Source organism: Chiroxiphia lanceolata, chromosome 3 (genome assembly GCF_009829145.1).
Source record: "Chiroxiphia lanceolata isolate bChiLan1 chromosome 3, bChiLan1.pri, whole genome shotgun sequence".
Taxonomy (NCBI): Eukaryota; Metazoa; Chordata; class Aves; order Passeriformes; family Pipridae; genus Chiroxiphia; species Chiroxiphia lanceolata.
This window is the reverse complement of record NC_045639.1, coordinates 23559693-23685653: the sequence shown is the minus strand read 5'-3', so window position 1 is coordinate 23685653 and position 125961 is coordinate 23559693. Positions and strand designations below refer to the sequence as shown.

Below are 125961 nucleotides of genomic sequence, written 5' to 3'. Positions count from 1 at the left end.
AAATGAAAGAAGCTGTCCCACTAAGAAATTATGATCCTATAAAATGTTAGTGTTGACTAAAAAGAGAGCAGTATCTTTGGCTGCCATGTAACCACTAGCCAGGATGTAGAGGAAGAGTTGCTGTAGTATCTCGCAGGTTTGGGGGTCTGAGGCTTTGGATGGTGGTGTACTTCACTAGAAATAAAAATGCAAGCACTGAAAAACATTATCTGCTACCCTGTGAGTGTTACTGCTGTCTCCACAGTAGTCTACTAGATGTCCCCAGTGCTGCAGGCTTCAGTGTCTTAAAACATCCAGGAAGAGTCCCCGACAAACCTGTCCTTTACAAAGCTGGTAAATTTCCTTTTTTTTGTTTTGCTATGAAATCAATGTTAAGGCAAGGATTAAAATTTCATGTTTGAGAACAATTATGGTAAAATTGGCCAGGTGAGGTGGTTCACAGCTTCTGCTAGGGCGAGCTGACACTGTGAAGAAAGGGCCGCAGTGCTCCTGGAGCAGCTGGAGAGGATGTACGCTCTCACTTCAGCATCTATCTGAAGAAAAGAGTTCAGTATTTCTGTGTCAAAGTGCTGCAAAGACAAACTATACAAGAAATACTCATGTCAATAGGTTCCCTCAGAGATCACAGTTGGAAATCAAATTTCTCAATCTTCTTTTGCTACTTTAGAGGACAAATGTTCAACAGTGATAGTAAAATAGAGTCACAGAATATGCTGAGTTGGAAGGGACCCACAAGGATCATCAACTCTTAGCCCTGCATAGGACCATTCCCAAGAGCCACACCATGTGCCTGAGACTATAGTCCAAAAGCTTCTGGAACTCTGTCAGGCTTGGTGCTGTGACCACTTCCCTGGGGACCCTGTTCCAGTGTCCAACCACCCTCTGGGTCAAGAACCTTTTCCTAATATCCAACCTAAACTTCCCCTGACACAACTTCAGGCCATTCCCTTGGGTCCTGTCACCGGTCACCACAGAGAAGAGATCAGTGCCTGCTCCTCCACCTTCCCTTATGAGGAAGTTGTAACTGCAGTGAGGTCTCCCCTCAGTCTCCTCCAGGCTGAACAGAACAAGTGACCTCAGACGCTCCTCATATGGCTTCCCCTCAAAGCCCTTCACCATCTTCTTTACCCTCCTTTGGATGCTCCCTAAGAGCTTAATATCTTTCTTACATCATGGTGCCCAAAAGTGCACACAATATTCAAGGTGAGGCTGCCCCAGTGCAGAGAAGAGCAGGACAATCCTCTCCCTCCCCTGGCTGGCAATGCTGTGCCTGATGTGCCCCAGGACACGGTTGACCCTCCTGGTTGCCAGGGCACTGCTGACTCATGTCCAACTTGCCATCCACCAGGACACCCAGATCCCTTTCCGTGAGACTGCTTTTCAGCATCTCATTCCTCAGTCTGTGCGTACATCTGTGGTTGCCCCATCCCAGGTGCAGAATCCAGCACTTTTCCTTGTTGAACTTCACATGGTTGGTGATTGCCCAGTCCTCTGATTTATTGAGGTACCTCTGCAGGGCCTCCTTGCCTTTGAGGGAGTCAACAGCTCCTCTTAGTTTTTGTCATCTGCAAACTTGCTTAGTATGTCTTCCAGTCCTGTGTCCAAGTCATTTATGAAGGTGTTGAAGAACACAGGACCCAGGATGGAGCCCTGTGGAACCCCACTAATGACAGGTCACCAGTTTGATGTCACACCATTGACTATTACCCTCTGTGTTCGACTTGTGAGCCCACTGTATGATGTGTTTATCCAGATGTGTGCTGGACATTTTGTCCAGAAGGATCCTGTGAGAGACAGTATTAAAAGTTTCACTGAAATCCAAGAAGATTATATCAACTGGCTTCCCTTGATCAGCTAGGTAGGTTACCTTGTCATAAAAAGAAATCAGGTTTGAGAAGCAGAAGTTTCCTCTCATGAAGCTGTGCTTGTTGTGACCAATCCAGTAAATTTACATTAAGTTCTTGGAAGGTATTTTAATACAAATGAGCTTTCCAGCCTGCAACTTACAGCTCAGCTTGGGACTGATTTGCCTCCTCCTAAAGTCTGCAGAACCACTGGCTGCTCAACACTGTGGTATAAAGACCAGATGCTACTACTGAAGACACCTTCTGCCTCTCAGATTTCTGGGTGAAATTTTATTTGGGAATTCTTTGATTCCTGTCCCAAACTGTTAGTATAATACTTGCTTCTTGTGCTAAGTGGTTGTTTTGTTCTTCTAAATTATTAAATTCCACTGCTATGAGAAATTATTCCAGTATACCCCTGTTTATCTTCCAAAATACTACATAGCTTAATAAATGCATTATTTTAGGGTCTTTGGGTAATTACTGCTATTATTATTTTTAAGTAGCTTATTTATACAACCAGGTCAGGAGGTTGAAACCATTGCTAATTTATGCCCTCCCCCCTCTTGAACTGAAGGAATGACATGATGAACAAACTCTCACTCAAGTACTGGGACCCACAGTTGCATTTCAAAATGTAAGATAAATTTATTTAGATCACAAAGCTCACATTCATTTACTTGTTTAATTTAGAAAATGCACCTTGAAAAACATATTTGCTTAATGTAAAAGCTAGACAAATAAAGGAGACTGGACTGGACAAGAACAAACATTCCAAGACTGGCATCCCTTTAGCTCAGTCACAAGCTGCAAACTCACAGTGATCCTAAAGTTCTTATTCACCATATGAGTTATGGGGTTAATTTTCTCCCTAACCTAATGGAAGGAAGAAATCCCATTACATTCAGAATCCTCAACAAGAACAGGTATAGCTCTTCGCTTAGTTATTAATATTTATAACTGTCATGAGAGGGATTGTTTAGAAATACAGCAAATTCTCTTTCCTTCTTGACCTCTGGAAGGCTTGAAGATTTGCTATCCATAAAACATGAACAGAAATGGTCAGGTTTATACCAGGGTGCTTAGATGCACATAGTGGAGAGAACAAGCTGTGGGTACAAAGCAGATGATTTTTGAGTAAGAGTACCATTGGAAAAGTATGTTTATGGTATTAAGCTGTAATTCTGAAGGTCTGGGAGTGCAGTGGATATGTAAATTCAGTTGGAAGTCAGTGGGAGTGGCAGCATGATTAGCACACTTGAATTTAGCTGGTGATGCTCATCTCAATTTTGTAACAAAACCCCAACCTAGCACAACATTCTTATCAAGTTCCAGATGTAAATGACTCTGCTCTCATTCTCTTAATTTTGCTTTATCAGTTAACTGTGTTCTTATAATAAAAGTGAGATGTCATCATACTAGTGGGATGTGGAGGTGGTTTAGGACTTAAGATCATCAGCTTGGTTTGGGGGACCCCTGAGACAAGCAATAACACCGTTATTAAACATTATTAATATCTGTGGATCATAATCCACACAGGTAAAATGGCAGCAACAGGCCTAAAAAAAGTTTGCTATTTGAGTGTACAGAAGTAAAGAAGCATGATCACACACCATATGACATTTAGCAAACTTTGTCAGTTTTGCTCCTCTAATCTGAAGAATTGATCTAAAGAAAAGTTCAAAGGATGAGGTTGATTAAATAGCTCACAAAGATACCAGTTCCTGTGTACATTCATAATGATTCCTGGCCAGTCTCTATTTTCCTTTAGCTAAGTAAATCTTTTTTTATTGGACACCTGATTCTGAAATTATTTCTCAGTGGTAAAAATCCTGGGAAAAAGCCCAACCAAACAAAAAAACCTACCCCTCCCCCTTTTCCTTAAAACAAAGGCACCATTTTGAGGTTCCTGTGAGACTGGGACCTACATGATACTTTTATACATCTCCCATACTTCCTACAAATTATAGTGAAAAGGAGTTTTTTCTTCTTTATTGTATCCGCATATATTTTTTTCAACATTAGTTTGGAATATTACTGTTTAGCTGCTGCAAATGTTCCTTGCTTCATAACCTCCTTATTTCCAATTGTTTGTTTGTCTGAATCATAAAGGAGATGTTGCCATCTCCAATTACAAAATATGCTCTATCAGTGGTATCAATAAAACCTGCTAAAAAAACAAGGGAATTTTTAAGGTTGCTTTCTGGATTTTAGCATCCATCTTCTGATTTACTGAGAAGGTAAAAAGATGGGGATGAAGCATATGGATGATGTACTGTTCTGAAAGAGGCTGTGACTAGAAGTGCTGAAACACGAGATGCTGACTCAAAGGTGAATTTATATATACCATTATATTTCTTTGGGTTTGTTCCAAATAACACTGAAATGAATTTTAAGAGCTGCTCTCTCTATCTGGAGGAAAGGACAAAAATATTCAAAACACTCTTCAACTTCTTGTCTTTTTTTGGCATTGGCAAATACTATTTTTTTTTTTTTAATAATTAGAAATATGTAACTTCACTGTGTTTTAATTTGTGCTGTGCAAAACTAAGCTTGAAACTATTTCTGTGCAGGAAAGTATTCATCTTCCTCTCTCAACAAGCCCATGGACTGTACAAAAAGAGAAGCAGGTTGATGGTCCTGGTGATCCAGCCCTGCTAGACACCCCCCTGGATAGCTTTGGAAAGCCTCTAAAGATAAACTTAGTGCTCCCTGGTTGTTTGTCAGCTGCATGCAGGTCTAGTCTCTCTGAATAATTTAGAGATGTTTTAAGTTACTCTCATTACAAATGGCCTTGAAAAGGAAAACAGTTGGTCGATCTGGTGGGGCCCAAAAATACCCCAGCTGTATCCCTGTATGTGTCTCCATTCATTCCCGCTCTCCTAGCAGGTGAACAAAAGGCTTTCTTTGTATATTCCTTTGCATCTTCATGCTCAATTTGAGTTCAGTAGCAAGCAGAGGTTTCTTTTAGTATATCAGAGTAGATACACTGATGTCCAGAGGCCGTTTTGCATTCAGTGAATTAACTCTCCCTCTGGAAAATTTGCTTGACAGAAGATGGCAGGTCAGGTCCCATGTCATAGTTGTACTTGTGTTTGCTTTGCTTGGTAATGCCTTCAGCCCTCCCATTTTCTGTTGTGCATTTAATTATTCATGTGGTGTTCATCCATTTTTTTGGACATATAAGTTGAATTAAAATATCTAAAGCCTAGACATTAGCATAGCCACATTTTGTGGCTGTGAAAAAATAATTAAGAAGTGCTTAATAATGATAAATAATATCAAAATTGATATGCTATTGTTACTTTTCCAAGGTGTACTTATGAATTTATTAGTAATATCTTCAATGCAGTCTTAATCAATTGTATACGTTGTGTCACAGACATGAAACCATTTCTTACATGAGTTTAGAGGATTTTGTTTTTAGACCTGTGAATGGGACTTGATACAAATGCTGTGCTGGTGCCAAACTGATGTTTGAACTTGTAGAGTGTGATTAAAGGAGACAGGCTGAGGTCTTGGGTATTGGTACTATCTAAAATGAAATTTTAATTCAGTCATATATCGTACTTATAACATTTCATGTCAATCTTCATCTTGCATATAGCAATAAAAGCTTTCCATTAGTAAATCTCCATCAATCAAAAAAGTTGTATTTGCTTTATTTCTCATCATGATAATGAGTTTTAAAAATGATTAATGACCTAACCTGCTGATTTTTAAAAAGCCAGGATAGCAAACATAATTATTGCATGAATGAATTGCCTGCAGCTTTTTGTGTTCTGCATGTTTGAAACAAAGCAACCCAGACTTTCCATGTCAGGATAAATTGACTACCAAACCATGGATTTCAACCATTAGTACCTAAAGGTGACTGAAAGAAACTCCATGTAGAGATTAGTGAAATACAGGTCTCTGGGAAAAGGTATATTTTGCAGGATACTTTGAGATATTGAAAATTAATATGGATTTTTAAGACATCAGTCCACCAAAATCAATACTGGAATATTATTTTAAGACTTGTGTATTTCTTTTCTCCATGATGCATTTGCTAGACATCTTTTCAGCTTGGGACAGTTCTATTATTAATGTTACCATTGATGATATGCTGTCACAACATAGTGAAGCCGGCAAGAGTGAAAGACAAAACAGTAAATAGCCCATGAAGTGGAAAGTAGCCGTATGTTAATGAATCCACATATATATATATAGACACACATCTTCAATAACACTGGAAGATGCAGGAGCTAGGAGCTCAAGCACAAATTCATATGTAACACAAATAATGTAGATGTAAAGAAATAGGAACTAAAAATCTTTCTCACAAATTCTTTTATAGAGTAAACCATCAGTTTACTGGAGCCAGCATCTCCTCAGGATCTTACCTCCATCAATTCTTTAATGGATTAATTGTTCCTATGTCTTTAACATATAACTCATATTAGAAAATATAGGATAAGATAAAAAGGGGGAAAGTTGCAAGGAAGGAGAGGAATTCACTTGAAGATCTTTATGTGATATCTCTTGTGCATAAATTATATGGTACAGTTCTGAAGGAACATATTCTCTATTTTTCTGGTTTGTGTGTTAGACTTCATGAACTGTATCATGTTTGGAAGCAATGCATAATTGATAAGATGTATTACTGACTTGATAAATCTGGCAGTGTTTGTATACAGTTGAAAACTGAGATAAATTGTTTAACTGAGAGCTGGGAGGTGGCAAGAGAATTGATACCTGCCTGCCCCATTCACCTTCAACCCACAAAAGCTGGGAATTATATTTCCAGGTATTATTTCTGCGTGTCTGGGTAAGATTTGGTCACTCACTTTGAGCAGCACACAGATGGAAGAGGTTTCTAAAGAGACCTGTATATGAATACATAAAACAATAATATCAGGTCAAGTGGAAGATCGATTTCTAATTCAATACAAAGCTTTTATCTTAAATAAATAGTTTAATTGCCATCTTAGGTGGCCTGTGGGGATCACATTGACAAATATGTCCCTTGTATTACAAAGCACCTTAAATCTGGGACAGTGCTTGCAACAAGTTATGTAAAAGAAAGCTCTTTCTAACAAAGTAAATGAAAGGAGGGTCAGATTGAGGTATGAATAACTATATTATCCCAGGGGAACTGTAATGATTCTTTTGGTTATTTGGTGTCATTTAATTACAAGAAGGACTGTGTAGAATAACACAGCAGAGCATAACTTTTGTTTTAACAAAAAAAGATGGACTTCAGATGTTTTCTGTGGGCACCATAATACAAGCTTTTTACAATAGACTTCAGCTTAGGTTACTAAGGCCATATGTCTCCTAGAAGACAGAAGATAATGCTGTTTCTTTGGACCTTATGCTTTTATTTGCAGAAACAGTTGCAAGGACAGGGTACCACTTCAGTCTGGAAATTAGAGAAAGATTATGGAAAATTATTTCTGCAATATCTGGTGAACTAAAGCTTGAAAGCATCGATTTAGGTATTGCATAGCTTACTTGTGATGTATGGTTATGTTTCTAACATCATATTACAAACACAATTACCTTGTGTAGCAGAGTTATCAATCAGAAACTCATGGAAGGTATTTTACAAATGCTACATCTTTCTTGGGCTTGTAGCCTTTGAGTGCATTTGTGTTTTACTGAAAGTTTTCCATTAGGAAAATATTACCATCTTAATTCTAATATAATTAAATACTTTGCTTGGGGATTTTCATGGTCACTAATTGGGTTAATACTGCATTATAACAAAAACATAATTAATTTCCCACAGTAGTAAAATTAATTACACATTTAAAGCTAAATTGAATCAATCAAGCAAGAATGAACAGTGGCAATGCTTCTGATTTCACTGTCTGAAGGTTTCTCAAATAAAACCTTCGCTTACATAATGCAGATGGACCATGTGTGTGTTTCAATAACCCTCCTTAAGCAATAAACTAATTAGAGGTTAAAGAAGAACCAGGGTTGATATTCCAGAAGATGCAAGGGAATCACTTAATCTTTTTTTGGGGATGCAGCAGGAATTTGGGTTTACTTAAACGCTTTTGCTTTTTCTTTGCTGAACAAAATAAGCAAAGGAGTCTGAAGAGCACATCCCCCTCACCTGTGCTCAGCAAGAGTTGTCTTCTGGGTTTGTTGGCTTCTTCATACTGTTGAGGAGATAATGTCCCTTGAGGTGTCTTCTGCACATGTGAACCTTATGTTGCCCTCTACTGAAGGGTCCTATCGTTTTTTCCAGAAAAAATGGAGAGTGGTGTGCCCTCTTCTGTAGCCTTGCTAATTGCCTGACACCCATCTTTGACAGCAGAGTTTGGGCTCTGGGTTGATTTTATAGGATAGATCAGGTGGATACATCCAGCAGGCTCTCACGCCAAAGAGGATAAGCAAAGCTAAATATTGTTGGTTTCAGGACAGTTCCTATCTTCATGCTTTCTGATCCTTCAGCTTCCTTTCTTTCAGGGGAGAGAGGCAAAAACTCAAGAGCCACAGCTTCCCCAGGTCTTCCCCACCAGGAACCAGTATGAGAAAAGCTTGAGAGATTCTTCTTTGCATGTAAGGCTCACCATGTGGTTCTTTCCACTGGAGGTGGAGAAATCACTCCCTGGATTTAATAGAAAATGTAATTAGGGTTAACCTTCATTTAAATAATTGTTAAGCTATTAAAATAGCTATTAGCATGCCCTATCATTTGCTATCAGAGAAATGCAAATGTGCGTCACTGCATCAATTCAGAACACAGATTGGAAGCTGGTAATTGTTACTGTAGTTCCCACCCCAGGGACCCAGGAGGTTTTTATTCCTATGTTACAAACCCCAGAGTTTGTGATCACCTCTCTGTTAGCAGCAGTAAAGTAAGGTGGGTGTTGGCAGAAATATAAAGACATTTTCATCCTCCTGCGTTTGCAAAACAGATTTACCTTCAGTGATGCAAAATGGAATAAATCCATAATCAAACTCTGTACATTTTTACATAGTTTTTATAGCAATTATCCCATCCTGTTTCTACTAAAGATTCAATATTTTAATGAGCAATGGATCAACAAGATCCTTTGGCCTGGGCTCCAGAAGTGCACCACTGTCCATAAAATACGTGTTATAGACTGTTATAATCACTGCAGTCAAGTGGAGCATTATGTAATTCTTTGACAAATGGACTCCCTGCATAAGTACTGGGAAGTTATAAGTTTGTTAACTTTGGATCCCACATTAGCCATTTCTCTTTTCTTGCCAGGCATTGAACTTAACTCTAGAAAGCTATATAACAGACAATTCAAAAGAAAGCAGTATCTAAAGATATATTATTTTGTTATGTGCAATAATTACCTCCAACAGGAACTGAGAATCAGGTAAATAAAAACTAGATTTTTTTTTTTTTTAGATGAAGAAATATAAGTTGTAGTAGTTCTAAAAAATATTGATCCTAAGTAAATTCAGGAGACAGGTAGGTCTAATCCATGACTATTTTTACATGAAAGCAGCCCTTGATTTGAGAACACTGTCGCTATGTATTGAGAGTATGGTTTGATCTGTCTTTTTAAAATCACATTTCTTTGAATGTAGATGAAATTTCTTTTCTTGACATTTATTCTTGTGCCACCAGTGTCAAACAGAAACTGCAAGGATTGTGATAAAAGAAAAATTATTTCATTTCTCTGCAGCTTCTGTAATTGCCTTTGTGTCCTTTTCTGAACTGCTGTTCTGTAACTCCTCAGTCCCTTCTTTGAACAGCAGCTCATTGTTTCTGAACTTCTATGCCTACTATGGCAACAGGACCTTAAAATGCAGTGGAAAAACTCAGATATCTCCAAGTTGTGTGGTAGAAAATAACCTGATTACTTCTCTCCATTCATATTAATAGATTTGTTCTCAGATCTTAATTCTGATCGCTGCCCTGAGCAAAATGAGAGTGTTCAGCAGAGGTATGTGGTGTCGGTGATGAAGCCGCCCCCAGTCTTTTCCCAGGTTGGGCAAAATTAGCATAAGTACTCCATGCACACAGCTGCGGCTTCAGCGTGCAGGAGCTCCTGCAGCAGCTTCCCGTCCCCAGGAGGGGATTTTGCCAGTGGAATGGCACTGGCATGGATTCATCAACCATACGCCTCCTCTTGCTTCCTACGCACTCTTTTGTACTGTCACCACAGATCAGTGCAGAAGCACAGCTTCACAGGTCAAAGCCTGGTTAGACTCTGCTGAACATGCTTCTTAAGTGTTGTTTTCTCCCTGTCCCCAGAGAGCAGAATCTATTTCTCTGGGCAAATTGGTAAGCCAGATGGGATAATACATCTGAAAGCTTGAAAGTCAGATCCTTCGAATTTTTTTGCTTTATGATCTTAATTTATGCACATATGAAAGTGAAGCATGGCTTTTTCTCTCTCCTTGTCTTTTTACTATCCAAAAATAAAAAACCAAAAACAAGTCCTTTTCAAATAACATTTTAAAATTGTTCTTGAAATTGAGAAAATTTGGAAAGATACCCGTGAAAACTGTTCCGGCAAACAATAGTAAAACAAACCATGAGTTTTATTTTTTCTTTCCCTTATCAGCTGTATAAGAATATCTGTCTAAAATAGTTTGATTTGTCTAGCACAGTATAAGCGGTGTGCACTAGAGCTGGCAAAAAACCACAGCTCTCTAATGCCTGACTGGTTCTTTATTGAGGAAACTACTCTTTCTCTCCCTACAGCAACTCATTTATTACAATACACACCTTACAGTTTCTAAAATAAAGGTTATGAGTTAAACAGAGAAGACGTTCTGTAAAAAAGTGTGATTCTGATTTAAGAGCTGTGTTCAGTCCTGTGCTCTGCCTTGGAGAAAGTTCCAATGAAAACAAGCATGCACCAGGAAATAAAAGATTCATTTATCATGTGCTTTGGTGCCTTTGCTTATTTCAGAACAATATAGACATATTTAAATTTCAGAGCAAACTTCCAGATTCTGCTGGACATACAAAAGTATGTTGAATTTAGACCTTGACTTCTTACAAATCCCAATACTGACCAGGGAAGTAATAGAGCCAATAGAGAGAGGAAATGTAAATGTTAATAAATAAACATAATGAAAATTATCTTTTCCCCTAAGAGTGCTCTCACAAACAGCAAAAGTTTTGTCCTAATTTTCCAAAATGTTATGCTTAAAACTGCAGCTAAAGAGGGGAAATGTTGGGCAAATGTTTTTAAATTTGGCAGCTCTATAGTCAATTGAAAACAAGATGTTATCGGTAAAACTAGGCAACCAAAATAATGGAGTGCTGAAAGGTTCACCCCTTTAGAGTTATTACTAAGAAGGCTACACGGTCATTCTCAGGCAGCAGTGGCAAATGTTGTTTATTTTCTTTCCAGAAGCAGGGACATTTTAGAGGGTTGGGAATTAACTTTGATATTATGGCTCAGTGTATTATTTAATACAACGATACATTCATCACTGGAGTCACTCAAGACTACTCCCTGACTACTGAACATCCGCACATAATTGCATACTTTCTGTTCAGTCACATATTGCTGTCCCATTTGGGACACAGGGCAGTATATTATCTTTAAATATAAATGTCTGATCATTAACTTGGAAGATAATGATGGTCATTTTCTGACCTAACTGGTTTGATACAGCTATAATATGCTGGCTCGGAACAAATGCAGACTTTTAGAAGACCAGGATATTATCTCTACTCCTCTGGCCTTAATCATATGTGGGAATATAATTCTGCTAAAATGCCCCAATATAAATACCTGTAGACAAGGTATAGTTCAGTTAAGGACTTTCAACTGATGAAAGTGGAAACATCTCCTTAAATTATGGAACCTTTTTCTATATAAACACAACACTTTATCCAGGAATCATAGTTGAACCTTGATCTGTAAGCTGTGACTATAAGTAGTTAAATCACCAACTCCAAAAAAATGAGATAGAGACATCCAACGTCTTGCACATGGTCATACAGCAGATTAGTGGCAGCAGTGGGAACACCACGTCTTATGACTCCAACCTTGTGCTCAGTGCCTTAGATCATAGTTGTCTCGTTTATATCACTGTATTTTCTGAAAGGTTGTTTTTTAATTTTTTTTTTTTTAATCAGATGCTTGTAAATTAAGTTGCTGACTGTAATCAGAAATGTATTTATCACTGACTCTGGCTTACAACCAGCACAGTGTTATTTTGAAACAAGACAGCATGTTCCTCTCATTCCAAGGAAAAGTTAATTATGAGTCGCAGGAGAGTATGTCGTGATTTTGTTGTGACCATTTGTCCTCTATTGTGTCACTTTTGCAAAAGATAATTAGTTTCTTAATTCTCATTTGGTGCAACAGCATTGCCTTCAATGAGATGCAGCTTTAGTAAGCTGATAAAACAAAGCAGGGTAGTTTTATAAAGCTGGTGACAATGGGAAGAAATGGGCACATTTATAACTGAGGGAGGATGAGAAGACAAAAACCCTCACTGGTTTTATAGTTCAATAATCATCAGGTACCGTAGCTACATACTATTTTTTTCATCAACCAAGAATATTTTTGGTCTGTAACCCATCATGTTGTTAGAACATAAGCTCTAAACTCTGTTTGCTGTGCTGTCATGGCAGCAAAAACTTCCACTCGAATGCTGGTTGTCTAGGCTTGGGCAGATTTGCCTTGACAAAGAGAACTGTGCCAAGGCAAAGGTCCAGTAGTACTAGCCATTTGGATGGATTAAATGATGGCACGGGTCTGCTAGATGGAAATGCTGGATTTCTTGTTTGTCTGTGTCTGATAGCAACGTTAACTTAGGGTTAGTGGCAAATTATTTCCATGCAACATCAGGCCCCATATGTTATCTCCTCTTACAGTCTGTATTCCTTTAATGTAAGCCTATGAATTTGTTTAAGTTCATTAATTCACTTTGTTTATTAATTCACAGTTCATAAATTGTGAATCTTATCAACTTACTTTAATAGCTAAATGACTAATCACTTGCTTCAGACCATACTTAGGCTAGAGACATGCTACAGAAATACCAGCTTACTTTTCATAAAAAAAATACTAACCCCAAGGGAACTCAGCCACTAGAGAAAAATTGCTGAACATGACATCTGCTTGAAAATAAATTCCCTAATGGCTTATGGAAGCCATTTTCCACAGAGAATTAACAAAGCCAAATTGTTTTACAATTGTGTCATCTTCCATGTTATGAATTGCCTAGTATCAGTATCATTGTGTTATCCATACCCTGAAATACAACTTGTAACGTGTAACTTTACATCATTAATTAGTGTAGAAAAATCTACTCCGTTGGATTTTCATGGCTTGGCAAAGTGGTCATAATACATTTAGCCTACCCAATAAACATAGAGATCTGCTTCAGGGAAGACTGCTCCTTAGCCTCACAAAATTCATGTAAGACATTTGTCACACCAGAATTGCCACTGGGTGGTACAGAAAAATTTTCCAACACATTCCCAGCAGACTTTTCACCCTTAACTATTGTACCCATCATACCATGCTCAATGGTACGCAACACCTACCCACATATCAATAAATGCCATGAATATACACTTAGATGGATTCCATGTAGCTCTTGCATTATTTGAGACATTCTGAGCAGAAAAAAAAAATGGATACCATAATACATCTTAAGACCACAGAGGCACTTCATGAGACCAAAAAAAGAACCCAGGACCATGCACAAGTGTAGAGACATCCAGGCTGTGCCAGCTGACTCTAGAGCCATGGAATGGTCCCTGGTCCTGTTTATTGAGCAATGTGGTTACCACTTCTATTCACTATTATTTTTCTGTAAAATAAAGGAAATTTCATTTCCTTGCCTTGCAATATTATTGCAGGGATTGATATAATGAAGATATAACCAAAGGAACTTGATTTCTCTCTGAAATTATTTAAAATATTCTAATATGCAACAAGTGATTAATCTCATTAAATAACTTAAAGGAGGGCCAGACCCTAAACTAGAGTGATATAATTCCAGTGGAGTTGCTTTTCTCTGTTGGAGAGGCCATGGGCTGAAGTTGGAAGAATATCAAAGGTGAGGCTTGTGAGGTTCAAATGAAACACGGACAAAGAATGACCTACCAAGGGCACAAGTGTGTGTAGAGGAGAGGGAATGGAGCACACAGATGATAACCAGCAACAAGGCCCAATGACTTTTGGAGAATTGGCAAAGAAAATAGTGGTGAAGAATACAGCTTTCACTTGGACCACCTTCTGGACTGAAAACAATTTTGGGAACCAACAAGAACTGCCAAGGGAAAGTAATTGTATAGATTGAGATCAGCAGTGGAGGGGTTCCAGATGCAGGTAACATGTAGCTGGAAAGAATGAAAAATAAGTTTAATACTGAAAAGGGCAAAAAAGGCAGAAAGTTAGAAAGCACCCTTCAGACAGCTGTTACCCTCACAGTTTTAACAATATTATAATGATGAATCCAGCACAGTAACTTGGTTTTAGGATAAATTTTCTTTACGCTTTGCAGTAGGTTGTGAATATTTTTCACATATCCTTTGAATTTTCTATTACATTTTTTTTCCCAAAGGTACTTGCCGTATCTACCTCTCTAGAAAAGACATGAGTACTAGACGGTCATTTAATACATCTGAAACAAAACTGTTTTATTGTCTGCCTTAAGCCTTTTTGAAAAGCAGAGAAATTAAGATGTATCTTTTTGGGAAAAACATTTAGTTAGCTAAAGTAAATTTATGCCTAAGTCAAAGTCACATCAAACAGAATAAAAGTTTTAAAGCCATATGACTAATACTTTACTGCCCTTCATACAGTTCCATATATTACAAACCAAACTCATCCATTCCCCTACCAAACCATCCTGCCCTGGAGGAATCGTTTACTTATCTGGGTTGGACCTATTCTCTGTAGACAAGCTCCTCATCTAAATGTAAGTTTGCAATATTCAAATCCTTTATTACCTTGGGGTATCAGTAGGATCAGAGGATAATTCAGGCTGGAAGGGAATAAGGAAGTCAGAGTAGAATATATATGATTTTGGTTATTCTAATGGAAGAAGATGGGTCTAAAAAGGAAGAAAGCAGGTTGATTGGCTTTTAAACAGCTTGTTTTACATATTTGAGTGGCAAACTGACCTCAGATTCATTTGTTACCAAGTTCTTCCTTTTTTTTTTTTTTTAATCATTTCTGCCCTTGTGAAGTTCCCCATTGATGAGTATTTGTATTTCAGAAACCTTCTGTGGAAGTTTCTGCTAAATAACAGCCAGAGTGGAAGTTGGGCAATTCTTGGAATCACATGCTTAAGTTAGTAAATATAAAATGGTTTTAATGAATTAATTCAGTAGCTTTTATTATTACCTTAAAAAATGACATAAAGCCTTAGTACTTCATACAAATACTACTTTAACTTTGTCATTCTACAGCTCTTCTGCAGAATTCTTTATCTTGATGTAGTTGTATAAAGGAGCGATATTTAAAAGAACCAGGACTATATTTCCAGTTTACATGTAGTGTGATTTTTTTCACTGAAAGAAGCCTTTCAATAAGGCAATAGAAATGTTAATTAAAAAAATATATTTAAATAGGTTCTTGCATTACAGTGATTTTAACAATTCTGCAGGTCGCATACATTTTTACTAAAAATATTTCTGTAGATTCAGTAATGTCATTAATGCATCAATAGAATATTTGTGGTGCCATCAGAATAAATGACATATTCTGGTAGTTATTTTAAAAGTAAGAACAGACATATGTTCAGAAACAGCATAAGGAACAGCTCTGCTAAGTCCAAAAATCAGAGTAGATCATATGTTGCTGTATAATTCTGAAATATTTGAAATAATTAAAAGGCATGCTAAAGCTTTTATCAGTAAAAAGAAACATGAAATTAGATGGATGCAAGCGCTTTGAACCCTTATTACTTTTTAAAATATTTTTACAATACTGTTTCTGGGGACTAAGTTCAATGGGAAAGGGAAGTAATGAGTACTCCACAGGCTTGAGCTCTCAGCTATGCAGGAATATACACACAATAAGTCACTGCAATTAGAAAGAAATAAAATGCAAATTATATGCTTTGCATAAGCCTCTCAGTAGGAACGGTTAAGGATACCAGTTAATTCCAGAGAGACCCTAAGAGGTCTGGCTGCAGGTACAGCCTTATCCCGTTGCTAAGGGGACAGTGTTTGTCAAGCACTTTCTTTTGTTACTGGATACTGTCATCCTCCTCTACAGAGATCAGTTTCTCCTCCTTTACATGCAGAGCAGCTACACAAAGTACTCTGTGCAGTCCAGAAGTGGCGGCTTGAGCTAACCAGGTTACAGGTGGGAGGGCAGAGAAGCAAAGCAGAGGATCAGAGAGTGCACTAAAGGCAATTAGAGGGAGATGAAGAGTGAGACCGAAGGACGCTGTTTCATGGCAACGGCAATGACTTTGACGAGGTTAGCCAAGAACAGCAACTGTGGTAGATTTGGCCAGGGCTAGTCAATAAAACAGGACTGGCATACATGCTGTAAGTAACTAACACTGCAAACAAACTCACGAATCTGTTATCGTTTCCCCTTCCTTGGGAGGACGATTAACTCCCTGTGCTGGCCACCACCACCTATGCATACATCACTTTTACGAGCTACCTGGGCCACAGGGAAGTGAATCTCTCCCACTCTCGGATTCTCAGTGCCAGCTGATGAGCAATCAGCTTTAAGACCACCCTGACAGAAAAATTCTGTATCGTTCAAGCAAGCTGAGATTAAAATATTTTAATAACCAGCACTGTGACAGCTTTAACTCTGCCTCTGTGTATGCTGTGGTTTACAGCTTGTTGCAGCTGAGTCTCTGTTCACAACCATTTGCAGTCTCTCATCTCTATTAGTTCAGGTTGTGAGAGCAAGGTCATTCATTTTGTGCTGGCGCAAACCAGACCAGTAGCATCCAGGATCTTGTTCTTTCTAAAAATAGCCCTCCAGGAGAACTGGATGATATCTTTCCATCCCCTTTTAATATTTTAAGTATGAATAATGGAAATTGAATTTGATTTGTTCCATGGTATTACCTTTGATGGCTTTTTGATGAAGAAGATTTTTCCATTAAAAAAATAGACATGGCTTTCTGACTGGCTGTTTGTTCATACTATGTATCTGCCTGTTTTCGTATCACTATTATATGCTATGACTTCTCTAGTTAGATGTTCACATAACTCTTCTATTAGAAGGCACAGTAATTCCCATCCACTTGTGTGCTGGGATATTCATATGCGATACTTGTCTTTGAAAGAGCACAGAGTTTCTATGTTGTTAATTTGCATTAAAATGTTTTGATATTTAACAGAAGCTGAACAGCTCATTTTTCATATTTTGCAAGACTTGCGAAGGCCATTTACTGGGCTTCAAGATTTTTAACCTGATTTCCCAAGCAAATGAGGCTTATGTGAACATGTTCTTTTTGTTAAATGCTTCTGAAAGTTGAGAAAAGCCTCAGCTTCAACATGCCTGGTGGAGTTCATCAAGAACTCAGAAACAGTTAGGTTCCTTCTCGTTTCATGGAAACTAACTTCTGTGTAGAGGAAAGAGAATGAAATTAGCGCTCACATTGAAGAAAAGGCCAGGAGAATTAAGCAATTATGACAATTCATCATTTTTACCTTTCATTTGGCAGCTTCTCGACTGTTGAAACAGCATGTGCAAAGCTCTGGAATAATTGCGACATATCCTGTTATTGCTGGGGATGTAACAGAGGATATGGTGAGGGTAAGCCGGGATGTCCCACTGAGGAGGGATAGAGATAAACTGTAGAGAATTACTTCTGCAGGCACCCACTTCATTAGCTTAGCTTCTCATGGGAAAACTGGCATGTCTGCATGGATTGTGGATGAATTTGTTGAATGATTTTTTTGCACAGTTTTGTTTTAATCATTTCTGTAGTTTGTGTGGGCACGTGCTCGTTGATTGGCACATTTTTTGGAATTGCATTTAATAGTCCTGGCTATATCTTCATGAGGTTTTGTTTTGGAACAGTGAAAGGCAACAAAGTAGAATAATGTTTACTTTGGTCACTTGAGCCAGTTAAGTTTTTTACAAGTGCACCAATTAGAGTCATTATGTCATTTATCCAGCTCTGAAGTTGCAAGTGACTTTGGCTAACTGAACATCTGCTAGAATAATTAGGTCTCAAATCCCACATTTTTATTTATGTTTTAAGTTTTTATTTCTGTAGGCAGATGCATTACCCATGGATTAACAACGCGAAACCGAACAAAAGCCTTTGCTTTTTGATTTAGCTCACAGGACCTTTTCCAACCGTATACCAGTTGGAAATCCGACCTTGTGGAGTCCCAAATTTGGCAGAAGGAAGGTGCTGCTGGAAACACTATTTTCCAGTTCTTAATCATTTATTCATGAATTCGAAGTTACACACTGAGTATTATTTGGGCAAATCATTTGCTTCAAGAGTCAGGTTTATGATTCTTTTCCAAAAAGTGGAGACTTGAGGGTATCTGGTATATCACTCTCACCATGTGTAGCTATGCAATTTCTGCCAGAGGGCTCAGGCTGTCTTTCTTAGCTTTCGAAAACTATAAGAAGCTAAGAGTCACAGGTTATTTACTTAGTGCCAATAACTTGATAATGCAAACCTTAGTACTGAAAGGTCAGATGTTTAATGTCCCAATAAAGAACACTTTGCATGCAAAACTAATCTGATTGCAAATCTGACTGGCAGCATTCACAAAATTGCTGCCAAAAATTCTTACGGGAAGTTGTAACTGATATCCCAAATCAATTAGGGCACAGCACTGTATTAAAATTCTTAGCCATCTTTTCATCTGCTGGAGCAGTAATATCTTTGGGAGATCTTTCTTGAAGATGTTTCAGAGGTTGTGTTTTAACTTCAACATTATGGGTTAGAGATTTTGAGTTTGTCTCTTCGCTTCAACATCGCCGCACCAATTTTTTTGCATTCCCATAAATGAACCACAAGGATAGAATACCCTGGAGCTGCATATCCTTGTGCTTCTTGCTGGGACTTCCATAAGTCTCCCGGTTAGAAAAAACAAAATTTCAGGTTTTGTGGGAGTTTTGATATCTTCTTTCAAAACCTGTTTTATTCCAGATTGAAATACAACCAGAGAAAAGATGCGTGCGCACACACACACACACACACACACACACACACAGAGGGAGGTGCAGGTACATGTGCACACACAGCATTGGAGCACCCTATTAAGTGACATTTCAACAAGGAGTGAGTTTTCTAGCTGAAAGATTTTATATTGATAAAATCAAGATGGGTTCATTTTAATGTCAATATTATGTTAAGATATAATAAAGGAAAAAGTCTTGTGATTAAAAGTTTTTTTCTGAAATGCAAGACATTGCATATTTTGCCTTCCTCCCCAGTGGCATTTCAGTGAAATGACTGGCAACATTCCACTGGAAAATTTACATCCAGCTGTTGGAAATTTTCTTCCACTCTTTGTTCAATTGTGAGCTCACTTTGTTCACATCATGACAGCTATAGATAGCTTATCCGTCTGGCGTCTTAATTAGAAGATTACTAATCTAGGGCCTCAACCTTTCTGGTTACTGGTAGCCTGTGTTTCCTAACCCTTCAGTTAGTCTTTTCATTCATACAAGCTATAGTTTTCATATATTCTAAGTCTTAATGAAGCACAGACTCTTTAATCCTATCTGGTTTAGTACGAGGATTATGGCTAAAGTTGAAGACAAAATTCAAAAGGTTGGGTGAGGATTATGCCTTAAATGGGCAAAGAATCAGCTTCTAACAAAGATCAGATAATTTGGAATTCTGAGGTAATTGCACGTAAAATATTTGCTCACTTTAAGAAAAATCAGGGCAGAATTCTACTCAGAAAAAGCAATTATTTTATATAATGAACACACACATGCAACATGTATATAGACAATGGTACTACGTTAAACAGACTTGGTGTTATAATTTAATTATCGCATATGCTATGTATCATAAATGCATTGGTTTGGAGGGGCCCTTAGAGATCGTGTAGTTCCAACCCTCCTACCATGGGCAGGGGATGCCATTCCCTATATCAGGTTTCTCAGCTATATATATTTGTATGCTAATAAACCATACAAATATACTTTATCTCATACATATACTTACATAATATTCTATTGCTGTACTTGTTTTCCTAGTAACTGAGACCTTCATGTTCTTTAATGTATTTTTCTTCCTATGACACTCATCCATAAGTTTCTAGCAGCTTTTAGTTTTAATTGCCAAGTGGCTTCATATCAGTGCAGCAGGAGAAGTTTCTCCTGTGTTTGTTGAAAAGTTTAGGCCTTATGGGAAAAAATTTATCCTGTACGTGTCAGTTACTTGTCTTGCTGTTGGCAAATTTGTTGTCACATTAGGTGATAGTTCTTCTCTTTGGCAGGAAAATCTTGATAATCTGTGAATTGTTTATACATTACAGATTTATCAGCATTACTTAAGGTCTGGTGTTGAGCTGTAGTCATGTTTGTGTCCAGCTGTGCTTTTCTGCAAAGGGCAGACTTGTGGGATCACACGTAAATGCTTCCAGCAGAATGAACTGACCACTGGATTCAGTAGAAAGCCTCTGACACATCCAAACTGACCAGTTGCACATCCTTTTATGCAGGGAATGGATGAAGCTATAGCTTATACTGTTGCAATTACACCACAGGAACAAAATAAAAATAGTTGAATTTTGTAAGTTTGTTCAAGATTTGTCCTTCCTGGTAACAGTGAAAAAAAATGAGACCCTTATGGTGGTGGGCAGGAGTATCTGCTGTTTGAATACAGCTTAGAAATTTTAAACATGTACTTGTGAAAAGCACAAATAGAACTGATTTGATTCAGCATAGCTCTGAAAAGTCGTGTTTTGGTTCCTTACACATACTTTTCACACCATCTCTTTGTTGATGTGGAATCATGTTTGTTTCATGTTTTGTCCTGAAACTGGTTTTCCAAATGGAGCACATCATTACTTTGGAAGAAATTATGCGTTTCTTTTGCATTTTGAAAACCAAAAGCTTGGACTAAGAATTCCAGTTGCAGTGTCACTAACTCTCAAACATATATTCATTCTTCAATTCTTCACCCTCAAAAACAGTTTGTCCAATGATACAAAGTTCTGCATTCCATTATGTTAATTGCATACATGAATCACAGAAATGTGATGATATGTGAGGCAGTCCAAAAATTTCAGATGACTTTTTAAACATCTAACGAACTGCATGCTGGATTCTGTATGGGTGGATGTCTGTGCCCTGGGAAGTTTTGCTGACATCTAACTAACTGGTAGTTCTTTCATATGAGGATGCTGCCAAAAGCAAGGGGAGAAATAAAAAAAAGCAGTAGAGGAGAATAGCAACTCCAGCTATATACTTGATCCCATAGGAGTCTTCATTCCTGTGCTCAATACAGTAATTTCATCAGAAAGATCGCCATCAGCACAAATTGTACAGAAAACTTCAGGGTTGGAACACTTTCTAGGAATGAACAGAAAATCATCAGGGTATCTGAGGTAAATGTCAGTGCTGGTACAGAGAAATATATTTGCCATTAAGCTCTCCTGACATTTTCTCTTCTAAGATCGTTTTTACAGTTGGTTTTGGTCTGGACAAATGTCTGTCATTTGGGACTTGTGTTATCCAAGATGGTGATTTTGCTCAAACTGACTTTGCTTTTAAATGCCCCACTTTTAAGTTTTCTTTTTCTAACTGAGGTGAAGAACAAAATCGAGAAACCACATTGATTTTTTCATATGACAAAACATTTCTGAAGGCTGCTAGGCTGAAGGAGATTAATGCTTCCAGGATTTGAATGGTGACTTAACACTAGGCAGAAAGATGACATTGGGACCAAAGACATTCCTTCTTACCATGTTGTGAAAATTTTCCTGTGTTTGGCCAGCTCATACGTGTCTGAAAAACCTGTTTGCATGTACTAACATGTTTCTTTATAGCTCCAAATGCTAGTGAGACTTTCTGACCCAGTAACAGAGTTTTATACACAACCTACATCCCATAAAAGATTACAATATAAAGTCCATAATATAAGCTATCTGCTTGGCTGTTTTCTCTGTTAGTCACAGGAGCCATGCATAGCCTGGCTCAGATGTCCTTCTGGATCCCAAGATCCTTGTGGTAAATGCTGCAGGGCCTTGTGAAACCCTGTCCTCTTTGCTCACTGTTATGGTCCTTTTGAATGGAGCCTCTGGCAGGCTCGGAGAAGAGCACAGCAGAAGGAAGTCCTGTGTGGGACAGCAACTGCAGACAGGGAAAGAGAGGATGGTACAAGTTCAAGAGAGCTGAGGAAAAGTCATGTAAGGGAGAGGAAGGACCTGTGGCAGGTAGGACAGAGGAAGGAGTAGCACCAGAGGCTCCAGCAACTCCTGTTGACCTGCTCCAACAGGTCCACATCCTTCTTATGTTGGGGGCCCCAGAGCTGGACACTGTATTCTAGGTGGGTTCTCATGAGAGTAGAGTAGAGGGGAAGAATCCCCTCCTTTGACCTGTTAGCCACACTCTTTTTGGTGCAGCCCAGGATACAGTTGGCTTTCTGGGCTGCAAGTGCACCTTGCCAGGTTATGTCCAGCTTTTTGTCAACCAAGCAAGTCCTCGTGAATGTGGCTCCATATGAGAGTGTTCTCTCAGTTTTATGCCCCCAAAACTATAGGAAATTGAGACTACAGTTACAGAACGTTATGGTTAGGAACAGAAGACCCAACCATGCTCAAATGTCATCTTCCTGGTGCACCAAGTCAGTCAGAAGTGTGATGGGAGGAATAAAGAGTCTCTCACCACGCTGCCATGTATTACAGGAGATCTGGAGCACGTGAAGGTTGCAAGTGTAATTTCAATGCTGCTATTTCGGTGGTTTTACTTAGCAAGACTTTTTTCGATGTTTTTACAGGGTTGTACAGGCCCTTGGTGTGGCCAAATATACGTGCACACAGGGAAGCCACATGCATGTGACTGCAGGTGCTGGGGGAGCGATGTTCTGGACTTGTTGATGGAAGCATTGGTGCAGCCTCACCTTGAATATTGTGTGCACTTTGGGGCACCACGATGTAAGAAAGATATTAAACTACTGGAGAGTGTCCAAAGGAGGGCAACAAAGATGGTGAAGGGCCTTGAGGGGAAACCATAGGAGAGGTGGCTGAGGTCACTTGGTCTGTTCAGCCTGGAGGAGAGGAGACTGAGGGGAAACCTCATTGCAGTCTACAACTTCCTCACAAGGAGAAGAGGAGGGGCAGGCACTGATCTCTTCTCTGTGGTGACCAGTGACAGGACCCGAGGGAATGGCCTGAAGTTGTGTCAGGGGAAGTTTAGGTTGGATATTAGGAAAAGGTTCTTCACCCAGAGGGTGGTTGGACACTGGAACAGGCTGCCCAGGGAAGTGGTCACAGCACCAAGCCTGACAGAGTTCAAGAAGCGTTTGGACAGCGCTCTCAGGCACATGTTGTGACTCTTGACGCTGTCCTGCGCAGGGTCAGCGGTTGGGCTCGATGTGGGTTGTGGGTTCCTTCCAACTCAGGACAGCCTGAGTGATTCTGAGAAGCATGGCTTGGCTGACACTAGTGCCCCCGGAGCCTTGGCTTCTGTTCCAGGCAATCGCTTTGGAAAGGAACCCACGGAACAGAACGGCGGGAAGCGCCGGGACCTTCCCTTGATGGACAGCAGCGTTTCCGCCCCGCAGCCGTGAGGCGCCCGGGACTCCCCGCACCGGGGCCAAGCGGGGGCCGGACGGCGGCGGCGGCGGCGGGAGCGGTGACGCGCCGGGCGCGCTCCGGAGGCCGCCCCGCCCCGCCCCGCTCACCTCCCCGGCCCGCCCCGGCCCGCCCCGCCCCTCCCGCCGCTGCCGCCCCTCCCGCCGCTCCCGCCTGGCATCCGCGGCGCCCGGCAGCGCCTCTCCTGCGTGCGCTCCCTCCGCTTGGTACGGCCCACCCCGCCGGGGATCATGGCGATTGATGGTAAGTAGGCCAATAACGGGCTCCTCTCTCTCGCCCCGAACCGCTCCCCTCCCCCAGCCCCCTCCTCTCCCTCTCCTCCCCCGGGCACGGGCAGGGGGGCGGCTCCGGGGGGAGGGAGGGCTCCCACCGCGGCGGGAGGTGGGGGCGCACCGAAGCGAGTGGTCCCCCAGCCGGGGAGGGCGGCGGGGGGGCGCCTCCTCTGCTCCCCGTCCCCCTCGGCCCGGCTGCGGGGGGTACAGTGCCGGGGCTGTTTGATGGTGGGGGAGAGGTGAGTGTGGTGTGCCCTCCTCCCGTCTCCGCGCCCAGGAGCCGGGCAGGGGTAAATAAATCCTTGGCACGGTGGCCGGCATCCTTCCTCCTCCTCCTCTTCCTCCTCCTCCTCCTCCGCCGCCTCCTGCCCCGGGGATGCCGGGCGTGCGAGGACCCGAGGAGGACGAAGCCATCCATCTCCCCGTGCCTTGAGCCGCCCTTGCTCTGTCGGGGAGGCGGGGGCGGGCGGTGCAGCCCCCGCGGCCGGGGCTTTGCCGCCCCTGCCCGCCGCTGGGTCCCAGACCCGCGCCCGGGCTGAAAATGTGGGGCTGGAGGTGCGCAGCCCTTTCCACCCTCCCCGCAGGGACTTTGCCAACTGCTTTAAAACTCGTTGGCCCTCTCCTGGCCCCTGAGTCTCTGAAAACTGAGTCCCCAGGCGAGGGATGCTCCCCGCTCTCCGCCGGTTGCTGGGAGCTAACAGGCTGCACAGGAGCCTGGTGTCCGCAGATCTTTCTAGTCATCACTTAGAAACAGCAACAAAGGAGCGAGATGTTCGAGACACTTGTTGGGTTTGTTTGGAGATGATCATCCTCAAAGGCAAGACTTCTGAGCTTTGCTCTGAAACCTCTCCTCTTGATTCTGAGAGTAATTTTACACCTCGATAAAAATCCTTTAAAAAAAAAAATCCCAGAACTTTATTTCCAGCCAGAGAACATCCTAAGGTATGCAGCTTCCCCGACTGAGGTGTTTCTTTCTGAAAGCGTCTGTTGTTATAACTTAAAGAATCTAGGAAAACAGTGAGGGAGGGGGAAAAAACAAACTGTTCTCGTTTGTTTCGCATGTGGGATGCTCCTCTGCTGTCAGTTTTCCCTGGATTAGTAATTCAGGCCTCTGTAAAGAGAAGTTGCACTGCGCAAGCAGAGCTGCATGTTCACCCTGTCTTGGAAGCTGTGCACACCAGGATTCTGAGCTGGCCAGCTTTAAGTTGGCTGGGTTCTTTTCTGCTGAAAAGTCCTCTTAATATTATCAAGAAGATAGCAAAAAATTTCTGCTGGGTCTGGACTTTTTACATAATTCGAGCTCAGAAAGAAAAAAATTATCAGTCCTTCAAAATCTGTCTCTGTTTTCATTTTAAGCAGCATTATCCCAGAAATCTGTGGGAATCTGTTAGATCTGAAAATATTCACAGTATGTGAAATTCATGTGTAATATTTTCAGAGGATTTAGGGTATTACTTCTTAAAAGTTAAAGCAAATAATCGTGGATGAATAAAGCAATCTAGCCTTTGAAAAGAATGCAACACTTCTCATTATGGCCAGACTTTAGAAATAGCCCAACTCTTGTAGATACTTATATGAAATATTCAAAATGGGGCTTAGGCTCTTGAGAAAATTGGGTGCATAGTTTACAGTTAAATGCAGAGGCAGAATAAAAAAAAAATCCAATCACGAAAGTGGTCTGCTGGGTTTTGATTTAGTACTCTTCCTGAAGACAGAAAATACAATGTATTTTCTGCTGTAGTCTGTAGCAGGCATGTATCCTCCTCTTTGTTTTCAGCTGAATAGCTGACTATCTTGATGTTCTCTCCCTCCTGTTTGTGCAACAGTACCTTGCCTTGGCTGTACTGTTTAGCAGTACTGTGTTCTGACCAGCAGTGCTAAAAAATATGAGTTTGATTTGGTTAAATACTAACTCTTGAAGTTGGCATCAAACCGTGAGATTTCTAGTCTAAACTGTCAAAATACAGAATTTGCATTGTGTCCAAGTAAATTTGTAAATGTATTTAAGTAAACAGAGAAAATACTTTACTCAGTTTTAAAGACACAGCATTTGGACAGATTCTTTAATTTTTTTTTTTGGTAGAGGCACAGGAAATAAGCAATATTGAAGACTTCTGTTTGAAGAATTAATATAAAATAGTTCAAAATCCCTTCAAAGCAGGACATAGATGTGAAGAGTGCACAAAATTAAAAGAGCTCAAGTTAAAATAGAATTTGTTAGCTGCTTTTGGCTGTTCTCAAAAATCTCTAAGTACCATTTCCTGTGTCACTTGGTCAGTATACCAGCCGACAGTGAACCCCAAAGTTTTTATAAAAGTGAGGCTTTTTGTATCAAGTGTTATAGAGAACCACAGAGCCACTGGCCATGGTCAGTGGCCATTACCCTTTTGGTCAGTGTCAATGCTTTGTTACAATCACTAAGAGACTTCTATAAGATGAGTATTCTTCATGTGATCATGGTTCAAAGCCCTCATCTAGTGATTGCAGGAACAATTACATCTTTTTCTTTAGAAAGTTAATGTCATGTTAAAACATATTCCTTTTGTATTTCTTCATAAAGACATCAGGTTACAGTTTACATAGGTCAGGCAGTCTCAGATTTATGAGGAAACAACAAAGAACAACCCAATTGGAAAAGTTTTGGCACAAATGAGATTAAAGGATTGTATTTGCAGTTGTTATTTCTGTGTAGCTATCTCCCAAAACAAAATTAGTATTAGCTAGGAGCTCTGTTTTATCATGCAAGGTAATTTATTGCTTAACTTTTCCACTTTTTCACAGGGAAAGATTAAATTAATAAGTAGAGTATCAGAACAGGAAGGTGACAAATATGGTAGAGAGTAAGACCAAACTGAAAGCAGTAGTATGACCAGACTGGTGGGCAGTCCGAGGTTAAAATGCTCCCACCTACAGCTGCCCAGACCTGGAGTTTTGTGGCAGTTTGCTGGGACTGGGGAGAAGGTTGAGGAGTCACTTCTGAGAACCCTTCAGTGTCACTGTGGCAATGATCCTTATGGCAGCATTAACTTGATTTCTCCATGCTGCTTTTGCTCTTTTGAGCAATAGCAAAGCTTTGGCATCTTAAGAGAGGTCTGTTGAATTGAGGTCTAGGTGAGGAGCTAGCGATAGAAACCACACTGCATTGCATGGAGGAGGGAAAGGAAATGTAAAAGGTCACAGGTGGGATACTTTATAACCTAAGGCAGAACTGTATCTCTTGCATAGCCTCTTGAATCTACTTTTACCAGATTTTTGAGCTGCACTTGAACATGCTCTAATGTAGTACAGGCTATACAAAAGTTTATGTTGCTGAAGGAGGGGAATACATCTGGAGATTAATCTTTTCAGAACAAGTTAATTATTTTCAAATTTAAACTCTTTCCTATGGTTTATGTTGTAAGGAGTTTAGTGTTAAGAACTGAGAAGTTGTATTAAAGAGAATAATGAGCCAGCCAGATAAGAGGTATCTAGTAGAGAAGAAAGAATTACACCTTGGTGCTGTCATCTAATAAGTTATTGGTAGTGAGATTAATGAACATAGCTTCCCATATTTTTCCCCTGTGATCCTTTCAGTTGAACACTTCTTCCTGATGTAGAGGCCAAGGTCCTTGCCATGTGTCTAGGTTTTTGATCATTTTGTTCTTGCATCTCCTGAGCATCTCTGAAGTGTCCTGATCTCTTTGATGCTTCTGAAAAAATTGTCCCCTTCTCTTTCCTCATCTGCCAACTGTTTGGTTTGGAGGAGGCATCTGCAGCTCTGTGTACTGTGCAGAGATTTTTTTGGCTGTCCTCGTGTTTAATGGGGTCTGTGTTTGTGTTGTATTTGACTGGTAATGTTTATAAAACAGTGAATACTAAATGTATGAAGTTCTTAAAACTTTCTGTCAATTTTGTCTTAAATTAGCCAGCGAATCTAAGACAAAATAGTAAACAATAGAAGGATGGGGCAGGAAGTGAGACGATTAATTATATAGCCCTCATTTCCTTGGGAAACAAAGATAAAAATTACTGAATGAACCTACTATTTGTTTATGTATACAAAAAGAGAGAGGATTTAAAATACTGCTTCATATAGGTTACGTGAAAACTATGCCTTGTTGTAAATTTCCAGAATCCAGAAAAGGAAACAACGGAACAATTAGCTGCTTACACTTAGGTAGGAGTATCATAAGTGGCTTGTAGGTTGAATCTGGCTTGGGGAACAGTTTTATCTTGACTTTCTAGTTACCTGGGATATTGAGGTATCACTGCAGCATGTACTAGAAGGGTGTAAGATGACATGGAGATCCTCAAGCTAGTGCTGATCTGAATTGGCAGTAGTGCTTCCAAATCCAAGCTGGTGCAGCCAGAACAGGGGTTGAGCAGCAGCATCAGTATTAAATAAAGCCTAAACATAAGAGGACATATTTTGTGCTTAGGCCCACTTTTAAACACATTTGCTTATTGTGGAGTGGATCATATGTCAGGGTATCAGATTTGATCAACCACAGAGAATCGGTTTAATGCTGCCTTGTGCTTGTTCACTGTCTGTAGTGGAAACTATTCAGTGAATGCCTGGTGTTGTCATTGTAAGGATGATTCTCTGCGTTATTTGCTGATGACAGTAAAACCTTGTGCCATATGCAAAATCACCAGTTTCCTGGTTGGATTTGTCTTACACCATCATTGCTGTAGTGTTGAATCTGTTGAAATAAGGAAAGCCATTAGGTCTCTATCACTTTTCAGATTATAGAGGAGGCTATCTTTTTTTAAAAAAAAAGACATCTACCCTCTAATGCTCTACAGACTTCTTTTTGATAAGTTCCCTGTGGGCTGAGGTGTAACTATCATAGTTAATATAAGAACAGGTGATGTGTTCAGAGTGAAATTCTTCTTGAATTCTGTTCATTTTTAGTGCTTAGCACTTTCACAAATTGGAACTCTTGATGTTCAAGATGGGTGTGCAGGAAAGCAAACACACAGCCACTACTTGATTAAAGATGTTGGCTTATATTGCTGCCCATCAAAATACAGGAGATCTCTAAGAGAAGAAAGAGTCTTGCTGTCTTCTGGAGAACTTTCAACTGTTTTAACTATTAGGTCATATTTTCTCTTCCACCTAATTCAATTTTAATTCTTCCAGCTTTTGTAATGAATAATACAAGGGATCCACAGCTGATAACAAATTTTTTCCTGAATATTGTCAGGTTTTGAACTGCATAAGGCCAAGGGCCTATGTTGTATGTAAAAGTTGAAATGGATTTCAAGTCATCAGTTAATCCTTGCACCTCCTGATTTTTGCGTATTTAACTGTTGGAGGTGTTAGGTGTTTTCTGATTTCTGAGTAATTCTGTCCCTAGATTGAGAGAGGGAAACTTTGGGAGGATTTTGAAAGTTAGTTTTAAGACAGCAAATGAGTGTTGAGTTTGTGAACTAATAGGTCTCATTCTGCAGAGAAGCATAGTCTTCAGTGTGAAAAGGAGTGGGTTCAGTATGGCTGACACAAGCAGTTTTCCTACTAATTGGAATCTTTTTAAATACAAATTCCTTGTAGTAATTTCCCTTTGTATCACAAACTTACTGCATTGTGTGAAATGTGAGAAGTCCAGTTACTGATACTATTTCTGTGAGTATATTTTTCTCCATAGACCATAGAATCATTTTAAAAATAGAAATATTTCTCAGCTTACTTTCTGTTTTGAAACTCTGCTCTAGAGTAGTGATTAGTGGGGGTAACTAAAAAATGTAAGAATTAGCTAAAAGTCGTGCTAATTTTTCATCCTTTTTCTGCTATCAACTTTTTTTGTTGACATCTTCCTTTTTATTTCAGAACATTTGCTAACAGTGTACATTGCTTGGCAATGCATATTTAATAATTTTGGCATTTGCAATGAAGTTCCTTTTGTAGCTTTCAGTTCTTCTAAAAAAAAATTTAAAGATTTTATATTAGGTCATCAGATTTGAACCATTTATACTGGATGGATGTTTCTGTGCTAGTTATATTTACTGTATTTCTTTACTTCCATCAGTAAGACTTATCTGAAGAAGTACTTGACTGAGAGCTAGGTAAAATAAAGGACTTTTTTTTTTTTTTAAGTGCTAATTCTATTTCAGTTGTCAGAAGAGGAGGGAAAGAAAAGTGTCTGGTCATCCTGGGTAGGAAGGAAGGTGAGATAATACTATTTTCATGACGGGAGAGAAAGTCCCAAATAACCTCTTTGCTTTATTACTTGGTCAGCTTAGAAAATCCGTGCTGTCTCCAGAAACAGCTATGCTAGTCTTGATTAATTGTCATTGATTGCTAATTCATTGATCAGTGCCATTGGTTCTGTTGATTACAAATATAATTCAAAAGTAAATATCTTCCATGAGAAAACTGGTTTAATGTTTGTCAATACTTTTATGGTTGCATAACAGCAAACAAAATATTCTTAGGAAAGGTAGATGACCTTATCCTTAGGCTAAGAAATTACTGGACAGTGATCATTTTAAGTGGTGCTAGTAAAGAAGACAGTCTTTACCATAGGAGTTTGCATTATAGAATCAGAACATTGATTTCTGACTTTTACTCTTGAAAACTTCTGGTCTCGAACATGTCTGCTGCTAATTTAATCTGATACTTATTTCTCTTATTAGTGAGTTAGACTGTGAATAATTGTCTTTATTCACCTGCTTGCGTCCACTCTCTGTTGTGGTTCTAGAGTCTTAGTCTATTAAGCCATTCCTCATATGGAAACCATTTGTGTTTAAACTGTTTTCACTGACCCTTTTTTTTCTTTTTTTTTTGCGTTTGTCTGTGTGTTCTGTGGTTCCATTTTATTCTTTGAGGTGGTAGGACCAAGGGGAGACCAAAACCGCATAAAACATACAAGATGCGGGTATATAAATCAGTATATAAAACAGCAAATTTTTTTTTTTTAACTTGCTCTCTCCTTATAAACTCAGACATTGTTTGCTTTTTAGTTTGCTTTTTGACTAGTTCTAAGCATTCAACTTTAAACATTTCATTTTTTCCATAACCAATATTATTTGTAGACTAAAATTGTGAAAAGGTTGCAGAGGTGATTTTACACCACGAGCAAGGATGGGCTAATAAATATATGTAACCTTTTTAGGACAAACACCATACCGATGCCAGCTGTAGAGTTGCTGTTCTTTCAAAGTCTTTTCAACTTTATTTTCCGTTGCTGTTAGCTGTCTGTTCATCTAAAACCAGGTTCTTCCTTAAATTCAGTTCGTGGTACGAGGCAGTTTCTCAAGGAGTAGATTTGTTGATGTATGTAACCCAGAACACTTTCATTACGGTTGTCTCTTTCGATAAATTTGTAGTATGTTACATGAAACAGCTTAGCATAAGAATGGGTTTTCTGAGTATCTTGTATTCACAGCAGAAGCATTAGTATTTCCACATGCTTCAGACACGGTAACATTAATGGTGTTAGGCTTTATTCGCTTGTATCCCATTTTACGTTTCTGCACTGTAACACTTCTATTTCATGCATTTGCTGCACAACCTTGTTGTTTCTTTCTCATTTGACAGTCCTGCACACTCAAGCCTTACCTGTGAGCTGTAGTTTTAACTATGACCGTGTCTGACGAGGGGTCCCAGAGCAGGAGGGAAGGAGCTCTGCTGAAATGCACGTCCCTTGCCATTGCTGTGCGTGGGCAGCAGCTACTTCTCTGTAATTCAGCAAGGTGGACTCTCAGGGGCTGTAATGAACACTGTGCCCCTCACCCTCTTTGTGCAACTCAACCTGCACAGTGTTGTTGTTCTGCACTGGAATTTTGCGGATTTGCCAAGGGAAAAAATAGTTGTCTAATGTTGAATAAAATGTTAAGTAAACATTTGTTGAATGTGGTCCAAACTTATGAAAATGCTAATTAAAATACCATCCTCAGCAGGAAAGTAATTTATCATATAAAAAGTACATCCCCAAAATTACACCCGATGACAAAGGCTTTTGTGATACAATGTAATGTTCCTCCGCAGCTGCTAATATGGATTTGTTGCTGAGCTGAAGAATAATGAATTTTTTACGCACCACAGTTTTGGTACTGGAACTGAGACTGTACGACATGTTTATTGAAGGGATGGAATGTACCCTTGCTGAGTTTGTGGGTGATGGCAGGTAGGGGGCAGTTAATAAGCTGGAGGGCAGGGCTGCTGTCTGGCAGGTGCTCGGCAAGATAAAAAGCAGCCTGAAGGAACCTCAGAAACTTAAACAAGGACAAATGAAGCCTAAGCCCGTGCAGCACTAGATGCTGCAGACAGGCTGGCCAGAAGAAACCCTGTACAAAAGACCCTGAGATGAACAGCAAGTTCAGGGACCAGCCAGGTGCCTCTGGCCTGTATCCAGTTGAGATAACCCAGCATGAGAGGATGGCAAACTGGAATTTGTCAGCAGAGTGACACTAATTTGGGAGGGAACAGAGTACATGGCACATGAGGAGAGACGTAGGCAATACATTTGTGGAGGAGACTCTTACTGCAGCATTTTACTATATAAGGGGGTCTCAGAGATGGAGATGAGGTCCTAAGCTGTGCAGTGAAAGCACATGAGGCAGTGGGTATGAGCTACATCAAGGGAAGTCCTGGCTGACTGTGAGGAAGAAGTGCTCCCAATGAGAGGGAACTGGTGGTGTCTTGGAGAGGTCATGGAGTCTTGGGCGTTGCAGAACTTGGTTGGTTGAGACCCAGAGGAATCTCCTGTAAAGCTGGTCCTAGTCCTGTTCTGAAGTCATTCCCAACCTAAATCCCTCTATGATAATGCCAGTGTTAGGTTTCCTAGACAATTATTTTCAGCGTCCAGTAGTGAAGTTTCACCTGAAGTCCAAACATAGTAGAACTTTGAAGTGGACTCATTTTAGAAAGACATAAAATTTTCAATTAATACAAAATTCAGGAGGTACTTTGTCTTCTTTGATGTACACCTTTTCATCTCTTTGGTGTAATAGTCATCTTGGCAAATAGTGACTTGATATACAAAATCTTTGTCTTAAATTGAGAAAATGAAACTTCATCAGGTGTTTCAGCTGCCTCTGAAAACCATCTGCCATTCTGTTTGTGCTAAATGTTTGAATGTTTCAGATTTTTAGGATGGTTTTTTAGGTGGATTTTCTTGCTCAAGAAAATGAAAATGTTTTGTTGAATGTGCAATTCTAGAATTACTAAATTTTTCATTATTTTTCATTTTACTTCTATTGTCTGAAATTAAGAAAAGTTCTGTATCCCCAGGTGGGTGTGTTTCTATTCTCAGATTACATCTTGGACAAAATATTATGTAGTTTTATATACAAACTCACTTAAAATTTTAAAATCTTAAATATGAGATCACATTCATAGTCAAGATGAAGTCAAATTAATAATAATTTGTGTCTAAATCAAACTTAAATTTTAATTACCTATAAAATTATGGTGAACTAACACTATATTAGGATCAATTACTTAAAAATAGAACTTAAAGAGTAAAATTTAAGACGGTCATACCACTGAACATTTGGGATCTGTGGGCTAACTGACACAAACTCAGTTTTTTCAGACCGAAGTGCTAAATTAGCAGTCATCCAAATATTTGCTGTCATCCAAATATTTTCAGTTTAGTTTCTTTCAGTGTCTAGGTTGTTCAAAGCTGAGAGGATTCTTGGGAGTTGGAAAGACATAAAAACTTGTGTTCATTTGTTAATCTATGAGTAAAAGCAAGGTGTCAATATTGTATTAGTTCCACAGTTTTGAGGAGCACTGGGGAAAAGAAGAATCTGCCCAGATCAATTGAGGATAAAATATGTGTTCAATACACTGGTTAACTTAAATATAAAAGATACTTTCTTCAACTTTATTTTCAAAACATGTAGATCACTTGATGTGTTTTCATTTAACAGTTGATTTTCATCCAAAAGCAAAGTTTGGGGAAAAAGTGATAGATCACTCACCTATTAAATAAGAAATAACATTCAGCATTTTCTAGCAAAATAAGAGGAATAAAATCCTGACTGAATGCATATTAAATGGTATAAATTTATTATAGTTTTGTAGTCAATAAAAAGTAGCATGCAGATTAATGCAAAGGCTTTATTTAGTGGAACATCATCATATTTTAGCATCTAAATGATTGAATAAAGATCTCTTCTTTAGAAAACAATAGGTAGCAATGCAGAATCCAAACCTAAAATTAGTATTTTATGATATGATTTCAAGCTGGTTGATTTCACTGAAGGAAGTGAATATAATTTAAATCTACTACTGCTCTCTTCTCTTAGTCGTTTCTAGGTGAATCTTTATTTTTAACTGTCTGGCATCTGCGTAATGAAAAATTCTTTAATTTATTTCAGTAGTTTTTATTATTTCCTTCCTGCTGAATTTAAGACTATCAGGAGAAGAAATTCTAGGGAGAAGACTAGAGAGTGACTTTTCAGTCTCTATTCTGGTTTTTCTTTTGTACCCTGAAGATGATTGCAATGACATAAAAGAAGATTGTAATCTCCTTAAGTCTGTTTTTGTTTGGATTGGGTTTTTTTAATGCCTTGTTGTCATAAAAGCAGATTGTTATTTTTTAATTTAGTTTTTCTTATGTTTTCTGAATGAAATTGATGTTGTCCAGCTTCTAGAATGCACTGAAAAGAGGGAATCATATTGCTATTATGACTGGCTTTTGTAATGGTGATGACTGTACAAAACTCATGGAATCCTCGGACTTACTGACTCTTGGGTTCCCATTCAGGGCTATCTTTGAAGCTTGTATTTCACATTATTGAATATGAAAAAAATTATATTGACATAAAATGAGGATTCTTTTTAATTTCATAGACATTTGATTTTATTTTAGAAGAGTTATGTTTTACTACATTTGTTTGATCCCTTTTATCCTTTTTTTCTTCCAATATATGCATTTCCTACAGTTATTTCTTTAAAGTGTAAATTTAACTACAAATACAGATGTCTTTAAAACTTATACACCACCATCTGCTAGTGTTACCAATTAAGAGTTTTAAGTATTAGTTGATATTATATCATAGTATGCTTTATTGTGTGTCAAAATTCATTTATTATGGAATAAAGGAGAGTAATAAGTGCTATATAATGTATTTCCATATTTTTGAGATGGAAAGAATTTTGTTACCTAAAGCTTGTTTTAGTGTGTTGTGAAGCGTTTGGAGCCTAGTAGTGATTAATGCATATGGAAGAGATGCTTTGTGAGTTTTTGTATCTCTTGCTTTGTATTTTTATGAGATTGCAGAGAACTGGGTATGAAAACCTCAGCAGTTCCCCTCACTTCTGTATTCATATGCTGTAGTCTTTTGTTGTCAGGGGAAAAAGGCTTAGTGGGTGTTAGGGCGTAATGAAGAGAAGCCATAGCTTGATGTAGTTTGAATTCTAAGGTTTGACCACGGGGCGTATCATTCCAAAATGTTTTTATTTTAGATATATATTTAAAAGAGAAGAAGATGGTGAATACTGTAAATGTATTCAATATGAAGTGATCACAATAAAAAAATCAACTCTTCTAATAATTTCTACAAACCATTAAAAGAATCTCTTCGACAGTTTGCCACTGCCCATTCCTCCTCCTGCAAGGCTTAGCAATAGCTTGTTTCCTGTCCAGTTCCTGGATCACACCTTTCTCTGTGAACATGGTTGACTGAATGTATTCTCCTTCCTTTGTGGGTTCCTTCATTGCTCTCACTGGGTATATTATGTGCTGGTGTTTTGTTTACGAGCTGTAATTCTAACATGAAAATGTAAATGAAAGCTGTTTCTAGCAACAATTTTATTATTCTCGTGTAAGTATCTTAAATTCTGTACAGCTGTTTTTTTTATTAAAGACATCTTTAAAGGAGAAATTCCAGGCAAACCCAGCCTTTGGTAACAGGATTTCTCTCTCTTTTTTTCTTTTTTTTTTTTTTTTTGACATTGAAGATAATCATAATGTTATTTTGGCATTATGTTATGTCACAAATATTTTTGATGTTTTGGCAATTCTTTTGCAGATACCCTTCTATAGGGTAGTTCCCTCCAAACAGGAAATTATGTTTTGTGCTTGGGAAACATTAGTGGGGCTTGAGTTAAAGTGCTTGCTTTTGTAATTTTATCTGTATAAATTCAATGTAAAGCTCTTCAAACTGTACCACCTTTAGCAATACTAAGCCAAAGGTACATTTATTGTTTTCTCCAAAGGATTTAATGTATAAATGGAAAATTTGTTAGGTCAGTCTTTTGCATTTTCATTAAATGACGTAGTTTTGGTACTTTCCTTTATACTGTTTATAAACCTTATTAAGAAACCAAATATATTTTATTTGTTACTGTTTTCTAATTATGTATTTCCACATAGGTGGAGAACGAACTTGTGGTGTACATGAGCTGATCTGCATTAGGAAAGGTAAGCATTGATTTGTGAAAGTGTAGTTCTTAGCTTGTGAATAGTGCAAGAAATTTGGTGAGAAATCTACTCCCTAATATTATGATCTCACCTTTTCTGGATCTTAGTGTTGCATCTTTGTGTTGCAGAATCTTTTGATGCTGACAGTGTCAATGAAAAGAAGAAAAAAAAAGTGAAATTACAAAATAATAAAATTTGATTTTTTGCAAGAAGGATAAAGGCACTCCTGCAATATTCACCGAGTTACATGGAATTTGTTAATGTTGCTCAACTGTGTTGGGTAACCACAGAAGTTTTGATCTTTGCCTTGTCTACATATTTGTAGGATGATTTGATTTTTTAGTAGTAATAGAAAGTTGTGAGGATGTTTTAAATAACTGATGTAGTGGACTGGCAATCTCTGCCTCTGATTTCAGGTGAGATCCTAATAACTCAAACTTCTTTGAAAACGACTATATCAGTAGTGAAACCAGTAATTGACAGAGCAGGGAACAGAGCTGTGCTCGAGAGAAAACTGTTACAGGCTTAAAGCTGAGCTACAGTGATTGAAGTTGGAGCTTGACAGAACAGCTCAGCTGATATAAAGACTAGATACAGTTCTGTTTTCTGTCCCTTTTGGGAGCCCTACACTCCCTCCTGCAGCATTGCTGTTGAATCTCTGTCTTCTGATCTGAAAGCTACCCTTGGACAAAAAAACCCAGTTTCTTCAAAGATTAGTTGCTTGAACTGAGTCACAGTTAGGTCAGAAGAGTCTCGGTGCTTTCAAAAGGAAAGGAGTAAGAAAGTGTACTGGGAGAGGAGGAAGTCTACAAGACTCTTTTGACAACAACTAACTGTTAGACTGGCTCAGTAGTATTGTCAAACCACATCATACTTCGTGGGAAGAAATTTTGTTTATCCTCTTAGTTTCCATTGCATTCACTTAAGAGATTTTAGTAACATTTTGAGGGTTTTTTGAAACATTTATTTAACATTGCCTAACCTCAGAATTAAGTTTACTGGTTAAGGTCAAAACAGCTTTATGGTCAGAAGTCATGTTTTCCAAATATCTATTAAAAGAATTACTGAATGTTGTGTGTGGTTTGACAGTAGTGTAATTAAAAACATTTCTCTGCTTTTCTAAACTGTGAATCATTTAGATCTTGCTTTTTTTTGTTACTTCATTTTTATTTTGGAGGGGAGGTGAATTTTTTTTCTTTTAATGTTTTCTTAGGCTTTGGTTTTGTTTTTTAAGAAACATCTTTATTGCTGTCTCTGTTTTTCTGTTGATGGATGTCGGTACACACAGTGCTCTGTATTCCTTCTATAATAGGCCCTGTTTTTCTTCCTGAATTGAGAAACTCATTGGAATTTCAGGAAGCCTACTGATGAAGTTTCAAAATCTATTAATCTTCTTAATCCCGATTTATTTTAAGATACTGTAGTGATTTTAAGAAAAACAATTCTTCTGAGTTCTTGGAGGCAGTGTTATATGGCTTTAATGTTAATTGCTGGGAAGTTAAATTGAAATGATGTGCTTTTTTTAAGGTTCTAAGTTAAATTTGAACATTAGATTCTAAGCTCCATTTGCCATTGATATGAAACACTTTTTTTTTTTTTTTAAATAACAGATGCATAGAACCTGTGTTTTAGCATTAGTGGTTATAAATTAGCCTAAGTGTGATTAAAAGAGAAATATCCTCTTAGTGCCATTTATACCCACATTATGTTGGGTTCCTTTTTAGTTCATAGGAGTTTCCATGTGTATTCTAACCCTGTGTGTCCCTGTGCCCAGCTGTGTTCCTTGTAGTGCATGGATTGGGTGCATTCTTGTCTGTCTTTGCTCCCTACTTGATGTGTATATATAAAGAAGAAGGTGCTTGCCTTTGTACTAAGAATCTTCCAGTTCTATAGAGTTTTGGTTACTTTATCTAAGACTTTACATCATCTGATACACATCCAAGATGCTTTTATTTTCTGACCAAGGCCAGGCACCTAAGGATTGCTTTATTTACCAGTTGTCCAGGCCTGCCTGCTTGCCAGGGTAAGGATGCAGACTCAACACCTCTACTGACCTCCTCGGAATAGGAAGGCATTTCCAAACTGAGAACTCCTCACTGCCAGCAGTCTCGAGCTGGTCAAATCAGACCTTCCAGCTTTGTCATTAATGTCACTGAGTACTCATGTCAAGCTTACACAGGATGTAGTTCACCATCTCTTGGCTGTGCCATGAAAGCCAAGCCTTTTTTTGGTCTGTGAGCACACTGTAGAAGTTGGATGGACAAATCAAGTGTTCACATCAACACATAGGTAGTCCTGTAGTCTTGTCTGGTGCTGAGTAAGTTTGCAGTGTGCCCTTCTCCTTTTTCACTGGTGTCTGTGTGACTGTGGCACCAGGAGAGAACACTCCAGCACTCCGGGCATTCATACATTCCCTCGTTTTCATCGAATACAGTCAGTGAGGCTGTGAGAGCTGGTGCAGTGTTTGACAAAATGGTTCTCTACCTTCCTGAAAGCCTCTAATGTTTTCTTCCAGGGGATGATGGGCAACTGTGACTGCCCTGTGACTGTAGTTAGAGTGCCCTTGTGGAACCCCTGAATGAAACATTAGTAGTAAATAGCCAGCATTAAGTAACTAAAGTTCTTAGAGACGACCGTGTACATTTGTGCTTTGCTTATCTGTCCATGTTGAGAAGCAACTAGTAGGATAAGTTCCATCTTATTTTTCCTGTACTGAATAGGGAAAAGGGAAAAGTTAGCAGGAAAAGGGAAAAGTTAGCAAGCAAGCAAGCATGTGTCTTCTATGAATAATGCACGGGAAAACTTTCCGGTTTCAAGTGATGGAGTGTAATTACAATTTATATGGGGATTATGTGACTTGAAGAACACCTGTTGCTGTGATCAGGTTTGTTTCTAGTTGTCAAAGTAACACATTCTTAAATTGTCTTTTTCTTGACTACCTATTAATTTTTTGCTAGGAAAATAGGAACTTTGGAGTGTCATATGATGAAATGTGGCAAGTGACCAGAAGGGTCTGAAAGGCTATGTGTGACCAGACCATTTAGCTCAAATAACATCATAAAAAATTCTTACCTTCATGTGAAGGCTGTAAAAACAAAACCCAAGCCTTAAAAAGGAAATGTCTGCTCTAAGACTATTCAACTGTTAAAATAACCTGAAACATAATTTTTCTTCTTTTTTTAAATTTTTTTTTTTATTTCTCAGGTTAGTCAAATCCGTGGAGGTTTTTTTATTTACATTTGTTTATGTAAATAAAACAGGAACTCTAGGCTGCAGTAACCTAGACTGCAAATAGTTGCATTTTTGTTTGTATTTTCATTTAAAAGCATCGTTAAAGCTTTTTTTTCTATGTTAACAATGCTTCCACTGAAATAAACGTAACTTGGTTTGTAGATTTAGTTTTAGTTTTTTAAGATTCAAAGATTTGCAAGTGCCAGTTCTAATGCTCATTGAATATCTGAGATTATCTGAATTCTAGTGTAAATATGATCTCAGTATGGTATTGATACAGAATTCAGATTTGCTACCCAAAGGTGTAGCAGTGGTCTGGCACAGGGCTGCTCCCATGTCTCATATTGCTACAGCTTCTTTTTGCCCAAGGGAGACTTTGTTGCGTCCACTTTTGGTCTGCACAAGGATTCCAGGACTTTTATAGTATTTGGTTATTTGGTTTCCTTTTAGCAGATTCATGCATTTTTGAGAAGAACCTGCAAGGAGCTGATCAGGAGTGAGGAGACTGATAGGCTTTTCTGGAAAGCCTTAAAATCTAATTCGTATGTATTTTTAAAGAGGCTTCTTCTAAATGTGTAAATACAGAGAATGTGTGTCCTGAAAATGTGTTTTGTGGCCATTACGTAACATCTAATAGCTACAAAATCCTGAACAAGTCACTTTCCAGCTATCATAAATAACTTTAAAGGTGTATGATCAGCTATTAGGGAGGCACTGAAATTTGTGTCTCCTATGTTTAACATAGTTAAGTGGTTGAATTGTTTGTGTTTACACATTGTTGAACTCTGAAAATTGGAAACAAAGAAAAACATATTTCTGGTTTTATTATAAATTAACATCTTGTTTACTTCTATTATTTAATGCAAGTTTGTTTTGTGTACACACACGTATTCAATGTCTGACAATACAAATTGAAGACTTGGCTGTGGAAAGAAGAGTCCTGCTTAGTTTTTGACAGCAGGTGACAGTTTTTCTGAAACTACTCGGTTAATGGTTTGCCTTTTTGCTGGTTGTTTTCCTAGTACACACTTGTTTTTGAGAGAGTCATGAGAGTTATGTAAGGTGTTCCTTTGGTTATTTGCTACTGACATAAAAGAATTCAGGGAACTTGAGATCACACTTGAGAAAAATGTATCTTTTTTGGTTGTGTAGTGCACTGTAGCTGCAAGTCCAACTTGGAATTGGCAGTTGTTAGATGCAGTAATATTTTATTTAAGGCTGTTTTCAAGTTCTGTTTGTACAGACAAGTCAAACTTGAGATGAGTGCTTATGATGTTAGGGTGTTACTGAAGGAATATTAAATATATTCTGGTATTCTCTTAAATATATTCTGGTATGTATGATATTCACTGTATGGCATGGAAGTGACATTAAAGGAGAAAATACATGGCCATATTACTTTCAGGTCTCTCACCCTTGTTCATTTGTTTATTCTCAAAGTAATGCAAAGTGATACTTCTAACTCAGCAATGTATCCTGTATTTAATTCATGGTATTGTAGATTGAGTATCTGAGTAAGGGCTGAGTTGCACAGATGCTTAAAAATTATTTTAAGCTCTTTTTTCTTTTGCAAGATGTTCTTTTCTGTCTATTGTTGTGGCAGTCTTGCAAACAAAGGAAACTGTTCAGCAAACTGACTTTGTGACTAATAATGGAACAGAAGTGCTCTCTTTAAAATGCAAAAGAGAAGTTGCAAAAAGACAATGTCTTTGGCTGACAATGAAAAATGTCACTTGTAATAATAATTTTGAAAAGATAAGAAAGTATGAATTTTTGCTTTGTCAGAAGTATGTTTTAAGTAGAACTATTCCTCTTTAATGTTCTGGTCAACTATTCTTATCCACTTGCCTGTGTCTGAATGTTAAGTTGCCAACTGCATTTAATCCTAATGGAAAAAAACAGTATTTATTCATGAGTTTCATTTTACAAGTAGAAACATTATTTTACTGCAAATCAACTGCATCTGATACTCAAGTTATCTTACAATTTTTATGATAGTCTACACTAAATAATTGCTTCTGAAAAAGAAATAAAATATTTTTTCCCTTTCTCCCTGCTTTCATCTAGTCGATAGAACTCCTTGTACTTCATAAAGAGAAAGGTGATGCCACAGATGGTAGCAAATTTCTTTAAATTAGGAAACCTCACATTCCAACCCAGGATAATCTGTGATTCTATGATTTTAAATATGTGTAATTTCTATGCTCATTTAGAGGTTCAGATTTGGACAGTAAAAAGAAAAGTGCATTTTGTCTTTTTAAAGATAGGAAGAAAACCTCTACATTAAAAAGGTATACACAATTAAAGCTACTTTTATAATATAGGCAGAAAATAGTAATCTGTTCATAATTGTACACTAATTAGTTTAAAATAGACAAATACTTTTTTTTCTGAAGGCTTGAAAAAATTTTATGTCCTTTATTCCATGAATGCTAAACTTAATAGACCTGGAAGATATTTTAGAAGTATGGCTACATGTTATAAAAATGAAAGTTATAATGTTAAAATTAACATCACTGGAATATATACTGAATTCTGCACTCTGTTGGAAAGGTAATCTGCATGTATATGTTTTGGATTAGAGAAAACTTAATATGAAATAAATACTTTTCTTTGAGGTTACTGAAGCAGAGTATTGCTTCTGTATGTTCCCCTGTGTTGGGAGTCTTCTGGAAAGCAGCAGCTACTGAGGTCACTTAACTCCAGCTATGGCAGTACCTCTTCTTTCATAGCAAGTTTTCTGTGTAAGAACTTTGCTATATCTAAACCCTGGTATTTCTTCACTCAAGAAGTTTGCATGTTCATATAATCATTTTTACCTCACAGTACTTTGTTGTATATCCCAGTTAATTACTGTGCTGGATTGTCTCATGCTTTGTTGTTAATTGTAGTTAATTGTAGTGTCTGATAGGGAAAAATGTGGGTTTAGAAGATTTTTAGTACATAGATTTCCTCCTCCCCCCGTAGTGGAGACCTACTTTGTAATAGGTATGAACTTCTAAACCACAAGTCTCTAGACCCCTGCGGGTCTTAAATACTTTTGCTTTGGGAGGATTATCTGAGAATACCATTAAAAAATTTATAACCACTGCTGTTCTCTTACCCACTGCGTGGATAATAGTCATGTAATATGCTATGTAATTGCAACAGATTATTGGGATTTGCAGGTAATCAACGTGATTCCATGATCAGTGTCTATTCCAAGTGGCAATGTGATGCTTCCTTTGCTGTTTCTTTTCAGAGATTTCTGTTGTGAGATATTACTCAATAGGAGATGAATTACATGTTAGAGAGAAAAGGCATTGAGGGACTGGTAAATCAGCAGGGATGGCAGGCTGACAACTTCCTCAGCCCATAAGGATTTAGGAATTAAAAGATTTCTGTCAAAAGTTTAAATCTCCTTCTCAGACTATGACTTCAGTTATTCCTAAATTCTTTCGTAGATCAGTGGTGTTTTGGAGACCAGAGTCCTCTTTTTCCTGTAATTAAATTTATTTCCAAAAGACAGTTTCAGCATGGTATTTTAAAAGAAAGGGAAAAGGATCCTGGAAATGACAATCTGCAGAGGCAGTACTAGAGTTGCTACAAGTATTTTCATGCACTTATATATGTGATTAGTTAACTTAATGAACCCAGCCATTTTTATCATAAGCTGTGAGCAGCTGAGGTCACTTGGCTTGTTCAGGCTGGAGAACAGGAGATGGAGGGGAAACCTCATCACAGTCTATAACTTCTTCACAAGGCGGAGGGGCAGGCACTGATCTCTTCTCTGTGGTGACCAGTGACAGGACCTGAGGGAATGGCCTGAAATTGTGTCAGGGGAGGTTTGGGTTGGATATTAGGAAAAAGTTCTTGACCCAGAGGGTGGTTGGGCACTGGAACAGGCTGCCCAGGGAAGTGGTCACAGCACCAAGCCTGACAGAGTTCAAGAAGTGTTTGAAAAATGCTCTCAGGCACACAGTGTGGCTCTTGGGGCCAGCAGTTGGACTTTGATGATCCTTGTGGGTCTCTTCCAACTCAGCATATTCTATGATTCTGTGATTGTATTTTATGAAGTAAATGAATTCTATTTTATGTTTATTTAGTCAAGTAATTTAATTGCTAATCATAAAATCAAATAAACTGAATTTTTTAATTAAAATAAATTCTAGACTTTCTTCCTATGTGAAAGAATTCCTGGAATCTAGATGTTAAAATATATTTTTCTTATTAGTCCTTATGATTAGAATGAAGAGGAGAAGTTCTGATTTCTCTCTGTAGAAGTGCATATTATCCTTCTTCCAGTGTGAAGTGACATAAACCAAATGGTAAAAAAAATTTCTATTATTACTGATAAGTTTCCACTGGAATAAAAGTGACAGTAGAGTTAGAGCAGTGTAGCTGTCACAATACACTAATTCCAGTGAACTTCTCATGTAAACAAGCACATTTATGTTTTGCTTAATAATAGGTGTATGAAATTTTTTAGAAATTAACCCATAAGTGGCATTGTATATCACTTCAGATAATGTAAGTTTTCTGTTTTCCTCAGTATTACTTTGAAAGGTCTATTTAAAGGGCATTATTATTCTAAATAGAAAGTTAAATAAGCACTTTCATCCTGATTTCATTCTGTCAGTCCTAAAAACTCCTGAAAGGTTCATGCTGCTAAAATTGTGAATAATTTTCTCATTTAGGAAATACAATGCTCTTTTCAGTTCTGGATTGAAATTCAGTTATCATTTCTAGTTTACATTCATTTGAAATTGCATGTCACTCCAGGTAGTATACCGGATATAGGTATTTAAAGTGTTGAAATATAGGTAGCAGGGGCTTTTAATTTGTACTGGAGAGTGTGTAAACTTGCTGTACAAAAAAGTGCAAGATGCATGAGCAACAGACACAAATGAAGGAATGTCATAAGACGAGCAGTATAAAGTGTATTTAACATAATACACTGACAGATGTAGCCTTTAGTAGTGGGCCAAGGTACAAAGTCTGTGCTGCAGAACAAAGCCAAAATGTAAGTTTTGGAGGGGCAGCATCTTTATACAGGAAAGTTTCAGTTTTAATGTTGCCTAACATAACTAAAAAATTAAAACCGTTGATAAATGAGATGTAATTGTGTGTTTTAAGTTGAGCTAAAACACTTTTCCAGATTGTTTTGGCAAAACATAAGAGAAATAGGTAAGTTCGTAGAAGGGAATGACATAGTTCCAATGTTTCATGTGAGATAAAGAAGAAAGATTAAAACAGGAAGCATAGGAAATATGTTTGGAATTTTGTCTTTTGACATGTTAAATATAAATATTTAGAGAGAATTTTGATTTCATTGTCTGTCATTGATTTTTAGCAGCAATATCAGGTAGTCAATTTTTGTGGAAATGTTGCTCCTGTTTTTTATACGGGAAAGTATTCTAATACTGATCTCAGCTACCAGACAGTTTAAGTTTGTGAAAAGTGCAGATAGTCAAGAATTTAATGTTTAAGTCTTCTGACACAACACTGGATAAAATATTGCCCTCTGTAGGTATATGATTTTCTCCAGATAAATGAGGTTCTATTCACTTGTTAGTGCTTCTTCAACTACTCCAGCAAACAGGAAGTTACTAATGCTGCTAAATTGTTATGAAACATTATGTATTGAGTTTTCATTGTCAAAGAAAAGCTGTTTAGAAAGAACACAAAACCTTAGGTAACCTTCAAGTTCAGTTACTTACTGTTAGAGAAGAGACCATCCTGTGTAATTAGGTATAAAAGGAAAAAATATTTACATGTAAACTGACACATATGAAAGTACAGTTCGAGTAATCAGTCAGACCAGCAGACTGGGGAGCAGACGGAGGCATAGTGGGTTTTGTTTGTATTTTTCTGTTATGACACGAGTTGCCTGTGAGAAATAAATACCTCCTCCTTGGAGATAAATAGTTCAAGCGTAGAGAAAAGGCAGTCAAGGCACAAATCTCATTTTTTGGTTCAATAACCTGTGCAGCCTTCTGAGAATATGTTAATTTCTTGTGCAAGTTGGAAAGAAGTAACAAGCAGCAGTAAATAGCATTTGGATGAAAATATTTTTGAACTGGACAGTACAGGTTATTTTTGTGTAATGTTAAGATACAATGGTGTAAAAAATTAATAGCAATAAAAATAGTTCTTCTTCAAGACTAAATGCAAAACAACAGTCCTATTTATTTAAAAGAATTTAATAGGCTAAAATATCTTGGATCAAATTGTAAAAAAATTAAACAGGTTATAAATAAAAACAAACTTACATTTTAATTGGTTTTTTGTACTAGGATCTTAAAGGTAATGAGGTTCTTCACCTCATACCCCCTAGTTCCTTGATTTGTGTGCAGAAGAGATAGTGTTGCATTTGTAAATGAATAATTGAAACATCGTTAAAATAACTACATGGCTTTGTACATAGTACTGAGGGAGCAGTGTGATGTGGAATGTGGAAGCTCCAAAACCAATTGATATTAAATACAATGTGGGGGGAGATATATATTAAAAACATTAAATGCTTTTAAATTTAATATTAAAAATATTAAATTATTTTTAATATGTCTGAGAATGTGTGTTGTTTTGGTGATATTTATTTAAAGATGCTGTTATTTTCTGAAGAGTTTGAAACATCTTTTGTAAAAGAAAAATTATTTCATAACAGGGAAGTTATTTGAGAAAGACATGCTAATTTGATATTTAAGATGAAGAGATGGTAAGCTTCTGTATTCTAATAATGTTGATTCTAGTGATGATAATAATAAAAGTGGATTAAAGTGTAATGCTTCTGTAGTGAGTATAACTTTCGATGCCATTTCTGTAGCCAGCAGTTCAGTTAGTCTTAATGACTTTGTAGGAAGATGTTAGTTCTTTTAGTATTTTTAAAACTGTGTTATATTATTATGAATTTCAAACATGAATTCATTCATAAATTCAAACTTTCATTTTTGTTTTTCTTAAGAACTGAGGATTATTATGAAGTTCATACAAGTAGGACATTTGAATTTGAAATATGACTTTGAGAAAGTAATGCTTTTCTACTCGTTTCTGATAGTAGAAGAAACCACTGGGAACCTCTGAGAGTTTTTAAAATGCATTTCATGGTACAATTAATGCCCAGACAAGTCAGAATTTATGACAATGTGTGTTGAATCAAAATAATTCTGGTGCTGAATGTAGCACAGATGTATTTTATATGCAGAAAAGAATTTTTTTTCTCTCTATCTACGAAGTGTACCTGCTTGACACTTCAGCGGTGAGAAACTAATTGAAAGATTAATGTGATATATAAAACCTGTATTCATAGATGGGAATTTGTACACATTTCATGTGGAAAATTGAAGTACAATTTTTTTTTCCTGGCTTTATAATGGTAATACATTACAGGATTTCAACTTGATAATATACTTAATCTGTGAACAAGTATTCTAAGACTCTTTACATGGTTGCAAATTGATACAAAAATACAATTTTCAAGTCCTATGTTCACACTGAATTACATTAATAATTAATTAGTCTTGCTGCAGCTAAAGTTTCATTCTTTTTGTTAGGTATCAGCCAAAGTTTCTTTTTTCACTCCAGAAGGATGTCATCAGATACTGTGTTTCCATAGAGAACTATCAAGCTTGCAGACAGTGCTTTTTTTTTTTTTTTACTAATTAGTATCCATGAAGTACTGGAGAAAAAAACTCAAAGGCTTTGGGTTTTCAAGTTACTTTTAGGTTGTGGCAAACTTCCTTAAGCACATATTTGGATGCATCAAAGCAGCTTTAGTTGCTGAGCAGTGTAAGCATAAATAAAAAAAGAAGAAATAAGAATTTAAACCTACAGTTTTAAAAGATTGAATGTGAAATACACAAGAGCATTTTTCCCTGAAGTTGTTGCACAATTAATCTGTCCTATTAGAAGGAAACATTTGCTGTCCTTCATTGTGAACCATTCCATGACTGGAATTTCGTTCAGTCTCCTGCTCAAATCAGTGTTGACATTGAATTCAGATAAACTTGCTTAGGACAGCCTGCTCCAATAATAAAACAGTTATTCTAATAGATAAATTCCGTGGTCCTATGATCTTTATCTGTCAAGCCTTCCTAATCTGTCTTCTTTTCTTGCCTTCTTATCAGTTTCTGGCTTGTTGTGTGTACTCCATCTCCATGTTACACCGTCTTCATAACTCATGCTTCCCATTTCCTCACTGGACATCATTAACTTGTGCCTAATTGCCACCTTCTACTTCACTCTCACTTCTGTTGGTCCCTGCATTCCGGTGAATCACATTTTCTTCTTCCTGCCTTTTCTGCCACTGCCTCTATGTTTGATAAGTGTTAGGGACTGGAACTCATTGAAGAATGAAGATTTTCTGCTCTTGGCCCAGTCTCTAGTCTCATTTGGGTCAGGACCAATAATTCAAAGAAAACTGGGTGTTGTTCCAATAGCCCCAGACATTCGCAGCTATCCATATGCAGTCTTGGGAGGGGTAGGAGCATGCCTACTGCCAGCAGAACCTTGGGAGATGTCATCTGTTAAACTTTGTGGTCAAAAATGAACTGAGGCTTTTGTCAAGTCTCAGAGTTTTCCCATATGTAGTAAGATTCCATGAAAATGGAATGCCTGACAAACAATAAATCAACACCTGACATGCCAATTTTTTTTTGTTTCTATTTGTTCATGATAATGAAAATATTAAAAAACCCACAAAACAATAACAAACTAGCTGCCTTTCCTCTCTGTTCCAGAATAAAATTTCACTTTTCTCACCTTGTTGCTCTGCTTGATGCAGCAGGATGTCTCACTTGAAGTTATTGGCGAGTTCCTTTTCATGGGAAAATTTTCAAGGTTGTAGACAAAATGTTATGTGATCTCTTCTGGTCAGAGTTAAAAAGTGAAGCAAAAATAATTTTCACAGTTTCAGATAGGTCTGAATGTCCAGCTCAAAACAGAAGTGCAAGTCTGACCAATCTATTTTGGATGGTGGAAGGCACATTTCTTTTGATCTTTCAGTTTTTGAAAGACACCTATGTAATAATTTAAGAACAGCACCACAGACCCAAATGTTCCCTGTCATCCTGCAGAATGAACTGAAGAGTTTGTGGAACTGCATGTGTTTCTCAGTCAGCACTTTTACATAGATGTATGAGCCCAGATTTACAAAGGGCATATGTCAAATCAGAGAATGATTTAATTTGGAAGGCTCCTGGGAAAGTAATTTGAAGTTCAGTCCCCTCCTCAAAACAGGGGTAACGTTAAAGTTGGATTCTATAACTGATCTAGGCAATCTGTTCCAGTGATAAATCCCTCTTATTCTGGATTTTCCCCCCTTATCTCCAACTGGAATTTCTCTTGTAGTTATTTCGGACTCTTGCCTCTTGTTCTTTTGTATTGCATCTCTGAGAATGCAGGGTGTGTTGCCAACTTTTCTGTAATCCTACTCCTTTTTACACAGTGGAAAATGTTACCATGCAGCATTACAGTCCTAAAGTGGAGTGCTTTATTCCACGTAGCTCTTTCTGGTTCACATGCAAGTGAACATACGTGCTTTTTCTCATTCCGTTCTTTGCTCACACAGTATCCTGGTTATCAGGGAGCAGCGCAGGCCAGCTGGTCCCTAAGGGAAGAGGAGCCAGGTGCTGAGCATAGCAGGCTGACAAAGCAAGGCCTCAGTCCCTCCTGAGCAGTACTATCTCAGAGTTGTCCTTGAGCCCAGGTAGCCAAACCTCCATCCCCTTCCAGGAAGAGGGCTTGCTGTTAACTCCCTTCCAGAGGGCTTGTTGCTAGCTCCCTTGCAGTGCTCACTCTGTCAGACGTTCCATCAGAAATCATCAGCCTTGATGTCTTCTGGTAATCTCCCCATTTTTCTGTCTTGTTATGGAGTCCAGTACTCTGGCAGAACCTCTTCCTGAAAGGGTCAGTCCTCCCTTATATTAGGACCAGATGCTTTTCTGTTCTTTGAAAAGATGACTAAACATTAACTCAAATTTAAATGGTGTTTTTTTAGTTATATCTTGCATATATATGTGCAACTTTAGAGGTATTTATTAATGATCAATTCTGGTACTATTACAACTTTATAAACTTTTACAAGATTTTGAAAAATGTGTTTTTTTCTGTTTCTTTTAGTATCTCCTGAAGCAATTGGATTCCTGTCTGCAGTTGGGGTGTTCATTATTCTCATGTTGCTACTTTTCCTATATATTAATAAGAAGATGTGTTTTGAAAATGTTAGTGGTTTCCCAGATCTCGATTCAGGATACACTACAAGAAAGAATTCACAAGATAAACTTTGTAAGTATTTGACATACAGTGTACTAAACTTAATTATAAAAATGCACATTTTTATAAGGGTGTAACAACACAACAGCGTTGACTTTTCCTGTGACTGTGCAATACCTGGAAAGGAACAAACCTTTGTGTCCACGAGCTACAGGAATTCAACAGCTATATAACCAAAGAGATGACATTTACTTATGGGAAGATACTTCTCTTGCACTCTGAGAATACTCTTGAACTCATTTTAAACATTCCATAATTGTGTAAAATTAAATCTTTTCAAGTAAATTTGTGAATGGATTATTGGGTTTTCACTCAGCTTATTAAAATCCTTCACCAAACTTTTGGAGGTCTTGCATTTTTCACCTGGAAAGTAATTTTAAAGAACTAAAACATTAGAAACATCTCTTGACTAACAAATTACTGAATACTTTTAATACAACAAGGTCTTTAGTGATCGTGTGTGACAAAGAAACTTAGACCTTGAAAAAGATATTGAGGATTGGTAAAACAACCCCTTTCTACTTTTGTGCCAGGGAAATTGTTAGCTGATGTCAGAGAAAGGCCCCAGGGAACAGAATGGGAAATTGGAGAGGTCTTCTTCCCCTGTACCTCTTTAAAATATGGAGCTAAATTTTTATTTTCAATTTTCTTGGAGACAAAAAAATTTCTTCCCCTTGAAATTAAGTCTGTCGTATTAACTTTCTTTTTTGCTACAAACCAAATCTTCATGTTCCAAAATACCTTACCTTATTTAAAAGGCAGCAGATGTTTTGGGGTGAAGAAGTCTCCATGATGTGTATTGGTTGTGTTGTGTTAAAAATTTGTTTCAGTGTGACATTGATGAAAGGACATAATTTAACTCACAACTTCTTCTTTGCAGGTTAGAATAAAAAAAAAAAAATTCCACCTCACACAGTTGTCTGGTTTTTGAAAATAATGAATTTTTTTATGGCTAGTTGGTGCTGCAGTTGATGAAAGACTATGGTTTTGCTGGTTGATTGTGGCCTCATTTCAAGGTATTTACTTAGCTGTTTTCTCATTATTTTCAATGCACATTGAATGGAAAGAGGAAAGCTGCAACTTCCCCTGGTAAATATATTGATTTTTGAGATAGCAAAAGCAAATAGCTCTGAAATTGAACTTGGAGAAACAGAGATGATCTGTTTGTGAAGCAGAGGACCTTTCAATATTAAAAATTGTTGCTGAATAGGCTGGACAAATGGCATTTTTCAAAAACCTTCACCAAAATCTGAGCCTCCCCTCTGTGTCTTCCCTGGTGGACACACTCAGCAGTGCTGTGGATGATCTGGCCAGTGTTGTTGGAGAGGTCAGCTACACTGTAGCTGACTCAGTAACAGAACAAGTAACCAGCATGATAAATGGCCTTCGTTCAGAAGATGAGAGCTCCAAAATGCAGAGTGATAAACCTGTGGAAGGGAGAGAGGAACATACGCCACCATTAACTCATTCTCAGGAAATTAGCATGAAAGTGAAGAGAGGTGTTGCAGAACACAAAGAGACTCATTATTCTAATTCATTAGATTTTGTAAAAAAAGGTACAAGTCAAGTTGGAGTATCTGGCCATGTCTTGGACAAAAGCCAGAGCCAGTTAAAAGGCACAGATAATGATAATCCATCCAGTTATACAGAAGTACCTCAGGTTTTGAAGTCTGTAGGAGGACCTTTTAAGAGGGAAGCAATAGGGGGAAATGAGTGTATTGTAAATGATAAGTTCTTGAAGGATAGTCACCTGAAAAGTAATAAATATACCATGGAGCAATCTATTGAGGAGCAAGATAATTGTCTATATGCAGTATCGGATAATTCTAAGAATCACTTGCATAGAAAAATCAAACCACGGTCACCTGGAGTTGATTTTAAGGATTCTGATCAAGCGCATAGCATGAATGTTCCCCAAGATTTAGAAACAAAACTTGAAGTACAGAAGCAAAAATTATCAGACTCCAGCTTGAAGAAGATGCACAATGACCCCAATTGCCTTAATGAAATCAAAGAAAAGAAACCAGAAGCCTTTTTTGATAGAAAAGGAAAATTCACCTCAAAGGATGAAGACATGTCAACTACAATTGCAAATGATGGTAAAAAGAAAAGCTCAAAGAAATTAGAGAGAGAGCTATGTAATAAGAAGACAGCAGGAAAAGGTGAGGAGTCCATTAGCAAACTGTATTCTTCAACCTTTCCTGAAACTTATGATAGTTCCTACTTTTTTCATGTAATGTACACATTTAATAATAGTGTTGCCTGTGGATGAAAGTAGGTTTGTTTTTTTCAGTGTTTCATTCTCTAATGATGTTGATATTTCTTGAAAGTTAATTACTTTTGAAACTATTACTTAAAGGAATTGGTTAATAAATGGCTTTCCTATGTTCTAACTTTACTTTCTTTTCTACATGGTTTTTCTTACCTTCTCTGCAGTGCCTTGTGTGATTTCTGTTAAAAACTATGAATTAATTAATTAATTAGTACTTGTTCTGGAATTGTCATTTTCATTTTGTTTATTTTAAAAGCGTTGCATAAAATGTGCTAAGATGATAAAAGAAATAACTTCTCTTGCATTTACATTACAGTAGATCTTCAGAATATTTTTGGGATGTGTAAGATGATTTCAAGACGCAAGACTCAATGAGAAATGGCTATTAAGTGATTTTAAGTATAGAAAAAGTGAATGAGGCTTGTCTTAAAGTTGTAGTCTTCAAAGAAAATCTGCGTATTGTTGATATGGATACTGTGTGTGCCGTCTTTAACATCTAGTCTTAAACAATATGATAAAGGGATTGCAATAACAGTTGAAGTAAAAGTAAGAATTAAAACCTTGCATTTTTACACAGTTGTTTTGCAAGCTGCCTAGGAAAGTTTTAAAAAGAAACACAGGCTTTTCCACAGGTGCTGTTTCTGCAGAGAAATGAATGCTTTCATAATAGAAACACATTTTTTTTCTTCAGTGTGTGTGTTTTCCCTTATCTGAAAACTTCAGTTATCTGCTTTCTTGGGTTTTGGTTTTGGTTTTGTTTGGTTGGTTTTTTTAATTTGGTTTAGGAGGTGTTTTCCATGTTTGTATGATAACTATGATCTTATCTATTATTTCTTTATGTAATACTATATTTGTAAACTGTATTCTCTCTCAAAAATGGCATTTTAGGTCCCATAATAAGCAAATTAATAGATTTCAATAGTGTACTAATTGCTCATGACCCGTGTTAGCCAAATAAAGCAAAATTTTTAATAAGAACGTGAATTCTCTTAGGCAAGTTTCCTACTAAGATATGAAAGTCAAACGAGAAGTGGCAAGGAGAGGCATAAAACCCTGAGTTTTTTTTTTTTTTAAATGTACAGGAAGCTATTTTTTCCCAAGAACCTGAAACAAATTTGCATTGTAATTTTAAAAAGTGTTTGCATGGATAGCTTATGTTTTTAAGTCCTCTGAAGAGGTCTTGCTTCATGACTTATAATAATAGTACACATTCTCAGTCTTTTATGCTAGGAACTGGAGAAAAAAATAATTGGTATCCCTGAGAACTTCTGGATGCTTACAAAAGTCAGTATATTATTAGAGATATAACTTTCTACTCTTCTTTAAAACATGTTGCTATCATGCTTTGTACTATTCCATTTTTTATACAGGCTGATTAGTGAACCTAATTTCATGTTTGTGAATACATTTCTTGCAATGCTAAAGGATGCATCTAATACTGTTGTCTGGCACTATATTTTAGTCCTTGTATGCTCTGCTTCAATTATAGTTGTGGAAATCTGCAGAAGTTTCCAAGTTGACAGGTTTCATCCCATTGAGGGCTGTATGAGATATAAAATTTTACTCTGTATACCAGCAGAGGCTTTTCTGGGCAGCCTCTTGCACTAAATGTGTTAGCCAGAATAGATCCTGCTTGGTGTGATATTTTCAATAAATTGAACTTGCTTTATAGACATCCATAAAATGGGAAGAACCATATCTGTTAGACTTGGTTTAAAATTGATAGCCTAGACTTGAAAGATCTAGTTGCTCATTAGCAGTCTATTAAGGTACTATTTTTCCTGTAAATACTAAATTAAGATTATGTACACATTGCATGTAGACCCTATAGCACCATATCCAATTAAGGTTTTCTGACTTTTTCCATTTCAAGACCTTATTTTCAGTTCCCTAAAATTGTATGCTAAATTTGAAAAATCTGTGATGAAATTAGGCATTATTTCTGTTGAAGATCATGTTGGTTTTTTGTTTGGTTTTGGGTTTTTTTCTTTTTTTTTTTCCCCTCAAGTTATAGTTTAAAATCTTCAGCTGTTTCCAAAAATATGTTATGGGAAAAACATGCTGGGTATTTGTGCAACAAAATAAGTAGATTTCACATCAGCTTTACTAAGATATTTTGGCACCTTCATATATTGGAATTTGTACTTGAAATGTGGGAGAGCACTTTTCTTGTGTCAGAGAGGCCCATGTTCTTTTATGAAAAAAAAACACTCAAAGTTCAATGAAGTTGTAAATTTTTGGAAAGTTTACTTTTTGAAAAGACATGGTAAACACTTCTTACACTTTGCTTGTTAAATTCACTGACCATCCCATTTGCACTCATATGCTTCATTTTAGGAGTTGAAGAATAGAACAGGTCTTATCGTGCCTTTAATGTTTGTGGTTGCTGAGGGACAGTGGAAGTTTGAACAAAAGAATTGAGAATAAATGTGTCCTTTGTGAGGACAGAAACTTCCTGAACAAATGTAATGTGATGCATGCAGTAGATTGGGATTTGAAGTAGAATGGGTGACAACAATGGGGCTGGAAAGCAGGAACTTAGAGTATGACTCGACTCATATAAATGTAACTTTCCAAAAGACGTCTTACCTAAACTTGTAGCATAGGTTTTTTTGTATGAGTACCAGGAAGAAAAAGACCTTGATGGGAAGTGGTTTTATTCATATGCTCTAGAGGCTTACCTAAAAGTAGGAAGGATGGACCTCTATTGTAGTAAAAGGCAAACACTTGACTGTAGAAGAGGCCTACATGATTGAAATACATTGAGTTACTTTAATTTTAAATGGCTGCATTTTGAGTAATCTGAATCCTTCCTTTAGTAGGAATACTCAGCCAAAGGAGTGAGACTGACTGGGTGTGAAGGCAGAGACTAATGGGAGTGGAAATGCAGAACTAGAGCTAAGGACAGGGACTGGGAAGAGATCTTAAAAGCAGGGAGGGGAGAAGCAGTTGAGTATGACTGGATAGCATGTTAGAGAACATTCCCTCACAGAATCAGGAGCTGAAAAACAACATTTTCGGTATCTCAAAGCTCTTCTAGTAATGGAACTTCACTGGCAAATCATATGCTGTAGGCTTGCTCACTGAGTAGTGGTCATGCTGACCTTTACTGAGTTTACATGAAATGCTTACAGACTCCAATGCTTATTGGAGTCTGAGATTTACAGAACCTGTGCAAAGCATGTTAAATTTGGGTGGAATCCATCTGAAGTTTGGAAGAGGGAGGAGGAAACTTTCCTTTTACAGAGATAAATATGCAGCTGAATCTTTGATTTGTGGGAGGAAGTCATGCTTGAGATGTAGTTGGAAAACGTTAGCCACAGGAGTGGGCACTACAGAAGAGCTGACATAAAAGAATTGACTAGATAGATTTTTTCTATGTAATTTTTGCTGTTGCCAGATGTCTGTAGTGAGAATCTGCATTAATTTCAGTTATTGAACAAGAGGCTGTTTATTTTAAGTTAAATAAAATTGTGCATGCAAACATCTTTCACTAGCATTTTCTTTCCCATTTGTTATTATGAGTTTAAGCACTACTGGCATAAATATCCTAAGATGATTTTTTTGTAGGCTTCTCTTGGCAAATCAGTTTCATTTCTATGCTATGCTACATGCTCACAGCAAGAATCAGCTGGGAACGTAGGATCAGGAGCTGCCTTTTTGTATGTTAGGTATCCAAATGCATTTTCCCACCTAATGAAGGGTTTCAAGAATGTCAGTGCGTGCTGCCTTGCAAGAATTGATCAGTTTTCTGTTGAATAAGTGTTAGAATGGTATTTGGAGCTTAATGATCTTTCAGGTTTTCTAGAAAATGAAAATAGCTCTTACCAGTTACAAAGTCACATAATGCTTATAATTACAATAAAATATTTTTAAAATATTACAGAAATTTTAATGAAAATTTCTTAATGAAATATCTTAAATATCTTCAGTGATAACCTTTTATGGTTATTTTCTTGTATTCTATTTTGAGCTGTAGTCGATTTGCTTTATTTTATTCAAACAGACAATTCTTATATGAGTAAAGACCAGCATGGTTCATCATCTGAGAGTGAAGATGAAGCACTGGGTAAATATCATGAGGCCTTGTCTAGAACCCAGAGTTCCAGGCTGCCAGTGGTGGATGGCAGACAGCAAAAAAACTATATATGGGAAACCAGACAAAAATATAGTCCCCTGTCTGCAGAATATGATGGATACAGTAGTGAAGCCTCAATAGATGAAGGTAAGAGTGATTTAAAAGCCTTCCTTTTACTCCAAATTTCAGAATTATGTTCTGGATAAGTAAGTCCTAGACGAGAGCAGCTTGACTAGAAAATAGTCAAGATCTGCAAGAAATATCCAGACACCTTTTATATTTGTGCATGCTCAAAAAAAAAAAAAAAAAAAAAAAGCAGAGACTTGTGTGCATTCTTTCAGAAATACTGCAAATGATATAATACCTTGTTATATAAAGTTTCTTTAAATTTAATTTTGGGGGAAGTTTAAACTGGTTTGATTTAGGAAGGAAGCATGGCAACTCTTGTTGAATTTGTGGTATTATAAATACAAAGGAGACATGTTATTCCTCTCTTGATAAGCCGTTATAACAGCAAAGTATATGGAATAGGTTATTGGCTATGGTGCATATGGTCATTGCAGTGTGCATTACTGGAATGTTCTGTATGTTTTCTTCTCTTCAAAGAAATTACTGCAAAGATTAGATTAATGTATTTTTTCCATGATGCTGAAAGTCGGATGTAAACAATGGATATTCTCTTATGTGCTGTATATTTTTTGATTTTAAGTCAGAGTGACAACTTGACCTAGAGGCTGAGAATTCTGCTGTCAGTATTTTGTCAAGATGCTTTTTGTATTTGAAAATAGCTGTATGTGAGAATTGTGTCTGTAGCCAGTTTCGAGCGTGAAAAGTGAGCTTTTGTGGAAGTTAGATAAAAGTCAGATTCTAATACAGGTACTGTGCTATAGTAAGATATTTGTTGGTCTCCCCTTAGTATATTAAAATGCAGAAGTTTTTCGGTGTTTGATGTTTTCTAATAAGCATGGATGCATGTAATTAAAAGATATCTGTCCTTAAATGTTCTATATAGTCCAGAAGTGCTTGAAAAAAATATTTTCTACTGTGTAATGTAATTAAATTATATGAAAGTCTGTTTGCCATTGAAGTTTTTAATTAGTGCATGATCATTCATGATCCCAAGCTAAGACCCAAAGGACATGAAAGCCATAGTTGAATTCAGTTACAGAGTAAGAGAATTCGTTTTTGATCATCAGAAAATTCGATTCTTTCCTTTGCTGTTAAATTGTAGGAAGGCTGAGTTCCAGCGAATAGTTAAGGAGATGCAGAGGTGAGATCAGGTGGTAAGAGCTGATCCTTGGACACTGTGATGGAGAAGGACAAGGAAGTGGGATAATAAAAGTATCATGTTTGGGTTTTATATCTACTGAGATCTCTCAGCAGTGTTAGTTGGGGAAATATGAAAGATAAGATACTAATTTTTTATACGGTTGTGTCACTGCTGGGAAAAAGTGATGATGTATATTAACAGGAGAGGGAAAAATTATGGTATTTTTCAGCAAATAGTACAAATTATACAAGAAGACTACTTTCACATATCCAGAATAATGTATTTGTTTCTTTTCAAATCACTGAGGCTGGTTGTTGAAATAGTCATAGTCATGACATTTGTCTTTCTATTTCATCGTTGCTCAGTTTTTTTATCCTCCTCAGTTTGTCTTCTCACTGAAAAGTCCTCAGTTCATCTGAGCTTTTTACTTTGACCCTGTAACATTTAAGCTTCAAAGGCATCGTGCTAGCCTGTATCCAATTTTTTCTTTTGGTTGTATTTTATTTCTTTTTTATAATTGTCTTCCTTATCATTCTCTTAGGTCATCAGGATTCATAGTCAGTGATTTTTATCCTCTTCTGGGGAATGAAAACTCCAGTCTAGAAATCTATATCATATTTACAATTTAAGACAAAATAACCTTGTTGGCAAGTCCAAGTTTTGCATCAGGAAAGTTACAATTGTTTCTCCTCTGTTCCTTTTTTGTTATTCTTCTATTGCTAAAGAATTCTGTCACCAGGTGCTGTTCCTTCTCAATTCTCTTTCATTTGGGAAGCAAACTGGATATAAACCCCGTTTATATATATGTAGACATATTCAGGGTTTGGAAAAAAACCCTTTTAAAGCAAAAACTGTCAAAACATTCTAACTTAGAAAATTTGAAAATTTTAACCACATACTTCTACTTGCATAAAATCTTTAATACTGACTGTATTTTGCTTTTACTGCTGCTTATGACATCATTCTCTTTCCACATTTTAGAAGGAGTGGAGAGTCAACAGTGTTATTTATTTGACAGCCTGCAGTCATTCTACAGTGTTGGCAAGATGCTTGCAAATTGGAGTGATGTTTGTCTCATTTTTGGAATGTATTAATCTCAACAAAATTATGTTTAATATGATTAAAAAAAAAAGGTTAGTATTGGACATGGCAACAGATTAACAACCTAGTGTTTTTCACTTTTCAGTGACCTGAAGGTGGCACACTAGAATAGTGTTAGTACTTTTTCACACTCCTCCTAAATTATTTCAAATGTAAGAGAAAGAATCTTTGCACAATGATAAAAAAGTTTTAGAATAGAGGAAAAAGCAGAGTGCCCCTTGTTATGTTATGATCATTACAGAGGGAAAGCTGCCAAACCTAGAACTTTGATGAAAAGAGAAAGCTGAAAACCTCATGAAGAAAGCCTACAGTCTTAAATAAATGAGGGACTGGCTATTGCTACCAAACTGTTCATATGTGTTCAGAGATACAGTCCAAGGGGGGGGAGCATCAACATTCCAGATGTTTCGGTGTAACTTGGTGTAAAGCTTTACTGTTTTCCTTAAATTTGGAAAATAATTTCATTAAATACTTGGTTTTCATGACTGTTAAAGTATTTTTATAGGAAATGTAAAGACAGATAATAGAAGCATTTCTTGATTCTTTGTAGTGGAAGATGAGCAAGCTATGTCTCCTTTGTACTTTATTTCATGTGAGAAAAAATTGTCACTCCATTTGACTTCATGTGCTTCTGTTTTCTCATATGTACTTTAACATTTCTACTAAGTCTTTAGCATTTTGGCTGTATTTCCATCTTATGGCACTGATTAGTCCATATGTTAAACAGGACTTGATAATGTTACAGTGAAGTGATGAGAGGACAGAATTCATTTTTGTCTCATCTCTGTTTTCCTCCTGCTCTTTGCTAGTAAACCAGCCCCTGATCATTAAGATTAAGGACAAGGTGGAATGGTCTTAAACGGAAGGAGGGTAGGTTTAGATTAGATATTAGAAAGAAATTCTTTACTGTGAGGATGGTGAGGCACTGGAACAGGTTGTCTGGAGAAGCTGGAAGCATTCAAGGGCAGGTTGGATGGGGCTCTGAGTAACCTGGTCTGGTGGAAGATATCCCTGCCCATGCAGGGGAGTTGGAATGGTCTGTAAGGTCCCCTCCAACCCAAACCATTCCATGCTTTTATGAATTCTATCAGAGGTAGAGCAATGCAAATATTTCACTTTCAGAAAATTGTTTTTCTCTGCTGAATTTTCTCTTCAGCAGTTAATCTCTATCACATGTTGTATCTTGCAGTAGTGAGCTGTGTGTTTTCAAGGGAGTCAATAAACAGTTTTACTAATAACTGTTTACTCTGAACTTCTGTCTTCACTGTTTAAACTTGTTTAGATGTGTCTAACTCTGTGCACACAAAATTTAACGAGACAAAAATATAATCTTGTCTTTATTAATACACCCTGTTAGATTTGCTAAAAGTATGTGTAATATTAATATGTTTGCATCACTAAGACCTTCAAAATGTCTGATCACATTATTTTAAGGTTCACTTATTATCAATTACATAATTAGTTTATTACATCCATTTTCTGCCTTCATACCTCTAAAAATGTTATATTCCAAAGCCTGAAAATGTGTGTGCTGTGTTTTCATATCATTCTTTTCTCCTCTAGATGGCCATATTAATCTTTCTTTTCTACGTATTTATATAGAAGTCACACGGCATTTTGTATCATGTTTGTAATAATTGAATGAAGAAAACAGTATATTCTGTGGGTTCCGGTAGTTATTTTGATGATGGAATGTTCTAGTAACACTTTAGTTAATTCTGTGAAGTTTAAGGTTTTAAATTTTCATTCACAAATACCTGCTTATGACCCGTGTCTGATCTACTTTATATACTTGTATTGCACGTTTGATACATTTAGATTTTAATAACTTATAGTGCATATTTAAAATGAAAAGTAAATAACTATTGTCCTTAGATGCAAATATTTCTACAGACTCAAAGCTACTGTAAATATGTAACTTTTGAGGCGAGGTTCTCATGGGCAGGCTTAATTCCATAATATCACTAAAGGAAAATCTAATTAATTAGCAAATCAAGTGGATGACATGTCATCATTAAAAGGAAAATTTGCACCTGAAATTTTCAACTCTTGCACAAATGACCAAAAACTTAATCACCGAAAAGAGAAACCTGTATAAGTACAGTGTATGTGGACTTAATCTCTGTGCTTGGACCCAGAATTCCAGGGTCAGCTCAAAGTTTGAAATGTTAATTTTGCCAGTAATAGTATTTGTGTTATTTCTAATATTATCCAATAAAGTATGGATATTATGGTCACTTCCTGAAGTGACCTCTTTTCTTTTTTCCTTACACACATCCTGATAAAACTTCATTTTAGGTTTTTATAACACATATCCTACTTCTTATATTATTTCCTACCATTTCAATATGTTGAATATGTAGTATTGCCTTTATGTATTCCAACTATTTGTAATATTTTGGAAGAGGGGATTAAGATAGGCTGTGATATTACATGTCTGTTTCAGAAAATAAAGAACAAAAATAAGGAAAAACCCACCATGAGATATTTTTGCTAACAAAGAGTTTATAATTTCAAATAGGGATTTAAATAAGGAAGTGTAAAAATTTTATGTTTCACATTGGCATTATTCTTTGTACTTTGTATTTGGAAATATTTTTTAATATCTATATTGTGATCTTAAATGGACCATGCTTTCTTAATTACTTCAAATTCAAAAAAATGTAAAATATGATATTAAACTAGCTTCTTTGTTTCCAGTAGTGGCTGCTTCCTCAACTTTAACCAAGCATTCCACTGGGAAGTTGTTGCGTCTTTCTTATCTCTCTAAGCCTCTTAGGCAAGTACAAGATGTTTTCTTTAAAGAGATGGTTCCCTAAATTCCTAAATATTTAAGTTTTTAAACTTAGAAATGTTAGGGTAAATATATTGAAATTACAGTTTTGCAGGCAGATGTCAAAAACTATAGATGGTTCTTTGGTTTTGAAATCAAGATTCTCTGAATCCCTTGAGATGAGAAAGGTAGAAGAGGGGAAGAAAGCAGTTTGGATTTTTTCATAGTTGATTTGGGATACTCTTAAAGCATGTCTTGCCCAAATTACCTCTTTAACAGCTGTGCAAAATTCTGGATTAGGGAGCAAGCAAGAGGGATTGATCCCAATTTGAGACAAAATGACATCATGATGGAAAAAAGGAGTAAGCTTACTTGCTGACTTAGCACGCTTAGATATACTTTATTTAGCTATAGTTTACCAGTTCCAGTACAACCACAGGTTCCATCTCCAGCCTATTTTAAAGTCTTTTTCTAACTTCTCAATTGGTAAAGCCCCATGACTGAAGACATGTTTGTTCAGAGGCTCTATTTCTGGGATTGGCCCAAGTGCCTTACATTTCGCAAGGTTTTTTTGAAACATATGGAAGCACTAAAAGACTGCAGTGAGAAAACATAAGTTCTCTTAAATGAGAATCTGCTGCTCTAGCAGACATATGCTACTGGATTTTATCCATCATTTCCATATTGTGAAGGTAGAATATGATGTTATTTTTGTAGTTTATCTTCTCCTCTTCTATTCTTCTCTAGGCTTTCGGCACTTTATGTTGATGTGTCTGTGGACATATGTTTGCCTTGTTCCTCAGTGTCAATCTTTGCACATGAAGGTGACTGTTCTTCTGGAATCTCTTGGATCTAATTCTTTAGGCAGCTTTTTGCCTTTTCCTTCTCTCTTGTTAGTTTCTATTTGGGAAAAGTCTCCTTACTGAATTAAAGTATATGTAGAGATTTTCTCTCAATATCTTTTCAACATAAGCACCAAAAACTCCTTCAGAGGCACCTCAAAACTGGTATACAGGTGAATCTTCCCAGTTTGTTAAAGCAACCTGTGGAGTTTTCCTCAGTAAATACATTCTGTGAAGTAGGATCCTACTTATTCAGACTTGTCAAGCTGAGTGAAAGCCATTGGACAGGCTGAGAGAGGAAGAATGGATTACTCAGTGAATCCCATGATAACCAGTTTATTTTCCAGTTTATCTTCTATCATTATTCCTTACATGGAAGTAGATCTACTTTCAAGCCAAGTGTGAACGAAGACTTACTGTTTTGAAATTATAGAGTGAGGGCCTCGGTATGGTTGTATTGTGTTCGGCAAAATAAGGCCACAGTTTTCTCAAAATTGGTCTGTCTATCTGTACACTTCAGGTGTTATGAACTACAGGCAAAGACGATGGCTTACATGGAAAAAGAACTGTGCACTGGTATTCAGACTGGAAGTTTGAAAGCTTAGTTGAATACTTGATCATAAATAGTTATTTCTTTTATTTTTCTTCTAATGTGCTTCAAATAAATGAATTAGAAATACTGGAAAGAGTATTTAGCAAGAAGGTGGCCGACCACTTTTTTCTGATGCGTCTTTATCAGATTACCTGTGAGATTTCTTCCTACCTATAGGAAGTAATTACTCTTTTTGTCCTGCTATTTTGGATAGACTTAGGGTTTCAAATAGTACATTCATCAAGAGACTTTGAAAGGGTCTTCAGTCAAGAGATTTAAGAGAAGTCTTAAGAAACCTTCAAAGCAGTGTTTCATAAATGCTTCAGAGTGTATTTTGAAGACGAAGTCATGTTTCAGCTGTGAATACTCCAGATATTCATACTCATGTATCCTACCTGATAATGCTTGTGTACTAACAACTGATGTCATTCATTCTTGTTGCACTTTCTGGAGATTTTTTTTGGATTTTTAATTGATACAGCTTCCTTATGCTTGTTTTTTATTATGTGGACATCTACTCATGACATTTTTTATTTTAAGAGTAATTAAAAACCTTCATGTAGTACAGGAGAAAGTGCAATGATGCAGTACTAATGATACAAAGGTCTGATTCCTGATCGTATGTGTTTGCCTCCTCTGGTTAATTGGAATGAATCCTCATTGGCTTCAAGCCCTTAAAAATTGGAGACAGCGAATTTCTTGTGGTTTTGAAGCTTCTGGGGAGTGTGACCATTCAATCCATAGCTGTATCAGCTCTATCAAGGGAATATTTAGGGATACTTTAGTAGAAAAGATACTTTTGTAATTTGAGGATTTGCAGAATAGTGTCCAGAGCTAACTTGATTTGCAGCACTTTCTACTTACTATCTCTGATGCTGTGGTTTTGGGTTTTGGGCTTCTCTGTGGGTTTTTTTTGGTGTGAGGGTTTTTTTTGGTGTGGGTTTTTAGGTTTATTTCGAGTGCCAAAGTAGCTTCCTAGTGTATTATGACAGACCTCTATTATTCTTCTGTAATACTGGAAGATAGTTCTCCTAAGTACTTGAATTTATGATGCATGTTTCCCCAAAATAAACTCAACTGAACGTTGCAGAGACTAAGGTGATTTAAAGATTATCTCTTCCTCTGTCTTTTATTCAGTTTTACAGAGTTCAGATCTTTTATCCTTCCCAAGAAACTGTTACCATTTGTCTTGTGAAAAGTTCCTGATAGCAAGGAACTTTTCATGTAAGTAATTCATGTATTAGGCTATGATCATGTTGTGGTTACAACTCTTTACCTGTAGGAAATGCAGACATGCAAAGTCTCGTGTCCTAGAATGGACAGAATTCACAGATGAGGTAGAAAGTACATGTGTAATTCAATATTATTACTGTAATTTTCTTGAAGAATATTATGGAGGAGGCAAGATACAAACATGGGATTTAAGTGCAAAGGAGATCTGTGTCTGAGTTGAAACACAGTTTGGAAGAGAACAGATTTACATTGAGAACTTGAGAGTTTAAAAGCCAGATAGATGATATCAAAGTTGTGCACAGTCTTTTAACCAAAGGAAACACATGAAAGTGCTTCATAGTATGAATTTGGATAATTCTGAAACCATGAATTTACCCTGTGATTAGCAGCAGAGATGCTGGGAAAAAAAGATGCTGTTAAAGTATGCATGTCATCTACTTTTGAAAGAAGAAACCTAGTAACAAAACTCAGTCGGGGATGATGATAAGATTTTCAACAGAAAAATTCCTTTTCCAGCTAGACCAACTCCAAAGAGGAGGAAAAACTGTCCACCAATGGGAAAGGGCTTTTTTTCCTGATGTGCACAAGTGAGGAAAGCAATCTCACAAATTAGGTTCCTCCTGCCAGCATTTTGAAGTCTTTGAAGAAATACACACCCTTTGCATTGATATGAAGGCTTTGAAGAAAGTCACCCTTAGCAATATGATATCTCTGAAATGATGTAAATCATACATTAATAATAACAGGAAAGTTTTCATTTTATTGTAAACTTATTATTTTAATAAGTCTCTCATCTATTCGAATCTGGAATTTATGAAAGGATCAAGATCTGTCGTTAACTTGGAAAAGTTTACATACGTATTTGTGACTGAAATAGTTCCTATTTAAAATAGGTGTTCTACATTCATAAAATGTTGAGCTGTTCTGTGATAAAAACACAAGAGTATTGTATCAGCAGAAAAGATAATTTCCTTGATGAGCCACGTGATTTTGCCGATTCTGAGAGTTCACATTGAAAACTGGGTATTTCTTGTACTAATATGTAAAAGCTATTGAGAGTGGGCATTCTTTTTTCCTTGGTGTTGTGGTAATATCCAGTGATATAGGTTAGCAGTTACTTTGATCTTTATACATGTATACCAGGGCATGTGTCTTGTTCTGAAAGACTCTCACGGAACAGCCAGAAGGAGGTACAGTTTTCATTAGTCTTAACCCTAATTCAAAAGATCCCATGGCTCTATCATGGACAGAGTGACTAAGAAACAGGATTGAGCAGTAGACTGGAAACCTCTGTAGATACTGATTAGGTGCATGGGGAAAAGGGATTTTACCCTGTACTCTACTTACCTGCTGAGAACAGTCATGCTACTTGGTCATCAGAGTGAAGTAGTTCACGTAAATATGAGAACTAAAGTCGTTATTACAGCTTTGGAATAGAATCATAGACTGTTTTGGGTTGGAAGGGACTTTAAAGATCATCTAGTTCCAAACCCCTGCCATGGGCAGGGATGCCACCCACTAGATCAGGTTACCCAGGGCCCCATCCAACCAGGCCTTGAACTTTACATAAGAATATTACAAAAGAACGGCTTATGAGTTCTTCCTCTGTTGCAGGTGTGGATAAATGAAGCATTCTTCTTACCTTTAAAGGTTAACAGCCAAAGATTTTTAACTCTAGTCTGAGACTAATGTTTGCCTTCTAGTTGTACCTTTTCCCTCTAGGTCAAGGACAGGTTACCATTAGGCCTTTTTTTTACAATCTGATCACACTACGCAGGGGTTTTATTGGAACTGAACTATTTTTTTTGTTTTGTTACCTAATGTAGATTATTTTCCTTATGCATATATATCAATTTCATAGGTATTCTTTAACTATATTGTAAGTGTTCTCTTGGAATTATTTAATGAATGTTTTGTCCTTGTACAAGAAGAATAATGTTACCATTTTTATCTAATAACATGTATTTTATTGTTAGGATAACTATTTTCATAGCTACTTTATGTACATTATTTATTGAGACTACTTAGTATCTGACTAAACAATATGAATTTGTTTCTGTAGCTTGTGTGGAGGGAAAGATATGTAATTTGTTTTCTTGCAAAATAAGCTCTTATGTGCTGCTTGCAACACTTCTGTGTTACAAAGTTACCCCAACTTTTAGGAATTATTGGAATATTTTCCTCGGGGAAAAGGAAAAGCATGATATGTTATACAACTTGAAATAATATTTTTTGTTTGTGTCCTTCTGATTTGAGGTGAGTTTTTGGGGGCAGGGGGGTTGGTTTGTTTGCAATTACTTTTCCTCCACTCTACTGACAAGCTGGAAATAGATCCTTAGCTGGTGTAATTGCTGTGCTTCTGGTCACTCCAGTGCAGCACATCAGGTCTCATGAAAGCACATAGGAAAACTCAAAGGGAAAATTATTTTATTATGGAAATTCTGATCTGGTCCTTTGAGAGAAGCTAGCAGACATGCTTAACTGGGTGTAAGATTTTCTGTGTGGAGTCACCTATGTCCAATTCAATTAAAGCTTGATCTTTAAATTTGTAAATAGAAAATCTTGCTACATTCGCCTTCCACACCACTTAATAGTCTGGCAGCATGTTTTTTTGTATATATATTTGTACAATTTGCTTGGGAGAAAAAAAAAAGTGACCCAGCTCTCTATTTTGACCTTTTTGCTTTCGTCTTGTTGAACCATTCTAAATTTTGTCCTTAAAAATGTTTTGCAAAAGATATTCAGTTATCACAATTTTCTAATTGTTTTAATTTTAAAAGAAGATTTGTGACATTCCTTTGCAAATATATCAATTTGTCAGATGAAGGTTAAAAATTAGATACATTTTACTCATGTTAAAGTCACATCCAGCTTATTTAAAGGCAGCTTTGACTTAGAGTTGCAAGCCTGAGGATATTGATTTGAATTATGCATGACTGTCTGGTATGCAGTTCCATTAGCCTGCTGGATGGATAATGTAAACATGTTCAGAATTTTAAGTATCCTATATGAGCATACGAGCGGCAGGTTAAAAATAGAGCTGATAAGAGCATGCGTATCTGAAAAATCCAAATCTTGGGGAATAAAACGACAAAAGGGTCGTGTCTTCAAGAGGCTGACTTCAGGTGTGATTTTCTTTTCTTTGAAACTGCTTGGCCTGAACAAATACAGCTTGTACATATGACTTGAACAGGTGACAGGATTGCTGTTATCTGCTGCAAAGCATACTGGAAAACACACTCGTAATCAAAAGGTCAAGGCCAACCCTGCAACTTTTGGCAAAAAAAGCGGAGCAGTGTCTGTTCTTGTTTAAATTGGTCAAGATTAACTCTAGTGATTAGGCTAATTTTGCCATATCTTCAAGGAATCTGCTTTGGAATGTTATTTGATTTTGCTCAAACTTCCTGTGGCTTCCAGTATCTCATAGTTCCTGTTTATGTTATATCTGATCAGTTGTTTGTTTGTATTTTAGCAGTCTGTAGTTTGGAAGTACAAGTAATGATTTCTGAAACTTTGGTTTTAAATCCGTAGCACTAAAAACAGTGTGTTAGTAAGATTTAAAAACAGATAGTATATTTTTAGAATTTTGTCCAAGTTCCTGTGAATTTTAATAGGAAAAAAAGACAACTCTGAAATGAAAACTACAGTGTCATCTATGTTACATTTATAAAGACTTATCTTATTTCCAAATGCTTCTGTTGCATATGTAGAGTTTTTCGCAATATGGTGAGCTGAATGAAAAGCACAAAAATCTATTGCACTTGTTTTCAACATCTGATGGATACAAACCAGGAAACTAGTCTGATTTTGCATTAATTAATACTACCTTCTCAAAGTTATTTTGCTTGGAGTGCCTCATATTTGGCTATGTTAAATGCTGTACATAATATCAGATTGGAACTATTTCTAGATTATGAGATTGAGAGAGAATAATGATGTCTTTTCCCTGGGCTTTAAAGCATTTATTTGCTTAATATAATAATAAATCCACGGAAATTTGCAAGCAAATGTGTGACTTAAAAGCTCTTCCTGATGATGAAGTTAATTATACTGCTCTCATATATTTCTTTCTTTTCCTCTCAAAGCTTGGATCATGAATTTTATATTCACACAAAATTTGGCCAGTAGATAAATCTTGGGTAGTACTGGTAAAATTTGAAAAGGTGTTTTGAATTGATGGTCATTTTTCCTTTTAACTGAGGACTAGTTAATTTGTTACGAGACTAGTACTTAATCCTCTCCTTTGAGAAACTCATCATCCTGTTTGGTAACAACTGTTATCTTTGACTGTAACCAGAACAAAATTCCTTTCACTGTCAATGAGAACCACTGCTCTGAATCATCTGCTTTTCCTTCCTGTTAAGAAGAAGGGGCTTTTAAAGAAGAAAATGTTTTGAAATAGCAATAGTAGTTGTCATTAGTGTTAAAGGCAATCTATTGGCCACAGAGGTGTAGGGAACAACAGTGGCAACTTCCAGACAACTTCAATATTTTGTGAAGGAAGAATTTATGAATCTTTTTTATGAGGGATGGTAACAATGGCAGTTATTTCTTTAAAAGAGACTAGTTTGCACTTTAATTCTTCTCAGAGAAGAACGGGGGAATCTCTTGTGTGTTTTTTTGTGCCCGGTGAAGATAATACAAGAGAACATTATACAGAGGAAAAATGATAGCGTGTGTAACAGTGAATGTAGTGGCCTGAGTACAGAACCATTGTGTAAATATCTCCACTGTTCCAGATGCTCTTTTTTTGTTTTGAGTGGTTCTGACATAAAACTACAGAACTGTAATATTTTGATAATACAGGCGACAGTATAAATGCCACAATGTAGCAGTCAATTTTAAGTTCATTTTCCTTATTCTCTAGCTTTTGGTTACTTTTAAAAGACATTTTCAGGGGAAAAAATAGAAATGAGGCTTAATTTTCGTTGAATGTTCACGGTAAAAATATTATGTGGATTTTTTCATACCCTAAAGAAAGTTTGAGACAGTACAAAGTTAAATTTAAAACTTAAAATAAGTGCATCTTATGAAATCTGGGTAAATGTAAGTCCAACCTACACTGTTAGAAAAATGGAAATATTTATTATGTCTTTAGTCCGTATGTGATTGTTGGAAACTTACAGAATGATACAATTATTTCGTAATGTTACTACAAACAAGGGTAAGAGTCTGGTTTTTATGCATCAATGTCTCTGCCTCAGATATTATACTTTAAAATGTCTGTATTTTAAAGCAAATCTGAGCCTGTGGATATGAAGAAGTCAAATACATTTTTTGTTGAGTGTTTTGTTGTAGTACTTAGAGAAGTTTAGGTAGCTGAGGAAAAGAGACAAGAGCAGCAGCAGTTGTCTGCTCATTCTTCACTGGCTCTCCTGCTCTTAGTTGCCTCCATGACACTTGTTTATGCAGTTGATGTCTTTCTGATGATTTAATGCATGGAAGGGTGGGATACAGTTCTGAATCTATGTCGAGTTCATATTACAATAATTTATTTTTCCTTCTGGTTATTCCCCTTTACTTTTCATCTATCAGTTCAGATTATGTTATCAGAGCTTGGTTTTTGAATTCTGTGTAAATTTTGCTGCCTCAGTGGGAGAGAGTCTTTTGTTTTTAAGAAGAGGTCAGAATACAAAAACATAATGGGAAAAATCAGTTTAACTGCCCTCTTCCTACACTGAATTAGTACAAATTATTCCCAGCTTGTTGGAAAGCAGTCTGCATTTGAAAATGTCCATAATAAATTGGTATAAAGAGGCCTAACAATTTCTGTTTAAAGGAGTTTTATTTACTCTAGTTTATGCATAATCTCGGAGTTGTATACAATGTGTCTGCAACTCCTTTCAGAAACACTTGCTGAAATTTGCAGTGTTTACATCTCCCGTGGATATACTGATCTAGAAACACACAAACTCTACCAACTCAAAATAAACAGCAAACTCAGAATGAATCTGTGTACTTCCATTTTCATTTTAACAGTGTTTCAGTGTTGGTCAGACTAAATTTATTTATGTCTGTACCTTTTTTCATTTTGTTTTCCTTGAGCAAAAGTACTAGATTTCAGATAGAAACAAATGTGCCCATTTATCTCATTACAGATGGTAGTATATGTCGTACCTCATTTTTTGGGGGGCGGGGGGGGATAGAGGAAGAGGAGCACTTCAAGTGGTTAGATGTTCATCCTGTATAGATCTCTCAGATTCCTACTGTGCCAGTTCTCTGGTGTTCGATAAGGCACACAAAGCAGTTGTGGGAGAAAGCATATCACTTGTATCCATGGTAACTCGAAAGATACTTTGGAACTCAAAAGGATAGAATAAGCCAGAGTAATAGGTCTCATTATAGGGGCAAAATACATAAAAGGTTCAGGCATATGCTTTTAATTAGTTACCAAAAATAGCTAGAATCAGAGATGATGCAATGAAACAATAATTCTTAGTATTAGAAATGAGCAACACTTGAAATCTGAAAGGCTTTTATCTTACCATCTTGTAGGTATTCGGTCCATGAATACTAATAGGTTTGCAATGGTTTCTTAATCATGCTTAGGACATGAGACTGCACTCTGATAAAAGCTAGAGCAAGTCTCATATGACTGTAAGTTTCTGAAGTTCCATAGTGATGTTAATTCTCATGGCTGTGATGCAGCTTCTTATGAATTGCATGAGCAAAGCATTCTCTCCTGTTTTGCAAGTGCACTGCTGAAAAATGAATGTAATGTGTGCTTCTATGTAGGGATAATAAAAAATGGTTAAAAATACAGATTAATTTGAGATCAAAGATACAGTATTTTTCAGAGTAAGTCACTTTAATTAATTTAAAATAGGAACGTAAGCAATGGGGAAAAGTGTGAAAACTTGAAAGGATGGTCTAGAATTGAATCCCAGAGAGCAAAAATAGAACAATATATGAAGTACAAGGTATAGGATATTTGAATAATCATTTTAATAAAAATATTTTAATACAGTGAATAATTTCAAAGTTTTCTATTTGAACAGAAGTGTTTGTAAGGGATCCATCTTGTATTGCAGTGCAATTCTCCACATTATTTCCTCTGTTGCTATAGAAACTAATTCTAGTGCAGCTGTGATCGCTTATCAAAATTCTAATGTTTCAATACCCATTTCTTATTTGGAGTTATTTAAATAGCCTTGTCTTTGAATCAAACTGCACATTTCATCACTGCTGAATTGTTGACTGGTCAAAATGTTAATGCAAAGTGATGGCAAATGCTGTGGGATTGTGATTTTTTTTTTCTTTTTCCTATCTAAGCTATCATACTTATTGTTAAAGTTTGAATAACAAGCAAATTAAGGCTCTTTCATTTGTTAAATTTTAAAGGTCAATATTTGTTGTCTAACATCAGCATTTTGTAATGCATATCACTTCCTCACTGTAATCTTAATTATATCTAATATTTCATAAACCTTAAATTGTTCCTGTAACTGATACTTGGCATTCAGGAGGGAGGGGGTGCATATGTATATATGTATGTTTAAATATATGTCTCTGTGTGTGTGTAAACTATTGTTAGTTAGTTACTTTTACGTTAGTTTTAACGTAAAAGTAAGTCTTGACATGTTCTTTTTATCAAAGTAAAACTTTCAGTGTTACTACATTGTCTAAAACAAGTATACTACAGTAGCATGTCACCGGTTAACAAAGTATTCTGAGTCTCTTTTGCTCCTTGTATTATGGTTTCTTTGGGACTGGATTTGGGGTTGTTTTTTTGGTGGCGGTAGCAGTGGGTTTGGGTTTCTGTGTAGTTTTTGGCTAGTTGGTGTTTTTGTTTGTTTCTAACAATGAAAGTACTGTGCTGGTAGATATATGTAATTAATGCAGGATGCAGCAATGTAACATTCTGATTGTGAACCATGTTAAACATCATTCTGCTGAATGGGTTTCAGTTGTAATGCTGAGATCTAAAAACTTTGCTGACACCAAATTACGAGGAAAGGTGTGATAGTAATTGATCTGGAGACATATGTTGTATATTTTCTGCTGTTGTATCAAAGCTACTGAAATGTTCCTGTAGTACTTTTCAAGATAATCACTGACTTTCTAATGAGCGTACACTAATTTCATGTAGAGTGAAATAAATAATTTTCAATTTTGAAATTATCATACAAACATTTTGCAGCTGTAGCTGTCAGACTTTGATTACTAATTAACTGCTGTGCACCACCTTTAAGTCTCTTATTCAACAAGCAGCATCAAACAGTAATTTCAAATTAGATATATAAATTTTTTGCTAGTACAAGAAGGGTCTGTAAGAAATGAGTTTTGATGGAGATGCATGTTTTCACTCTGTCTCAATGGCTAGTAAGTTGGTGTTGTAAATACTTGCAGTTACACCACCATATTCATGGCAACACAATTTTCCAGATAGTGTTTTGGGAAGGTAAATGGGTTGAGAATGACTGATCCTTGACTGTTCAGCTCTGTTTTTTCTTTGGGTGGGTGACATGGAAGACCTGTTCCTCTCCTGCTGTTTGCTGAGGTCTGAAGCATCATTCAGTAGACCTTTGCACGCAATATGCAGCTTGGCCCCTCTTTTCTCATCCTCACAAGCTCTTGCTTACCTCTTATGGCTGGTGCTATGCCTGAATGGAAGGATCTTTACCAGCCAGACTCATATGCATCTAGTCCTGTCAAAATGCAGAAAATTACCTATTTTGTGAATTGTATGACAACTATGGAAACATAACAACGTCACATATTACATATAAGCCTAGTAAAGCAGCTCGTCTGTGACGGTGGGAGGTCTCGGAAGCGCCGCAAAAAAGTGCAAGAAATTTAGTTTTGAATAATTGTGTTTCTTTATGCCTGGAGAAACTTGTTTGAGGCCTTGCTGGAGTGAGTGGAACAGACTGATGTGCTCCCTGCTGCTTAATCTGTGCCTTTTCTGTGAATTCTTAGCCCTCTTACTGGGTATGTGAGGCAAAGACACCTTGGTTTCAAAGCATCTCCATTTCCTATGATTTCACAGTGTCTATTTTGCCTTTCTTTTTCTGGAGAGTTGACCTCATAAGTCGTACTAGTGCCATTCCTAAGCATACTTTCTACAGGCACTAATATGTAAAAGGTTTTAGAGTAGTTCTTGAGCATACATAGACTGTTGTTGACCTGTTAGGTACTCCTGCAAACTGAGATCATAGTAGATTTTTCTTCTGGGTTCTAGCTGCTTTTTATTTGATAAAGTTATGAGAGATGTTTAAAAAAAAAAAACCACAAAAAAAATTTCTGTTTTTTTTTGAAATCCTTTTTACAGAAATACTCTAATATACTGCAGGAAATACAGTCCATTTTACTACAGCAAGTCACTGAGCCAGTGTGTCAAAGAGAGAAGGGAAAAAAGTGCCTGAATAGAGAAGAGAAATCAAGGTGCTTTGGAATCTTAGGATCTGAATAAATAATTACCACTGTCTCCCCACTTAAAAAGAAAAATAATGATAAATCTAAAATATAAATGTAAAAATAAGTGCTTATTGTGGGAAATGTCTTGCTGCTCCTGGAATGTAACTAGCTGTGTTCTTTAGGTCGTGCAGATTTTCACCTACAAATATGGATATTCCCACCCATCAGACATCACTGATTTCTCTTTTATCTCTTTGCTCTGTTGACATTGCTTTTTTCTCAGATCTGAACCACTTTTTTGCATGTCATATGTTGTTTTATTTTCCCCATTCCTTCACCTTTCTTCCTCTGTCATTTTGCTTTGTTATTTTACCCGTTTGTAATTTTTCATTCCTGTTTGCATCGTCTTTTTTATTTCTCTCTTTGCACCTTTTCTCATTTTCTGTACAGATCTACTAAATTTCTCTCCCTTTATTTCTTTTCTTTGTTCATTTACCAACAACCTATCACTTTTTTTTTTCTGAATCTTTGCTCCTACTTTCTCCTTTTGCCTTTTTCTCTTATTCCCTGTACTTTTTTCCTCATCCTTTCTCTTCCTTCTTTCCCACTACAAAGCTGATGATATTGGAAGATTCTGTGGGGGTATATCTGTTAAAAAGCTGGTGGCTTGGAGGTTTCCATCTTGTTGGTGTTATACATTTCAGGTGAACTTTAGATTAATAATAATTTAAAAAGCTTGAAGTAAAAATAAATAAAAATTTTAAAATAACCAACCAAACCAAAACCAAAACCACAAAAACAAACAGAATAAATGACTAGAGTACTAGTCTTAAAATATTTGATTTCAATTCTATGCTTCACTGGAAGCTTTCTGTGATTAGGAGCACTTCTGAGCTAGATTCACAGCAATCTTTATTACCTCTTTATTTACCCTGTACTTTAGTTCTTCATCTGTAAAGTGCCAAACATATTAACTTCTACTATTATGGTACTACTGTTGTCTGCCATAATATATTAACAGCTGCAAGATAGCCAAATTGGGATCATATATGTATCTTAAGTGGATGGGCAGAAAATATAACTCATGCTCTACTGAAATTGCAGAATTATTGTATTGCTGCACTCTCTCTAACAGAGCATCCTCTGCACACAAAATTCCTTTGAAAATATGGCAAAGCAATCAAAACAAGCTTTGTGTTCCTATTCTAGAAGCAGGTCTTAATGGAAAATATCTTTCGTGGTTCATTTTCACCAGTTAGGATTAAGTAATAAATAGAAAGCTAGAATAGTAAGGAACTTTACTTTTTTCTTTTTAATTACAAAACAGATACTAAGGCGAAGCTGTTTTTAAGACACTGCAAAGTTATTGCATTTGAACTTGCAGAAAGAGTTCTCACTAAAGGGAATAGTTGTATCTTATTTAAAATAAAAGTATGGAAAAAAGACGGATGGAATTCTGATGGTTAAGGAACTCATGTAAGTGCTGTATATACTGCTGAATGGATCTGTTTGTATTGGCAAATGAATAATTATTGAGATCTTCGAGGGGCTTTCTGTACCACTTAGAAAACTTTAGGGTTTTTTTTTGCCAAATATAAAAATGAACATGCCTGAAATGAGCCACAAAAACATTAGTATGTTAAAGAAAATTATACTCACAACACATTAATCTTGCTTTCTAATCACACTTTGTTTCCTCATTTGAGACCGAATAGAATGAGAGCAGGAACATTACAGGAATATTAGCTGTGTGTTACAGTTCTTTACTGGGAATTGATTTTAGACCTCTGTGGGATCTTTTTCACCTTTTCAGCACTTTATCCTGCTGCTCAGCTCCAGTGCTTAATACCACAGCTGTAGTAGTATAAAACTGGACTGGATTTTGAGCTATAATTTAAAGTGGTAATTGCACTCAAATGAAGTATACCAATGACAGGAAAATATTTCTGAAGCCCACATCCAGCTGATACTGTCTAGGGGTACGGGGGGGATACCAGTGTGCACACACTGGTGAGAAATGAGGATTCTCAGGGACCTGAGATTGTTTACAGCGGGTGGAGTTTTCAAAGCTTTTAGCTGTAAAGCTCTGAATTTCCCTTAAGCATTTGTAAATGCTGGTGAAAAAGCCAAATTTGGGAGAAAATTCACACAGATGATAAAAGGCATTTCCTTGTCACCAAGATACTCTTAAGATTTCAAAGCCGGTTGTCAATCACCCTCAGCAAGCAGGACTTCTAGTGTATTTTAAAAGAGAGAAGAAAAAATAAAAGGAAGATTCTATGAATTCATTTAACTTATTATCTTTTTAGAAGTGATATTTTTCTTAAAATTTTGATAATTTGGAAGAAATGAACAGTGGGCAGAGGTGCACAGAAACACCTGTTTGTTTAAGAAGTTAGCCAATGTAGTGATCTGAAAAGGAGTGCAAAGGAAAGTTGGCTGATTATAAAAGTAGTATAAGTGAAACCGGCATCTAAATGGAACAGAAAATAAGTTTTTCTACCAGAATGAGCATACTTAGAACAAATGCTTTACCAAAGGAAATATAACTATGGAAAGGAAGGCAATCAAATTCACAATTTCACTTCTTAAAGATTGCAGCTTTCACAAAGATTTAGAGCTGGATGTAGTATCAGAAAACAAGAGGTTCTGGAAAGCTTGATGCATTGATATTCACAGCAATAAAAGGTTAAAATATTGAACTGTTAGGTTTAAGCATTATTTTGGACAAGTGAAAATTATAAATCCAAAACCAGATAGCAGAACTCCTTCCTATTGAAATTAATAGAAATACTGTATAAGGAATCAGAAAATGATACTTAAATTGAAAGCAAATTAATTCAATAGTTGCTAATGTATAATTTTCATTGAAAGCCGACCAAAATATTTGGGAAGGAAACAAAAGAATGTCTTTGACAGCTGGTTCACTATAATGCTTTTAATAATATATTTATAATTAAAATGTTATAAATTGGGCTAATTCGGGAAAGAGAAAGAATTTTTCACCAGTGCAGGGCTTTTCAATATTGCTCTATAAAACAGACTATAAATTCTTACCAATAAGCAGTGCTCTAGTAAGTGCAGAAAAGAGCAAATTTCTTTTGTCTGGAAACAACACCAGCCAGTTCCGCAGGCTAAAGATGTAAACAGACACATTTAAAAAAAAACCAAACCAAAAACTATGCATGTTTCAGTAATTTCAGTCATTCTTAAACCTTTCCTGTGGAAGAAAATTGAAGCTTTAATGACTGGACACAAAGATAAGTCTATATTTTTGGATTACTTTTATTTAAAAAGCAAAAGGGAACATTTTTCTTACATCAGTAGCATTAGCCTTAGAGGGTGAGGAAAATGCAGTGCTAAGAACTTCACATGACATCAGATGTAAATGGCAGCAATGTTGTTTGATTTCCACAGGTCAGCAATTAAGCTCATAGTGTCTGGAATTTTCTAAATACTAGGAAACAGAATTATCTTTTAAAAAAAACCAACCAGAGATATGATTATTTTTTTTGTTATCTGGTGATAACATCTGCCTAATGTAGAAGATAGTTCAACTGTGAATAAAAGTCTAAAATGTGGCAAATGCAAAAAGAAATCTCATAAAGAATTTTTTTCTGTTGTCTATGATGACCCCATACCACTCTTATATTCCCCTTTTTTTCGCTAAGCAAGCCTTATGCCATAACTCTTTTGGAAGAGAAATAGAATAATGCCAAGATAATTTGTTATATTGTGAAATAATAAGGGGTTTGTCGTCACAAAGATGCATGTAAGCTTTTGATTTTAAAGGAAGGAGAGGCTTGAGGTTTTATTCAATATTTAATGTTTATATTTTATACTCCTCGTAATATGGGGTAATTCAGTCAACATAATATTTTTGGATGGTAGAAAAGTTCAAACATGAAAATTCCATTTGGACTGTCTGTGCTGCTTATCAGAAATCTCTAAGGGTATTTAATCATTCAGAATAAGAAAGGTTTCTTTAATTTTTAAACATGTATTTCATTTTATGTTTTATTTAAATTGTCTTAACATTTACATAGAACCCCTTGAAGGCTTGAAAACTTGAAATTTACGTTCGATTAAAAAAATAAATAATTATGTAGCATAGTGTATGCGGAGATATATTAGAGAAAGAAAAGGTACTGTTGGAATATGAAGATATTCTAAAAATTACAAAATCTGACTTGCCAAAATTACTAATTTATATAGTGCTTATTTGTTTTAAAGAAACTGGAAAACAGATTCCAAAAGAACTGTTGGGGTAATGTTGCCTCCCACATTAGTGGGAATTTTTAAAGAAGTAATATATATGAGAAAATCGAACTTGCAAAAATGTAGTTAATGACTGCTTATTAAACAAGGGAATTAAAGGCACAAGGATGGTTTCTTTTCCCATATGTTAAGAGATAGGTGTTCTTGGAATTACTCAGGAAATATGGGCTAAGGAGGGCTAGGTTTGTGCTGCTGCTGAGAACCTTTGGGAAAACTATTAAGATAGCAAAGACTAAACACTAGAAACATGGAAAAGAAAGAACATGACCAGCTGCGTGCCAAAATGTTGTGCAGCCTAGCATGGTCCACAAGAGACCAGCATAGAGACGAGAAGTGAGGAGCTTTGGGATTAGCAAGTTCAGATAGTAGCTGTAAACTGAAAGCATTTCTTCTGGTAAACTTTTGCATCTCTAAACTTTGATTCCACACAGCAAAAAAGTTTGTGTATTTTCTCATAGCTATTGACTGATAGCTCATAGCTATTCCTGGAATACTCAGTTTGGCCTAGGTTGTTGCTGTGTCAGATTTTACTGACAGTCTCTTGAGATTGATGGCAAGGTATGTATTAGGTATGATGGCTTGCAGTGTGTCCTACAGGGACTTAAGAAAAGAGATTACCCTGCATTGTTTAACAAACAGTACTAAAAAGAAGATGTTTATTTACTTTTGACTTAAATGTGCTAATGACAGTTTCCATGCTGCAATTTCTGAGTGTACCAGCAAAATGCTAATCTGCTTGTGTTTCTCAGGTGTTTCACTTACAGTTCAGATTTGTTTAGCTATTAAGCAAGGCCTTTGCCATTACCACTATATGAGTGTTTTTCCAGCCCACTAAGGAAGGAAGAAAATTTTTATTAAAGCAACTAACCCTTTAAAAATTGATTATTCAAATCTGCCTATTGGCAGCAATATGCTGAATTCTCAAGGTAGAATTTACCAAATCTTTGTTACTAAACAAATTTAGTTTCACTCGTATTATGAGAATGCAAAGTCATTTGACATACTTTGGCTGGAAAGCTGGATATGAGATCTTTCTTTCTATTTGTCTTTTCTCTGTTCTGGCATTTTCTGGTAGGAACCTCAAAACCCAGTTTGGTTTCTTTGTGGTTGTATCTTTCTTCCACTTTTGGGATGTATGGTGGCTTGTTTTTCATCCTGTCTAGTCCAAACTACTAGGGTAATTTAATATTATTTATTTCATTGGGGGAATTGGCAAAAATTATTTTCTATCTGATCTGAGAGTGGATAGTGTTTTTGGAAACGTACAAAGAAACAATTCAACCATTAATTTTAGATTTTCAGTGTAACCATTCACTTGTTAAGAGTAACTCGTTAGCAGATGCTATTAGGCACGCTCAGTGGTCTTTGGAAGGTGTTCTTTGGCTTTGTCACAGTACAAAAGTATGCACAAGTGTACCTGTGTCTTAAGTTTATGCCTTAAATGAAAGGTACAAGGTATGTTTTAGACAGGGGTTTGACAGGTAAATATGCAAACACTTCAGATCATGCTTTTCTTTCAGCTCCAGATGTTTTCCTCCAGACAATCAGTGATAGGCCAGCAGGCACTAGCAGTGATTTTTTGTGTTAAACTTTGATGCATATGCAAAATTATGTTGACAGATTGATTGTTGAAATAGTTGCTCCTTCTGTGTAATTTTTAAGGAAAATACCCAGTATCAGATATTTCGTGTTGCTGTATTCACTGGTATCATTTGTCTTTGATATCATCAGTCATTAGAATATCTTCATGTAATTAAAATCTTCAGTATTTTTATTTATATTTATTATATATATAATATATACAGAGAACTGTAACAAAAAATTCATTTTATTGCATCATTTACTATGGGAAGGGGGGAAATAATTTAAAATGAGACATTTTCATTTTAAAAATTAATTTGTAAACTTTGATATCTTTTTATGCAGATAAAGCTTTTGTTCAAAACCAGTTTGTGCCTGTTTAGACAGAGGTGTCCTTAGATTTTTTAATCCCAGATCCTTGTTTTAAGAATGTATGTGCTATTTCAGTTTGGTAGACTAAACTTTCAAAAATGTATTAGTTAAAACCTGCCCCAGGGCTTTAGCTTTTTCTGAGATTTTTGAATCACATCTAGTTAATAAGAGTTTTCTTTTCTTCACTTCTTTCCTGCCTACATTAAAAGCACCTCTTTCTGTCACACAGCCTGTAGAGTTTTCCCATAGGGATATATAATGGAGTTCATCAAAGTGAAAAAAGTGAGTCACACAGTCATTTATTTACTCATGTAAGACAATAATGGTGTTGATAGTTACCTGGACACACTTTCATATTGTTAGACTGTGCAAAAGCTAGGAGGTAAAAAGTCTTTGCAGAATTGACTTCAAGTGAAAAGAAAGATATCAAATTCAGGGCTGCATGGTGATTACTGTTTCATATAATGCTGTTTATTGCCTTTTAGCAACAATGAGCAGAAATGTTACTCTGATTTTGCTAGAATATTTAATTATATAAATTATGAGAAGGAAGCCCCATTTTCATGATATGGATAGGTATTATTATTTTATTATTATTAAAATACCAGTTTAGATTCTAATATTATGTCTACCTAGTTTCATGGGCAAAAGTTATCTGACATTCTAGGTAAGATTTTATGTTTATCTGCTAGACACATGACTGCAATTTGAGAATAGGATTCCCTGCTGGCTGTTTTGCTTTCCAGCCCCATGGGACTGGAGTTTCAAGAGTTAGTGACACTGGTCTAACTAAGAGCAGGAGCGCTGTAACAGCAATTTGGAATCACTCTGAATGGCAGGCTGACTCTGATGGGTTTATCAGAGAAGAGGGGGTTCCTGACAGTGGTTTCATCTCATTGGAGTGTTTTAATTACTCATTTGCCTTAGCTAAAGCTAAGAGGTGTTCTGTTAAGAGCCACTGAAATAGAGAAGAGCCCTGCATCCCCCATTATCTCTGAGGCCTGTATTTGTATGTGCAGTAGATATGCTCCATAATGAGCTGTCCTGTCCTTTCCCAGCAGTGCACATTGTCTCCCCTGTAGCCGGTATGTCTGGGAGTGCTTCCCATGGGCGGTGTGCACCCAAAACATGGTGGTTTGGGCTTTACATCAAGTCTTAGATGCTGTGAAGTGTTCCAGCATGCCACAGTCACATAGAGCCCAGCCTTCCAAAGGAAAGGAGAGCTAAAGAGAGCCTTTTCCTTAAGACTGTTTGTTTCCTAGGAGAGCCGTGTGACTCTGTTCTCGGCCTTTTCCATAAAGGCAACTCTTAAGCATACTCAGTCTGTTTATATGATATGTTGAACAACTGGTGATCACCTCTGAAGGAGTTAAAAGGTTGGAGAATTTAGGACACAGTCAGGGCAATCCTGGATACAAAAATTTGATGATGAAACTAAAACGTACCACCTTTGTTATGTGGGAAAGATCAGTTTCTTTCTCAGATGAATCTGAAATCAAAGCTTACGTTATTCTAATGTTAATACTTTTGTTAACTTCCTTGTGTGGTAGGTTTTTCTGTGAGTGAAAGTAGAATTTCTGATACCAGAAAACATTTTTGCTTTGAAATTTTTATGGAAAAGGTAATTCTATGTGTGAGGGGCATTGAAATCTTCATTAAAACCTCTACAGAAGATGTAAACAAAATGTGACACAGGTCATCACCTATCCTTGATGTTCCTTTTATTTTGGCTACTGCACACCTTGCTATCTTTTCCCAATTCTGTTCGACTGTGTAATGCTGCATAGTAAAATATGAGATGAAAACTTGAAATGTAATTATTTTGAATTAGCTTTCTATATCTGTAGCTGTGCATCAGGTTTATTTTCTGAGGAGATGTATAACCACATTTCTATCTACCTGTCTAGTGTGAGAAGCAAAGATGTCAGCCTCAAGTATTCATCCCAACCACAAGATTGCTCATGATCCTTTTTCCACTGTCTTTAGCCACTCGATCTAGTGTCTAATTTCCAGACCCTTTAGCTGTCCTTATCAAGTAATAAAGGATCTGAGACACTGCTTAACTTTTTTAATTCACCAGTGAGCAGAGTTTACTTGTGTGAAAGGCTGCCTTTATTAGTACCTTATTTGCCTTCAGAGTTCAATTTGATATCTCCCTAGTGGGCAACTGCATGGGAGGTGATCAGTTTGATATCGTGGCTTTAGGGAGTGCATTTTGTTTCTGTAATTGGTCTACATTCCACCTGCACAGAATCTGACTTAAGATATCCAAAGGTTTTTGCAAGGTAAGCATCACTGAAGTCCAAGCCTAGAATTTTTGTCATGTCATATTTGTGCTATATTTATTTCTATATGGTTTACACAATCCATTCTGACTATACACTTAAAACTTTGCTTTTATCTAAATTTCTTTCATCTGAGATAATTCATTTCCATTTTTAACAATTTTTTTTTCTGTACTGTTTGTCATCTGATTTGAAATGTAAAGTAAAAAAAAAGACATACATAGATTTTTAAAAACTCTTTCCTGACATTTAGACTTACATTTTTCCGCAGAACTGTTTCAACAGTAAGTAATCAGAAAGTAAGTAAAGAATTTTCACTTATTCTCAGCAAACTGCATACAGAGGATGAGAAGAACACCTCCGCTAGATGAACTGCAGCCGCCTCCATACCAGGATGACAGCGGTTCTCCTCATCTTTCCTGTACGCCTTCTGAAGTCGGAGACAGTAAATGTGAATATTCCCAGTGTAGCAACAGTCCAAGATGTTCATATAAGTGCCCAAGTGAGGGAAGCACGGGACACGAAATAGAAAGCTTTCATAACAAGGGATACGAAGAGGATGTGCCAAGTGATAGCACGGCGGTTCTTAGTCCAGAGGTAAATGAAAGCAGTTAAGTGTTCTGAAGTGCCATTCAGTGCGACTTTTTAGGGCTTTTTAATCTGAAGATCTGTGCAGCGTTGTATGGACACTGATATTGCATCTCACTAATTTAAAAAGAAATATTTTGTTACAATAGGATTTCAGATTGTTCAGATTACTGTAGTTATCTTTATGGCACCTTAACTTTGAAACAAGCTCCCAGTAAGTGTGAATTATTTTTTAAACCAGTCAGAAAACTTCTTCACACTATGAGGACTGTAGTCAAAATTCTTCCACAGAGTTTTTCAAACAACGTAAATAAAAGTTTTGTAAATGCTTTTCAAACCAAACACCCTATAATGTAAAACAAGTTTTATGAAAAAAAAAAAAAACAAACTATGAAGATTTTTCTTTTAATTGTTGATGTGATATAGTGGTTGGTCCACTTCATTTTCCTGTTTTCTGCTATAACTGTGATGATATCTGTGTATTTTTTCTGTGAAGAAATCATCTTTTCTGACACATATTTCCTTGAAATGTCTTTAACAACCAGTTACTGCACTGACATTCATGGGTAAGTCTGATTAGTGATGTCATGTGCAGAAGAGGCTCCTTTTCATACAAATTTGTCTTTTGTTGCTACCTGAAATATTGAAGTACATATTAGAGCTCAATCCTGATGTGCCTTAGTAGAGCTTAGCTGTTTCTGCCTTAGTAGACCTTTTGGTTAGTTGATGTTGGATACCTGGGGTGTTGGTACTATATCTGGAAGGCCCAGCTGCAAGGTCCTCCAGTGGTGAGCTGTCTTTATGTATCTGATGATCAACTGTGATCTGTATTAACTTTATTGCTTGTGAAGACATGGTGTGTACATATAGTCCTTGAACCTGGATATATTGGAAGAAATCTAATCCTAGTTCTTCCCAGTGTGTCACTCCAGTTGTTAGTGTAAGCATACTCAATAAAAACTGAGAATGCTGCCAACTTTTTTTATAGCCACTCAAAACTTGAGTGAAGCTTTTAGAGGAATGAATTCCCACAGCTATGTAGCAACCAGGTTAAAACAAGAATATTTTTTAATCCAAAAGGCTTTGTTGTGGCATCTTTTCATTCATGTGAACAAGTGTATCTTTGATAATATGAAGATACACTTGAAACATATTTGTTTTACATACTTGGGATAACTTATTGCATGAGCAGTAGGTTGCTCTGCACTTATAAATATTTTGTGTTTCAGTATCACTGTCAAACTAACTGTTGTAAAAATATAGGAGATCAATATTTTGTTCAAAATTTGAAGTGACAATAAACAACCTGAATTTTAAGTTTAAACTACAGTTTTAGGACTGATGCAGTTTACAGAAAGTTCAGAAGGTGTGTTCAAAACAGATGCATCTTGCACAGTTCCAGTAAAATTACATGAATAAAGCCATGATAGTGACATCCCTGCCCATGGCAGGGGGGTTGGAACTAGATGATCTTTAAGGTCCCTTCCAACCCAAGGCATTCTGTGATTCTCTGATAATTTTTTGCATATTCATACAACTCTTGTGGACTGCAGCAGGAGCTGCACATGCAAGTAGGTTTGTAATTCCTATATTCTTTGCTGGTATCTCACACTGCTCTCAGTCATTAGCCAGCTCTTCAAACATTGTAATATATTACCTTAAAAATGTGTGTATACTCACACTGAAATAAGGTAGTTCTGTCTTTTAACATATGTATATACATTTCAACATGTGGGCACAGAAGAAGAGATCATCAATACAGCCTAATTCAGTCTGAGCTCTGTCTGATTGGCTCCTGGCTTTTGGTAGTATTGGCCAGGTGAAGTCTTTTGATTTCTTCTTGTCTGCTAGTCAGCCCTCTCCTTGGGCTTTTGGTGTTTGGTAACCTTGTTTATGAAATGAACAAAAGGATCATAGTGCCTTCATATTGTCTCAAGAAAGCTATGTATTTCCACACTAGATTTAATAATAGAATACAATAAATAAATAAATAAATGACTTTTTTTCTTCTTCTTCTTCAGGATCTGTCAGCTCGAGGATCATCTTCACAGCTTCCTAAACCTTTTGATCCTGAGCCAGTAGCTAAATATGGCACACTGGATGTGACTTTTGACTATGACTCACAGGAACAGAAGCTTTTGGTGACAGTGACAGCTGTCACAGACATTCCCACATACAGCAGGACAGGTGGAAGCTCGTGGCAAGTACACCTAGTTCTTCTCCCTATAAAGAAGCAGAGAGCAAAAACCAGCATCCAGCGGGGACCATGCCCTGTCTTCACAGAGACATTCAAATTTAATCACGTTGAGTCTGAGATGATTGGGAATTATGCAGTTCGCTTTAGACTGTACAGCGTACGTCGCATGAAAAAAGAGAGGATTGTGGGAGAAAAGATTTTTTACTTAACAAAATTGAATCTTCAAGGGAAGATGTCAGTGCCAGTGATACTGGAACCTTCTTACAGTCTGTCTGTGAGTATTAAATGAGGCAGAATAAGAATGCGGTGATATACAGTGTCCTGAATTCTGTAAGAATAGTGTGTATATTTATAGAGTCATCACATCCACTTGTTTTTTTTTGAACAGCCATAGCACTGTATTAGCACAACGATTATTTCCTTAGAGCTTCTATAAGTACATTCGCTCTCCACCTACAAAAGCTGCCCATATTTTTCCTTTTAATTACTTAGAAATTTCCAGTCTACAAATAGGGGTACAGTGGTGAATACATGTATAAATGCAAATATATAGATATACACATATATGTATATATGTGTGTATAATATATATATGTATATATGTTCCTTACTACCCTCAGCACTTGAATTTAAAAAGAAAAAAAAAAGAAGCTATACTAGCAAGTACCCTCCATCTTTTGCAATTAAGTCTTGGTTGCAATAGGTTATTTCGTTTCAAGAAAGAAAGATAGGAAAGAGGAATTTTGAGAGTATAAAGCCATTTTTAATAACTTCAGATTAGAATCTTGTAAATAATTCATTTCTGGTTCAATGTGAAGTGGAATAGCGAATAGTAGCTCAAAATGAAAAGGATTTTTTTCTGAAAAAACAACTACTTACCTGATGAACAAAATTTTTTGTCCCCTAAATAATTTAATATTTTTAATAAAGCAAAGCAGCAGTAATTAAGGATAACTATTCGGTATCACTTTCAATAAACACAGAAGATCACTAAATTGTCAGTGATTAGCATCTTCTTTTTAATTTTTGTAAATATTTAGGTATGCATTTGTCCAGAAAGAGAATGTTTGTCATGTTGTGGTCTGGGCTTCCTAGACTAGGAGTGCTTGAATGCTCATTGCTTAAGAGCTGTATATGTGCTTAATTATGGGCTTTTTTGGGAAAACGATGATACACTGTATGTATTTTGAGGGGGGTGTTAAAAAATCAATAAAAGAAAAGGAGGAGGAGAAGGGAAAGAAAGTATTTTTTTCAGGTGAAACAATGCAATTAATTTCTTCTGTGTTTTGAAAAAAACTTTGGTTCGATTGAAATGGCATTTCTGTTGAATGTGAGTATTGCAAAAGACACTCAGAATAAAAGGTTGTTGTATTTAATGACTAAAAATATATTAATTAGTAAAAGCTGAGACTAAAACATGGACCTGATGGAGCATCAACTGACAATAGAACAGACTTTTTATCGTTCCTTTAGAAGTACAAATTAGTCTAATCTAGGAATGAAGGAAGTTGAACATGAGCCAGCAGTGTGCCCAGGTAGCCAAGAAGGCCAATGGCATCCTGGCCTGTATCAGGAACAGTGTGGCCAGCAGGTCCAGGGAAGTGATTCTTCCCCTGTTCTCAGCACTGGTGAGGCCACACCTGGAGTACTGTGTCCAGTTCTGGACCCCTCAGCTCAGGAAGGATATTGAGGTGCTGGAGCAGGTCCAGAGAAGAGCAACAAGGCTGGTGAAGGGACTCGAGCACAAGTCCTATGAGGAGAGGCTGAGGGAGCTGGGGCTGTTCAGCCTGGAGAAGAGGAGGCTCAGAGGAGACCTCATCACTCTCTACAACTCCCTGAAAGGAGGCTGTAGGCAGGTAAGCATCAGTCTTTTCTCCCAGGCAGCCAGCAGTAGGACAAGAGGGCACGATCTTAAGCTGTGCCAGGGAGGTTTAGGTTGGATATTAGGATGAAATTCTTTACAGAGAGGGTAATCAGACATTGGAATGGGCTGCCCGGGGAAGTGGTGGATTCACCGTTCCTGGAGGTTTTTAAGATGAGATTGAATGTGGCACTTAGTGCCATGGTCTGGTAACCACGGCGGAGTTGGATCAGGGGTTGGACTTGATGATCTCGAAGGTCTTTTCCAACCTGACTGATTCTATGATTCTGTGATTCTATGAAGTGGTTCACCTACGTAGTGCAAACTCTCCTAATGCAAAGTTTGCTAGTTTCACAGCTTGGAAAAAAACACCCCGTGAAACAAAACATTAAATATTCTAAATATATTTGCTATGTTTGTGTGTGTTTTCAATAGGTTCTTGTATAAAATTTACCAAAGTCAGTGACAGAGGCCAATGAAGGAGCCAGGCCTGTGATTGATTAGTATATCCCATACGTGCACTGGTTATTCTTCAGTATTATTTTCTTGATTTTTTGTGACATGGAGTGTTAAAACAAATTCCAGGAGGCATCAAAGATGATAAGGCTGTTATTTATTTTCTGTGATGGTAAAGCATGCCATGTCATCATTTTTCTCTCTTCAATTTTTGCGGGAAGGAACAGGAATAAGGAATATTGGTAGGAAGTTAAAGTATATTCCAGAGTTTGTTGCTTTAACAGGGTTTAAGCAGCCCCACCTCTTGCTGGAAAGGATCCTTCAGAGTCTTGATAGCTTGAATGAGAATCCATGGTTTTTTGGAACCGTGTAAATAATTTTTAAAGCTTTCGAAATTCATTCACATCTGACTTTACAGGTATTTTTCTCTTATCATTTATAGCCAGTATATTATTTTTTCAGTGAGCACATTTACAGGATTTAACACAGAGTTGTTTTGCAAGAATGTTAAATTTCATTGTATTCTTAGGATGTATGACTGGATATGAGGAACATCCTTGAGTCACTTGACTTCAAGCCTTTGTTATTGGAAACAAACAGGTTATCTTGATCACAAAATTGTGAATTTTCATCTGAAAACATCAGGTTATTTCATTCCAGTTATTGCCATTTGGTCTTATGCCAGTGTAAGTTCTTACCCTTCTCAGGTGTTTGCCTCTGGGTGTATTTATACACATTGAGCGTATTCTTTTTTAACTGTCCTTTTGCTAAAATAAACCAACAATATTTATGTTCAACTAATCATAAATGTCAGGCAGGAGTTATTTAATGGGAGAAGGTTGTTTCAATTTGGATATATCCAGTTGCTCAAGGATATTTGTAATTTTAAAATCCATGATGAGGTACATTGTACATTCTGAATTAAATGTGCCTTGTTCAGTTGCAGAGTGTTTTGTTGCTGAGAAGTGTTTATATTTGACAGCTTTTTTTATGAAGATACTTCTTGGACAGATGACAGTTGTCCTATTTTTTCCACTGCTTCTCATTATATGGATTTTATATATTAAATATACCTTCTGTCACTGAAACTCCCTAATCCATTGAAACATCTACGCTAATCTCTTCTGCAGAAATGTATTTTATTTGCTTCTGTCTGTGCCTGATATTACATTAATGTATTTTATTAGCTAATCATCTGCCTTCTGATTGTGTAAGAACACTTTGTATCCTGTTAAGTTCAGGGTTTTTTCAGTGATGTCTTAAAGTTATACACCGGGGAATGTGGTTAAAGGTAGATAGCAAGTTCAGTGCCTTCAGACATAGTGACACACTCACGTGACTGGGGCCTGCAAGTCTCTGGTTATAGTTAAAATGTGAACCAGTGTACGTCATGGTGGGGACGTGATACTGTTATGTTCCTTAAATAGGTTTCAAAGCTACACATGACTCCAAATTTACAAATATATTCACAAAATATCTTTTTCACCCAAGTTTTCACCCTGTTCATCATCTTCCTACATTGTGTATGTCTTGCATTAGCAGCTGTTATCCCCAGTCCTGTTGCCATTTAACAGTCCTGTGTTGCTGCGGTTCTCCCACGTAACAGGGAGTTCCTCCTCAGCCCCCTTATTTATCACATGTTTCTTTCCAAGTTCAGCATATATTCGAGTGAAGAGGAAGCAATGGAACCATGAGCTAGGTAGAGTGCAGTTGTCACTGTTACCTTAAACTGTGTCCCTTTCAGATTTGATAGAAATTGTCCATTGCATCAAAAGTTTAATATTTACATTGTGGTTTTGTCAGGGTAGAGCTTGTGTAGGAAGATCTTTGTTGATGCTCTCAGACGAATTTTCCTTTTAGTACAACGGTAGACAAATTTGTGTTGACCCATCTTGGAGTTTAGAAATTTTGTTTATTTATCTTCAGGAAATCCCTGTGGACCTGTTTTTAGTTGCTCTTCATTCTTCTCACCCCCAAAAATTTTCCTGACAGTAAACAACAGCCTCCAGTATGATGAGCTTATAAAGACATATAAGCAGTTTATTGAGTGAAATCTGTTTGGAAAAGATCAAAGAAACAAACGTAATCTGTCCCATAGGTTGCTTTTTGGTGTAGAATAACAGCAATCAATCATGGTTTTTATTTTGTGATTGATTTGGGAAATACCATCTGGGCAACCAAAACATACCTCTTCCTGCTAAGCAAATGTGGTAATTATTCATTATGTATCGTCAATTTACAAAGTGTTTACTGGGGAGAATTCAGTTTATTTTTCTTTCTGTCTGTAGCATTCTCTAACATTGAACTCCCAGGTGTGATCTCCATAACAAAGAATGAATGGTGTTGGCAATCGTATGTGCTTAAAAGATTATTTTTGTATATCTTTAGTATAAATACCCCTGAGCGTCTGGATAATTATTTTAATTGCAGGTTTTTTGAGTGAAGGCATTTATGCTTGCAGCATATAAAGATGCTCACTCTTGCACACAGACATGCACTGGCTCCACTATGAGGACAGTGGTTAATCAGCTAGTGTACATTGGTTTATGCATGGTGATTAAGGCACAATGTTTCATGTTGCCCTTTATGCGTGGCATATCTTCAGTATTCTTTTTAATGGATGTTTATCAGTTCATCATCTTTTCAGGAATAAAAGCTTTCAGAGTGGCATTTCTTTCCTGGGAATTCTTGTCCATTATAGAGTCAAGCTGTCAGGCTTTGTGCAAGCTCTTAAAAGTATAAGAGTCACTACTGATGACTCTGTTACTTTGTTCTTATGGCATAGTCTATCCAGGATTGTATTTTGAAAGCTAGATACCAAAATTCATGTGTATAAACAGAGCTTTATTAAATACCAGTATGATATTTAAAGCTGCTAATAAAAAAAATTGCTAAGACTTATCTAGAAAAAGAAAAAAAAACCAAATATTTTCTTCTTAGTGTTTTAACTGGAATTCAACTCAAAAGGAAGAGTTACTGTGCGATGGTGCAAAAATGCTTTCAGTTACCTTGTAAAAATTGTGTCCCTCAAAGTAAGGGGCAGTTATCTTTAAACTCTGAGTGCATTCTTATCTCGGGAATAACTTGCTCAATTCATTTGAGTTACTGGTGTAAAACACGGAAGATTAGAATTGATCCTTTGACACAAGTAGAAAAATTACTTGTGATTTCTTTTAAGAAAGTCATTAGGTGATGGGAAAATGGTTATCATGATAGTGAGGCTGCGGGAGAACTTGACAGTACTTGGCAAATGAAGCATTCTCCCTGTGTTTGGCTGCTTGTGCAACATTTCATGGCAGTATCAGCAAGCAGCAGTTATTGTTTTCTCAGTGTCATGGATAGGGTTAAAAAAATTGGCAAGTACCTGAAAACTGTGAAGGAATATGTCTTAGTCTTATTCTCCATATGCTTTTAATTAAAACAAGGAAATCCTGATGAGGGATCTGGAGCATAAGGCTTATGAGGAGTGGCTGAGGGAGCTGGGGTTGTTTAGTCTGCAGAAAAGGAGGCTCAGTGGGGACCTTGTCACTCTCTAAACTACATGAAAGGAGGTTGTAGTGAGGGGAGAATCGGTCTCTCCTACCAGGAAACAAGTGACAGGACAAGAGGAAATGGCCTCGAGTTGCACCGGGGGAGGTTTAGATTAGATATTAGGAAAAAAAATTTCACAGAAAGGATTGTAGAGCATTTGAACAGAGTGCTCAGGGATCTGCTGGAGTTACTATCACTGGAAGTGCTCGAGAAATCTGTGGATATGGCATTTGAGAACATGGTTTAATGGTAAATGTGGTGGTGGTGCTAGGTTGATGGAACACCAGGGGCTTTCTTCAACACATTATCAAAACCAGAACTTGAATTTAACGTTAACTTTCAGCTACCTTTCTGTCATCCAGATGGGGAGCAAGTTCCTACATTGGTAACCAGATCTATTACCATAACCCTGAATGTAGGATACCGAGAGAATTTTTTGAAGTCAACAGTGCAAAGAATTTCATCTAGTTGTCAAAATCATCGGTTGGTCACAAACAGAGTAAAATAACAATTTTAAAACTGGTATCTTTTGCCTTTAATCAATGACTTGTGTCAAGAAAATTATATACTCAGTTTGATCCCCACAGTCTTTGATATTTGCATCAGCAAATAATGGAAACTATGTTTCAGATATGGCATTACTATTTTGAGTGCATGATGATGCTTTTCAGCCTCTAAAATGCCCCCAGTCAAATGACAGGCTGTGCATGACTGTTCTAGATTAAATCAAAGTAATCCTCCTGAGCAATACTCTTATTTACTCAGAAAAGCCAGTCCGTTCAGTAACAAACATATTAACTAGAATTCTATGTGTAGATTTGATCATCTTTAAAAAAATAAAATGGAGAAAGCTTATCAATACATAAAGCTAAAAAAGTCAGGTAACTGAGATTCTCAGACTGTCACTCCCTTTAGCAAAAGTCTGGTCTCCCAGCCTGGATTGCAATTTCAAACAGCAGTAAGGAAAATAAGCGTGCTGTAAATTTCCCAGAAGTGACTTTTTAGAAGTTACAAGTAAAGATTATCAAGGTTGTCACTCACGTGAAATTTCCACTTTTGAAGACTATGGAGGTGCTGCTAAAATCTTCCTTAAGAACTCCACTCTTTCAGTGGAGGTACGCTTTAACCTATCTGTCCAAGTGAAATTTGTTTTTCTTAGAGATACTGAATTTCTGGGATATTTTGTTTTCTTATAATTTTAATTCTCTCTTGTTTGCATGTATATGTACACACAAATACCTTCTCACTTTTGCTGCTGTTTTTCAAGAAAATTAGAAAAAGTCAAAGCACGGAATCAGTTCTGTTTGCAGGCTCGAGTACCTTTCAGCAAAAGCATGTGCACTGTTTTCCTTCAATTTATTTCCATTGAGGGAAATCCGAATCAGAGATGTTGCACAAACAGATCAAGTCACCTAGCCTGCAAATTCATGATGTATGTGTTTATGAAACTTTCAAGTTTAGTTTTTAGCTTACTTACTCAGTGATTCTTATTCTTCTCCTGGGCTTTGCAGTGTAAGTCTTCATCATTAGCATTTTTCATTTCAGACTTGAGCATCTTCAGGTAATCACTTTTTTTGTATATTCAAGCAGCCTCTCTTTGGTATCAGATAAGCATTTCTGTTCATAGGGTGCCTTTAGCGAGGGTTTCTTTTAGTCTTAGGGTGTCAACATCTTGTCTGGTTTGGCCTCTGTATTGTTTGACCTTGAGCTGAGTCTTTCACAGCTCCTCCCTTTCTGTTGGGCTTAATCAGCTGTCAGCTGGCCCCTGGGAGAACCCAGCTTATCTCTTTGCTTCTTTGTGATGTGTATGATAGCTCTGAAAACTGAAGCACATCCCTTCCATCTGCAAACACCTGGTGGTCCTCTGATCATGGGATTAAATGTATCCTGAACAAATCTAAAGGGGTACCACTAGGAGGTTAAATCAGAGCTGGGTGAACTGTGTAATCGCAAATACTGACGATAACTGACAAATGCACTTACTTGTAATGTTACAGATTTGTTCATTGTGAAAAACAATTGCATGTATGTTTATGCAATCAAATACTAATCCATAGATTGACTACTCATAAATTGTGCTTAATGTTTGATCACTGAATCGTTCTCTTTTCCCGGTCTGAAGGGTGTAATCAAGAGAAAAAAAAGAGAAAAATGAAATTATTTGCCATTGATCTCCTCAATGAGCATAGACTAACTGCATCTGGACAGAGCATTGTCATTTAAAGAAGTCTCTAGTCTTGGAAGCTGTCCCACAGTAGCATCTCCATGTTCTTACATGTTTGACAGGGAGTAAAGAGAGGGGGAGGTGTGAGTGAGCCCGGGTAGGAGCTGTTAGTGTAGCTTCATCAGGAGTGCAGGTAAAATGTCTGCATTTTGTGTCAGATGTTCTAAACTAAATTGCTAACACAAACATCTGACAGCTTTTAGTGCTTCAGTCTTTCTTTATGCTGCGTGTCTTATCTCAGAAAACAGAATTCAATAACAAAGGGCCTTTTGCCTCTTTTCCTCCCAGCCCATTGCTGTATAAAAAGCTGGTAGACTTCTGCAATGTGAAAACAGCACTTTGCAAATGCTGTAAATTCCGTTGTACATTCATTTCCAGTTTCCTCCACTGCTGCTCGGATTTGCTCTGCAAATTTCAAGCCCATTATGTCTGTGGAACAACTTGGTGACCTTTTGTCATCTGGCAAGGAAGCCAAAGGTGTAATTTAAATGCAGGGTAATAGAAGTTATAGAAAATTTCTAAGTGTTTCCCTTTTGGTAGAGAATTAATGTTTTGTTCTGCAGAGCTGATGATTTTAAAAACATGTAGACTTAAAGTACTAATAGCAAATTCTCATGAAATAGGAAAAGCAACACAGAAATCTTTCTGTGAACTTGTTCAAAATCTTTCAGAAAAGTTGAATGTTGATTTGCCACTATTAGGAATATATAAATTTTAGTTTAGTTTAGTTTTATGACTAAATTATTGTATCTTAAAGTTTGAAACCAAACCTGATTTTAATAATATAGTATTCTTACTAGAAGACCCACAAAGATTTTATTTTTTATTAAAATTAATTAATTTTAAATTATTTTAAAATGGAATTTTGAGTGCTCTCGTGTCTAAGGATAGCTAAGGATAGTTTGATAGCTCTGTGCATTATAGTATTTCTGCTAAATTAAAGCTGTGCATAGAATTTTTAAGGTTTTAGTCCCTTGAATCTAGCAAATAAAAAAATTATTAATTTTGCTTTGATCTCAACTTTTCAGTGTTCCATCTGTGGGAAAACAATGTGTTTTGTAGAATTTTGCATCCATAAAACTTTTTTCTCTTGAGAGTCAAAAACAGGGTAGAACAGAAGCTTTTGATGAGAAATATGAATATTATCACTTCAGATAGTCTGATTTTCAACTACATTAATAGTAGTTTAATAAACAAGACAACCCATATTTGACATGAATACCATTAATGTTGAATGTATTTATTTGCTAAAGATCCTAAATTGGAATTGTTGACTAAGAAGTCCTGGTAATTTTTAAAGCATGCCATTCTATCAAAAATAAATATTTTTTGTTCCTAAAATCAGGTCACATTAGATATTAGAATATTTACTTTCATGTTTGTGATTTAAGTTGATTTAGTAATACTGCAAAGTGTTAAGTGCATAAATAAAAATTCACATTATACTTAATTGAAATGTGCTTCAAGGAAGCTATTAAAAAAAAAAATCAACCAAAATAATTACCTGTCATAGATAATGATGCTTTCCTAAACTCAAATCTTTGTGAAATGCTTAAAACTATATTTTGAATGTTTGCAAGTTCAGGTTGTTAGTTTAAAAGCAAAATACCGATAACTATTTGGGTTTTTTTAATTTTACAGTACAGGACAGCTGACGTTAAACCTCGACATTCCTAATTCTTTTTCATCCCTGTGTTTTCAGGGCTGAATTCTTCAGGTGGTTTAAGTTCTCTTTCCCAGGAATGTTCTGGATATTTTTTTCAAAAGTATTTTAGCTTTGAAACATGTTTTTATGAAGTACCTGGTGCTGCAGCCACTAATGAAGGATGTGGAGCCTCTAGGTTTGGTTTTCTCCTCCCTAAGAGCTGGTCTGGAGCCTGTGTAGTGCTTGGGTGCTCTCATCACCTCAGCAAACTTTTGCCTCAAAGGGGAACAGTAGCTTCAGGATTCAACACTGGGATGGTGATTAAGAGAGATTTTAGACTTTTATCTAAAAACTGTTGGAGACCTGGCTTGAGTTCCTCTTTTGCCTACTAGGATTCAAAATTCCTTCCCTAACCTCTCAGTTGTATTGACCTAGGGGTAGAAAAAGTAATGTGCAAAAAAGTTCTTTAAGAGATTAGTGGTATAACATTAACATTTAAAATTGGAGAGAGACATTTTGACAAGTAGCATGCTGTGAATCAGATTTTTGTTGCTGAAGGATTGTCAGCAAGGTTTCATCTTTCCTGTGTATATTTTGAAAAGCCAAGAGAATCAGATGTTCTTGTTTCGTAAGCCTACAGAGACATGATTTTAACCTGTGCATTGAGGAAAATGAACTTCTAACTGCCTTCAGAGCATGGCCACATTATTCCCTGTCATTAACTCCATTTGGCTTAAGAACAAAATTTATAAGCAGAACTCCAGGGTATAGAAAAATAACAGTAGGAGATGAATATGTAAGTAACAAATACTGCGTTTCCATGGAATTATGGTGCAGGAAGACAAATAAATACATTTGACTTATATTACCATTGATGCAAATAGATGGTTCTCTCTGTTGTGAGAGGCCAGAGAAAAATACTACTGAAAATGCCTCTTAGGGGTTGAAGTCTGATGTAATGCATTATGTGTGTTCATGTCCATTGGCATGAGAGAAGAGTGGGTTTTTTTTGATTGACAACTTTTGTACAATAGGGACATATGAAATACAAAGACTGCTTAATGGGAATGTTTTTATTATATATTTCTTAAAAAGGGATGTTTCTTCCCTAGATAATATATGCAAAGAAGTCATCAAGGACAATAGTTTGGAGAATTAGTAATTAAATTTTTGTAGAATATAACACATATTACTGTTACAATCTAGTGGAAAGCAGTGATTCTGGTAAGTGTTGGTCAAATAAAATCAGACTAACTGTAATAAAGTACTACTTTGTGATGTATATGGGAAAGGTTTAGGTCCTTTGCACACAGCTCTCTGTTAGAAAATTGAAAAGCTGATTTTTTTTCATTTACTGTAGTAAGACCAACCTTTGAACCAACTACTTGGAATAGACTTTGCCATTTTTTTTTTGCTTGTGCTTACTGTTAAGAATGTATTTTTATTATGGCTAAAACGACAAAAATAGGTTCAGGATTTAGTATTAATGTCCTCAATCTCAAGAGACAGTTTCTAGCACTGTGGTCAGATCATCAACACTTTGACAGTTCAACTCAGTTCTTAAAAATCTACATATAAGGTTTTAAAGCAGTTCTTGCTAGGCTATTCTGGTGCTTCACTGACCTTGAAAAGCCTTTTCTGTTATGGAACCTCAGTCCTTTTTTTCCTACTTGTTAAATTACACACAGTGTTTATAACGGAAGAGAGAGAAGAGTTAAGAAAATAAACTAACGTAGACAGATTTCAAACAAATAGTAAGTTTCCCACAGTGAAGGAACAGTGTCAAAGTGGCCTACAGATAGATTAACAGACAGATTGAATGCAGATCTAGATGGAGATGAAGAGCATCTGGTAGTATTCTGATGTTATCATGAGATGAAAGCTTCATTGTAGCTAAGTTTGTATTCATGTTGTACCAATTAGCAATTTCAGTGTTACTATTTTACAGTTTTGCACTTGATCATGAAGCTTATATTTTGACCACGTAAATATGTAACTTCTTGACTTGCTTTTTCTTGATGAGTTTGCTAGCACTCTTCTGGAATTCTGACTTGTGTAAATGGAAAAACCCCTCTAAACAGAAACTTTAATAAAGCTGTTATTTCCAACTCTAGTGCAGTTTATGGATTTAACACAAAGTCAGTTTAGTAACCAACAGACGAGATTATCACGGAATGCCTTACTTAAAACAATGAATGGATTTCCAAATCTGAACAATAAACTCTGTGCTGGAGAAAATACTTTTGAGGAGATATCTAATAATACTCAGTACTCCTGCTTTTTACTGCAATGGAAAGTCTTTCTTCATTTGTTAATCTGAGCCCTTTTGATCTCAGCTGTCTGTTACCATCCTTGATTTTCCAGTTTCTTCTTCTCTTCCTCATAGGGCTTTTCTGTCTTCTTTCAAAAGACAACTGATGAAATGCAACCTCATCTTCCTCATTTCTCAGGTCTTTCACATAGCTGTCCCCAAATCCTCTGTTTTCTTCCTTATTATAGCCACAGAAGGTATATTTTGGTTTACATTGTTTAACACTGTTTTAACCCAGTATTGTAATTTTGTCTCCTAATCTGCTTCACACCTCACTGCTTCATTTTCCATCTTAATATTTCATTTTCTCTTAAATTAGAATTTTCCAGTTTGTAACTGAAAAGCATTTTTTAAAAATATGTTTGGGTCAGCATGAAACAAAATGAGTTGAGGTTTGGGTTTTTTAATGTGAAATGGAAAACAAAATATGGTTTAGATTTTTTCTTAAGTGAATTTGGTTGCTTTATTTTAATGTCTTTAAACTTATGTCCCCACAGCATTTTGTAGGAAGGAGATTCGTAAGTTTATTATATAGTAAGGATTAAACAGCATTCCTTTGCTTGTCTCAAACCTGCAAAGTATTTTGGTTTAGAAAATATCATAGCAAAACATTCAAGTTAGATGCTCTCTCCAGATTTTCATCAAGCTTGCATCCAGCACCAGTTCTTCCTATGCCACAGTTCTAAGGTACAGTCAGTTGCATTTCCAAACACTTACAGATCTAAAGCATCACCGGGGTCTTCTCAACGCACCATTCAGCTGGTGAGATCCTTTTGCCTTGCCTTGACAAAGGCAGTCTTGTCCTTCACCCATCCACTCAGGATTATGCTGTAAAGGAATGATATTTCTAGTCCATCCTTATGTACCTTTGTAATATCACACATTTCATTTTTCAGTTGGTTTCCTCTTTCTCTATTATACCACACAGAAGCTACTTATTTTCCCTTTCATGGTACTTCAGGACTTATTCCCACTCAGTTGTCAGTCATTTACTATTCACTGTTTCCAACAAGCTAAACCTTACTCCGATACCCATTGTAATCAGTTTAACTCTGTCATAAACTGATCTAGACTGAGTCCCTCTTAGAACATCAGTAAACTGGTAAGTCACAATTAGGACAAATGTGCTATCATCACCTTCTCCTGGTATGTCACAGCCCTTTGAGAATTTGGGGGGAGTGTTACCCAGCTGCTCACTTTGTGTAGTATCTCTTTTGTGGACTTGCAGCACGATCTCAATTAAATTTGAGACCTAAGTGAATAGTGTCAGGTTGACTGTACTTAAATTCCTGGCTCAACAAAATAATATGATGAATAATATCCATAGGGATAATGTGTCACAATTTTAAAATACCAGAAAACTTAAGTAATAGCTACAGTTGTGACAGGCTGAGTCTTTCAAGTGTGCAGTGCATACTGTGACTGCTGAATCAAGTCATCTTTGTTTTAAACTTTCCATTTTGTGTTCTTCTGTTGAAGCTAGGAATCAAAAGTTTCCTTTTCTATGAGTGACAAGAATCAGAGAATGAATGTGTACTTGTATTTAATTTTCAGCAGTTTATAATTTGCAAGCAATTTGAAATTTATTCTTGGCATTGAATAAAAGACTTATGGAGAAATAACTAAAGATTTAAAATTTTGAATTTGCAGTTTGGGAGATGGAAGTCGGAAAGTTTTGTTGAGGTCCTTCTTTAGTAGTAAAAATACATTTTGTAACAACAGTGAATGTTTATTAATGAGGAACTGGATTGCTACTTGAAAATTCTGTCAGATGTCTTGGAAATGTTCTGTTGAAAAGAACTAGTTAAAATTTCAGTAAGAAAAATATTACTGTAGGTTCATAATTTCTTGTAGGTATCATGTCTTCTATAATTTGTGATTCTGTAATGTGTTTGGCCTTTACATGCATTTATATGTGTATGCATTTGGGCTTCATCTATGTCAGATGAAGTTTCTTGCTTATAAAGTTAACTTTTGTCTTGATGAGTATTTGTGCTATTTAGGGTTTAGATCTGATCTTACGCCCATGTCAGCTGTTGCTGGAAATGATAGAGACATTTGGAATCTGGAAGAATCGGCTTCACAAAATCATCGTGACTCCTTGAAAGAGCGATGCCAGGTTCCCAAATGAGTCAAGCCATATTTGAAAAATCTGTGGATCCAATTTACATTTTTTCCCGAGAGGATCATAAAGGGATGTGCTGATAATCCAAAAGTTTCTTCTTGGCTACCAAGTAAATTGCCACGCTATTGGATAAATTCCATCTAGTGTCTTGTTTTTAATAGTACAACTCTATGTGCCAGTGCAAATGAAAGTAGGAACAACCATGGTATGATTAGCATGGCAGCATCAAGAAAGTCTGTATTTTTTTTCCTAAAGCCAATAATGAGGGGTTAAAATGATAAAAATTGATATTAGAAACTCCCTTTAAAGGTGCAATGTGGTGAGACTGCATGAGAGATACAAGTTTTTTGGAAGCTTGCAAGATGAAAGTTAAAGCATTACTTGCTGCGTTTTGGATGGCATTCCTCCTTTCCCACCCAAGACAAAGGATCTATTGCAGTTCTGTATCCCCGTATCAATTAAATTCCTTGTAACCTAATTTATTCTAGACAGAGCGCATTTTTCTATTTGCATGTGTTCTGTTATTTTGCTACTCATAAATTCTCAGTCTAGAGAAAAACCTTTACAAAGGATGAATAAGAATTTTCTGCATTTTATTATCTTCAAAGTTCCACTGGTGTTTTGCGTTTTTTGGAAAGTAAAAGATCCAAGGTTTAATGTTCTCCATGATGCTGACAAATTATGTTACAGGTCTTACCTTAGCAATTGAAGTAAATAGCGACCATAAAGGCTGTTCTTCATCTTCTGCTATTATTTTTCCTGAATTATGAAGCAGTGGAAACACTGAAGAATTGTTTTCGCTTCATACCGCTTTAGTCTTTGTTACCTCTAACATGTGCAAATTAAGTATATATTAAGAATGTACATTTCTTATTGGGTGATTGAATGGAACTTCTGTTATTGTCAGTAAGTTGCTTTCATAATTTTCTATGCATTATTCTAAAAATTGACTTCCCAGTAACATTGTTCCATAAAGCACACAGAACTTTTTATCTGTTTTGTAGGGCTGTGACTCTCAAATGAGCATGTCAGAAGTGTCCTGCAGTGAAAGTACCTCCTCTTGTCAGTCTCTGGTACATGGCTCAGCTCCAGAAATCCTCATTGGCCTCCTTTATAATGCTACAACTGGAAGATTATCAGCAGAAGTGATAAAAGGCAGCCACTTCAAAAACTTGGCAGCGAACAGACCACCCAGTGAGTGAAAATCTTTTTTCATCCTAATGCTTCTGTACTGATGGGGCTCTTGGTAGCAAGGACTCCAATCCTATCACTTAGTCTTACCCAATCAAAATGAAATAGAGCAATCATCAACTAATCTGTTTCATGTTTTATATTTCTAGTCAGTTGGGAAATAGCAAAAATCTAAAATTCAAAATATTAATTGTAAGTTGACAAGCCTGTTTTAATTTTTCATGATGACTGACTAATAAATTACCTTTATCATAATGATTAATTGCTAAATTACTAATGCCTCACATCACAGGCCAAGAATAAAAAGTCAGTGTTTAAAGAGAAAGTACATGCCAGTTAATATTAATATAAACACTCTGAACAGTTATTGCTGTTCCTAGAGGGGTTGATACTGCAGTCATTAATTGCTTATGTGCCTGTATATATGTAGTAATAGATGTAACTTTGGAATGTCGGTGAAGACAACAGAGAAACCACTTGAGATCTTTCACATATTTACTGTACAGAAGGAATGTTCACCATCAGAAAGGACTTGAACTGTGTGTTGAAGCACTTATTCAAAAATACATTTGTCTGAAATATCTGTGAACTTTATGTACTTCTAAACTGGGGCCAGATGGAATGTCACACACAGAGAACGTTATCACTGTCTCTAGTTCTTTTCCGCTTGAGAAAGTTCAGTAACGAACTTCTTTAAAAAATATTTTTTATTGTTTTTAAGGTGATGAGTCTGATTTACGTAAGTGTTAATGAGACTTAGCTACCTGTTCCTTTTGTCTGGAGGCTCAGGCTTTAGCCACTGTTTCTTAAACCCAAGATTAGTATGGCACTAGCAGATTATCTGGCACAACTGGATTATGTAGCAGGCTGCCAACATTTTGTGAGTGGTTTGCACATCTCCCTTTTGTCTCCAGAGTTTAGGAAGTAGGCCAGACAACTTGATACTGATGCTCACTCATCTTTCCTGCTTTCTTCACCCATGTTTATTCTATTCATTAATTGGTTCACCTTACTCTGCTTTGCTTTTCTCTATACTTTTCACACTGATGGAGCTAGACTTTGTTGGCATGGCCAGAGAAGGAAGGCAAAAGACAGGTCTCTAACACTTTTATATAATTAGGTAGCTGCCCCAGAGTCATCTGTTTGGAGATAAGGTATGGAAATAGATGGGGAAAACCAAGGAGGTCCTATGACGCTGGGGTAGGAGAAGGAATGAAAAGGAGAGAAGACCTGGAGAGCGGGATCATGTGTTTCCTTAAAGTAAAAACAGATGCTTATCTTTCTGGAATCTGAGAGATATACAATTTTTATTTAATATTTAGAATATGCACATTAGGAGGGGTTCAGTACTTGTTTTGTAAACAGAGGTGTTCATTCCCTGCTATGTTAATTCCCAAAATATGCTCTGTGGTCTCATGCTGTGTAGCTAATAGTTGTGTGTGTGAACGGGGTCAAAAATCTGTTTCAGATTGCAAGAAAGCAGCATAGAATATGGCACATAGCCCTGTAATACCATGTTCTGTCTAATCTTTTTGGAAGGAAGATTTTTCATGTTGTCTTTTGTCATCTCCTGTGAAGGATAGGGGAAAGTTTTGATATTCATAATAATAACAGTCCAGTTCTGTTTAGGCAACTGTGGGTGCGGAGTTCTGTTGTTTCTTAGAAAGCTGGAAACTAATGTACTTTCTGGGTCTGGTAAAACTGTGCACAGGATATTGTGGAATCTAGATTTCCCTTGTGGGCTGTTTTGTGCCATTCCCCTCCCCTCACCCCAGTAGTGGTGCCACCTACTTTTAAACTCCTGGACTCAGGTGCATACCACTGCCCTTTCCTAACTCCTTGTTGAATCCATTGTGGACACCTGCCAGCCTCAATCTGTGCCATCATTTCCACAAAATGAAAACTAAGGCTCATAGGGATGATGATGAAATATTATGGTCAGATTTGTTGTTCAGAGTACCAGTGGTTCAGAATCCTGAGAAGTGCTGGACAGTACATGTGCAGTTCAGTTTTCATTCATGTGTTGAGAAACAATGATAGAAATGGAAGCAATTATTCTTTCCCATGTGCGATCCTTTCTGTAGTCTAAGGGTTGTGAATCTGTGAATTTTTGTGAAGTGCTTCTGCAGCAAATATAAACTGAATACTAGATTTCTACTTCTTGGTAGTACGAACTCCTCTACTGCATATTTATATGTTATATAGTAGCTAATTTAACAACTGAGTACAGGCAAATAGGCCAAATTCTGCAGTTGATAACAGTGGATGTTGGAATGTGTCTTTGTTTGTCTGTGTGACAATTAATATTTTGTCTGAGAAAAAGATGCTTCTTAATATTCTTTAAAGTTTTACTGAAACAGGGTATGAGCTTTTGCATATTAAATACATGTGTGTGTATGCATGCACACACACATTAAATCCATAAATACATGGATTTTAACAAGTGAGTTCTTTACATTCTAAATAGAGACACATAGTTGAATCTCAGATATAAGTGTCCCTCAGCTATTTTTAGAGATTAGATCAGAGTCATTCTCATGCCCAGGTTCATCACTACTCAAGAACTAAAGTATAAGAATCAGATATCAGTAACTATAAAAGCTAAGGGCAAAACCAGCTTAGTTTTCAGTTGAGTGATTTTTCATTTTATTGCTTTTAATAGGTGAAGTTTAATTACTATGTGCAGTTTTTCTAAATATGCTGGAGTTTGCATGAAAAAGAATAAGTTTTGTTAAAAAGGATACAATGATTTTTACCCAATTTGCATGATTCTTGCTATGTTGCGTGTGTTTTAGAACCCAGTGGCTATTAGTGCTAAGATAACCCATTATGTAAGTGGTGTAATTTTTGTTAAAGATTACACAAAAACTGCACAAAATTTTCATTTCATTAAATTTTACCTGACAATCCTTTTGTTCAGTCCTTTTTCTGATCTATGCTGCTAAGGTTTTGTGTTCTTCCACTCCAGTGAATAGTGTTTCCTCTTAAACTTTAACCTTTGATCCTCTCTCACCCAACTACTGACATCTGGTCATTATTTCTTTTACTGCTTTCCACCCCCTGTTGTCAGATGGACTGTTCTGTTGTCTAAAACACTTGATAGGTGGACAGGTTTATATAATCCGAGGTGAGTTCCTGTAGAAACTAATTGGATGTTGTCTTTTTCATGCAAAAGAAAATGTGCCAGCAGTAAAATTTCCATGGCTGTCTGCATATCGGTTTATAAATGTATATGTTTATTTTTTTGTGGCAATCTCTAATGCAAAAGTTGCATTTATCTCTGATTATGGATGTTGGGATTTCAGTGTACCTGCAAAGTGAAAATATTCAATTTGTTTCTTTTTACATAAACTCCAATCTTTAGTTAATGTTATCCATTAACAAGAATGAGATAGGAATAAAGAATGAAACACAAGATTGTTTTATACAGTTTTATGTTGCCTATCATCAGTTAACTTCATGAAATGTGCATCCTTCTACAGGAGCATGGTTTGGTGCTTCTGGTCAAAGGAAAATAAAGCTTTAAAAATAAGGGTTTATACCAAAATGCGAACGCTTAATGTGTGCTAACTACATTACTTGCATCAGCTTCTTAAAGTGCTGCTTAAGAGTACTGTACAAACTATATTTTAAACAATCATCTTGAATTATGCAAAAACTTGTTTCTCTTTAAACACTTATTTAATGTATTCCTTCATGAATCTAGGAATTAATAGGGTTTTTGTATTGTGTAAACTTCCATCTTTGAATGAACTTTGCTACATTTTGGTCTTCAAAATAAGTAAAACTGAAAAGCCCAAAGTGAGAACCGCATCCATGCAGAGATTATTCTTAAGCATTTTATTCTGGCTGTTTTGATATAGTCACTGCATATCAATGTTATTTTTTTTCCTCTTCATTAGTTGCCTTTATTCCACTTCATTTATTCATATTCTTTGAAAATTCAGTGGTATGCTTTACAGTGTTGTGCCTAGTTGGAGCTTGCTAAGCGTTAATGCAATTTAAGTTTCTTTAGACTAAATAAGGGGGATCAACGGGAAGAGGATTATGAGGTATACCTTTAGCTTAACCCATGTACATAGTATTGAAGCTAGTTAATTTGTTAGTGTGTTTGTAATATTTTGCTTACTTGTCATCTTTCCATGTGTCTAAACTAAGCTGTGTTCAGTCATCCTGGTATACACCATATCCTTGTTTCTTGTACATATCTCGTTCTCCAAAACTTTTGTTCTAAGATATCTGACGTTCCAAATATGATTTATTTTGTAGATACATATGTTAAGTTAACACTGCTGAACTCGATGGGGCAAGAGATGTCCAAATGCAAAACTTCCATCCGCCGAGGACAGCCAAATCCAGTGTACAAAGAAACCTTCGTTTTCCAGGTGGCTCTGTTTCAGCTGTCAGACGTGACACTCATACTGTCTGTATATAATAAGCGCAGCATGAAACGAAAAGAGATGATAGGGTGGATTTCCTTAGGTCTCAACAGCTCAGGAGAAGACGAACTCAATCACTGGACTGAAATGAAAGAATCTAAAGGACAGCAAGTGTGTAGATGGCATACTTTACTAGAATCGTAATGGATGGTAGGAAGTGTGGTCATGGTTTAAAGGGAGTTTGTTCTCCTGAGAAGATGATCATCCCTGGTCACAATCAACAGATCTGTTATGGGAGTAAAAAAACAAAAATTGAGGTCAACATTCCATCATAAAGAATGCACAAGATGCAAAATGGCCGGACTTAATATACAGTCTTCACTTAGTGTCATAAACTTCCTTGGTGTCAGAGAAGCCGTGCTGTACACAGATACATTAGCAGTCCCTTCCCCATCCACCTGATGCTGTATCTGTTTGGGTTTGTTTTGTGGTTTTCAATTCAGAAACATTTTGTGTAAGGTTCTTTGAATTAATGTAAGCTCCTCCTTGTGTACTTTTTGTATTGCTTTAATACTGTAGCTTCTGACCTGCCTGCATTCAGATTAAAGGTCAATAGTTTGCACTTTGAGAAAAAGTTAATAGTCTGTCTAGCAAAAGCAAAAAAAAAAACAACCCACTGGTGAAAGAACACTTAGTAATATAGCAAATAGAAATATACTGTTGTTTTACACTGAGTTTCTTTCCAGGAGCTTAGTACAAGTAAGTTTTCATTTTTTGATATGCAGTTGGTTTGAAAAATACTAGCATTTGGGCATCAGGTGAACTTTGACATCAAACTAATGTTTCTTCAATCTGTGACAGGAACGAGCTCTATATATGGCATAAATTGGGTTTTTCCCTCTTGCCTGTACTTCTGCCTAATCCAAAGAGACCAGATCATTGGTTTGGTCCCTTCCAAAACTCCTTAGACAGGTTGTACTGTAAAACTATGTAACTTTCTGTTGAAAGCACTTCCAGTATTCATGTATTCCAATGTAGGAAGCTCATAGAGCACGGCTTTACTAAAATATATTTTCATTAAACAAATTGATACAAATTTCTTTAAAATGTCATCAGATCGAAGTTAGGCTGAAAGACTGTGAAGGAAGTGGCAGCAGTTGAACTGCTCTGAATGAATGTGAAATACTATGGCTTTGCTTGAAGCAGGTATCCGTTTGAGTCTCTTCTGAGCTCTTTTAGGAACTACCATATGCTGTTCGCTGGAACTAGAGAGCAGACAAGGAGTTTTTACATTTCTTCTTGAAGAAGAGAACATCAGTAAGTTATATTTCTAGTGATTTTTCAGCAATTGAATGAATGTTCCCATGCAAAATAGAAGTTTGCTTTGCTTGTGTTCAGGCTGGGAAACACAGCTTTCTAATGACACAGTTGAGAAGTCACAGTATTACAAGAAGGTTTGCCATCAGGTAAACACTCGTGGCATCCACCAAAATTGGGGAAATATCAGCGCTTCTGAGATTCCTATTTGTCCCAAATGCTTTAGCTGGATTCACACTAATTTATTATTGACTGCTGAATCTAATTCATATTACTGAAATTGTGGGTAATTGAGTAAACATATTTATTTTTAAAAAGCTTCCCAATTCAGATATTCTTTTTGCCAGTAATGAATAAGCTCCATTTATTTTTAATTGTTGCTGTATGGAAAGCAAGTGATTTTTTTTTCTTATAAATGATGGTTATGTCTTACTAATATGGGACCTCACTGACTGTTGTAGCACTTGGTGGGTAGAAGACTGTTGGATTTTGTTGAGAGAATTAGCGTTAGTCTAGAGCGTTCTCTTTAGGACAGATGTTTTTCTCTTGAATTTCTTTATACTGTCTTCGAACAATCCTGACCTTGCATTTTACAGACTGTCAAGTACAGTGAGGTTGGTGAAGGTGAGTATGCTATAATAAAGATATTTCACGTGGTTCTCAAATTCTCACACTACTTAACAATTGCATTAAGTCCTTTTTAAAGTATATTGTAATTCCACGTCTTGGTTTATTTGGTGCCTTTTGGTGGGTTTATTTGCAGAGCCGGGCTTTTGGTTTTTATGGATTTAAAGACTTAAACACTATTACAGACCTTTTTGGGGTTTTTTTCCTCCTGATATTGTGCTGCTGCTTCATTTACAGAAGCTTTATTTACTAAATACAAATAATGCAAAAACTTTCTTTAAACAGGAACGGTCTTGCAGCAATACTCTTTCAGTCCTTTTTGTTGATCAGTTTGTGAAATATAATGTCGAGTGTAGAATTTAATAAAAAATCAACATTAATTTTATATGCATAAGGAAAATGCTCAGATTTTCACAATCCTTTCAGTTTCCCATGTAATAGAAACAACGACTTAGAAGCTGTACAAAAGCAGGTTTTCAGTGGATGTGGAAGTGTTTTTATCCATTCTCTTTGTGGATATTTGGACGCTCTTTCCTGAAGCTGAAAGTTGTCTCTTGATGGTTGTCTCTTTGTACAAGTTTTGCTATATAAAATAATGTACAATATTTAACAGCAAGAACTGAGCCAGTTAATTCTAGTGGAGAATGTACTTAATGTCACAATTGAACAAATGAAGAAGTCAGTTTGGAAGGTGCAGCAAATAACCTCTTACAAAACCAAACTCAATTAAACCGTGTCATGATGTGCGTTTCTGTTTGTAGGTTGATTTGCTTCAGCTTTCCATCTAATCATTTAGATTTCTAAGGCACTGAAATCTTAATTTAGACACAGCAGAGATTTATAGTCATCCGTGTTGGGCACATTAGGGGAGAGGAATTTCTCTCTGGGTCACATGACTTTTCCTGAAGTATCCAGGACCAGTCTGTGTTTCACAGAAGCAGGATTGGTTTACTTGGATTTATACTGTACAAAGCCTAGGAACTCAATGTATTAAGAATGTAAATGAATGTTTAATTTTGAGGCAGTAGAATATGGATTTGCCATGCAAAACCAGTTACACCAATAATTGGATTTGTCTTGGGATTTTTGTGAGTTAATTATAGTACCAATAGCTGTCATGTTGTTTTTTCTTCCTAGAATCCATTCTTATTATTTGATTTGTTTGTAGTTTTGTTTTTCTTATTGCTTATGCAAACCTATACTTTTGTATTTGAAGTCTGCCTTTAGATATTGTGGATTTTTTAAACCCTGCGTAAGGGCTTACACATACAGTGTGGTTTTGTGCATTCAGTTAGGTCATAAGCCCGGAACAGAATTTCTAAAGAACCAAGTATCACTAACAAATTAGAGGTGAGGCATTTGTGTTTTCCTGAGAGTTGGCTGTGGGTTTTTTCATAGCTTTTTGTTGTTTGCCTTTGTTCAAAAGTACAGTGAGCACTTGGAAAAAATTACCAAACTAATTACTTTTCTGTGTGCCAGTATACCATGTAGAGATTGCAGATCTTGAATTGAATCTGGTTTCCTGTCAGTGTAGCCTTAAATAATTATAGAACAGTGACGATCTTGCAGATTCTATTCTTGAAAATATTGCATCCTTTCTGTGTATAAACTATTTGGTTTAATGTTTAGAACATTTCACATAGCTCGTCTTAAAGTATTATGAATGTGAAAAAGTTGGTTAGTTCCTTTCTATGGTAAGGGCAAGGTTGTGAAGGGCAGGACAGCCAAGCGTGAAATCACTGCGCAGAAAGATGAGAGGTTGTACAGCACCTGCAGGACATCGCTGTCTCCCACATGCATGGAGGCAAGAAGTCAGCAGAGTCGTGCTGCACTTCCAGTTCAGCCAGGTGGCACAGGAAAGGAGGATAGCACTGGGAAGATTCAATCCTTTGTCACCGTGGTGCTTTCTCACACTCTGGACTTAAAACATCCACATTGTAATCACACTGCGAGGCAGAAGTTAGGCAAGGTGTTAAGTTCTGCTACGGGAGAAATATGACACTATTTCTAGATGCAATTAATGTCCTCTAAGCTCATTAATAATTAGATATGGAAGTATGGGTGAGCCCTTAGAATGAATGTATGTACTCTTATTAGAGCTGAACATTGTTTATTCATCAAGAAAATACTTGAGCTGAAAACAGATTTTATGGCATTTACTGTGGGACGTATTTTTCTCTGTAAATTTTTGCAATGATTCTTGATGGCAGATGTAGTGTCAGCATTAGTACCTTCCAATTTGTCACACCTTTGGAGCAATTTTTTTGTTGTTTAAAATTTGTGTTGTTGATTTTTTCTCTTTTCTCCTCAATGACTCACTCCTGCAAACTCCCCAGCACCCTGAGAAGTTGTCTGGGGCAGTGACTGGGCCTTAGAAGTCAGGGACATTCTGCACCACTTACTTTAAGGTACTGGTGCAAAATTTCTGTGACCCGTCCAACTCCCAAAGATTTCTGAAACGAAAACCATCAGTTTTAATGTAGTGAAGCAGAAGAAGAAAACTTCGAGGGAGACATTTTAATGTAGAAATCAAATACAGATTACTATTACACATACCAATTCTAACAAAAATTCTGAGGTAAAATCAGGGAATGAGGATTGAGGGGAGGCCTTTTGGCCTGAGCTGTTTCAATTTGAAACTAACAGCAGAATGCCCTTTCGTTGAACTCATAATTGTATTGAGCCCTTTACTTCTTTATCATACTTCTCTGGAGGAAAAAAATCTGTCCTGTTTAAAGCAGTCTTTAAAATTATGGCTTGTCACTTGTAAGACAGACTGACTTCCTCCTGAAGCTGAATTCTCTGTGACAACTATACATCCATTTAATTCTCTGACTGATGTGCACGCCTGCCTACTGTTACTGTTAGTGAGAGGAGCCCATGGGCATCAACAGGAGAGCAGACCTCACCCTGAAAGTGTGAACAATAGGATCGGTAGGTTAGAGAAGTGGTGCAGCATGGAACCTGCAGCACAGCCAAATGTGATTTCAGTTATGAATGAAGGTAGAAAAACAAACGTCCGGATATTGTCACAAACTTGTTATTTAATCATTCTCTCTTATATTTGTTTCTTCCTTTTCTCAGATTTTGAAATATTTTTAAAACTTAGTATTAAAAATGTTAAAGCAGTTCCCGAACGTCTTGATAATTTTAACTGGAACATTCAGCAAAATTTATTCTTAGAACGAGTCTTCAAGAATGTTCTGTGGTTTTGGTCTCTTTAACTCAACTGCTAGATTTTGTAGTGCATCACAGCTGGATTTCAAACTACTTTGTTGTGATGATTGATTTTGAGGGGAAAGTCACAGGAGCAATTCCTTGTCACTGAATCAACAATGCCAGTTGAAGAGATGTCATCTGAGAGCGAGAGCATTAAAATAAGAGATATCTTCATGCAGTAGCAGTGACAGTGACTCAAATTTCACTCTTGGAGCCTTGTGGCCCTCGGAGGGTCCTGCTCAGAGAAACTGTGACATGGGAATTGTGGAATTTCATACATTCAAAGCAGTGCTGGTCTGTGTGGGCATCGCGTGGCTTCTAAACTAGTGTATTTTACAGAGGTAGATTTTTTTTTTGCCCAGGGTGAGTAGGGCGAGTGCCAACTGGCCTGTAGTGACATGGACTAGTTTAGCCTTAAGAACTTATCAGTGCCCCTCCTTAAGTTCAAGCAGGGTTTTTTCCTTTCTGCAGACTATGCAGAAATTTTATGCACCCAATGTATCTGCTTATATTATGCCTACCTGAATATGGCACAATTATATTAATGCTGGCAAGCTTAGTTCTTACGTTAGGTAGTGTGACTGAATTAATAAATGGGCCTGGTACGTGCTGGATCAGGTTTTACTGTTCAGGCTTACACTGGTACAATATAGAAATAAGATCCTTATGTGGAGGAATGTGCCAGGAGTTAGGAAAGTGGGTAGTATTGCTCCTGTAGGAATGAAGACCAAGAAACAGCTATGCCCAGAAAATGGGCAAGGCTAGCTTATAGCAAGAAGGAATCATTCACTTCCTTGCAAGCATGTACTGGTTGAGCTGGCATAAAGACCCTACTCAGGAGAGCAGAAGCAGTAATACCATATCACTGAAGGAATACCTCATGGACATTCAGGGATGTAATTAATGTCATCCTTTTGTCTCATATCTGAGGACAAGAGTCTTGCCCATTGTATCAATACAATTTTTTTGCTATGTTTTGCGAATCCTGTGGACGTTCACTGCATGCTGAGGGTCTAAAGTGGATTGCTTTTTAACTTTTGGTTTATTTACAAAGCATGAGTTTAAATGAATTTACGGAATTAACTAGAAGCATTATCATAGCTTTGAGATGTAATCTCTAGGCCATAGTGCAAGCAAGGAGCAGGGCTTTGAACCAGTTTTGGTAGGCAGTTTTGCAAATGGCTTATTATGACATTTTAAGAAAATTTCTAAGCAGTTGAATGTATTAGGGAATATTTACAAAAAAGGAGATAGAGCAATGATCTTTTTTTACTATACAGCTAGTTTGCTGTCCTTTCCAGTAAACCACAAGGTTCATTAGTGCTCAGTACTGTTTTGTTTACGATAACTGTTTTTAATGTGATTTTCATGACAAAGTGTAATTAGTGAAACCTTTTATTAAATTTTTCCCTTTCTTTGCTTTTTTTAAGGAGAGATTTCTCCTTATATAGTATATATACTTTCTTACAGAGCTTTCTTACCTATTTTTATATAAGATTTAACAATGTAAAATTAAATGCTCTATGAGCAAGCTATATCACTGTTAACACAATCAAAAGTGCTACTATAATGACTAAGGGCCTGAACCTTCTGCCTTTTACTCAGGTCCTGGTTTAACCAGATGTATTTCATGTTGTGTAGTACCTTTCCCTGTAAGTAGTTCCATCTATTTCTTGGGATGTCTCAGAGAAAGGCACTACTAACATGAATAACAGTGGTAAAACTGAGCCTCCTCTCCATTCTTAGTGGGACATCTGTCATGAATACAGGCTGCTGGCTCTGTCCCAAAGTGTAGTTATAGATTATAGTTCCCTTGATCTTCAGTGATTTTGAACTTGTTTTTCTGGTGACTATAAGCTAGTAACTGATCTTAGTGGATACAAATATTGAATTGTGCTGTTATCGGCAAGATTATTAAAATGTATTTCACATCTTAATTCATTCTTTCATTGGGATATAAGGATTTTGAAGCATTATATTGCGTAGAGATAGCACACATTCACCACATTTCTAAAAAGTATGGAATATACAGTATGTAGCATTTTCTTGCATACTTTTATACTGCCTGTATGTCACCGATGCACTCGGTGCCTTCCTTCTTTTGTATAAAACTAATACATAGAGAAACTAAAGTTATGGTGTGTAAGCAATGTCACTGCAACTGAAGAGATGTCTTAAACTGATTATTTCTAGTCCAGGAGGTTTCAAAGGGCAGTTCAGTTAAACACAGTGCTTTATATTTCTTTGAATTTGAAGTTTTCCCATTTCCTTCCTCACCCCCTGTCCAAGAAACTTCCTCATATGACTGTTTATTCTTAATTGATTCCTGTGTCTGATGTAAGTCACATGGTGTTAACCAAAGAACCCAGTCTGTTTCTAATTATTTGGACAAATAATGTTTGCACTTGCTATTACTTAAAGACAGAAATGATATGATGGATCTCTGTTAACAAATATAAAATAGGCTTCTGTAAATGTGACTCCCAGCTGAGAATTCCAGATACCTCTTTTCTGACTGGATGTGCATTGTTGTATCAGTAGCAAAGTGTTTGGGTTGTATTTCTTGGTGCATTTTAATCAAAATCCTATTACAAACAAAAATGTAAGTCAGTCAGTGCTGTCAAATTAGCTTGGTTTACCCATGTTATATCTGAAGCGTGCTATTTTGAGAACAGATTTGGCTTTCCTGTGTCTGAAGTCCTGATATTGTACAATAATTATCTTGTGTATGCTGGTCTTACAGGAACAGACTGATGCTGCATTGTATGTACATTTCCTACCAGTGTCCCTACATTGTATAATTTATGTAATATAACACCGTTTTGAACTACTGTTTCAACCTGAAATTCCTTAAATTTCAGTGCATGTATAGCCTTAAATATTTAAGACACCAAGCACAGTTTTAATGGGAATAGGTTATATTTGCAAGTCCTGTTTGACACAGAAGTCAGAGAATTATTTTTATATATCAGTCAAAGATTGTAGAAAATGGGTATATTGCAGTCATCTTATCAACCATGCTCCTACTTATATGCATTAAAAAAAAGGGCATTTTTACTAAAGGTTTTAGAGGTAAAATATCAGTGCTCATTTCCTTTTTTTAAATTTGTTTATTTTGTTTTCATACTTCCATTTCTGTACAGAACCATGGTGCCCTTAACTAATACCTGTGACTGAATTCACACCTATTTTCAGTATTCCTTGAGCTGCTTTTCCTCTCCGTTCCTTTTTCAAACTGAATAAGTGGTAATTAAAATAGCCCTAAAAAGAAAAAATTCCCCCCCTTTTTTTTTTTTCATTTTGACAGTAACATAATTAGAGCAAATGACTGTTTGCAGCTGTTTATGCAGCTTATTAGAGTCTTAGAAGTTTGTTTGAAGCTGTCATTATAATCCAGAGGAAGACATACATTTCATGGCATTTGAGTCCACAGCAGGTGAAAACGGGAGCTCTGGCGATGAACATGCAGATCTGCGCATTGGGTGTCAGACTGTACATCCCCAGAGGGGTTTATAATTAAGTGTCACATTGTATCTACAGTATCTCCAGTTGTGTGTTGTCAGATTCTTGTTGTTTTATTTTCTTTCTTACTACCTAGCAAAAAACTACTTTTATCATTTTCGTGCTACTGTATATTAATCTTGAGGGTTTCCAGTGCGCAGGAACGGTTTAATGTTGTCGGTTCTCTTTCTGTAAAAAAAACCTGGACTTTCAGCATACACATTCCTATTCTGGGGAGAGCCAGAATGCCACCAGCTGGTTTTAGTTATATTTACCTGTACAGCACAGGTAACTTTAATCCCATGTTAGTTTGAGTGAAACATGCTATATTTAGGATATTTTCAAACCATGGATCTGTCACAGCATTAAAATAGTAATTTTGCATATCTGAAACTTTGCAGCTGTGGATTTGTATTTTGTTTACTTCTATCTCTGTGAAATGTATTTTTGTCAGTTTGAGGACTTTGGATATTACAAAGTATTTTCTGTATGTGGAATCAGCTTTTTGCATGTGAATTTAATTACTGAAAAGTATTTGAAAAAAAGGAAAAATCACTTTTAAAACTGGTTGTCGTCACTTTCCTTTGGAATTCATTAGATTGTAAACAAAAACAGATTTCACTGTTCAGAAGATAGTAATGCTTGCTCAACCATTGGAACTGCTGTCTGCATTAAAAAAAATAAAATCTTTTTTAATTTTGGCAAGCTAATCCTAGCCCTTACACACATTTTGGCTCTGTTTACAAATTTCCTAAGTTACCCCAATTCCCTTTTTGTTCCTCACAGTCTTTGTTGATGTCATCTTCTACTTAGAGAATTTTAAATTAACCAGTGTGATAATGTTCTAAAAAATATGATGTGTATACTGGCAAATAAAGACACACTCAGGTGATCATTCTGTTTGACTTGATACAGTTTTCTTTTGGGGTCATCTGTTGTGATTCTCTTTGCTTCTTTGTCCCACATGCATTTATCAGAAAAGATCTCATTTAACATACTTATGTTTAACTTCTTTCTAAGGAATAAGCTGAAATAATTGAGGTTTGATTTAAACATGAAAGAACACTTTCCATAAGTAACAATTATAATTTTACTGTGACCCATCTTAGGTCTTCCGTGCTATCCTCTGATGATTTTTGTGGTACCTATTAGAAAAAAGGCTCTCTAGGCTTTCATGGCAGCTCAGTTTCAGGAGGTGTCTGAATAGATGTATGTTTTCATACCTATTAGCATGCATGAAAAAAGAATTGTTAGAACCATTTAAGTATGTTTGCCTATCCTAAAGGTAGCAAGACTTAGTGTAAAAAGCTTTTATTGTTTCTTCCCATTTCTGCAGATGAAAGGAGCATAACCCAGATGAAAGTGGAGAGAGGGGTGCATTTCTTTGCTATACGATCCTGATCATCTGGACCCATCATCATATGTACAAATCCTAGGACTTCTGCAAATAAGATAAAATGGTACTTGCTGCTGTTAAGGGTAGCATTTTCAAAAGGCTATACACTTAAAAATAACCTGTCATTCCATAAGGAGACAGGTACATATTTGGTATTTGAGAAGCTTTGAGAGTTTCTCCATACAACACTTGTGTTGTGTCCATATTCTTTAGTAGGTTGCAAGATATTTGGTATCCTTGTCTGTCAGGAAAAAAACAACCCAGGAATGTTTTTCTCCAGATTATATAACATCTATTAAAAGGTGATAATATGAAAAATATTTGCTTAAAAATTAAAGATTTATGAAATTGTGAAAACATGGCAGAATACGTGAAATAGATATGTTATCTGTAGGGTGATAGTTGTTCACCATTTATGAACAGCCATTTTCTACTGAATGATCACAGAGCAAAGAGTTACTACACAGCTTCAGCTGCATGTGTGGTATCTTGCAGTAAGTCACCCATGTTTCATGCAAGTAGCTGAGCAAAATTATGTGTAATACTCATAGTTGTTAAATAGTTTGTTGTGCAACAGTAATTGCTTCAGACAGGTAGAATCAAGTTACATCACTTCTATGGAGATACAATTTTACCTGTTAAAGGTTTTCTTTGAATTGTCTTCATGTGGCAAATTACACATCAAGTAGTATTTAAAATTGTTTTGAAGTCACTAGTTACTTGGTTCCAAAGGTTCACGTGAGTAAGGGCTGTTCAAGATTTTTTCTGATGAAATTTGCAGGTTTTTTCTCTGGTATTTTTGTTTTTACAGTCCAACAGTGCAGTTCTAATTTAGTGTTTTGTTCATATTAGATGTTTCATTTTACTCGTAAATTCTGAATGAGTAGCTTAGAGTAGCTACATTCGAGCATAGGGATTCAAAAAAACAAATTTACTGTTGTATTGGCATCAAGAATAGTAAGGATAGAAGAAAGAAAGAAAACCACAGAAATGAAATAAACTCTCATCAAGTAAAATCATGCAACAAATCAGCTGGGCTTTAGATAAATGATTTATTATTAAATTTAAAACCTAATAGGTTTGTGTGTTCTGAGTGTAGTTTACACTGGTTTGTTTTCCACTTAATTAGAAGCCTTACATTTCATCTTATTAATAATGAAAATCCTCTTGTCAAATTGTGTAAGATCATGTTGAACTAATATGTATATTTTAGAGGCAGAACAAAATTTCCCATTGTAGCCTTTCATATTATTTCATTGCATTATGCAAAAATTATGTTCTGCTTTTAATTTTGCTACTGTGAAATTAGAAAACTTCAACTCATCTTTCATTCCTGCCTGAGAAAGTCCTGGTTTTAAGACCTGTGATGAAGATAATTCAATTGCTGTAGCCCACTGTTTACAATGAAAGGTTAACTGTAAACAGAAATTCAGAATACCGGGCCAACTGAGCTTTATAAATGTAATGAATGTGCGTATTAAAAATGATAGTCAGTAATCAAATCTAAATTTATATCCTGTCATATCAGTTCTTGTTGCAGTAGTTCAACAGTTCAGAAAGGGAGCAGGCTTAAACATGCCAAAGGAGACCAGATTTGTACTCCATTTGTCTATTAAAGTACACATTTCCTATGATATCACAGCATTTTCATCTGCAGAGACCTAAACTACCAATAGACTAAAACGTCAGTCACACAAACCTATGCTTGTTAATGCCTTCACAAGAAAATGTCTGGCATTCATAGGAAATCAGGGAGATACAGAATGTAGAATTCATTCATATTTATATTAAAAAAAAAGAAAAGCCATATAATCAGCTGTTTTAAAAAGCTCCAAATCAGTCAGCTAGGCTAAAGGTCATGAATATGTAGCTAGATCTTAGTAAGCCTCAGTGGTAAATCGTCACACAAGCTTGCTGCTGTTTCCTGAGACTGTATAAAACACTCAGGAGCACACAAGCCAGGCCAGTAGACCAAGTAATGGCATTAACCATTCAGCCTGTGCCATCTGTTACATGTACAGCCAAGCAGGCAGTTTGGATAGAGTCATTCTGTATGGCTCCTCATTTCCAGGCACTGGGGTTTTTAACTGAACTTCTTCACCCAAGGCTTGCCAGCAAGTACAAACTACCCTCATCCACAGCACCACCACTCATTGCAAAGTGGTAGCATTGATTAAGACGTGACAGTCAGGTGTTTGCAGACTCCTGAACATACTTGTTAATAAAGCAAGGCAAGAGTCTGATGGTGTTTGTTGGTCTAAGCATGGGACTGGGCATCGGGATGTTTGATGCAGACTGGCTTTGTAGCCAGGAGATTTGCTTGGCCCTTATTTTCATTGCCAAAATTTCCATTTTCACAGAATCACAGAATATGCTGAGTTGGAAGGGACCCACCAAGATCATCGAGTCCAGCTCTTAGCCCTGCACAGGACCATCCCCAAGAGTCACACCATGTGCCTGACAGTATTGCCCAAATGCTTCTTGAACTCTGTCAGGCTTGGTGCTCTGACCACTTCCCTAGGGAGCCTCTTTCTTCCTCGTCATTGATATACCCAGGCACTAAATGACCTGTCATGCTAGTAAATTAATCAGTAAAACAGATGCACATCTTTTCTTTCATTGAAAGATAGTATGAAATACTCTGTAAAGCATTACTATATAGAAATTGCTACATGTGGTATTATATGCATAAGAATGCTTTTCTCCTTATGCTTAAACATGCCAAATATGTATGCTGAATACCTTAGTTATGCAGAACTTTAGTGATCCTTGCTATCAGCAAGAGTCACTGAAGGATCAGGATAAAGCCTAAGAAGATTTTTTTTAAGTTTTCAGTGGGATCAGTTTCCCCATGTGACTGAATTGGAAGCTAAATGAGTGCCAGTGCAGGGAGGGGAGTGGAAGTGCACAGCTGGAGCTGGCAATCCCCTGGCAATCTGCGCTTAGCTCAGCTAAATATGACACTGAAATCACTACCTGAGAAAGCTGTTCTGAACATGGAGGCATTTTATATTGCTGACTGTTGCCTGGTGGAATCTAACCAACCACTTCTCATCTTATTTTGAAAAAAATATTTTAAAAATTGTTAGACGTGAAATCCATAGGTGCAGGCAGAAATTAATCTAAAAACTTTTGAAACAGCAGAAACAGTCATTTTAGTGGGACAGAAATCACTACTTTGTTCTAGTATAATTCATCCTTTAAGCAAATCTATTGAAAAATTTATAGCAATGTAATAATTTAAAATTCTGTCATTTTAATACAGTTGATGGTATTTTGGGGGTTCTCCTAAACATCCAACCACATTCCCTCTTTTTTTTTTCCATCTTACACCCCTCAGAATACTTGTCCCACAGCAGGACCCCCTTCAAGGTCATAGGTTGTCCTTGTCATCTGACACGAGAGCCCCTGTAGAAGGATTGCCACTGCTGGTACTTGGACTCCAGGGAGCCCTTTGAGAGGAAAGGTGGTTGTGCGTGAACATGTGGGAGCATCAGCACCAGTAAGAAACTGAGAAAGAGCAATTGCTGAAGGGAATTCAGAAGCAGGTGTTTGCAGACAATGTATAAAGATCCAAGGGTGCTGGTACCCAAACCACTGCACATCTTGCACACAGATCTGCTCCTCCACTTCCTTCTTGGCTTTTCCGTGAAATGGGGCGATCTGCCCTTAGGCAAGCCTTTCCCTTCCAGAAACGTTTCAAGGAATTGTTCTTCTCCGAGTGCATATCCTATTCTCTCTAATTATGCATAATATTTCACTGAAAGCTTTCTCACAAGGCAGACATGTGGTGTAAGATCTACTATATCAACAGCCTGAAATACAAAATACACCTAAACTGTTCATTGTCATTCTGGACAAACCAAATTCAGCATCCAGAGCAAATGCTGCAATCAAAGGTTAAATGAATTTATAGTCCATGGATGACAAACATTTCTGCCATGTACAAAAGTAGAAATGCTGTCATTTATGCGCAGGGTGGATCTGAAAAAATGCTAACACATTGTGGTGGTCTGCAGTTAAGATCTTCAGCCTTCACTTGTATCCACTAACTCCATTTGTCAGTGGATTTCTCAGCAAGTTATTATTCCATGTGATCTTTTCTGGATTATTTTCTGGATACAATGTGGAGTTCTGCTTTTCACTTTAATTACTGTCTTTTTGTAAGTGCTTGTTGAAACATTTAACAGATACTAATTTTGGTATATAGTCCTGTGTCAAGGGAGTGTATTGATGTTCCTAACCTAACCCTGAAATGAGCCACTTGGAAGATGAAGCCTAGAAAGCTCTTCACAGTTCAAGCCACTGCTGCTCACCAGTTTAAGGGAGGAGACAGATACATCAATCCTAATTTAATGGGAGAATTTTCAGGTAGACAGTAATTGAGTTGGAATTTGGCCAAAGCCTTGGGGCTAAAGAACCTACTGTTATGAAATGTTTTGAAGGGTTTTAATGAATACAAACAATTGAGATCACAGTCTCTTCTCTTCTGCAAGGGGCAGCAAAAAATGCTTGTTTGCCTCCAGAAATACTCTGCTGCCTGTAATGAGGCTGGGGCATTGAAAAAAAATATGCCACCTTCTGATACACCAGGACCGGTTTCTTAGCCATAAAGATCTCAACGTGTTGACCTGTAGGAGGAGTAGCTGGCTCATGTATTTTAGTAATAGCTCTCTCATCAGTACTGGGAAATAGCTGCTAAGCAAGTAAAGAAATCCGTAACTAAATGGAATTGACTTACATTAGATTCAGTTAAGTTGGGTTTTTTTCCCTCTTTTTAGTCTCAAGAATCCTGATGATTTGCAGAATAATTTCAAACAAGCTGGTTAAGCTCTTCAGATAGGCTGGACGACAGGAAGGTCTCCAGACTTGCTGGTTTCCATAGATATCTATTTCCATTTCCATAAGTTCTTTTGGATTTCTTACATATATGTATTTCCAAATATAGCTAATGGTTGGAAAAAGAAATGTGACTGGAAGAGTCCTTGGCAATCTAAAGATGAGGGGAAATTGATGCTTTACAGATACTGGAATTGTTTGCCTTTGAAGCTCTCCAGGTGAAAAGAGTTGTGTCAGCCAGCTGAAGCCCAAATGTAAGTTACTGTATGCACAGAGGGGATTGCATTTTGTTATTCTAAACAACCTTTAGTGGGTGATACTTTATCAGCTGAATCATAGAAGTCTCTTTAAAAGCAACAGCCTCTAAAATGCATATGAAGGTATTTACTTCAGAGATTAAAGAAAAAATATGCAAGTCAAACTTTATATGGCTGTTAAATCCTTCAGTATGGGATTTGAAACACTGATGCATTATGCTGCCTTGCACCAGGACAGCCCCCAAAAGCAGCAGGGACAGGTAATCATCTTGGTCACTTTCATTGATGAGAATGAGTAAAGAGTAAATCCTTTCATTTAGGTTTTATAATGCTACCTGTTAAAGCTAAGTTCTCGCTGAAGTAGCAGAGCTAACGGTTTGGTTTTTTTCTTTCTTTAAGTATGCATTTACTTTTGGTTTTAATCTCACAGTGGGTGTGCAGTTCCTAGCACACTGACATAGAAGGACCTGACGTACCAAGCATCTCTGGGGACTCTGGAATTATTAAAAGCTGTAACATTTACACCTGTGTGTGTGGAATGGCTAAAGTGGTACCAGGTGAATCAGACTTAGGCTGCAGAGTATAGTGGGCCTGAGCACAAACCCTGGTTCCAAAATCCCCATTAAAATTTATGTATTTAACTTTGGGCTTCTATTAAAGTGAGTACTTCCTCTGCACAAGCATGCTTTGAAACACAATATGTGTCCTGTATTACCGGATTAGATTTTGGGAGGTAAAATCAACTTTATTTAAAAACATACACAGTATGTAAACCGAATAAATAACTCAATTTTAGTGTCCTGCCTGAGATTCCCTGCATTCCCTTAATGCTTTCCTCTCTAGTCTCTATACTTAGAGACAGCAAAACCTGGGCAAGTGGTTAATTCCTTCAAGATGACATGGACTTGGAATCCAATTAAATATTATTCTTGCTTTTATATTGGATTTTTGGTTTGGATTATTCAAGAATATTTATCCTTCTCTCGGAATAATTTTGCTTTTGGAATAATTTCAGACAACAAACATAGTCTAAGGTTTAACTTACTGTGACCCTCTCTGGCTCCCAGAATAATTTCTCCTACCAATTTATTTCTCAACTGTTGGCTATGCTCTGCTCTTTTTTAACTCCTTTTGTGCCCCTCAGATTAGGAATTGCTGCTGAGATATTTTTCTTGAGGACCTTTTATTTCTGATTGTATTTATTACTGTGTGCTTTTCTAAGTAAAGGAATTGCTCTCATGGTTGTAAAGTAGTAGGAAGCTGCTGACGCTTTTTGAGAGCAGAACCACACACAGGAGACCCGTTTAATTTGCTTTGTAATTGAATGTACTTTTCCCAGCATCCAAATTTCTGGCAGTTGGGATTTCTTTTTGAAGATGATATATCCTTCAGAGGTTGTGATGTATTCCTGTTAAAGACAACTAGGATGGATTTCCCAAGCTCCTAATAATGAATTGCTCAAGCAGACTGTTGCCAGCGAATCTCCCTCAGAGTTCTGCGTAATCCTCCAGTAACCTTGTGCAAACTTGTCCCAGGCTGTACCAGAAACTTGGCACCTTGCTTCTGGCTGTCCCCAAGTTGGGCTGGTGCCTCCCACAGCCGTACCCTGCGCCATTGCTGTGAGCTTGTTTTTGTCTTTGGACTGATTGGATCTTTCTTCTTGAGGCCAGGTTGTGCCAGCTTTATTCAGGCTGAGCAGTCCCACTGCGCTCAGTGAAACTATTCATGGAGTGAGGTGAGCTTGAGGAACTGTTCAATGGGAGCTGGGCTGGCACCATCTGGTCCTTGGAAGCAGAGAGAGGAAAGTCTTTTCCTCCTTTTGTGAAAAGCGGAGAGCATGTGTAACTGAGAGGGACCATGAACAGGAATGTGTCAAGCAGAAGTAGACATGGGAAGGAAAAGACTCTTTGATTCATTACCATGGAACAGCAGCTAAGCTGGAGCTAAAAAATACTCCAGAGATTTAACATGAAATCTAAATTTTATTTTAGAGTTCGAATTGCAATTTTGTTGCAATGACAAAAATGATTCAACTGAATAATTGAACCAAAGCTGATCATTATTCAGGGGTTTTTGGTGGTTTGATGGACGAAGTGATATTGAAGTTTAAAAACCTCTCTCCTTTTATCAAAAAATTTTACTGTTCCACTCCAGAGTGCATGCTTGAGAAGAGTTGGTTATACAGTGTCTTTGCTATTGCTGCTGGAGATGAAGGTGAAAGTGGATATGGGCATCGGAGCTCACTCAATATACTGTACAAAACTTAAAAAATATAAAGGAATACACAAGTGCTTCTCCGTATAGTCCTTTTTCTGCTTTTTGGAATTTGGGGAATAGTGATTTCATCAAAACCATGAGTATTGCTGCACAGGTTTGTTTAAACTAAAGCACTTGCCTGTCCCCAGCCATTACTCATACCAGTTAGAAAACTTCACAGGACTTAGCTTAGAGATTTCCCCAGTGCCTGGAGCTTAGATATAGTCCAGGACACACCATATGGATAAACAAGAGGGTTGACACAGCTGTGCAGTAGCTGTGAGGAGGTTTTGAAGCAGGCGAGCAGGAATGGCTTTGGGTAATTGCCATTGCACCAGATCCTGCTCTTAAAATGTGTCCCTCCCACACATGACACTATCTTCCTTTCTGGATGTTGGAGATTACCCAGGTCTGTGACAGGCCCTGCCCTGATCAGTGTGGGGACCAGCATTTTGCTACCTGTGCTACTTTGCCCGTGTAGAGGAGGGGGAAATTTCCTGCAGGGAGCTGGGTTGCTCTAACTGGAGTACACCTGTGTGTTCCCCTTCTCCACACACACCTTGATCTGCACCTCCTGCCGGGAGCATGCACAGGAGACTCTGCCAGGGCACACGTGGTTCTTCTTGATCCCTGGGAATGTCATCCACATTGGACTGCACTGTCCTTATAAACAGGTCCTGCTCATGGTAGTAGAAGTACTCCTGAAAAATGAAATGTTAGCAAAAACCAACTGCCAGTGGAGGAAGAGCCACTTGTGTGGATCAGAGAGCTGTGAGTCCCAGCCTCCATGAGGACACACACCTCACTACAGGTCTCTAATTGAAAACTGATGCTCAGAACAACAAGCTTTTTTAAGCTACTGTTCAAGTAAAAGGAATAATCAGTTTCTGTAGCACCAGCTAAATAACTGAATGCAGAGCTTAGCAGAATATTATCAGTCCAAGGACAGTGATTGCACAATTATTTTATATGATATAAGCATTTAGAGATTACTTTTCCCTTAGCTATTAAATCCATAGATTAGACTTGAAAACTGAATTTAAATAGTTTTATATTTTTTTAAACTCAGTATTTTAGGATCTGCATTGTAAACTGAAACATAAATAAAACCTTTCAAATATTGATAAAATTGATCTTTTTTTTTTTGCTTCCTCTTATAGATCATAAGTGTTGAAGTCTGAAAACAGGGACACAGGCGAGGAGACTGAGAAATGAATGGGCGAAGTCATGTAAGTAAGAATTGATCTGAATGCTGAAATTCTCAACAAAAATTTCAGTAAAATATGAAGTTCTGCATCAAAGTATGATATGGTCTCTTAACACTGTAGCTTATGATGCTACACCAGAAAGCCTGTCTCTGGGGAGACACTGCTGGAGCGCAGAGGGGAATGACTAATCCATCCCTGCCAAAAGTATCTCCTACTGATTACAGAGCATGTGTGCTGCCCTGTTGCCTCATGAGCTACACTGTGCATAAAAAAAAAGGATGCTCAACAGCACCGTTATCATAATTTAATAATAACATAATTATTAAATGTTTAAATAATTTCATTATTTAAACATTTCTCTTTTTCTAAGGCATTTTGTGTGCATTGCAAGTATTTATTATGGAAAGAAAACATTTTTAAACGTGTTTTAAAATCAACACCCCATGTCCCATAGAAAGATGGGCTCTCTCCATTCTCTTTTCTTCCCAGCTCCTCACCACAGTCATGCCACATTGTTGTGGCTGGGAGACCTTTATCCTGTAACTAAACTTATTCTTCCTAACCTTTACAAAATGTGTGAGTGTGATATCCTGCATCTCTCCCTTGGAAGGTACTTCCTGCAGACACCTCAACCCAGGCAGCAGGTTGGGCTATTTTCCCTTGTCCAGGTTTTGCAGAGCAGTGGTGCCTGAGCAGGATCAGATCCTGGCCATGCTCATGAGGCTGCAGCTGCTCTGGCTGCTTTGTGAGCATTCTGGAAAGCATGAAAAGCTGAGAACCACAGGAGGCTGAGAAAGGGTGTAGACAAAGTGATTACAGTGATTTTTGACTTTTGGGTCTCTAAATGTTTTCTATCATGTGCTTGGCTTTATCCCTATGCATCTCCTTCCCCGCAGCAGCCGCCACATCCCAGCTGATCCCTCCTTCCTGTCACTAAAATGAGCAGCCGTGCTATTATGAATATTAAAATTCACCCATTAACACTGCAGTGAGGTGGGGTTCGAGGAGCTCCTACCTCCCAGCCTGCTGTGCCACCCTGCCAGCAGATTCGGTAAGGCGACATCACACTGGTTTATCCTGGTTTCCTTCCCAACCCTGACAGCTGGTTATAACTGGTTGAGCGATGGCTGGAGTTCAGCACAATTCAAATATCTCAGACAGTCTGTACAAACATCTTTCCTTACTTAGAGGTCCTGTTGGAAGCTGTGTATGTTGGACACTTGGTGAGTTACAGGCTTTAGAAACTACCTGGCAATGCTGGAGACCTTGAACCAGACACAAAACTTCCACTAATGCAACCTTTAGAGTCTTAAGTAGGTACTTGGCTGCCAGTTGCTTTCAGGCACACTGTAAAGGGACTTTCTGAAAAAAAATCTGACTCTGGACCAGCATCCCCATTTGTTTCATCTCGATTTGGAGTGGTTAAATAGGAATTTGCAAAGGAAATGAATAAGGGGACCAGCTTCTTTCATTTAAAAGGCTTGTCTAAGTAGAACCAAGCAACAAAGGAACTCTGTGTAAGGTTTGCAATTTTTGTCACTCTTGTCTAACCAGATTTACATCGTCAAAAACAAAACAAACAAACAAATTCCCCAAACCAACATGAGAGAGCACGAGCGATTTAGAGTGTGTGTATTACAAGTGATACAGAACATGCATTTATGATTCAAAATTTTAAACAGCTGAGAAATAAATATGCAAAGTAGATTGTTCTGTTTGCAGATGGTAATCCTGCCGCACTGATTTTGCTCAGCTGCCTGATTTTTCAATGTCTGCATTTCTGGTTTCTGGGATTCCTGATTAAGAAATAAAATATGAGTCACGGTGCATGGTTACCTTCTGTGCATCTGAAAGGCTAACTCGGTGACTGAAAACAGATTATTGGAGGCTGATCTTGCCCTGCTGAATTCGATGCAGTGTCAGGGGATTGGAAAAAAAAATCCCTTCTCCACTCTGCCCTTCATTTTTAGAGCTGTAGGATAAAGGTTCCTGCCAGTTCTTGTAGATCGGCTTGTAGCAGATCGTCTGCCCGGCCCAGCTCTCCCGGGGGGTCTCTGCGGGTGGGGACGGCCGGCGGGCAGCACGCTCCTCGGCAAGGTGAGGCACATCCCTTTCCCTCCCTTTCCCAAGGATGACTCAGTCGGTTATTAAAGATTTCCAGCTTCCAGCTAAAAATGGCATCAGCAGCGGTGCCCCAGAGGGAAGAAGGGGAGACGTGAGAAATGGGTTCTGTTCCTGTCTCTGAGTCCTAACACACACACATACACACACTCTCTCTCACATGCACACACACACACGCAGAGCTGATGTGCAGCTCATCTGGGAAAAGTTTATTTTGCAATAAGAGGGTTTAGTATTTTGCTAAAGGCTTTTGCAAAGACTGGATCCAATTTTCAGAGCCTGTTGCCAATATTTGTGAGTCATTTCCTTGGAATCCTACCTTTGGTGTTTATTTCCCTTAGAAGGAAACTTGTAAAAGAATAATAATAGCGCTCATTCTTCGTGGAAAGTAGCACACAGCAAAGTGGGAGACAACTCGCTCTTTGTTCCAAAACACTTTTGTATTAGTTTTGTTTACTTTCTTGAGCAGACAAAAAGTGAAGAAGGCAATATAATTAACTCCATAAACCATCTCATTTACAGTGCCAGTGACATGCATGTGCTGCTGCACCGGAGCTAAAGTTAAGTGGGGAAGCGGTTTTAATTGGTACCTCTCATACAGAACAAGTGATGAGAACTGCCTGGTGATTTGGGAAGTCTTATGTAACAGCAGGGCTTTGCTTTTTCTCAGCCCGGTCTGAGAGCTGGGACTCCTTTTTTCCCTCTGACTTCAGTCCCAATAACAACAGTGAGCACCTATTCAGTGTCAAAACCCATCACAAAGGTTAACTAATCTGAAATACTGTCTGTTACAGTTTGCAGCGATAGGAGCACCTTTTGCCCTCAGGACGTTGAAGCATTTTGCAAACTAAACTCCTACTGAGCTGAGTGGATCCTGGATGGAGCTTTGTATGTCGAGCAGGGCCACGCAGCCACCAGCGGGGTGGAGGCAGAGAGCATATGAGACATTTTGGCTAAGAACACTGGAAAAAATATTTATGCTTACTGAAATGAATACCATGGGGCTTTATTGTTCTCCCAGACCAGGCAGGCAAAGCAGTCCTTG

At 36.9% G+C, this 125961-nt stretch overlaps 1 protein-coding gene across 7 annotated transcripts; it reads left to right on the top strand.

The window, feature by feature from the left end:
• The first annotated feature begins 23678 nt into the window (after positions 1 to 23678).
• Positions 23679 to 113734, top strand: SYT14 (synaptotagmin 14). 7 transcript variants are annotated; one of them, XM_032682280.1, is made up of 10 exons: positions 23707 to 23766; positions 36104 to 36151; positions 49481 to 49645; positions 50514 to 51795; positions 55912 to 56130; positions 81996 to 82264; positions 84277 to 84726; positions 99610 to 99799; positions 102867 to 102923; positions 104066 to 113734. In XM_032682280.1, exons 4-10 carry the CDS (start codon positions 50853 to 50855, stop codon positions 104377 to 104379), a joined length of 2442 nt encoding a protein of 813 aa, XP_032538171.1. In that variant the 5' UTR covers positions 23707 to 23766; positions 36104 to 36151; positions 49481 to 49645; positions 50514 to 50852; the 3' UTR covers positions 104380 to 113734. The 7 variants fall into 7 exon arrangements, with proteins under 7 accessions (XP_032538175.1, XP_032538177.1, XP_032538176.1 ...); XM_032682284.1 differs by lacking the exon at positions 50514 to 51795 and having other exon boundaries at positions 23679 to 23766; XM_032682282.1 differs by lacking the exon at positions 55912 to 56130.
• The last annotated feature ends 12227 nt before the right edge of the window (positions 113735 to 125961 follow it).

Bases quoted from the DNA above. Each gene is read 5' to 3' on its own strand.
- SYT14 (XM_032682280.1), top strand. From the start codon at position 50,853: ATGGCATTTTTCAAAAACCTTCACCAAAATCTGAGCCTCCCCTCTGTG. The intron at 56,131-81,995 runs GTAAGAGTGATT...ACTTATTCTCAG, and splicing joins TGAAGCCTCAATAGATGAAG to CAAACTGCATACAGAGGATG. The intron at 102,924-104,065 runs GTGAGTTCCTGT...TTTATTTTGTAG, and splicing joins ACAGGTTTATATAATCCGAG to ATACATATGTTAAGTTAACA.